Genomic DNA, 144179 nt, shown 5'->3' with positions numbered 1-144179 from the left:
GTGTCGCCGGATCTCCGTCGCCGTCTCAGAGGCTCCGTGACACGTTAGGCAGCAACCGTGTCGCGGCGTTGCTTCCCATGTCGCGGTGAGTGAGCTGGGTTGCCGGAGTTTTTTCGAGCTTTTGTTGCTCGATTTTTCACCAAATTCACTCCAAATTTTTGCTATACTCCTCATATTCGAACCTCTACAAGGATCTATGTAAGTTCCTCTTAATTTTTGTCTCGAATTTGCTTCAAATGAGTAATTTCATGAAAAACCCTTAAAAATCGATTTGGGGATTTTTGATTTTTAGGTTTTATGTTGAAATTCTTGCCATGAATTTACTTGTATATGTATGTATGTGTGTTTGTGAGAAATTTGAGACAAAATTGCATGATTTGATGGAGAATTGAGCAAATCACCATTTTTGAGTACTACTTTTTGTGAAATGATGTTCTTGTTGTTCATGTTACTTCTTTGCCCATGAAATGGTGAAATATTGGTGGTAGAAACATATTTCGTGTATGTACTATATTGTCATGGAGAACATAGTATCATGCGGCTAGGAGAACTGTAGTATTAGTTTGTCATGGAGAAACTAAATACTATAATTTTGCCCATTTTTAGCCTTGAGGTGAAAATTTAGCGTATAATGCGATAAACAACTAAATAACTTAGGAAATGATGCTAAGCATTTATTTTTTTTATTAAAATTCAACTTGAATTAAATGTCTTAGAAAATGATGCTAAGCATTTAGATCTTTATTTTTCAAAATGCAACTCGAATTAAATGTCTTAGGAAATGATGCTAAGCATTTAGATCTTTTATAATAGCATGCCTAGGCGACGGGATCGCAACCTTTCCACCCACGGCCGGCGTCAGGCTTTTCGGGAGGACACTCCCACTATTCCTGAGGGTAGGGACGACGATGCCTTAGAGTCCGAGCCTCGGGCTTCTACGAGTAGAGGTAGGTGGGTTCCACCTCTGTGGACTCCAGACCAGTTGGTTTTCTGCCGTGAAAACCACGTTTCTCATCGCCCACTCTCCGGCATAGTCGATGGCACGCTTCGCCACCACGGTTCTGGAGCCGGAGATTTCATTCCTCGACTTCACCAGATCATTACGAGGGATCCTGCTGCGAACGCCCTATGGGAATCGGCTGGTTTAGTAGATTTCTATACGGCAATCGTAGGGTTTCGCAGCCCCCGGGGTTGCGGTGCGACGGTCGTTCGCGCATTGTTGGAGTATTTTTGGGATACTGCCAACACTTTTCATTTTTCTTGGGGGGAGATGACAGTGACCCCTCTGGACTTCGGTATGATTAGCGGGCTGCGCTTCACTGACCGAGCCGTAGCTCAGATGTCTGATCTGTCTTGGGGAGCAGCTGAGGCAGCTGATTTGCTAGGTCCGATCGTTCAGCATATCAGGACTCGACCAGTGTCTTGAGGTGGTCCTTGGAGCGGGCGATCGGAGCTGGCTTCAGTTCTAGCTTGTGGCTTCGACATGGAGGAGACATCGGCTGAGCAGCGAGTGCAGATCTTCATTCTAATTCTGATCTCTATGACTTTTTCTCCTGATAGGAGTTCACGTGTACTCCTTTGCTTCCTCCCTTCTTTGGTCAGGATTAGTGAGATATGATCCTATAGCTGGGCAAGTGTCGGATATGCCGACCTTCTCTTGTCGTTACGTCATGGCTGTCGGTAGCTGAACGACGAGTCTCCCATCACTGTCTACGGTGTGTGGAGAGTTGTAGAGGTGATGATCTTTTCCCCTTCTTGTTTTATTTTAATTTGTTCGACTCATGTGCTCAAAGATTACTTTTCATTGCAGCTATGGTTCTATGAGTACTTCCCACGCTTGGCTCCTCGACGACGTCGTGGAACGGTTCATGATTTCCCTGTCGGGGCCAGCTGGCGTGACCGAGGAGAGTCACGGGTGGAGTCTGTCCCTGCGCTGCGTGGGCTGCTACGTCGAGGCACCTCTTCTGTTGGCGTAAAAACTAGTTTTGTTGCCTGTTATTTTCCCTTTGTCGTTGTTTCCGGTATTTCATGCCACTTTTTATGGTTTTCAGGTTGCCATTGATGTCCAGTATCGTCCTTGGGCCGGGATGACTGATCTTCCTGAGGCCTTGCATCTTTCAGCGCACCGCACCATTCTGGTTGGTACCGGACGCTTTGTCTGGTATTTAGGGGAGCGTGTCGTTCGTCAGCATAGCGGCGATCGCTTTGTGGTGCCCTCGTCTCCACCAGAGTCGATGCTGGAGTCGCGCTTGATTAGGGAGTTGATAAACAGGGGAGAGCGCTACACTTTTCCTTGGCAGGAGCTTGTGCACATGGAGGGTGATTATGCGCAGGACTTGCTTCCCTCTCTGGCTCCTCCACCCCGTCTTCCTGAGGTATGATTTCTTTTGAGGATCTTTGTTACTAGTCTCTGTTTTAAAAAGTCGAATAACTTGATTATCCGATCATATTTTCAGACGACTATTCGCCCTGTGGGGAGGATCGAGATTCCGCCTCAGTCTGTCCGCTACCCGGGGCCGATTGGTATTACCGAGGACCATATTGCTGACGAGCCAGAGGGTTACAGACAGGCGCAGGAGTCTCTGCCCGAGGTCTTTGAGCCGGTAAGTTTTTTGATGCATTATTCATCCTTTTAACACCGCTTGTTACTGACTTTTCTTTGTTTTATCCTCAGCCTAACCGCCCAGAGATGATGGGATTCATGAAGCTGGTTGACGCCCTGAAGTACTGCATCATCAAGCTTCGGCGTGGTGCAAGTTGTCGGAGCAGTTCTAGCGACGTTCTTGAGGTATCATTCATTTTTTTTTCACTTCTACCATTTGTTTTATTTTGCATTGTTGACACCTTTTGATTTTGTATCTTTCAGGAGCAACGGAGGTCCCGCTCGGGCTCGAGGCATAGAGGCTCGGACGAGGAGGAGCTTGGTCGTGGTAGACGATCTCCTGAGATTCACCAGCGTTCTCATTCTCAGCGAGAGCCTCAGGTTACTCAGCCGTTTCAGGAGGCTCAGTGGCAGCAGCCTCAATCTTTCCAGCGCTTTCCGGGCCAGAGTCAAGGGCAGCGGCAGTCATTTTCACAGCCTGAGCTTGGGTCTGCTTTGACTCCCGTGGATCCTGGTTTATTTTCAGCTCCATTGTCTGGGATTCCTCCACCGGTGTCGGGCTTGTTCTCTATTCCGATGTATGGGACGATGCCTTCATAGACGATTCCCGTGTCTTTGAGTCAGTCTACACCGTTTGCCGGTTGGACGGGTCCTGCCTTGAGTTTGACTACTGATGGGGTCACAGGGACTAGTAGGGACACTACTCCCCGTACTCGGATGATGGAGGGACTCTTTGGCTCACCATTCCCATATTCACAGGGTGGAGATGATACTGATTCTGGTTCTAGAGACTTTTGACCGAGGGTTTTTATTTGTACATACTATGATGACACTTGACACTGTTTATTTATTATGACTCTTTTGTACATTACTCACAGTTTATGTATTTATTATTGTGTGTTAGTGTGTGCTTGAGACTCATTGTGTGTGATCGTGTATTTATTAATGACGCGACAAAAAACGTAAGTGGAGTAATTGGAGGGTACCGACCTTCCCCAAAAGAAAAAGAAATAAAAAGACAAGTAAAAATAAATAGAATAAATAAATAAAATGATAAAGAGAAATAAAAAATAAAATATTAAGGTGATGAATAAATAAATAAAATGAGGTGATAAAGATAATAATAATAAAAATAAAAAAGTTGAGAATTTTATTAGGAATAAAACTCTCAGAAAACTGAAAAATAAACGGTGAAGATAAAATACTAAAAAAAATCCAGATAGATACGGGAAAAGATGAAAAAAGAAAACGCGTGGGGTGCCATGACACGACACTGTACACCGTGTCACGGCAAAAACTGTCGTGTCGCGGCAAAAGTTCCCGTGACACGGTGGAATTTCCCGTGTCACGGTACGCGTATTCTACGGCGGTGTGGTTTGCGCGTACAAAAAGATAATTTATGAGTAGTTCCGAGCGCTTTTGCTATAAAATAGGACCAGTATATTCATGATATGCATAATTACGAAACACAAAATAATTAGAATTTCATATTTCAATAATCATGTCTAAGAATTTTGATAATACATTGCGCGACTGGTCTTATTCTTTGACCAATGCTGACAAAAGAGAGTTAGAATTATTTCATGTCAGGGGTTTACTAGCCCTGCGACATGTAGCTATTGAAAATGATTTTCTTAGGGCAGCATTAGATTATTGGAGTCCAGAAACACATTGTTTTAAATTTGATTACGATGAAATCTGTCCCCTGCCGGAGGAATTCGGTGCAATCTTTGGATTTCCTGCTAGAAATCTTATTGCCATGCCTACCCTGCGTGAATATTATTACCAAGATTTTGAACGCCATCTGAATCTAACAGATCAAGATTTAAATAGAATTGTATGTGGTAATGAGGTAGACTTAGAAAAACTTGCAAATTTATATTTTAATCGCCCTATCTCTGAGTCTTATCATGTATATCGTAGAAGGGCATATATTTTTTGCATGTTTAGCAAGCTTTTATTTGCAAACGGTAGGGTAGGACATGCTTGTCTAGCGTCTGTGCTTGAACATGTCAAATCTGGGAGGTCTCCTATGCCTACATGCCTTGGAGAAACATTTCGTGGCCTTGACGAGGCAAAAGCTGACCGGAAAGCCATCAGGAAGGGCTCTCTGGTACTGCTGCAGGTAAAAATACATTCCGATTAGCCCCCGTGACATAAAACAGGCACCGTGTCACGGTGGGTATCTGCCGTGACATGATGAGATCTGCCGTGTCACTTTTTTTTTTTTTTTTTTTTTTTTTTTTGCAGATTTGGTTGATGGAACGTTTAGAACTATTTGAAGCTCCCGACGATGTTGAAAAATATGGCCCTAACGATCTAGTTCGCAGGAAAAAGAATTACTCTGCGAACATGTCGTATGAAGACTGGAAAAATTTCTTTGCAAAGAGGGAATTTTCCATTCGTTGGGTGGTGCCTTGGTGGAGGCTTACTAGGATGGTTGGCACGAATGATACTCCATATTGCCGTGTTCCTAGTATCTCAAAATTGACTTTTTATTGTCCTTCTCGACTGATGCGGCAGTATGGACTTGAACAAGTAGTTCTGCGCTATAACGATAGTCCTCGTGAAGTATCGTTGCATGAAAGTAACGTTCATAAGTACGAGACTTACTGGATTGGAAGACCTTTGTGGACCGTTTCTGCAAGTGACCAAGCTCCTCCTCCTTTATCGAGTGCATACAAGGCATGGTTAAACCCTAGAAGTAGGAGGGAACGATTCGGATCACGCAAGTTTGATGTGAAGAGTCATCCTGGAAACAAAAAAGCACCTCCTAAAGATCGTCTGGGTCCGAGAACACAATGGATTGAGTTTAAGACTCCTATAATGCCGAAAAAGAAGAATTATGTGAAAGGGAAGGGTAAAGAGAAGATGGTCTATAGAGAGAAACAACCGAAGAATTTCAAGAAAGGTGAAAGGGGTGAAAGTTCGACTAGGGGTGTGACGGTTCGAGCTACAAAAGACACATTAATGGTGAAGGCCGACCTAATTGACCAAGATAAGGATGTTCCTAAAGTGAAGAGGGATTAGATCAATATTGCTTTGCTTTTATGATTTATAATTTTTATTTAAAATAAGGCATATGATGCCAATAATTGTAGTCACATTTCTTTCAATAATAGCAAATTTATTTTAGCCTTAAATAAAAAATTACAATGACTTTTTTTTTTTATTTATTTATCCGAGTCAAGGAATCGGACGCAATGAAAGAACGAAAATAAAAACCTCGAACAAACAATGAATTCGCAACGAATGCGTCACTAAAAAAAATCGGAAAACCTGAAATTCCACCGTGTCACGGTGAAAAATCCCGTGACACGTTACAAATTCCCGCGTCACGGCAATTCCTTTTTTTTTGTTTTTTTTTTTACGCTCAGGTCCACCGCGCCACGGTGGACTGTACCGTGACACGGTGGAATGTCCCGTGTCGCGGCAGAAATCCTTTTTTTTTTTTTTGTCGTGACGCAATGCTGAACTAACGCGTATACTTGATCGACGGAGGGAGGGTTTTTATTTTTTAAAGTGGTCGGGCCCGCTTGAGGGGTTGCCTACGTATCCTTAAAAAGGAATCAGGCCAAACGTAGCTCTATTAGGTCATGAACCCATGCGACTAGGCATAGAATCTATTGAGTTGATCCAAGTTGGTTAAATTGTGGAAACCGTTATCGTCCATGTCTACCAATTGCGCCGCTCCGCCAGACAAGATGGCTTTAACAATGTACGGGCCTGACCAATTTGGTCTGAATTTTCCTCTTGGATCTAACACATTTTTACGAAGTGCCTTAAGCACCAGGTCACCCTCTTTGATATTCCTAGTCTTGACTTTTTTATTAAAATGTCGCACCATACGCTGTTGGTAGGTTTGGACATGATGCAAAGCTGCCAAGCGTTTTTCATCGAGTAAGACTAGTTCATCATATCTTGCTCTAATCCACTCGACTTCATCTATGCGATCCGAAGAGAAGGGATTTCGAATTTTTTGGTTGTACAGCTTCAACTCCGTAGACCAAAGAAAAAGGGGTAGCCCCCGTTGATGTACGAAAAGAGGTTCGATAACCCCAAAGGGAGAAATGTAGCTTACTTGGCCAATCCCTGTAATTTCTGTCATCTTTTCAATGATAGTTTTCACATTTTTGTTGGCCGATTCGACCACACCATTTGTTTCTGGTCTGTAAGGTGATGATTTGTGATGCTTGATATGATATTTCTGTAATAATTCCGCGCATTCGGCTTGGAAATGCGTTCCATTATCGCTGATCATCTCATGTGGTACCCCATAGCGACATATGATATTTTTCTCAATGAATTGAGCTACGTGTTTTACCTTCAGCTTAGCATATGAGGCAGCTTCGACCCATTTAGTGAAATAGTCGATTGCTACGAGGATGAATTCATGCCCCCCTTGTCCAGGTGGTGTTATTTTTCCAATGATGTCGATGCCCCAAGTGGAGAAAGGCCATGGAGAAGTATATGTGTAGAGAAGCGAAGGTGTAACATGCTGTAAATTTGCGTAGACTTGACACTTCATACATTTATTGACGTATTCGTGACAATCTCTCTCCATAGTAGTCCAATAATAACCTTGCCATTGAATCTTTTGGACAAACATCTTTGCATTCATGTGCGTTCCACATATACCGGCATGAAGGTTTTCCATGGTTTTATGTGCTTCTTTCTTGGCTATGCATAAGAGATTTCTCCCTATTGCAGTTCTCTTGTGGAGTTCTCCCCTGATGAGCACATACTGTGAGGCCAGGAGCCTCAAAGCACGGCGTGCCCTTTTATCAGTATTAGGAGGGTATTCTCCTTTTGTCACATAGTTAAGGGTATATGTATACCATGGCTCTTCATCTTCTTCTTGTGGTTCTTGTTCATCGTCGAGTGCGTGAACATAAGCCGGTTCATATCTTCTTTCTATGGTCAGTGGCATTCTGATTGTATCAGTTGGAATTCGCACCATTGATGCTAATTTACCTAGTGCGTCGGCGAATTGGTTTTCTTCTCTTGGCAAATACGTATATTCCACTTCATCTAGTTGCTCCGTGATAGTTTCTAAATGAGCTTGATACGTAGTGAGACTTTCACTTCTCACTTTCCATCTCTTGGAGATTTGGTTAATGATTAGTGAAGAATCACCGTAGATTCTGAGCTTCTTAATTCCCAAGGCGACAGCTGTTTCTAACCCCAAGTGATAGGCGTGTCGCGTACCTAACAAAAATAAACCTAACTAGACCACTACTATGTAGACAGGCAAGCAAGGGTCGGATCCCAAGAGACTATGGTTCAACCAATTAAATAGATTCAAACAATTACCAAGCAAGTAACCAAATCAAATAAATGGGAATCAATATCTAAAGAACTAATTAAAACGATAAAATCTAATAAAATGACGATTCAATTTTAAAAACATCCAAGATCAAGCTTCACCACGAATACAATTAATGCAATAGTCGTTCTACCCCTAACACATAATTTAATTGATTAAAGAGGAAAAGTAATCCATGAATAATACCAATGGTCTCTCCCGAGTTATCAATGGCTTCTCTAATCACAATCAAGCCTACTTCCGTGGAATCATGTAAATTAAAGACCTTGAGCGCATTACTCTAATTTCCTAATCATCCATTCAACTACTCCCGTGATGAACTTCAAACCCTTAATTGATTTATTCAAATCCGTTAAAACCCAACTCTTGTTGCGATTAAAACAAAGGATTAATAACAATACCAATTATCCCTAATCTAGTATTGGCATAAGCATATTCAATTAAGCATATCAATTACAATTATTATTAGAGAATTTAAAGAATTAAATCATGCATTAATTGTATTCGGGTTCCGCTAGATCTTGGAATAAAGAAACTACTCACACATATTAATGAAAGCAAAAACAATAATCAATGAAGAAAACATGATTAATAACCAATTAAAAGTAAAAGAAGAAATAAAGATGAATACCAATTGCTTGAATGAAGAAAAGTACCAATTGTTGATGAACAAAGATCAAAACTTGAAAGTGCAAATTAATCTAGATCTAGAGAGAATATTAGGGTTCTAATGAATGTTTAAAAGCTAGAAAATAATAACTAAGTATTTTTAGTCGGGGTTTACAATAGGTAATTATAACCCCTAATATAAAAAAGCCCGAAAAAATAGGAAAACGCAGTCTTCAACACTCCGCCCAGTCTGACCGGGCAAAGCCGCCCGGTCGGGCGCGAGAAACAAAACCGGCTTGCGCTTCTTCATCTAGCTTCCTCATGTAATACCTCGGCTGCCCGGGCAGCCCGGGGAAGGCTGCCCGGTCCGGGAGGACGGAAGTTGAGTTCTTCATATTCTCCGCATTTCTCTTACTTCCTTCTTCCTGGCTGCAAGGGCAATGTTGCCCTCCAGAGCGGACACGGGAAAATTCTCTACCATCTTCGTAAGCTCTCATGGCTATCTAAAACAAGTCCAAATCATCCAAAAATCTTCATGTGCCTAAAAAATCAATTAAATAGACCAAGCCATACTAGAGAAGAGAATATTAGCGAGAAGTAACTCCGTAGAGCTCAAAAACCATACGGAAATAGCTATAAAATGATGGTAAAATATGGTATAGAACGTGTACATCAAATTCCCCCAAGCTAACTTCTTGCTTGCCCTCAAGCAAGACAATCAATGACTAGCAACAACCAAATAAACATACTTCACCCCGTATTACATTTGAAAATACCATACTCAAAATCGAAATCGGACACACAAGCATCTTAGCCAACCAATCACCTCATTCAGACTATCAATCAACCTGAATGGCCATCAAACAGAGTCAACCATGTACACATAAGGAATCGATGACTAGAATATCTCACTTAGTGGTCACTCCGCACAATTTTATGTGGCGAGCTAAAAAATGAGCCCGATCTCTCTCCATCCCCACTAATGATGATAACCCCCCTTAACTCACAACACTCGCGTGTTTAAAGGGTAATAATGCCGCTCAACCTAGTCAAAATTCGACTCGAAATGTGACACATACTCCAGCATTTTGACAAAAGACTCGTTTCACATGAACACAATACTATGCACGAAGGTCAGAAGGTCTTTTTCAAGCTTGTAATGTAAGTCGGGTGAAAATGGGTAGGAAAAATTTTGAAAATGTAGGTAAGTATAGTCCTTCAGGGAAGCCATAAAAAATGAACAATACACATCAAAATCCAATCGAACTAATTCACAAGAATACACACTCCAAACATAACTTGAATTAAGAGCAACTACCACCTTATTCACCCTACATAACAATTCATCGCACTATTCTTATTTCTGAAGCTCTTTTTTTTATCCTTCAAGAAGCTGAAATTTTTTCTTTTTTTTTTTCTTTTTTTTATAATAAACTATAAGAGCTTAAAAAATAGATCATATAGCAAAAATAACCTTCAAGCTTCAAATTAATCTTCTCCAAAACATCATCACAAACCATAGAGAACACCAAGATAGATGGCTCCCCCAAGCTAGACTTGGGATAAGTTACTAATTGGGGTCGATAGGTTAATTTTGTGACTTAGATGAAAAACATGGACAAGGCTACAACATGGGTAAGCAAGAAGGGGATATACGTTTCTAAATTCATCTAGAGGCTACCTAATGAACATGGCCTTCGTCCTCCTCATCGTGCATGTGCAATGTACCATGGCACACTACTAAGAGTCTCAAGACAAAACTAAGATCAATGTCACACCAGGAACTAACACACATGAATAAATAATAAAGGCTCAAGCCTCACAGTTAACACAGTCAAGCTCCAGATTCATACACAGTTGCGCAAAGTTGATTTCCATTAGGCCAAGACAATCCAAAATCAGATCATGATCATTTAATCCGCATTGCAAGTCTTTCAATCAAAATCAAGCCAAAAACCTTTAAATCATCAAGTATAGGGGCACAGAGAAGTAGTTTACTATCCATTCATCGTCATGATTCACAAAGTAACTACCCAAACCCAAAAGTAATCCTTCCCCCAAGCTAAACTTCACATTGTCCTCAATGTGAACATATATCGAATAAGAACAAGCAAGGGAAAAAGAAAACTAGGCCCTAATGACAGAGGAGGGATCATACCTAAGGGCGAAGCTGGGATCGCCCTTAAAATAACGTCGCATTGTAACCCCAAAACACTAAAAAAAATAAATAGAAAAAAATAAAGGGAAAATAAAATAAATAAAAAAAACGGAATGGGTTGCCTCCCATTTAGCGCTTGTTTAAGGTCTTTAGCTCGACCCCTCTTTAGTAGCTCAACCTGGGTCACCACACGGAGAAGATACTTTGTGGTATTTCTCATAAATATATCCACCTCCAAACGACTCCTTCAAATTAGAGTTGATGTGCTTTGTATCCGAGCTTATTTTGATGTAGCTAAACCCATCATGTGGTGCAATATTGTCTTTTTTGCGCATATGATTTCTATTAGAAATACACTTATTAACCAAAGGGTTAGTAGCATCAATTCTCAAACAAGTACCACCATCAAAAGTAAAATTATGGTCATTGAAAAGCTTAAACACAACTTGTTTATCCTGAGCTCTAATGATCACTTGTCCTATAGGAACATCTATTAAAGCTTGACTTGTAGCAAGAAAAGGACAACCAAAGATTAATGGGATCTTAAGGTCTTCTTTCATATCCACTACAACAAAGTCAACTGGAAATACAAGTTCACCAATCCCAACTAATACATCTTCAACTACACCCTTAGGGAGTCTAACAGTTTTATCAGCCATCTGAAGAGATACAGGGGAAGGTTTAAGGTTTTTTAAACCTAATTTTTCATACACCGAAGAAGGCATTAAATTAACACTAGCACCTAAATCACACAAGACCCTATCAAAATATGTTTCGTTTATCATACAAGGGATAGTAAAACTACCAGGATCATGCAATTTAGGTGGTAAGCTATCATGTAAAAGATCAGAACATTTCTTCTTTACTCCCAAACTTTCTAATTTCTTATCATTATGATCATGATCTAGAATTTCTTTCACAAAATTTGCAAATTGAGGCATTTGAACTACAAGATCGGAAAAAGGAATGGTAGCATATACCTTCTTAAGAGTCTCGGAATACTTCCCAAAATGCTTATCGAGCACAGCTTTTGATAACCTTTGCGGGAAAGGCATCGGCTCCTCATATGCTTGTGGAGCAACATATTTGGGACCTTCTCTCTCATGCTTCTCAGTTCTTGACTCCACATTGCACACTTTCTCTTCTAATCCACCCGTAAACAATTCATCACTCTTCACAAAAATTGCATTGCATTGCTTCGTCTGGACTTTTGCTTGATCTTGAAGAGTTGTTAGATGACTCACTTGCTGTGAAAGTTGAGAAAGATGAGTCTCTATCCTCTTATTTTGAGCGGTGAGCAATTGGATTGAGTTTTCAAAGTACTCATTTTGCTTTGCTTGTAGCTCAAATTGTTTTGATATAAGATCTTGTTGTTGAATTTGGGAGGTAATAAAAGCCTTCATAATTGATTCAAGATCAAATTTTGAGGTTTGGGGTGGTGGTAGTTGTGTGGATTGATGATTGAAAGGTGTCCTTCCTTGAAAAGCAGGTGGTGGTTGAGGATTCACTTGAGCCTGATTGTTCATATATGAGAACCCTTGATGATTTCTCCACCCTTCATCAAATGGCCTTGTGGAGGTTGTGATATAAAAAGCATTAGCTTGATCAATGTCATTACATCATAATTAGGTTGACACTCCCGTGCAGTATGGCCTTGCAATCCACACATCTGACAAGTTTCCATCGAGGGTCGAGGGGACTCAGCTTGGAGTTGATTGACCTTATGAGTTAGTGCCTGCACAGAACTAGTCAACATGGTTAGAGCATCAATATCATGTTTATTACCTATGTTCATAGCATTTCGTCCCCTTGGATGGTAATTATCATTAGCCGCCATCTTCTAAATTAAATCCTTCGCATCATTTGGATTCTTCGTCATGATAGAACCTTCAGACGCAGCATCAATGTATATGCGAAACTCATGGGTCAAACCATTATAGAACGTTTGGATCAACATCCACTCTGGAATACCATAGTGAGGGCATTGTCTCTGCAATCGCCTAAACCTTCTCCATGCCTCATATAAAGACTCGTCATTAGATTGACGGAAGGTAGATAGCTCGTTCCTTAATTTCGCGGTTTTCTCTTGCCCCAAGAATTTTACTAAGAAGGCCTTAGCAAGCTTGTCCTACGTATCAAAGGAACCAATACCTTCATCTCATAGCCACTCCCTTGCCCTATCCCTTAGTGAAAAAGGGAAAAGGCGTAGTTTAATAGCATCATCAGTGACACCGTTGAGCTTCATAGTGTCACACTTCTCCAAGAAACTATCAATGTGAGTCACAAGGCAATCATTTGATGAGCCCGCAAAAGAATCATTGGAGATGAACTGTATGAATTGGGGCTTCGACTCAAAACTCTGAGCGGTGACAGGTGGTCTAACAATACTGGAAAGAAATCCGGTTGTTGTATCCGGAATACCATACTCCAAAAGAGATTTTGTTCCTGGGTCGACCATATTTCTTATATTTCGATTTCTCCTTCTTCTACCTCTTCGTCTTCTTGCAGTAGCTTCGATCTCAGAATCAAAAGGTGTTAAATCATCTGAACCCAAACTACGAGTTTGCATGCAACAAAGAAACTAAAACGGGAGATCAAAGACACAAGGAACAATAGCCGAAGAAACAAAATATATGCTTAGTAAAAACGAATCACAATTAACTAGAATAAAACCGTTAGTCCCCGGCAACGGCGCCAAAATTTGATAGGCGTGTCGCGTACCTAACAAAAACAAACCTAACTAGACCACTACTATGTAGACAGGCAAGCAAGGGTCGGATCCCAAGAGACTATGGTTCAACCAATTAAATAGACTCAAGCAATTACCAAGCAAGTAACCAAATCAAATAAATGGGAATTAATATCTAAAGAACTAATTAAAACGATAAAATCTAATAAAATGACGATTCAATGCTAAAAACATCCAAGATCAAGCTTCACCACGAATACAATTAATGCAATAGTCGTTCTTCCCCTAACACATAATTTAATTGATTAAAAAGGAAAAGTAATCCATGAATAATACCAATGGTCTCTCCCGAGTTATCAATGGCTTCTCTAATCACAATCAAGACTACTTCCGTGGAATCATGTAAATTAAAGACCTTGAGCGCATTACTCTAACTTCCTAATCATCCATTCAACTACTCCCGTGATGAACTTCAAACCCTTAATTGATTTATTCAAATCCGTTAAAACCCAACTCCCGTTGCGATTAAAACAAAGGATTAATAACAATACCAATTATCCCTAATCTAGTATTGGCATAAGCATATTCAATTAAGCATATCAATTACAATTATTATTAGAGAATTTAAAGAATTAAATCATGCATTAATTATATTCGGGTTCCGCTAGATCTTGGAATAAAGAAACTACTCACACATATTAATGAAAGCAAAAACAATAATCAATGAAGAAAACATGATTAATAACCAATTAAAAGTAAAAGAAGAAATAAAGATGAATACCAATTGCTTGAATGAAGAAAAGTACCAATTGTTGATGAACAAAGATCAAAACTTGAAAGTGCAAATTAATCTAGATCTAGAGAGAATATTAGGGTTCTAATGAATGTTTAAAAGCTAGAAAAAAATAACTAAGTATTTTTAGTCGGGGTTTACAATAGGTAATTATAACCCCTAATATAAAAAAGCCCGAAAAAATAGGAAAACGCAGTCTTCAACACTCCGCCCGGTCTGACCGGGCAAAGCCGCTCGGTCGGGCGCGAGAAACAAAACCGGCTTGCGCTTCTTCATCTAGCTTCCTCATTTAATACCTCGGCTGCCCGGTCCGGGCGGACGGAAGTTGAGTTCTTCATATTCTCCGCATTTCTCTTCCTTCCTTCTTCCTGGCTGCCAGGGCAATGTTGCCCTCCAGGGCGGACACAAAAAAATTCTCTACCATCTTTGTAAGCTCTCATGGCTATCTAAAACAAGTCCAAATCATCCAAAAATCTTCATGTGCCTACAAAATCAATTAAATAGACCAAACCATACTAGAGAAGAAAATATTAGCGAGAAGTAACTCCGCAGAGCTCAAAAACCATACGAAAATAGCTATAAAATGAGGGTAAAATATGGTATAGAACGTGTACATCACCAAGATACATGCTTCATATTCTGCGGCATTGTTGGTGACATCAAAGTCGAGCTTCATGGAAACTGGGATGTGCTCTTCATTGGGTGATACAAGCAAGACTCCTACACCACATCCTTTTTGGTTTGAAGCTCCATTGAAATAGAGCGTCCAGCTATCATCTTTGGTCATGAGTAAATCTTCGTCAGGGAAATCGTACTCATCTTCTTCTTTCTCAACTTCTTCTAGCGGAAAGTCTGCTAAGAAGTCAGAAACCGCAGAACCTTTGATGGCTTTTTGTGGTACAAATCTCAAGTCAAACTGAGCAAGATTGACTATCCACCTTGATAATCTTCCATTGAGTGTCGCTTTTTCGAACAAGTATTTGAGAGGATCCATCTTGGACACGACATGCACTGTATGAGTGAGCATGTAATGTCTTAGTTTCTGTGCGGCCCACACAAGTGCGAGACACAATTTTTCAAGTGGTGTGTATCGTGTCTCATATCCTTGAAGATTCTTACTCAAGTAGTAGATTGCATTCTCCTTGATTTCGATCTCTTGTGCTAGAATTTCCCCCATCGTTTCTCTTGTGACCGTAAGGTAGAGTAGAAGAAGAAAGTCAGGTATTGCTGGCGCTAGCACGGGTGGGTTTGCCAAGTACTCTTTGATTTTATCGAAAGCTGTTTGGCAATCGTCATCCCATATGACTGGGACATTTTTCTTAAGCTTCTTGAATATAGGTTCACATATTGCTGTGAGCTTTGATATGAACCTACTTATATATTGCAACCTTCCAATGAAACCTCGAATCTCCTTCTCATTCTTGGGCGGTGGCATGGCCATGATCGCCTTTACTTTTGTAGGATCTATTTCAATCCCTCGAGAACTGATCACATATCCAAGTAATTTTCCTGACGTGACTCCGAATGCACACTTTGCTGGATTTAGTCTCATCATGTTGTACTTGCGGAGTCTTTCAAAGAACTTGCGATGTGCAATAATATGGCCTGGGCGACTTTAGACTTAACGATCATATCATTGACATAGACCTCCACCTCTTTGTGCATCATGTCATGTAACAATGTTTTAGCTGCTCTTTGGTAGGTGGCACCCGCGTTTTTCAACCCGAATGGCATTACCGTATAGCAATATGTACCCCATTGCGTGATGAATGTGGTTTTTTCCATATCTTCTTCGGCCATCAATACTTGATTATATCCGGCGTAACCGTCCATGAATGATAGGAGTGCATGGTTTGCTGTGTTATCGACCAGAATGTCAATGTGAGGTAGAGGGAACCCATCTTTCGGGCTTGCTTTATTGAGGTCCGTGTAATCAACACACATTCTGACCCTTCCATCCTTCTTTGGAACTGGAACCACATTTTCTATCCATTCTGGATACTTGGATACTTTGATGAAACCTGCGGCCAACTGCTTTCTGATTTCTTCTTTGATTTTGAGAGCCACATCCGGTTTCATGCGGCGCAGCTTTTGTTTGACAGGCTTCATACCTGGAATGAGTGGTATCGTATGCTGAGCTATATCCCTGTCAATTCCTGGCATATCTTGGTATGACCAAGCAAATACATCAACAAATTCACTAAGCAAGTTAATTAGGTCTTTGCGTTCATCTTGACTTAGTGTTAATCCAATTTTTACTTCTTTAATAGTCGTATCATTGGAAATGTTAATTGTTTCTGTATCTTCGATAACTGTTGTTTTATTTTCGTGTTCTTCCATTGCTTTTATTATTTCTTTGTCATTTTTATCATTAGCAAAGCAATATTGATCAAGGCTAGGGGAATGACACGCATCGTAAGCAAAGGTATTCATTTTATTGAACTCATTGGCTAATACATCAAGAGAGGCAAGGTCGGCTGCAACCTCACCGGAATTATTTGGACTAGAAAGAGAGGACTCAACAAGAGACTCAGGATTGAACTCTATAGCAGAAAGAGGGTCGGCCTCGGACTCTAAGGACTCGTCTACAGACTTAGACTCAGACTCGGACTCGGACTCGGACCCAGACGACTCAGACTCATCAAACATAGGACCTTTGCCAGTGGTTATTTCCAACTTCTCTCCACTTGGCGTAGTGATCCTCAATGTCTTGCGCCATCCCCTTGAAATATTATCAGCTTGGACGATCAATTCGGAGGGATCAAAATCCTTGTTTGCTATAACAGCTTGAACAAGCTCGGAATTATCATTGCAGACGGACTTAGACTCATTCTTCTCCATTCCAAAAACCAGGTTATGCTCAGATCATCAGAGCTTGGGCTAGCTGGCTTATCGGTTGTGAAGAGCTCTTCGTATTCATTAAAAAAGTCACAATCGAGGAATATCTCGAATCCTGGTTCACTCTTCCCATCGTGGACGAATGGCTCAGGGTATTCATAGCATGGGAAGTCTTCCCCTTCTTTGATGTACTGGCCATTGAGGGTGAACAGATATGGAACCATGGCCATTTCCGTCTTCGTGATTCGAGCATTATTGCGAGCCTTCATCTTCAATAGAGCTTGTTTCACTTCTTCTTTTGTTTGCTTGAATCCCAAGCCAAAAGTATCCTTCTTGAGTGCACCAGGATGGCCCCAAGATTCAGCCATTTTCTTTTTGAGCCCAAGGGTCATTCCATGGAAATGCCCTTGCTTCCTCATAATGGCATTAATATTGGTGTTTGAATAGGGATCGAACTCAAGATGACACTTTTTCTCCTCTTCAATCACGAGAACATCATCTAGTGAAAACCCCCAAAGATCTTCATCTTCTTCGTCATGTTCGAAAAGGACGATAGGAGTGTCGATAACTTGAATGCGCATAGGAGAAGCATCAATAGTGATTGGAACCCCTCCAACTATGGCTTTCACTTTCTGGTGCAGCGATGATGGAATCGCCTTTAGCTCATGAAGCCAAGGGCGTCCTAACAGCAGATTGAAAGAGGCCTTAATGTCCACCACTTGAAATTTAGTGCGACGTTCAATGGCCCCAGTAATTATGTTTAGTATGATAGTACCCACGGCTTGACGGTGAGTATTATCATAAGCGCGAATCCCTTGAGTGGAGGGAGTTAGTTCTTCATTCTTTATGCCCAACTTCTTTGCAGTACGGAGTGGGCACACATTGATTGTATAGCCATTATCAACCAGGATCATAGGAACATTCATCTGCCTACACACCACATTAAGGTGTAAGGCCTTATTATGTTGATCCCCTTCCGGGGGCAGATCCTTGTCAGAAAATGAAATAAGATTGCTAGTACTTGGCAATTCAGTAGTGAGAAAGTTGACCAATCCTTGACGAGTCATGTCATAATCAACTCCTATTTTCACCAGAGCATTCATCACAGCCTTTCGATGCTCGTGGGAGGTGGCCAAAAGCTTCCATACATTCATCTCCACCTTGGTCTTTTGCAATTGTTTGACAACATCACTGTTCACAGGATCGATGGGATCAACTATCGGATGCGATTGTGGTGGAGTGGAGGTGGATTAGGTTGTTGCAACCGTCCACTTCTGGTGAGAACCTTGACCTCAAAGTCCCCCCAAACATCTTCACTTGTTCCAAGAGATGAACAGGCTATATCCTTGAGATAGACGTCTTCATCGTCACTATCCCAAATTCCATTCACTTCTTCAGAACTCGAGACAAATACAACTTCCGGCAGAGGTTCATTCACAGGTTGAATGAGTATTGACGGATCAAAGGAGACTTCATCTCCCATGATAGCCAAAGCATCAGAAAGAGGACCTGTTTGAATGTTAGGCTTCGTGCCCCCTGGAGGGACAGGAAGTTGATTAGCAGCAATCAGGTCTTGGATTGCATCCTTCAACCTCCAACACTTCTCAGTATTATGACCCTTGCCTTGATGAAACTTGCAATAAGCATTGGGGTCATAGCTAGCGGTCCTATTCTCTGGTCAAGGTTCTGGAAATGGTCCGATTGGCATAATCAGTCCTTGACCATGCAAACGGTCATAAGCAGCATCATAAGTCATTCCCAAAGGCGTGTAAACCCTCCTTTGCCTTTGAAATCTTATAGGAGCATTAAGGGCCTGCACATCATTGATATTGATATTGTTGGTAGCATTATTGGGCTTAGAAGACGAAGAAGGAGTGTCGTTCTTCTTGTTTTTCCAAGTGCTGCTATTATTGTTTCTACCAGCAGTCTTCTTTAGTTCTTCCTCGATATTGATTCCAATATCGTATACAGCTTCAAAGGTACTCAGAGGCAGAAACTTCAAGTGTTGCTTGTACTTATGAGTCAGATTGGCAATGAACAAGCAAACCATTTCTTTCTCCTTGGGGGGATCCACCAGGAGCGCAGTTATTTCCCTCCACCTGCTTAAGTAAGTGGTGAAGCCTTCATTCTCTTTCAATTTGAGAATGGAGAGTTCACGTTCAGAAGTCTTGGCCTAAATGTTACACTTGTAACGATTCATAAAGCTTTCAGCAACATCCTCCCAGGTCGCGACATGTTTGGATTCCAAAGAATAGAACCACTGTTGACAGGCAGGCTCCAAGGAAAGAGGGAACACCGTAGGGAAGAGTGCCACATCTACTCCCTTAAGAGTCATAGTTGCAGAAAAAGCCTTCAAATGGAAAAGTGGATTATCAGTAGGCTTGAATTTGGGAATGTCAGCAGTAGAAAACTTCTCAAGAAGCTTGTGTCTTATGGACGAAGAGGTGACAGGCTGTTCCACATAAGTGAATTCTTCAGAAATCTTGCTCATCTGTTCCTTAATCTTGTCCATTTCAGCGGTAGTGACATTGTTTTGACTTTCTTGTTCTACCGTGCTGACTCTAGTGGTGAGTGTCTGCATCATGTTAGACAACTTTTCAATTGTCTTGTTGAGTTTCTCGATGTCTTCCTTAGTAGCCATTGGTTGAAAGTAGACTGGAGATGAATCTTGTGGAGATGATTGAGGTGGTTTCCTTGTACGCCTCTTTGGTATAAGAGGTTGTTGAGGTATTGACTCGAACCATAACAATCTACCCTGCTTCTTGACCAAGTGTTGTGACACCGAAACAAACACACCTTTAATGACCAAACTTAACCATAACCCATCCGGATTTAAAAAAAGAAAATAAGATTTTTTTTTTTTTAATTTTTATAAAAAAAATCTATTAATTTTTTATTTTTTAAATATGGGAGGATATCATCCGACTTACTCCGAAAAAAGAAACGACACAAAAAAAACAAGACTACCCTAAAATACGGTCAAAAAGTAGTGCACAACTAAAAAAAGTGTGTGAAAACGATATGTGAGTGATTAAGTGAGATTATGGACGCGTGTTTTGACCGTACATCTAGACATGACACCAAACTGGACACAACAACCACATACATTCGCACAGAAACCGAAAAAAAACTGACAGGACACTTTTCCTGGGCACCGTGTCACGGTGCAGTCTACCGTCAGACGGTAGAAAGCCCCGTGTCACGGCATTGTTCACCGTGGCGCGGTAGAACATGCCGTTACACGGTGCACAGTTCCAGGTCAGTTTTGTGACTTTCCCAGATTTTAATCTATTTTAGGTCTGTACTGATTACTATGTGAGAATAAAAACCCTCGGTCATGGGTTAAACAAAAGAGTAAACACATGAAGGTTAGCACCAAACAATCACATAGCATTTAGGCACGATGATGTAAAAAAAGTTCGCAACCTAGAGTGAAGATCTATGTTCAACTATTGGTCAAACTTTGGGTGTCAAAAGGGTACCATGGTTAAGAGTTTGGACGCGTTAGCAAGCCATCCTCCCTTGAGGGTGTATGCCAACGGGCGGCTCTGCGAGTTCGTGATGAAATCGAACTCGAATCCGTGCTTTGGGTGGATTTAATGACTCGGATGAACCCTTAAAGCCATGAGTGTTTTTGGGTTGATAGAGCTTAAATTCCCCGGGGCTAAGACGCATGTAGAACACATACGTTTTTTCAGAAAAATCGAAGGAAGTTGACTGTGAGAAGAGAAAATAAGCCACCGGACTGATATTAGGACTGCCGTGACACGGCAAAAATTCCCGTGCCACGGTACTGTGTACCGTCAGACGGTACACTGTACCGTGACACGGCAGATTTTGCCGTGGCACGGCAGTCAGATAATCTTACTGGTGCCCTGTTTTCCTTCGTGCGCAACCAAGTTATTCAATTTTTCCTACGGGACGGACCTGAATGCGACGTTAAAACGTCTATGTAGATGCAAAAATGCCAAATTAATCACAGGAATATGTTTTCAAGAATCTTTCAAGTCTCATCTACTCATCTTAATTAAATACCGATCACTCAAATCGATAAATAATTAAGAATCCTCCCCAGTGGAGTCGCCAAATTGTAGGCGTCATTTGAAGTGCGCCTACGTTAAAAGCATGTTGTGAATATGCTTGGCACTCATAGGAAGTGGGAATTGACATAATACGATTAGGGACAAATAAAGTAGGGAGCCGCCAACAAGTTTTTTTAAGAAACTTGTAAACCGTTCACGGATCATAAAAAGGCAACCACGATAAGGGACAACGATAGGCAACAACAATTGACCCGTGAAGGTTACACCCCATTCATAATCCATGAGATTACTAACTCCATATGGTTCGGAACCACGAAAGGAGGATCATGGATGATGGTACGAAGTGAGTCATGGAGTCACATTCGCCCGTATTGGCCTCTACTCGATTCTTATAGTGAAAAGTGATTCCTGCGATCTCAAAGGCATACAAACAAAGATTCAATTTGCTCCAAACTATTATTTAGCTAAATTGGTTTAATATTAATGCAACACATAATTCTGAAATATTAGTGATCACTTCAATTAAACAACAAGATTAAAAAGGATCCTAAACCGATTGTCCAAATTATCTTATTAGGCGTGATTTTCAATTACATATTCCCTTTAAACATGCAATATGGTGATCAATAAAAATATAATAGAATAAAAATTAATATTGGAAGCAATTCAACCATAATTCAAACAATATAAAATCGTTAGAAAAATAATAGAAATAAAAGGAACATGATTCTTACTTTGATTCTGTTTGTTTGCAACTACAAAATAATAAACGAGTTAATAAATTCAAGGAAATAATAAAACAATAATTAAATCAAATTAAATAAAGTAGAGTTGATTTGGGGCCAAACCCTCAAACAGTTCTAACTTTCACGCCTTGGCTTAAGGACAGAACCACGAGTAAAGTATGGACTCCTTTGAGCACTTGAAGAAGGAATTTTGAAATGAGAAGGGTAGGCTAGTGTTTAGGCTAAAGCATAGAAGAGAGAAAAATAAAACTAGAGAATTAATTGCTGCCCCGTTCATCAGAAATGAGGGGGTATTTATAGGGAAAATGTGCTGAGGGAGCACACGGAACCCTAAAATGATAAAAACCCTAAAAAAGTATCCCGCGACACGGCAAACTGTACCGTGACACGGGAAGTTCCACCGTCAGACGGGAAGCATTCCCGTGACACGGTGCATTTTTGGTGTGACGCGGGAAATTTTAAGAAAACGGGAAAGAAAACGCGTTAAGGGTTTAGGCGGAAAAGACACAGAAATTCCCGTGTCACGGCAGACTTCCCGTGTCACGGGAAATCCCACCGTCAGACGGGACAGATTCCCGTGACACGGTGGGTACCTGCCGTGGCGCGGGAATTCCCAGCCCACTTTTCCGTCTAAATACATTTTTAACCCTAATTTCATTCGGCATTTTAAGTGCCGCTTGATAATTTCGGGCCTTTTCTGACTTATTATTATTTGGGCTAAAAATAAGAAAATAATTAAATAAAAATAAATAAAAGGTTTGGGCCAACAATAAATAATAAAACAATAAAATAAAAAAGGTTTGGGCTAAAATTAAATAATAAGTTTGGGCTGAAATTAAAACTATGCTTTTACCAAACATCAAGACTAATCCATGGACCGTTCAAAAATACGAATTTAATCAAATACGATTTTTTAAGCACTCTCAATACCGAACCCGACCAATAGTGGCGGTGAAAGGTTGTTCATCATCGGGTTTGGTTTTGGGGAGACATTTTTAGGTGTCTACAATCCCCAACTGACAATATTTCCAAAAATGGATTGTCGTGCAGCTACTTCAACGACAATTTTTCCAAGATTGGATTGTCATCTCTGGCAAAGTTTCCAAGCGTGGATTATCGTGCTCCTTCTCCATTTGGCAATTTTTTCCAAGTTCGGATTGTCATCGCTGGCAAGTTTTTCGAGATTGGATTGTCATACACCCAGTTCCCTATGGCAAAATTTTCCAAAGGATTGTTATAGGACTCTATTCATCAAAAATTTCGGCAAAGGTTCCTCAACGTGGATTGTCATTCATTTCAGTAAGTGGCAAATTATCTCAAAGTGGATTGTCGGTCGACTCTTTTTTGCAAATGTTCCAAGACGCGGATTGTCAATTGTGGCAATATTTTCCTAAAAGGATTGTCGCATACTGTTGAAAAATTTTCAAGGTGGATTGCTTTCAAGAGTTATATTCCAAGATGTGGATTGTCGATCGTAGCAAAATTCTTATGACAGATTGTTACGAAGCATTGACAACTTTTTCCAAAAAATTGGATTTTGGCAAATTTTCTGAGATACGGATTGTCGCTTCATCGTGGCAACATTTCCAAGGATGGATTGTTACGAAGCATTAACAACTTTCCCTAAATCGGATTGTCATACATCATACAAGAGTTGTGTTGGCAACTATTCCCAAAGAAAAGAGAATTGTCATCACAGCAAAAGCACCGACATAATGGTTCACAAGCAGCAAAAGCGCCGACGTACAGGCATAACGGAAGCAAAGTTCAAGCAAGCTTTTTAAAGATCAACAAGCGTGGGTCTTCGGTAATTTTCTTTGGAATATTATCGCAGCAAATGAGGATAGCTTCAAGTGAGGATATCTTCGGCAGCGTTCCCTAGCTTGCGGAGAGTTGTCACAAACAGCTAAAGGTGATTTCAAGCGAAGTTGTCTTCGATCGTGTTACCTAAGATGTGGAAGATGGTCATAAAGCGGAAGAGGATCGTTTCAAGCGAAGCAATCTTCGATAGTGTTCCCTGGCTTGCGGAAGATTATCATGGAGGAATTGGAGGCAGTTACAAGCGTAGCAGTCTTCAAGCGGGATGGCATTCTCTAGCTTGCAGGAGGTCGTCAAAAATACAGAAATACAGCAACAACAGCAAATCAGTTACTTTAGAGACGTGTGCTCGACGGTGCAAGATACGCGTTTTTTAACTCTTTTATCTGTTTAACTAATGCTAGTTTATAGGTATCGGCGTTACAAGAGTGATTTAGGATCGCAGAATGTTCTGAATCATTCTCCGTCCCTATCGCTACTTTGACTTTTGTTTTCGAAACTTGCGTTTCTCCAAACTCAGTCAAAGTGGGGGCTTATGTAGACACCCATTTGTGTCTCCCCAAAACCAAACCCAATGATGAGCACCTTTCACGTCGAATCATAATCGAATAAAGTGAAAGTGTGGAAAGTTTAGTGTTGCGGATAGTTTTAATTTCTTTTCTCTTCTCTCCGTTTTTGAAAACCTATTTTAAGAAAACAGCAAATCCAGTTTGGTTGGTCCATTATATGGGTCCAATAGTAGTGTAGTTGGATAGGGTTTAAATAGAGCTTTCCAACGATATATTATTAGCCCAATTCCGATGAATATTGAGGAAGTTATGACCAAATTACTAAACTGGGCCTGGTTTGAGCCTTATATGAACCCCAATGATCTAGAGGAGGGCCTAATATAGATTTATCATTCCTAATGCAATTAGGAACGGTTTTAGTCTTCTAGATTCTTCTAGAAGGTTCTTTTCATTCCTAATTCAATTACCATTGATAAATTAACTTTTGTTGACTTTTTAGAGTTTTAATTAGAACAAGAGAATGTTTTTGAGGAAAATACGATTTTATCCTACTGTACGGCAATTTCTATCTGATTTTTAGACAATGCGTCAATAATTAAGTTAGCGCCAAACACCAGCATTAGCGCCTGACGCTAAGCTTGGCGCCTGGCGCCAGCATTTGCGCCTGGCACTAGCGTTAGCGCCTGGAGCTAACCTCTTTTTACGCGTCAGAACTCTGTTTTGATTTTTTTTATCTTTTTAGCTGCTTTTCTCTATGAATAGCCTTCTAAAAACTCCGTTTTCATTCACCAACTCTCATCAAGATTTTCTTGATTCTCTCTCTCTCTTTCTAAGCCTAGCTTTTTACAAACACAATTCCTCATACATTAGCACTAGAAACATCTAGCCATATTTGAAGTTGCCTTTTCCCTAGACGTGAAAGATTTTTAATTTCTGAGGGTTTGGTCCCAAATCTCTCTTTCAATTATTTAACTTAATTGTTCTTTTATTATTTTCCTTGAAGTTACTAACGTGTGTATTTTGTTATTAGAAAGAGGTACGAGGCATCCAAGTAAGTGCTTTAATGGTTTTTATTGATGTTATTATGTAGAAATCATGCTTAGGTCGTTATTATGATTTCTAATGTTATGTTAGGGCGTTTTGATCTTCCTAGTATCATGCCTAGAGTAACTTTAATATCAAGTATGATTAAAAGTATGATGCTTCCTATGTTCTTCCTAATATTTATGATTGTTAGTATCATGTTAGGGCTAAATATTTGATTTTTATTGCTTAGTGACATGCTATGGTTTGTTATTAATCTTGTTAGTATCATGCTTAGGATCATGCTATTATTATTATGCTTTAACATGATTATGTTAATTAAGATTATAATTGTTATAATTTATGATCATGATTATTTTAATTATTATTATTATGATTATAATTGTTGTTATGATGATTATTATTATTTATTTTGTTGCTTGATTATTATTTATTGTTATTGCTTGATCACGCCTTTTATGCATGTTTAAAGAGAATTTGTACTTGTAATCACGCTTAATAAGATAATTGATAATCTTGTTTAGGGTTAATTATGATTATAATTCAAGTGATCGCCAATAATAGTTTGTTTGTGCATTAATATTCAACCAACATAGATTAAGCAGGTTTAGGGTTAATCCTATTGATTGCATGTTAGTCAGAAAGCGCACATGAGTACGATCAGAATAAAGTAGAGGCCTATAATTAGGGCAGGTTCAATCTCTTTTAGGTTGGATTTGTACCTTCATCCCCGAACTACCAGTCATGGTTCAAGACCTATTGGAGTTAACGATCTCCTGGATCGTTAAGGGGTGTAACGTTCACCTCGTGAACGGTTTACAAGTTCCTAAAACTTGTTGGGGACTTTTTTGCTCTATCTTCTTTCCCTTTGGACGCCACCGTACTTTAGTGTATGATCACAGTGGTGTTCAAGCTAAGGTTAATGCTTGAAATATTCCCTGCAAAGACTATCAAAGTAACTGCCCAAAGAGTGGTCAACCATAACCGTACCGACCTTTGAATCCAAACGTCGCCAAACAGTACCCACAGCTATAGGACGGATACCACCACCGGGCTTGATAAGTGGTGTGAGAGGAGCACTAGCAATATACTCTCCTAGTTCCATAGGATATCTGCCAGCAAGAAAGAGATTAACCACCCTAGAAATAGAGTCAACCAACTCATTTGAGACAGCAACATCAGCACCACTCAAGCAATATATAAGATGTTGAGCACGTAATCCGTCCCTACCACATGAAGTGCCATGCGGAAAACTCCTAATCCGATCCAAAACAACAGCAGAAGTAGCAACGAGATTAAGTTCATCAAAATGTATATAAGTAGGCAAGAATTGAATTAGAAAAGAAGGGTGATTTGATTGTATATCTGCAAGAGTGGCCTCATTATACAGAGCAACCCCCGAAGAAGAAAGAACCCGGACTTCAGCTGTGTATTGGCCATCACAAATCTTCCTACGACATTTCTTGATATTACGCTCATCCAAATCAAGGTCCTCCTCATCAACCACCGACAAAGTAGGAGAATACTTTGCCAAAGTTTCCCTGACAAGTTGCTCACAACCACCCGGTGCATACCAAGAGCAAATAGCCCAAGAAATACTCTTCTCTTGATGCCGACGCTTTACGGAATACCTAGACTCACGACTACTCCGAGGGCGAAAGGTTTTAAGGGTGCATAGAGGTAACACCAATAACGAGACCCAACTAGAAATGTCATCAGGCTTAGAGATCACCTTATCAAGAGCACCTTTCAGAACCCAAGAAAACCCCAAACGACATTTGGGAGGGATAGACTTCATAGTGCGAAACCCCTTTGGGAACAAACAATAAAGGAGAGCCACATCAAAACCACATAACTGATCTCGCACCAAACCATCCACATGTCCAATATGAGCCAGAGAAGAGGGAGCTTGTGGATAGAAGAATTTTTAAAGCCCAAAACGAACAATACCATCTCCTTCATTAAGGGGTGACACATCCTCACCCGCATTATGACGGAACTTAGAACGAACCGTATGAGTTTTGTAACAAACTCCACATAACCAAATCCCCATACGGGAAAAGGTAACTTCTGCCGCAGTATAAACGACCAAATTAGAAGTAAGAGAATGTCGTGTGATATCCAGTGCACCAATACAACAATGACGATCATGAGGATGCTTGATTAAAGATCTTCTAGTAAGGCCATTTCCAATGCCATCTTGACAACTACTACTACTACTACTATTATTATTATTATTATTATTATTATTATTATTATTATTATTATTATTATTATTATTATTATCATTATTATTATTATTATTATTATTATTATTGTTGTTGTTGTTGTTGTTGTTGTTGTTCCAGGTATGAATCCAAGGGTTCTTCTGGGTAAGCTGGGTCCCGTCAACAACCTACACACGGCAGCACACGTAAACTACCCTCGGGGGTGGCTCGAGGAACCCCCCTCCGAAGCTTAAGTTAGAGAGTGTTTAGAGAGAGAAAGTGTACTTAGAGAGATATAGAAAGTGTAATAACTTGAATGTCTAACCTCTTTTCCGTTGTACTTTACCCTCTATTTATAGGTGTATTATCTCCTTCGTGGAGAGTTTAGCCTGGTCAGCCCTGCGGGCTGACTCTTCCGGTCTGACGAGTCCTCCTTTAGTCGCTTATTCAGCGGTGAGTTCGCACCCTGGGGGCTGGGCGATAGTTCAGCGGGAGCTATCCTATACAACTAGCCCCTCAAAAGGTGGTATAAGGTCACTCATGCTGACTCTTGGACTGTAAGAACATTCTTCTCAACTGAGCCCAGCTGGAAGGAATAGCTCAGCAGGAGCTATCCCCTACAACTAGCCCCTCAAGAGATGGCGTGAGGTTCTTTCATGCCAGTTGTTCTGAGTGTGTAGCCTTATCGACCCTGACTCAACGGGTCGTCTAACTAAAATAACCTGCACACTCCTAGCCCCTCAAGTCTCTAAGGTGTTGAGGCGCCTTGGAGACTTGGGAGGTTAGGTCATTGCTATTGCTGAGTCCGTTGCCCTATTGCTTGTACGGTGACATTGGTTCCAGACTTAAGAAGTGACGAGCTTGTAGAGAGGATTTTTGATCACTCCCGCTGAAGTCTGAGAAATGACAAGCTTGCAGAGAGGATTTTCAATCACTCTCGCTGAAGTCTGAGAAATGACGATCTTGCAGAGAGGATTTTCGATCACTCCCGCTGAAGTTTGATAAATGACGATCTTGCATAGAGGATTTTCGATCATTCCCGCTGAAGTCTGAGAAATGACAATCTTGCAGAGAGGATTTTCGATCATTCCCGCTGAAGTCTGAGAAATGACGATCTTGCAGAGAGGATTTTCGATCACTCCCGCTGAAGTCTGAGAAATGACGATCTTGTAGAGAGGATTTTCGATCACTCCCGCTGAAGTCTAAGAAATGATGAGCTTGCAGAGAGGATTTTCGATCACTCCCGCTGAAGTGCTCTCTTCTCAAAAAAAATTTATTTTATATATATATATATATATATATATATATATATATATATATATATATATATATATATATATATATATATATATATATATATCTTCTTTGTTTTTTGAGGCGGGAATCACATTTGCATGAGTGGGACACGTGTTGGCAATCCGGGCTGTCAGTTTGATTTTACTGAAGTGACATGGCGGTTTGGCTTTGCCTTGTGTCTAACTGCCCATTTACTCCATATTAATTTCACTGTCCCCCTTTTTCACTTATTTCTTTTACGCCTCCAATTTTTTCATCTTCCCTCTTCGTTACTTTGGCATTTTGAAATTTTCGCTCTTTGCTCTTCCTCTGTCAAGCATCTCCGATCCTCCATTGTTGTGGTAAGTTCTTGCTTCTTCGTCTTTATTTTTGTCCTGACTTACGCTTTAGTTGCTTTCTCTCCTTTAATTCTTGCTCTTTTGTTAACTTTTTCCTTCTTTGTACTTCTTAATTGCAGATTCGGACTTTTGTCTTGCTTGGGCTTTTATCTCCGCCATTGTTGTTGTACTCTGTTGCTTCTGCAACTTTTTCCTTAGAGGTACTTACTTTGTACCTTTTGTTGTTTGTATTTTCCCAATTTTGCTTCTTTTTACTTTTTCTTCGCAAGATTGGGCCTTTTGATTCTTCCCAATTGTCGTTATCCCCATTTCTTCTCTTTTGTTGTTGTATTTGTATTCTTGGCTTTTTTCTACTTATTCCTTCATTGTTTCTACACTGATTCTTTGATTTTCTCGTGCCCCATTGCTTTTTCCTTCCTTTGCGGGCCTGTATTCCTTTGTAGATTTCATAATGTCTGACGCCTCTGATAGTCAGAACATGAGTGAGCCTCAAACGGCCACAGGATCAGATTCTTCCTCTTCCCGATCTTCTTTTTCAGGTGAGCGTCCTGCGCACACTTCTCCTATTTCTCCTACTCCTTTACAAACTGTTATGCCTCCTGACCCTCCCCCCGCTGCGAGCGGGATGGGTACTGCTGCGACTCCTGCTGCTGCGTCTGGGTCAGGCAGTAGTCGTCCCGCTGAGGGTAGTGCATTTCGCCCTTTCCAGCGTAGTCCCCGTCTTGACTTCTTTGATCCTTACTGTGAGTGAGTGCTTACGCTGGATGGGATCCCCTTATCCCATCTTACCCGCCTGAGGCTGCGCGCAATGCGCCATAAAATGTTGGTTGATGCTGTTAAAGCCAATCCCCTTGACGTGTCTCTTGTTAGCCCCATTCCCCATGTTCAGCCTATAAACAATTTTGCTTGGCTTGATGACATGGCTGACATGCATCGGTTTGATCATTATGTAGTGCGCGGTGGGAATACTAGGACTCCATCACCTTCTCCTTCCCCAGCAATTCAATCAAGTAGAACGACTAAGCCTCCTGGTGACCGCTCGTACTTCGACTGTCAGCCCACTTATGTTGCTGAGCCCGTAGAGGAGGGCAAGACTGAATTCTTCATTGATGACAAGTGCTATGGGCCTAAGAACTGCGTGCTAGATTCCAGTTGGCGTAAGGACGCTAAGAGACTGGGCTTGGCTGCTGTTGGGCAGAAGTTTTACGGTTTTGAGGAGGGCTACGAGCTGGTTCTGCCTGCTAATGGTGCGAAGTTATCAGCCCCTCCTGCAGGTCATATTGCTGTGTTTGCCTCGCAGCTAGACTTGGGCTTAAGGTTCCCCTTGGACCCCACCTTAGAGAAGCTGTTACGTGCTTTTAACATCTGCATATCTCTAGTGCACCCTGCCTCCCTTCATACCCTGATGTGTCTACTGTGGTTTTTGAGGTTTTGAAGGTACCTTGAGTCTCTGCATTTGTTCAAGTCTCTCATGAGCCTGAAAAGATCAGCCGCTAGGACTGAGTCAGGGTGGTACTGTGTCGCTCCCAAAGAGAGTAAAGTCTTGTCCTACCCAAAACTTGGGCGTTTCAGGGACTGGACTGGCGAGTTCTTCTGGGTGAGGGTGCCTTCTAATTTTGCTGCTCCGCGTAACTTCAGAAAGATTTGAACCAACATGGCTGGGGTCACAGTCTCTCCCTCTGAACCTGCTCGTGAGACAGAAGCTTTTGAAGCTCTACAGAGAGCGGGGACAGGTGACTCCAAGTTTCCCAAGGTCTGGCTGCCCAATTCTATTTATATCGTGGGTAATGAGCAACTTTCTGCCATGCATTTGTGCCGTACACATGAGTCTGGTAAGCTTTTTCTACCTTCTGCCTTTTTTGTTTTCTGCCTTTTCTTCTCTTCTCTTTTTTTTTTTATTTTACTTTTTGTAATTCTGTGTTTTTGGGCTATGACAAGTTGGACAAACGCATGCTCGGGCTGGCCGATAATTGGAAGGACCCTCTGACTGCCACCCCTGAGAACCCTCCTAAGCTCTTTGATACGCTGGAGGTGTTTGCGGGTTCCCTGAAGGGCGAGGTGCGTTTGGCTCCTGCTGAGCTGCGGGCTGTTGTTGGCACCGTGGCTACTGGCGAGCGTGTTGGGTCCAGCCGCGCTGAGCCTGAGCCTTCGTCTTCTACTGTTGGGAGTAGGCGTGATACTCGCCCTACTCCTCAAAAGGTGGCTTCAGATTCTGAGGTGTTAGTGGCGCTTGCTGCTTCTCCTGAGCAGTCTGTCGCGGCTTCCGGCCGGGTGGCACCTCAGACTTCTGCTGCCAAAAGGCCACGTGAACAAGCTTCTGAAGAACCAAAGGCTACTGCCGATGATTTTGCTGACAGTGTTTTCCAGTTTCCTTCTGAGGGGATTGAGACCACTGCTGCAGGTGAAAAACCCGTTTCCTCTACTGAGCATGTTCTGCTCTTTCCTAATCTACTGATGATACTGCTGCTGCGAAGGGCACTACCGTTCCTTCTGCTGTAGCTGCTGATTTTCAGCTCCCTGATGAATCTGTCCTAGAGCTTCCAAGGTTTTCGCCGCGTCCCTACGGGCTGAGGGGGCGGCTCCGAAGCGCTACCCGGGGTGGGCTCTCCCGAGCTGTGGGCTCTCTCCAGCGGGATCGTCCAATGATTGAACTAGAGCACGATCCTGTGTCTTCTGTGTAACACCCCCAAATCTCCCTCTACGTAAATACTATATTTATACGTATACAATAACCGTAGAGATAGACTTGGGCGTATTACCGCCACGTGAAAACGTAAGGCTTATTAAATTACTCAAACTGCGGCGGAAAAATAACTAACTTTTATTAATAGTATGAATAATTATAATAACTGTTTCAAAATAAGCAAAAAAAAAAAAAAAAAAAACTTGTCCAAACATAAATAAAATTAATTCCTATCTATGTGATCCCAATCCCGACTCTAGTATGCGTACGAACAACTTCACACCTGAAATCAAGACTGCTTACAAAAATGGTAAACAGGGCGAACCAAAACAAAAAGGAAAACAGATTAGCAAAAACGCTAAGTACGTATAAGTGCAAGGCATGTAAATATTTTTATTAGGCAAACATGCTTTCGAAATAACCATCTAAATTTAAACCTGTCATGAGTCACTTTCCAAAATAAAACTTTCCAAAAATAATTAAACCTTCCAAGGGTAGTAATATCCATCAATAAAAGCTTTCCAAACCAATAGATTTCCAATTTATAAACTTCTCAATTTTTGATATATTTCTAAACCAATTTTCCTCACCTAAGTGTGCACACCCCCCAAGCAAGTTATACTATACTCGAGGAAAGACCAGATCATACAAAGCTCATGGTCTTACTTAATCAGTCCCGGGTAGAGGGACAATTAAAATATCAAATACTCAGGCTCACAACGAGCTACAAATTAATTAAACCAAGTGATTTATAAATCAAATAACTTTTTTTAAATCGATCAACATTTAGAGATCAAACCTTCAAATCAAAATTATATACTTTAACTTGTCATGAAAATTGTTAACTTAAATATTCATACGCAACATTTATTCAAAAAAAATCATTAAAACACGCATTCAAAAATTGTATCAAGGACCTAGCCACCTATACGTACCTTGATCACGAGAACAAAAAGGTACGACTACTAAACTTGACCACGATCGGGAGACTCCTCCTACACAAATAAAATAACCTTAATTAATATAAGGTTAACAAAATAACACAAAACCAAGAACACCATTCTATTGTGCATGAACTACCTAAATATTAACCTTTATCAAAATAGTGCTATTAGTATAGTTGGGTGGTCGTTGGTGGCGGACAAGGTGGTTGTTCGGTGGCAACAACTTGGTTATGGGTTGTAGAGTTTATTTAAGCTAGATAGAGTAAGAAGAAGGGGTGATGGGATAGAGAGTAGAGAAGAGGATTTCTGATTTTTGGTGTGAGGAATTGTGAAGTGTTGAGGGTCTATTTATAGTGTTTAAGGGGTAGTAAGATAGAGTTAAAGGAGGATTGAGATTGACATGGGAACATGATAAATGTAAGTTTGTTAAATGAATATGAGTGAAATTTAGTCTAGGTTAATTCATGTGGGAAAATACAATGGAAAGGATTAGGGATGGAAGTAAGATAAATGCTAATATGGTTAAGAAAGATAAATTAAGAGATTTAAGTTAAAAAAAATGATGAATTAAGAGATTTTAAGAAAATAATAATGATAAGTATGGCTTAGCTTCTTCATAACTCACGGCCCTTTTTTTTTTTTTTTACATATATATATATAAAACGAAAATCATTCTTAAATAAATAAAATAATTAGATTTGATAATTAAATCAAGTTAAAATTTATAGATAATATCAAAACTAATATTTGTTGTAATTCATGAGATAATAATTAAGCTAAAGTTGTTAAGTATTATTAAGATAAAATCAGGAAAATAAAATTAAAAACGGCGTACAACGTTAATTAATAAAATTGCGGACCGACCAAGATCATAATTTAGAAATATTTAATTATTTCAATTAATTAAAGAAATTACTAATTAAGAAAATATTTTCAAAAAAATTAGGAGTATTACAGTCTACCCCCCTTAAAAGAAGTTTCGTCCCGAAACTTAAAATTATTTAATAACTCGAATTAATACTCCAACTTAGTTAAAATTTAGTAAGTTCATGCACAACCTAAGGACTTGACTCAAAAGATTCACTTAATAAAGACATAAAAGGAAAGCGCGAAACTCTATTACATTCTACCCCCCTTACAAGGAAGTTACGTCCCCATAACTTAACCACTCACCATGAATAGGTTTGGGTACTTTTTACGCATTTCTGCCTCAGCTTCCCAAGTAGCTTCCTCAACCTTATGGTTCGACCATTGAACCTTGACAATCTTCACATCCTTGTTTCTGGTGCTTCTAACTTTACTATCTAGAATTCTCACCGGTCTTTCTTCGTAGGTCAAGCTCTCATCTAGCTCAATTGTCTCTGGTTCTAGCACATGTGCAACATCAGGAACATACTTGCGGATCTGACTCACATGAAAGACATTGTGCACCCTTTCCAACTCGTTGGGTAAGTCCAACTTATATGCTACTTTTCCAACTTTCTGAAGAATCTCGTATGGCCCAATGTACTTTGGGCTCAACTTCCCCCTCTTCCCAAATCTCATTACCCCCTTCATAGGAGATATCTTTAGCAACACCTTCTCTCCTACTTGGAATTCTACATCTCTACGCTTCTCATCAGCATAACTTTTCTGTCTATCTTGGGCTGCTTTGATTTTCTCCTGGATTAACTTCACTTGCTTAACAGTTTCCTCAATCATTTCAGGCCCAAGCACAACTGTTTCACTTATGTCACTCCAACAAACTGGGCTCCTACATTTCCTTCCATACAAGGCCTCAAATAGGGCCATTCCAATGCTTGCATGATGGCTATTATTATATGAAAACTCAATCAAGTCTAAGTGGTCTTCCCATGAACCTTGATACTCCAATACACATGCTCTCAACATGTCCTCCAAGGTCTGTATGGTCCTTTCAGTATGACCATCAGTTGCAGGGTGAAAATCTGTACTCATCAATAGCTTTGTTCCCATGGCCTTTTGCAAACTTTTCCAAAAGTTAGATAAGAATCTCGAATCACGATCTGAAATGATATCTGTAGGAACTCCATGATACTTCACCACAAACTTCACATATGCCCTTCCCAACTGATCCATAGACCAAGTGTTTTTCATAGGTATAAAGGTTGCGGACTTAGTCAATCAATCCACAATGACCCAAATAGTGTCATTCCCTGCCCTGGTCCTTGGTAATGCCCCCACAAAATCCATGGCGATCGAATTCCACTTCCACTTTGGTACTTCCAAGGATTGAACCATTCCTTGTGGCCTTCGATGCTCTATCTTCACTTTCTGGCATGTTAAGCATTTTGCCACAAACTCTGCTACTTCTTTCTTCATGTTTGGCCACCAAAAGACCTTCTTCATATCCTTATACAACTTATCCCCTCCAGGATGCATCAAATAAGGAGAGCTATGCGCCTCCTCCATCAGTCTTTGCTTGATGTCCCCACGATGTTGTGGAATACACCATCTCTCTTTAAATCGAATACTTCCATCATCAGTAATAGTAAAGTCCAAAACCTGTCCTCCCTCAATCTTCTCTTTTATTGCCTTCAACTTCGAGTCCCCCAACTAACTTTCTCTAATCTCATCATAAATAGAAGGTTTCACCGCCAAGGCATTTAACATCTTACTGACCTCTCCATGCTCCACCACTTCCAAATTCATCTTCTGAAATTCCACACACAACTGGTCTGGTAAAATCATCAAATTCATCAAATGACTGGTTTTCCTACTTAAAGCATCAGCTACCACATTAGCTTTCCCCTCATGATATTGGATATTCACACTATAATCTTTCATAAATTCCAACCATCGTCTCTGTCTCGAGTTCAAATACTGCTGAGTGTAAATGTACTTTAGACTCTGATGATCTGTGAACATTTTACAAGTTGCACCATATAGATAATGTCTCCAAATTTTCAAAGCAAACACAATCGCAGCTAACTCCAGGTCATGGGTTGGATAGTTCACCTCATGTAGTTTCAATTGTCTCGAAGCATATGCAATGACCCTCCGATTCTGCATTAAAACACAACCCAATCCAAACTTCGATGCATCACTATACACCTCATATTGGCCACTTTCATCTAGCAAAGCCAATACTGGTGCTGAGGTTAACTTGTCTTTCAGGGTCTGGAACGCTTGCTCACACTCCTGGGTCCAAACAAACTTACATTCCTTCTTCATTAAATTCGTCATGGGCCTCGCAATCCTCGAAAAATCCTTCACAAATTTTCGATAATAGCCTGCCAATCCCAAGAAACTTCGAACATCTGACACGTTCTTAGGTGTTGGCCATTCACTCACTGCATTGATCTTCGAGGGATCTACTGAAATTCCTTCCCTAGAAATCACATGCCCCAAAAAGGCTACCTTTTCTAACCAAAACTCACACTTCGACAGCTTAGCATATAATTGGTGCTCCCTCAGGATCGACAATACTTTCCTCAAATGATCTTCATGCTCCTCCCTATTCTTGGAGTAGATCAAAATATCATCAATGAAAACCACCACAAACTTATCCAAATATGGCCTAAAGATTTAGTTCATCAAATCCATGAAAACTGCAGGTGCATTAGTTAACCCAAATGGCATAACTGTGAACTCATAATGGCCATAACGTGTCCTGAAAGCACTCTTCGGAATGTCCTTATCTGCAATTCTCAACTGATGGTACCCTGACCTCAAATCTATCTTGGAAAATATTCCAGTCCTTTTCAACTGATCAAACAAATCATCAATTCTAGGCAAAGGATACTTATTCTTGACTGTCACATTATTCAACTCCCGATAGTCTATGCACAACCTCAAACTTCCATCCTTCTTTTTCACAAACAACACTGGAGCACCCCATGGAGAAGAACTAGGTCGAATATATCCCTTATCCAACAAGTCATCTAACTGAGTTTTCAATTCCTTCATCTCAGCTGGAGCCATCCTATATGGGGCCTTCGAGATAGGTCCAGTCCCTGGTAGCAATTCTATGGTGAACTCAACATCCCTTACTGGCGGCATACCTGGTATCTCATCAAGAAACACATCTGGAAATTCCTCAACTACTGGAATACTCTCTTTCTTCTCATCCTCCCTTCCCACTTCCTGAACAGTACACATGTATATAGGATAACCCTTCCTGACACAATTCCGAAACTGCAAGGCAGAAATGATTTTGATCCCTGAACTCTTCCCTTCCTTCCTATAAGTCACTGTCACATTACCCGGACCCAACAATTTCACTTTCTGAGCAGCACAATCTATGTGAGCCTTATACTTTCCCAGCCAGTCCATTCCTAAAATCACATCTAAGTCTTGCAAATAAAACTCAATCAAATCTGAAGGAAATTCTACTCCAGCTATGGTGATAGGTACCCCTTTATGTAACTTAGAACAATTTCTCACCTCCCCAATTGGAATAGAAACATCTAGAGACACTAATAATGGACTCTCTAACTTTAATCTTTGGACTAGAGATTTTGAAACAAAAGAATGAGACGCACCCGAATCAAACATGACTCTAGCATTCAAAGAACAAACAAGGAAAGTTCCAATTACCACATCATTAGAAGCCTCAGCCTCACGACGATTCATCACGAACACACGACCCTTAGGGGCCCCTCCTGCACCGCTACTGGTTCCATTCCTCTAAGCTGATCCATTGGTCTGAGGTGGTTTAGGTGGTTTATTGGTCTCCTGGACTTTCCCCATCTTAACATCCTTCTCCTTAGTGTAGCACTCATACTCCCGATGCCCCAGTTTCGGACAGTAACGACAAGTCACAGGGTTTCCCTCACAATCCTTCCCTGGGTGATTTTTCTCACATCTCTTACAAAAATAACTTCTCTTAGGCCTGGTGTTATTTCCATTCCCATGATTGTTATTTCCTTGTCCATTAGCTCCCTTCCCAAGGTTTCCCCTATTGTCCCTCCTGTTGAATTGCCCATTTCCCCCAGAACTCTCCCCAATCCTAGGCCTCTTATCAACTCCAAGTGAACCCCCATCACTCTTCCTTTTCCCTCCAGCTGAGTTCTCTAACTCTCTCCCTCGGATCCCATATAGGTGGGCAGCTCTTCCATAGACTTCATCTAGTGTTTCAAAGGTTACCCCTCCCAACTTCCCCTGAAGACTTAGGGTTAAACCTTGCTCGAACCTTTGGGCTTTCAACTCCTCCGTGGGTACTACCTCAGGTGCAAACCTCATCAACTCAATAAATTTATTATAATATTCATTAATGGTCATATTCCCCAACCTCAAATTGGTAAACTCCATGCATTTCTGCTTCTTCAGGTAGGCGGGATAAAACTTGTCTCTTATAGCCTTCTTCAATTCTTTCCACCCAAAGTTAGGGGTTTCTAAAAGCCTAGTCCGGTTTTGACTCCACCATAGGTCAGCTTCTTCCCTCAAGTAATAAACAACATTATTAACCTTCAATTCTTCAGGACAGTTAATGGCATCAAACAACTTGTCAAATTCCCTTATCCAATTCTCCAAACTAGCAGGATCCTCCTTTCCAAGGTAAGTGGGTGGTTTTGCAGCTGCTACCCTCTTAAAAACTTCCCCAAATTGATCTAAGTCGTTGCTACGATTCCCCTGACTCACCAGTTGGCTCATGCTTTGAGCAATGGTAGTTAGCTTCCTAAGAGTAGAGCTCATTTTGGAACCAGTGCGTCTACTATTTCCGGCTCTTAGAGACATCCTGAATAACTTAAAATAACAAATAATACACATTTATTATATGAGAAAATTTCATAAAACTCTTATTAAAGATTGAAACTCCATATTTAGCCACATAGGCTTATTAAAATAATTAATTCATTTTGTCACTACAAATTCATAAGGGCCACTAGTTGGCTTACAAAACAAAACAATTTGCTATTAATGGAAGAAATCAATCAATTATTATTCTGAAGTTATACTCTTGGTCTTAGCTTGATGGATCATCTTTTTTGCCACGTCACCTGTGTTTCCTGTGGAAAGTTGAGGGGAATCAGGTTCTAAAGGTTTAGCCATGTGGGTTGGAATTTGGTTACATTCAAGCAAGAAGGTAGGATAAAATTCACTATAAGTTGGGCTACGGCACGAGCCATAGCTAGAGTTGCAGTTTGGGCTAACATAGGGGCCAGGGTTATGGTTTATACTGTGTTTTGGACTAGATACTCGACCTCTTGGGACAAGGGGTTCAGTAGTATGAGGTGGGGATTCAAAGTCATTTGGGTGAGGGATTTCTAAGTCATTGGATGATATATAGTCAAGATGCAAACGTGGAGGTGGTAAGGGTGGCATATCATAGTTTAGATTATTTAACTTTTGGACTTCTTAAGGTGTAAGTCGAAGAGGAATTTCAGCAACTATTGGTCTTGGGATTCGGCTCCAGTCAACTTCGGCGAAATGTAGGTCTGCTTTAAAATTGGTTAAGGTTCCTAGCCATTTTCCTTCATGCATATAGGCTTCAATATTCCACAACCCATTTGGTTTAATTAAATTTCTATACTTTCGGATTAGTGTATTATATTTAGGTGTGTTGGGTAAGTGAACTAAGGCCAGTAGGATGATCCATGGTTCCTCGATCATAAATTTCATATTCCTGTGTCTTTTTATATCAGTAGCATGCCAAACAATGTCTGTTATAAAGTCACGCACAGATATAGCATCCGATTTTACTAGCCTTTGATCAAAGAAATGTCTTCTAACAGTTTCCATCATCTGTGATAACACAAACTATTTAAGTAAGCAATTCAAATTTCCTCAAGGATAAATCCAAAATGATTACCAATGGAACCAAAATTCCATAACCACACAAATAACTAGACGGCTCTAATTATACTTAGACTAATGCACATTAGGTGTTTACAAAATCAAATAGTTTCAATTCATTTTGTTTTCAAAAATAATAATGTACTCGATTCTTAAAATTGGACGGTCGAGCCCGCGTCTCCCAGGAAAGTTACCTACAGCGTCGAGGTGAGCCTTTCCTAGACAGAGAGTCGTACCCATTATAGGCCTCCGAAGAGAACCCGAGCATCCTTTTCTCAATCACCTTTCCAAATAAGAAAATAGTTTTTTATAGAAAATAATTTTACTTCGAAGAATGCGAAACTCTATCTATCCTATATGCCCATCTTAAGTCTACCCATAAGTTTTATTTTTCAATTTTAATCTTTCGTAGACCCGGAAATCTGATACCACTTTGTAACACCCCCAAATCTCCCTCTACGTAAATACTATATTTATACGTATACAAATACCGTAGAGATAGACTTGGGCGTATTACCGCCACGTGAAAACGTAAGGCTTATTAAATTACTCAAACTGCAGCGGAAAAATAACTAACTTTTATTAATAGTATGAATAATTATAATAACTGTTTCAAAATAAGCAAAAAAAAAAAAAAAAAAAAAAACTTGTCCAAACATAAATAAAATTAATTCCTATCTATGTGATCCCAATCCCGACTCTAGTATGCGTACGAACAACTTCACACCTGAAATCAAGACTGCTTACCAAAATGGTAAACAGGGCGAACCAAAACAAAAAGGAAAACAGATTAGCAAAAACGCTAAGTACGTATAAGTGCAAGGCATGTAAATATTTTTATTAGGCAAACATGTTTTCGAAATAACCATCTAAATTTAAACCTGTCATGAGTCACTTTCCAAAATAAAACTTTCCAAAAATAATTAAACCTTCCAAGGGTAGTAATATCCATCAATAAAAGCTTTCCAAACCAATAGATTTCCAATTTATAAACTTCTCAATTTTTGATATATTTCTAAACCAATTTTCCTCACCTAAGTGTGCACACCCCCCAAGCAAGTTATACTATACTCGAGGAAAGACCAAATCATACAAAGCTCATGGTCTTACTTAACCAGTCCCGGGTAGAGGGACAATTAAAATATCAAATACTCAGGCTCACAACGAGCTACAAATTAATTAAACCAAGTGATTTATAAATCAAATAACTTTTTTTAAATCGATCAACATTTAGAGATCAAACCTTCAAATCAAAATTATATACTTTAACTTGTCATGAAAATTGTTAACTTAAATATTCATACGCAACATTTATTCAAAAAAAATCATTAAAACACGCATTCAAAAATTGTATCAAGGACCTAGCCACCTATACGTACCTTGATCACGAGAACAAAAAGGTACGACTACTAAACTTGACCACGATCGGGAGACTCTTCCTACACAAATAAAATAACCTTAATTAATATAAGGTTAACAAAATAACACAAAACCAAGAACACCATTCTATTGTGCATGAACTACCTAAATATTAACCTTTATCAAAATAGTGCTATTAGTATAGTTGGGTGGTCGTTGGTGGCGGACGAGGTGGTTGTTCGGTGGCAACAACTTGGTTATGGGTTGTAGAGTTTATTTAAGCTAGATAGAGTAAGAAGAAGGGGTGATGGGATAGAGAGTAGAGAAGAGGATTTCTGATTTTTGGTGTGAGGAATTGTGAAGTGTTGAGGGTCTATTTATAGTGTTTAAGGGGTAGTAAGATAGAGTTAAAGGAGGATTGAGATTAACATGGGAACATGATAAATGTAAGTTTGTTAAATGAATATGAGTGAAATTTAGTCTAGGTTAATTCATGTGGGAAAATACAATGGAAAGGATTAGGGATGGAAGTAAGATAAATGCTAATATGGTTAAGATAAATTAAGAGATTTAAGTTAAAAAAAATGATGAATTAAGAGATTTTAAGAAAATAATAATGATAAGTATGGCTTAGCTTCTTCATAACTCACGGCCCTTTTTTTTTTTTTTTTTTTTTACATATATATATATAAAACGAAAATCATTCTTAAATAAATAAAATAATTAGATTTGATAATTAAATCAAGTTAAAATATATAGATAATATCAAAACTAATATTTGTTGTAATTCATGAGATAATAATTAAGCTAAAGTTGTTAAGTATTATTAAGATAAAATCCGGAAAATAAAATTAAAAACGGCGTACAACGTTAATTAATAAAATTACGGACCGACCAAGATCATAATTTAGAAATATTTAATTATTTCAATTAATTAAAGAAATTACTAATTAAGAAAATATTTTCAAAAAAATTAGGAGTATTACATTCTGCCCCTGCTAGGGATGAGCTATAGGCAAAAAAGGATCGCACTTCTCCTGGCCCAGACCCTCTTGCTTCCACGTCTGCCAACACTGGATTTACAGGTGGGAACGTTGGTGGGGGAGACACTCAGAACTCCAGTGAGCTTAACCGCTGCGTTCATCAGTTCTTGGGTGATGCCTTTGAGAATCCTCTTTCTGCGTCCTCACTCTCTGCTGGAGGGACTTTTCGCCCTACTGGGGCCATTTAGTTTGCTGAGGTCCCTATTGACATTCATCTTCGCCCAATACTCTGTCCTTCTGGAGCTGAGAACGCTCCCTTTCGGCCTTTGATGAATGTGAGGGTTGATGAGTCTTTATTTGTAGACGACCCTCAGAAGGGTGGTACTCTAGGACACCGCCTGACTCAGGGGGTTCGTCTCCCTGCGGATTCTACGTGCAGCTCAGTCAGCCTTCCAACAGCTACTGCTTGCCATGATTTGCAGAAGGTTAGTCTCTGCTTTTGGCTTTTCTTTTTCTCGTTTCAGCTTTTCTCTACTTGTTTTGTTGCTGCTGTCTTGTTTTACCTATTATTATACTTTATTTTTATTCTATTTTTTTTATATTGTTAACTTCTTTTGCTAACTCCCACTTTGGCTGACTCTTCTATTCTGCTTTTCTTGCAGCTTGTTATGTCTGTAGGAGATTTTTCCAATGCCTTGCTGTCAGTGGAGAAGGAATATTAGAACCAGAGTATAACTATAATACCCCGTATTTTTATACGTATTTTATTTAATATATATATATTTTATAAGGGTATTTAAATAATTCTAGCATTTTAATTATGATGTTTTAATTATTTATCCCATGTAAATTGAGAATATTTTACAAAAGGAAAGTTTGTTTAATTAATTAATTAATTAATTAATAGAAGTTGGGGTTTTATTTTAAGAAATTATGATTTTTAACAAGTTTTAGTTGGGAAGGGATTAGGAAAAACTAAAGGAGGAAAGTTTAGGGTAAAAGGGGTGATAGAGAAGGGGTATAAATATCCCTCTTATGAGGCAATTCAACGTTGCCCAGAGTGGAGAAAACCCAAGGTAAACTTCTCTCCCTTTTCTCTTTATTTTTCTCTTTCTTTTTCTTTTTTCTCTCTCCTTCCCTTCCCTTCTTGCCGCGCACAACCACCACCGGCAGCCACCACCACCGGTGGGCCGCCGACCACCAACACCAGCCGGCAGCAGCGGCGACCACCGGCAGCGGCGCCGGCCTGCTGTCGGCAGCCACGGTTTTCGAAAAAAAAAAGGTTTTTCTTTTTAAAAATCAAATCTTTATTACCCAAAACTAATCTAGGCTTTAGTCTAATTATAAATTATGAGTTTAGAGATTTAATTTTGATGTTTGGTTATTGTAATTATGTTAATTAATTTTCAGATTTGGTTTTTAATTAAAAAGCCCCAATTTTTGAAACCCTAGGTTCTTGATTCATGATTTATTGAAGGATTATGATGTATTATAGGGTAAGCCTTTGTTTTAAGTGTTTTAAAACTTAATTTTATGTAGAACACTTGATATTATGTTTCTTGAAGAAATTTTAATTACCCATTAATTGGGACTTAATTTATGGTGTTTTAAATATAATTTCAGCTTATTCTAATTAAATTATGAGGGGTTTTAAAATAGTATATACTGCTAGAAATTTGTTTAGAGTGGATATTAATACTCTATTATGGATTTAATGTGTAGGAGACTTTGAAGTAAGCAATTTCTACTAGTCGTGGCAGTTTTAATAACGTACTCAAGGTATGTACGCGTACTTAGCATATTTTGTGATGTAGAATCATGCTAGGCTTGATTTCAATTAATTACAAGTAGTATCATGCAAAGGTTTATGTACGGAATTGTGAATTTATGATGTTTGTGATTGAATTGGGAAGCATGAATTATTTGTGATGGTTATAGATTGGAAGATTATATTTTGGGCATGTTGTGTTTGAACCACATTTTTATTTATGGCATTTTAGAAGGCATGATTAATTAAACTACATGTTTAATTATGTTTGGAATATTGAAAAGGAATTTTATTATGGTTCAAATAATTTTTATTGATGCTTTAAGCATGAGGAAGGAGCTATATAAGTGTCTATGTACACAAGGAATAAATTGTATGTTGGTGCCTTTGTGCACTTAAGGTGTTTTTAACACCGAGGGATAGGATTTTTGGCGCATTATGCGTTTAAGGTGTCTTTGACACTGAGGTAGAATTAAAAAGGGTTCAACATTAAATAATATGTGGTCACTAATTATTCAAGAATTAAATTGGTATGTTTGTTTGATTGAATAATTATTGTTGATTGACTTATTATGCTTTGAGAGTCATCACCAAGTCTAATAATATGTAAATAACGTAAAGTGAAAGAGATTACGCACTAAAACTCTTGGAACGTATATACCTTGAGTATGAACAATGGGGGGAGTTATGGGGTTTTATATTTAACCATAACTTCTAATGGAGTACAGGACGCTGTATATTCCTTTTTTATTTATTATTATGCGCAGGAATTCCGCCACCTTTGAGTGGTTTTGTCCCTGGCATGGTTAGCTCCCGTGTCAGTTAACCTCAAATTTATTTGGGGGAGGTTAGGAGGAGGAAACCCGTTCGATGCGTAATCAACGCAAAATGAATTAATTAGTGTCTAGTCATTGTGTCTTGTTGATTGGTGTGTATGTTTGTGAACAGGTACAATGAGGTAAGTGTGTGTTGATAGGTGAAAGCATGTTAGTGTGGCTAATTTACGCTTATGTACTCAGCTTTGCTGATTGTGTGTGTTTGTGTATTTGGCCATGTCTTTACCTTGGCCCTATGATGACCCATTTCTAATGGAGAGTAGTGGAAACAAGTAGAGATAAACTTTTCAGGTATTGAAGCATGATCATGATGGGGCATGAGAGAAGAGTGAATCTTACTAGTTTTCATTAGGTTACAAGGTGTTTTATGCTTTATTTATTTATGACATATTTTATGTGGACTAACACAATGGTTTGGTTTTGGAACGGTTTTTTAATAAGGGTCTTTAATGGTTCCAAGTTGTAGTTTGATTTTATTTGACTTTGTTTGTTTGGTTTTCAACTCTATTTTCGTTTGGTTGACTTTTGAGTTGACTTGCTTAATCGGTATTAAATTTTGAGTCTTCCGCTGTTTATCTTTGATAATTGCCTTAGCCATTTTCACGGTGGCGGTAATGTCTTAGTTATTCCTAAATCGTGTTTTTAAAAGAGTAGAATGGGTATTTAAAATAAAGGAATTTCTAGGGTGTTACAATAACTCTTTCCTAGAAGACTCTGGAGGTTCAGCAGGCTCAAGCTGAGAGGGATGATATAGCCAATGAGGTGACTCCGCTGAGGGAGAAGGTGGATGCCTTGCAGCTCCAATTGGGAGAATTTCAGCTCACTCAGGTCAAGCTGAAGGACTACGAGGAGCAGTTGGGGACTTCTCAAACCAAGGTGAAGACGTTAGAGGCGGAGGTGGCAGATTTACAGGCTGCGCATGCTGTTGCGTAGGAGGCTGCTAGGAGAGAGGCTCTCAAGTCTTTTGCGCTCTCTCGTGCTTTTGCTAAGCTCCTGGCTGACCGCCATGATGGAGGATGGGAAGCTGCGGCTCGTTGCATTAGAAGCTTGTATGGTGAGGGTGAAGAGCAGCAGACTCGCTTTAATGCCTTCTGGGCTAAGGTTGAAACTGCCGGTGAGGCTGGTTTGTTTGATCTTCCCGCTGATCACCCTCGCGCTGCTGGCTGCAAGATCCCCAACCAGGCCGTGCTGAACTTGGAGGTGTCTCTCTGCCCTGACGTTGCTGCAACTATTGGAGTAGAGTCTCTGACTGATGATCAATAAAGGTTTTAGCGGCTGTCACCCTCCTACTCCAGTGGTTCCTCTAAGTTTCCCTCACCCAGATCTGTTGTAGCTAGGTAGTTTTTGTTACTATCTTTGGGGTGTATAGCTGCCAAAGTTTATGTTTCTCTGTGTATTTTCAGAATACTTTTTCTTTCGTTGCTGGGTCTGTCCAGCTTAACTTGAATTTGTGATCTTCTAACTTTACCCGCTGAGTGTTTCCTTGTCCTAGTGGATGAAGGCTCAGCTTTATTTGTTCTGTGACTGACCTGCTGAATGTTTACTCTACCTTGGTGGGCAGGGGTTCAGCCTTATAATGTATGCTCCTTATGATCTCCTCTTGCTGTTTTTCTTGCTGTTTATTTCATTGTTTGCATGTTTGCTCTTTATTACGTTTGGTGGGGCCTCGTAGGTTGGGCCTTCCTGTCTTTTTAATTTAGCTGCCTAGCGCTTTTCTGTTTCTTTTGCGCTCTGCTGTGCTTCAGCAGGGACTTTGTTACATTTTGTCCTTCCTGCTTTATCTGCTTCAAGTGTTTGCGCGTTGTGTACTTCACTTGGCTTTGACCAAAGTCTTCGTCTGCGTGCTGGTTGACATATTTGATTGAGCATTATTCGACTTATCCTTGCTGAGACTTGTTTGTGTCGATCAGCTTTTTGCTTATTTCGTCTGTGTCATCAGCTTGCTTTGCTGTGACTTATTTGTGTCGTTCAGCTTATCTATGTTGCGACTTGTTTATGTCGTTCACCTTGTTTATGCTGTGACTTATTTATGTCATTCAGCTTATTTATGCTGCGACTTATTTATGTCATTCAGCTTGTTTATGCTGCGACTTATTTATGTCATTCAGCTTGTTAATGCTGCGACTTATTTATGTCATTCAGCTTGTTTACTTCCTGCTTACTTCTTTTTGTAAGGGCTTACTGCTTGACTGTCTTCTCCTTTCCTCTCCCCCTCCCCCCCCCCCCTCAAAGAGATGGGCTGAATGGGACTAAGAGAACCTTAGTGTTGCCCATGTGGCTTATCTTCTTCTTTTCCTCTCTTCTCCCCTGCTCAAGCTGAACGTGTCAGGGTTCCCCCTCAGGCGTCCCCGAGGTGGTGCCATGTTTTGCTTTTTGCAGGTGAAGTGAGGTTTTAAGGAGGGATGCTTTCACTTTGTCATTTTGCGCTAGAGTGCTTCTTGCCTCAAACACTTTATTATTATTCTTGTTTGATTTCTGCATGTTAGTATATGATGCTTGGGCATACTATATTAAACAAATTTATGCAACATACTCCTCACGCAGAGGCTTGTATTTCATTGAAAAAAAATGGCTCAAATGCCTTAATTAACATAACATGGACTGAATAAAGATTTATCGACTTGAAACAGCTATGTTTCAGGCTATTTAAACAAAATATTTCTTTGACACATCAGCATTGAAACTGTTTCTTAATACCTGACGTTCTTGATCTGCAAGGAGGAACGCCCCTGGTCCAACCTGCTCGTGGATGATGAAAGGGCCTTCCCAGTTTGCTGACAGCTTTCCATGCTGATTTCCTCTTCCAACTGCTGTTGTCCTCCTAAGGACTAAGTCTCCTGGCAGGAGCTCCCTATGCTTGACCTTTTTGTTGAAAGCTTTTGAGATCCTGCTCTTTTGGGCTGCCAGCTTACGGGCTGCTTTTAGCCTTACTTCTGGCAGGAAGTCTAGCTCTTCCAGCATGCGCTTTTCATTTCCTTACTGCTCATAGTGATGTATCCTCAGGTTGGGGATTTGCACTTCCACAGGGACAACTGCATCAACCCCGTAGGCCAGGGTGAAAGGGCTTTTATCGGTTGACTCCTTCTCAGTGGTCCTATTTGCCCACAAGACCTCTGGGACTAAGTCTGCCCACAGGCCCTTGTACTCCTCCAGCTTCTTCTGTAGGGCTGTCAGGATCAGCTTGTTTGCTGCCTCTACTTGGCCATTGCTCTGCGGGTGGCAGACTGAGGCACTTGCATACTTGGTGCCCATATCCCCTAAGTAGTCCTTTATGGTGTCACAGTCAAATTGGCACCCATGATCAAAGACTATGCACCGTGGCACCCCGAATCTAGTGATGATGCTCTTCCATATAAATGTTCTGACCTGGGTTGCCTTTATGTACTTGGTGGGCTCAGCTTCTATCTACTTTGTAAAGTAATCTACTGCCACAATGAGATACTTCCTGCCCGCTGACCCAGTGGTGAAAGGTCCCAATATGTTCATTCCCCACTGAGCGAACGGGATCGGGCTGAGGATTGGAGAACCAGGCTCTTTGACTCTGACGCAGTTTACCTGCTCCTTTTCAGCGATGCTGCTCTCCTCTAACACTTCGACCATCACTGTTCTTGTGAGGCTTTGTAAGGTGGAGCTGGCTAACTTAGATAAGGCGTCAGCCTGAGAGTTTCCTACTCTGGAGACCAAGTCTATCTGGAAATGGACTAGCTGGGCTGCCAGCTCTTTCACTTTGGTTACATATTTCATCATAGTGGCTTCCCTTATCTCATACGCCCCCTGTAGTTGGCTGGCAACGAGCTGAGAATAAGTCTGCAGGTGTACTTTGCGGGCTCCGGGTGCGAGGCTCATACGCAGGCCTGCCAGAGTCGCCTCGTACTCTGCTTCATTATTAGACGCTTTGAACTTGAACTTGATGGCATACTCAAATACGTTTCCTTCTGGAGACGTCATTATGACTCCTGCCCCACTCCCCGTTTGGGCTGAGGATCCATCCACTTCCACCTTCCAAACCCCAATGTCATCCTCTTTCTCCTCATAGGAGGCTTCCACTATGAAGTCTGCTAAATCTTGTGCCTTGATGGCTGCTCTAGGCTTGACCTCGAATTCATATTCAGAAAGCTCGATTGCCCACTTTAAGAGTCTACCCGATGCATCCATCTTTTGTAATGCTTTCTCCAGCGGGTGGTTTATGAGGACCTCTATTATATGCGCGTCAAAGTATGGTTTTAGCATTCTTGCTGCTGTGACCACTGCGAAGGCTAGCTTCTCTACCAGGGGGTATCTTTGCTCTGCCTCAGTCAGCACGTGGCTCACGAAATATATCGGCCTTTGTTGCTTCTGTCTTTCTACCAGCAGAACGGCTGCGATTGTCTGTATTGACGCTGAGATGTACAACTGCAGTTTTTACTTCAGCTCCGGGCTGATCATTGTTGGGAGCTTAGTCAGATGCTCCTTAATACCCTCAAAGGCTTCTTTCTCCTTAGTCCCCCACTTGAATTCTCTGTTTCCCTTTAACAGCTGATAGAATGGCAAGGCTTTGTCTGCCGACTTGCTGATGAATCTAGTCAGTGCGGCCATTCTGCCTGTCAACCGCATGATATCTTTGATGCTCTTAGGCTCGGGCAGACTGAGGACTGCTTCGACCTTTTCTGGATTGGCATCTATTCCTCTCTCGCTGATCAGAAAACCCAAAAACTTTCCGGAGCTCACTCCAAAGACACATTTTTTCGGGTTGAGCTTGATTCTATACTTGTTCAGGGTGGCAAATGTTTCCTCCAGATCCATGATATGTCCAGCCTGCGTGACGCTCTTAACAATTGAGTCGTCAACGTATACTTCCACATTTCTTCCCTTCTAGTGAAAGAATACTATATCCATTGCCTTCTGAAAAGTTGCTCCAGCGTTCTTCAGCCCGAAGGGCATAGCTATGTAATTATACACTCCCCCTTCGGTAATGAATGCAGTTTTCTGCATGTCTAGCTCGTGCAGGCTGATCTGATGGTACCCTGAGAAGGCGTCCATAAAGATTAGCAGGGCGTGCCCGCTGGTTGAGTCTACCAGTTGATCTATCCGTGGTAGTGGGTAACAGTCCTTCGGGAAGGCTTTATTAAGATTTGTGAAATCAACACACATTCTCCATTGGCCATTTTCCTTCTTCACCATGACCACGTTGGCTAACCATTCTGGATAGTCACAGGGTTTAATAAATCCTGCTTCCAAGAGTTTTTCCACCTCTTCCTGGATTGCCTGGTTTTTCTCCGTGGAGAAGCTTCGTTTTTTCTGCCTGATTGGCCTAATATCCTCCTTCACATTCAGCTTATGCACCATAACTGCTGGGTCAATTCCGGGCATCTCATCTGTGGAAAATGCAAAAATGTCTTTATTATTTCTCAGCAGCTCTATGAGGTGCACCCCTACTCCTAGATCAATGTCTTTTCCAATCTTCACCGTCCTCGAGGGATCACCTTCTGTGAGCTCGACTGTGACATGCTCCCCGCTGGGAAGTGGTCGGGTTAATCGTTGCCAAAAACATTGAATTAAATTTTTTTTGGGATTTTTTGGCACCGGTTAACCGGTGCCAATTCCGAGTTTTGCCACCGATTCGAACCGGTGGCTTTTTAAACCACTTATTGGCACCCCCCACATTGGCACCGGTTCAAACCGGTGGCATTAAGGGGTTTTGAACCGGTGCCAATTTTGTTTTTTCACCTAGTGTTAATCACTTAATTACTCTTATTTTTATTCATGTTGCTAGTATCATGATTAGATTTATTATTATTTGATTCGACTAACAATATTATTGTTGAATTGCTTCCAATATTAATGTTTATTCTATTATTAATTTTTATCACCATATTGCATGTTTAAAGGGAATATGTAATTGAAAATCATGCCTAATAAGATAATTTGGACAACCGGTTTAGGTTCCTTTTTAATCTTGTTGTTTAATCAAGTGATCACTAATATTTTAGAATTATATGTTACATTAATATTCAACCAATTTAACATGATAATATTTTGGCGCAAATTGAATATTTAGTTTGCATGCCTTTGAGATTGCAGGAATACTTTTCGCCACAAGAATCGAGTAGAGGCCAATACGGGCGAATGTGACTCCGTGACTCACTTCGTACCATCATCCCTGATCCTCCTTTCATGGTTCCGTACCATATGGAGTTATTAATATCATGGATTATGAATGGGGTGTAACCTTCACGGGTCAATCGTTTTTTCTTTTCATTGTCCCTTATCGTGGTTACCTTTAATGATGGTTTACAATTTCCTTAAAAACTTGTTGGTGGATTCCTAATATTCTTGTCCCTAATCGTATTATGTCAATTCCCACTTCCTATGAGTGCCAATCATTTTCACACATGCTTTAACGTAGGCTCACTTCAAACGACGCCTACAGGTGTTGATTTAGTTCTTGTTGTTTGGTTTAGGAGAGGACGAGAAGGCGACTTCTAGTTACTAAAGTGGCCAACCGAATCGTTTATACAAGGTACGTACGAGTGAAAAAACCTAGCCTTTAGATGCAAGTTTAGGGATGTATCGAGAACTTAGTACCATGTATAGAGAAGACTGGGCTAAATTGTTAGGTTATACATTGTGATTTCCGTATGTTGCGCACTATTCTACATTGCAAGTATTATTTATGATTTAATTATGCAAGATGCGCTTAGAGGCAAAGGTATATGTTTTGGTGAAATGGTTCATTTATTACATAATTGTGTTTAAGGTAACTATCATACCTTTGCATTTTAAAATCACAGTAAAGGTTTATTATATCGGTTTTAAAAAAGAATAAAAGGGGATGATTTCCTGTCAATCGTGTCAGCGTTGGTCTAAAGTCCCTCGATATGTCATTGAAACTTTAGCCTGACTTTAACAAAGTAAAAAGATGAAAAAAGGTTTTCGTTATTCGAGCCGAAATGGTCCCGTATTCAAGCCGGATGTCCACAAGATAGAAATACATGTCTCGGGACTGGAGGCATATATCCAAATCCAGTGAGAGGGAAGAAAGTCAGAAACTCTCTCAGCAATTTTGTCCAAAAGATGAGTACACGTGTCTCAGAACTGGGGGCACATGACTACATAGGCGCGACATTGTCTCGTCGCTTCTTTTATACAGGGGGTGGTCGGACACCCTAACTGTCCAGTAAGTTAGTGAGCGCACTAACTACCGTATTTACTTCCATTCAAGAAGTGTCTGTTCCTGAGGGTTCGGCGTGCCTGTCGACTCGTGAGCTAACGCCTACAGTAATTCTCTACCTTTTAGTTCCGAGAGGTAGATCTCGCAAGGCTTGGGCTGAAGTGAAATTTTACGCAACACCTACGTCGTACAATTTTGCGTCGTACGATACGCCATTTGCATTTTTACGCTGCATGAAAAAAGCCTTCCTTTTTGCTTCAAACGTGAAAAAAGAAGAAAACACGGACATTTGTAACGTCAGTACAGTAAAATGACAAACCTGTCTATGGGTGCTTTTACGTAAAGCAGCACCAAGGAATGTCTTAAGGCACTCTTACGAAAAATGTTCAAAACGTATGCTTGGGGAAGGCACTAAGCACAGTGTGCATGCAATATGATGCCAAAAACTAACAAAGAAGGAAATAAACCACATAATGCAAAGCAATTTAAAAGATTTTGATAATTTGCGCGCCATTACGTCTAATGACGAGCAAAAACCGTTAAAAAAATTATCAAACGGATCAAAATCCGGATACCGGTCATTTTAGTGACCAGTATCCGCGAGCAACTTAGTAGGTCGCGCTGGCCAGGTGCGCGCATCTTTTTGAATTGCGCTGATCTGTCATGAGCAACTAATTTAGTTGCGCACGACATTTGAGTCAGCAAAAAAGAGAATCGCTGAGCTCGATTTTTCATTTCGCTTTCTCTCTCCTTCCTTCACGATTTTCGCTTCTTTCTTTCTCTAAAGAGCTCGGATTTTCTTGTTTTTTGAAGCTAAAGGAAGTAGATCTCGTCTCTTATTCATATTTGCCATAATTCGTTCATTCTTGGCTGAATTTGGGCAATTTTCGAACCGTTAAATCCCAAATTTTGAATTTGGGGGGTTTTTTATTCGACTTGTTTTCATGAATCTGTTTGTTTGTCGTTGTGACATGTTTAAGCAATATATTGAATCAAATTTCATGTTAAGTGACAAAGCATTGATCCTGTATGAGCATGTCAAGCATATATATGTTTTTTTTTTTTTGTTCTAATTTTGACTTTGTGCTTGATCTTTATTTCCCTCTTTTTTGCTCACATAGACTATACTTGTTAATTTTAATGTAAATTGAAGTGTTTAGAACAACAATTATGCATTAAAATTATAAATGATATTTTAAACTTTTATAATAGCATGAATTTGTTCTTGCGACTCATGTATTTTTTTCATGCGTAAGTTGCAAAATTGGTTTTATCAATGATAAAAATAATCGATGATTATTATTATTCACTTATAAAACTGTGATATCAAGATTTGCACAAAACTAGTTAGTTTAGGAAATTCTTGAAGAGATCATCAAACTGGTGTAGCTTAGTTATATCTCGGGTTCGTAAGCCCCCATTTTACATTTTCGAATGTTGTAGCCCCCAGTGTTGGGTGACTTTGATGATTTGCTTGTTGTCAATAATTAGACCCTTTCATGTTGCTTAAAATGGGTCTATAAATCCCGTGTTTCGTCTTATTATGATAACAACTAGGATCTTGGAAACGATTAAACTAGTGTCTTTAAATCGTTTTTTGACCATTCATAGTTTTAACAAAGAAATTTGCTAAGTCTAGTAATATTGGTCATTCATTAGAACAAGTAAGGGGAAAAATGAAATGTTGTTCAAATTTTTCATCTATTCTTGCTACTTTTGAATTCTTTATTTTGAGTTCAAATTTTGTCAATGTTTTGAAGCTCGAGAGAGTAGATGTTATCCTCCTTGCGAAATTCCAATGTGTGCAACAATGAAAGATAATTTAGAATGAAGACTCCTTAATTTCGAATTTAGGAGTCTTTTGTTTACATTCTAACTCATGAAATTGTTTGTCTTATGTTAATAATGTGTCTTAAACAATAATTTTCATGATGAATGATTGAGTACTAAACTATCGTATGAGCAAGTATCATGATTTTGTTGCTCTATACTAGTCATACTCTCTAATATCTAGAGTAAATTGAAGTATTGAAACAACAATTATGCACTAAGATTAGTTCTTGAAGTTGAACTTGAAAATGGCTCGAATATGTAACTTGTTTCATGGCCAAGTTCAGTTGCAAACTTAGTTTTCAAAGGAACAAAATCATTGTGATGCATTTGAAAATTATAAGGCTCGAGATCTACAACTATTTAGGCGATTCTCGAATGTAGCTCGAATGGCATGAATATATCATTTTGTTTCTTTGTGGATATTAGAGCCCCCATGTGTCGGGTTATGCGCATTCTTGATATTTCTCAAGTCTTGGAGCCCCCAATATGGGGTAGCTCTAATGACTTGCTATTGTTTAGGCCATTCATATAATCATGATATTGAGATGGACCTATGTATATGTCTTATTTTTGTTTTGAGATATTTAGGACAATGACATGGCTTTCATATTTTAGTTAAAGTCATGTTCGAGAAAGCAAGTTAGTTCTTCGCTTGTTTATAAACCAAAACAATTGTGTTTAAGGTTTATTATATCATACCTAATTTCTAAACGTTTGTAAAGATCATTGTGGTGATTTTATTCTCAAAGTTGATTTAGAACATCAAACATTTTCTTTGTTCTAATCATTCTTTGATTTTGGTCTAGTAGGTGGTTTGATTACCATCCCTTAGCCAATATTCGCAGGAGAACTAAGCAAGAACAAGTTCGAGTCATGAAGAATTCGAATCTTAATTCATTCCTTTTGGAAAAATACATGTATTATCCAAACGGTTATAGAGAATCTGAACATTATTTATTTGAGAAAACAAAATTCCATAAAGGAAATTTTGAATACTATTTTTTATTAGAAACATGTTGTTTCGAACTAGAATTCAAAATTTGAAAAGGGATCCAATAATTATATTATTTTCAAAACTGGACCCAAAATGGAAAGAAAAGTCTAGCTCGTAATTGAGTGTGACTTTTTTGTCCAAGATTGATGAAGATAAGTTGTAATTTGCAACTTATTTCAACAAAGATATGAAAATGTGAGCAAACTTTTGTATATCTGATTTTATTTATGTTTTTCTTCTTTTCATCATTGTCATATTTTTCTAATTAAAAGTGAAGTTCTTTCAATTAAATAAGCACCGTAGTTTGAAAATGAATGTTTATCAAACCTAGGTTTGGTAAAGTGTTAGAATAATTTATAAAATCATTCGAATCACTTTCTAAAATATGGTCTCATTTTAAAATGAAAGTTCAGGTGAGACCTATATTTTAATTTGAAGCCCCCAAGCGTAGACTTTAGGTGGCTTTTGGAATTCATGTATACATATGCTAGGGGATATTTCTCATGTTTATTTAAGGCCCCAAGATTTGTATTTTCAATTTGCAGAATATTGCATATGTTTATCATAAATTGTTTGATCAAGTAACATAATTAATTATCTTGGTCAAATAATAGGAAGTGGTATTCTTCCCTTTGTCAAATAAAGTTATTAAGATGGTTCGTAATAAGCTTTGCATGACATTGATTTCACAACATAAATAGCATGTTCAAATCTATAAATAGAGAGAAGTGGGGATGTCCTGGCTTTTTTAAGCCCCCAATTTGAGGCAGCGAGCGGAAAAATTATACTATTTTTTAGTATTTTAGTTGCCAAATGGGAGGGATCATCCTGACTTACCCCCTAAAAAAGAAATGAACAAAAAAGACGGATTTGTAGTAAAAGGAAAGGGAATCCAACTTTCCCATAGAAAAATAAACAAAGAAAATTAGACATGTTTTCGAAAAGCAAGGATTATATTATTGACTTAATATTTGAATCATCGTGATGACTTGGCAGTGAGGTATACGTGTGATAGCGATAACGATCATTTTTTCATGTAACAATCATGTTCAATCAATGTTCCTCTCTTAGAGAAGATGGAGTTATCCCACGCAGGCGGACATATTAGTTGCTCATGATAAGTGAGAAGACCAATGCTCAAGAGTTGTAAAAGACATCTAAAGTTGACGTCAAGGCTGTCGATATATCAAATCAATTTATTGTGTTAACTCTTTTTCTTTTTAGGCAATGTATATAGAACCTGAATTACCTTGGTAATAAGTAGCCTTATTATTGAAAGAAAATAAGATGATTGTTTTTTTTTTAAACTGATAGTCGTCTCATTTTTCTTTGGCAAAGGATATGGAAAACATCGAATTTAGTTTGATTCGATTGCTTTACTAACATGATGTAATCAAGCCAATGGCTACCAAATAATCCAAATCATTAAATTTTTTTTTTATGATCTTATAATCATAACTCAACACTTCATGCATTTTATATATGGGCATGACTACCCCATAGTAGGTCCATATGTGCAAAGACCTAAGATTGGCCATATATTTCATGGAATGATGATTTTGGTATATGGTTATGGTCTACCTAAAGGAGGGCCTTTCCAAGGTTGCTAGGCTTGGGGTTATGAACAATGGACAGGCTCAAGTATACTCCCGAAATCCCTTACTTTTGGTGCTTCTCAAATTTGAACTTTTCTGCTTTGTGTGGCAACTTCCTACATCAGGTGCCTTTTCCTTGTCATCTCTCCTTTTTTTTTTTTTTGACAAGTTTTGTTTTGGGTTTAGAACGATTTTTCTTTTTTTCATTTGCATTTGATCTTTCCTTTTGGGTTTGGACTAACTTTGTGTCCCCCTCTTATGTTTCGTTCCCCCAATTTCCTATTTGTATCTTTGCACCATTCCCATCCCAAGGTATGGAATAATGTAGGTTGAATAACTAAGGCTCAATTGACGAGGCTCAAAAGGGCTGCCAAAAACATGGATTTTCTCTAAGGTTAAGAACATGGGATTATATTTGTGGAGTTTCAAGTTGCCTCCTGTGTTGGTGAAATCATCATATCTTTTCTTTGTGGGCCTAAGATGGGCCACTTTTCATTCAATACATCTTGTAAGCCAAAGCTCATTAAGATTCTTAAAGTGTTGAGTATGTATTCCTTTTGATATTGTCTGTTTGTATGTATACGTTTTATTTAATTCAAGTGAATAACAATAAAGAGATTGAAAAGAGAACAAGATAGACGTACTTGAAAATATATTTTTTATTCATTAATTAATGAAAGTACAAAATAAATAGATTCGACGACATGAATCTCTTAGTCTATCATAAAAAATAAATAAAAAATAAATAAATAAAAAAAAACAAAGGAAAGAAACAAAACAAGACCTAGGGTGCTACATCCTGAATTGTTGACAGCTTCTTGAGATTGCGTCTTCGAGCTTTATCTGTTTCTGTCGTAGGTGAAATCCTCTCTAAAAATCAAGTCCATCTATATGATTCATGGTTTTATTTATCAAGTCCCTTTCAATTAATGTTCCCACAGTATAGACTTTTTGAAATGTGTCTAAACCAAGGTATTGTAAATGGCACTTGTATGGTGGAGACATATTGTCTATGAACTTTGGGACAAGTTCATGATCCGGAGGTCTTTGTGGAATAAGAGCAACCTTTGATCGCCACCTAGAAAAGAAGTCAATGAAGCCTTCTTCTTCCCCTTGCTTAAGCAATTCGATATCGCGCAAGGTAGTTGTGAGCTAGATGTTATCTCCTTATTGGGTTAAAAACGCTTTTACAACGTCACTCCAAGTGGAAGTTTGTTTTGCATCGAGGTTATAAAACCATGATCTAGAAGTTGGGTCTAATGAAAGAGGAAAAGTACATGCATATACGCTTGGCTCAACCCCTTTCAATGCTATAATTCCAATAAAGCTCATTAAGTGAGTTCTAGGATTGTTTATAACCTTAAAGGTTGGCAAATCCGTAGTCAAGAACTTTTCTGGGAGAGTCTTGCCACTAGGTTGTGGTGCAAGCTCATAATTGAAGTACTTATTCCCTGAGTTAGCTCGAAGGACAAGTTTCTCCAAGGCCTCTACTCTTTCGGCTCTTGCTTTTTCTTTTTCTTTTCTGCTTTTATTTTAGCCTTTTCAGCTTTTTTATGAGCCTTCATTTGGGCTTTCTTCTCGTAGGGCCTTTAGGTTTTGGAGTTCCTCTCTAAGTTTCTCCAATGCTGCTTTGTCACCCATGATTGGACTAGTATGCGAGTGTGGAAGATGATCTAGTAATGTGATCACGAGAAATTGAGCGCGTTCACTTAAACCTTTTCTTCCAAGCATTCAAACAAAGAACCAAAATCAAGATGATTGTTTTATTTCTTTTTTTTTTAATCCTTTAATATGAATTCACTTTAAGCAAGTTTGTTGATGAAGAATGTCAAAAAATTCACGAACAATCATTAATGGAATGTCATGATTTGTGCTGACTTCAACAAGGTAATCATCTAAACTTCAACAAGGTAATCATCTAAGGATTTTACTTTAAATGAATTGTTTTCGAAAAAGGTAGAAGAGAAAGTCAAGAAAGTTGGATTGAAAATGCTCATCAAATTTTAGGAATATTAATCAACCCGAACATACTCCTTAAAATGATCAAATATACTATAGTATTTGTTGATCATTTAGATTACAATAGAGATCAATATCGTTTTTTTTTTTTTTTTTAATTATGAATCTCATATTGCTTAACTTTAAAGGATAATATATTACTATTTGTTTTAAAGAATGATGGCCTCCGAATGTAAACTCCAAGAAATAATTAAATCATTTTCTCAGTTTTATCATTCATTATATATATATATTTTTTGTATCATACTCTCTTTTTTTTTATATTTTTTTTTTTTTAAGAACGACATTTCTTTTTTTTTCGTTCTATTTCTCTCTCTCTCTCTTTTTTTTTTTTTTGTGAGGCAATCATCCCAAGTAAAGTTCTCGGGATTTTCTTTTTAAACCATAGAAGAGGTAAATAAATTATACTCTCAAATCAAGGTTGACCAATTACAACTAAAAAAATGATGAACACGAAAATAGGCACGTTTAAGAATAAACATATTGAAACGTCCTATTAAGAGATGCGAACTTCTAATGACGAACATCACAAGAAGTAATGTCGTTAGCTCGATTATAAAGTACGTACACGAATCATCATAATCAAAAATAGTATCGCGCGCAATTTTCCGTCTTGCGCTAAGGTGGAAAGTGCATCTTCAAGAGTAGCATCTACCACATGCGAGGTTTTTTTTTTTTTTTTTTACAAAAACACAAAAAGAACGATAAAAAATATTTTTTTTGATTTTTTTTTTTTGCGAGAACGCAAAAAGAACGATAAAAAAACATATTTTTCGAAAAAAGACGATCATAGTAAAAGTTAGACAACATTGTTAGCCAAAGAGATATTTTTAACACCTACTTAACGATTAACCTTGAAGCGGTAGTATCGTTTTCTCCGTATGATATTGCTCGTAATGAGTCAAAGTCAACGTTGAACAGTGGGCGCGTGCAAGACACAGTGTTGCGCGGAGGTGCCGCGCGCAACTTCTGAACTTGCGCTAGGAGGGCGCGCGCAACTTTGACAGTTGTGCGTGCCACCTAGTAGGTTCGAAAAATTCTTTTTTTTTTGTGAAAACGCAAAAAGAACGATAAAAAAAAACTTTTTTTTTTTGTCGAACCATAATTTTTGCGAATTTTTTTTATTATATCTCTAGGTAACAAGTTGGAATTAGTTAGATTAGACACGAAGCACATATTCATGTAGTCACATAAGCACATTAAAGGAACCGTCAAAGCATACAATGTCATTCTAAGGTCGAGGCTTGGGTGTCCAAAGGTACCATATCTTAAGGGACGATGCACGAATCAATCACTCAATGTGTTGACCCACGACATAGCCCTCCCAACATTTTGTTGGCGATATGGGTGGGATGATTGTTATTGATTTTGGGATAGAAGCCTAGTGTTGGCAACCCCTAGTCAATGAGCCAATCCCCAATGGTTAAACTGTGCTATGATTATGCATGATACAAGGTTGCTTGTTTGATTTTTACTTTTGTGAAAAAGGATGATATTATGCGTTCGAGTCTCGCTCTCTAACTAAAGATTATCCAAGTTAGTTCTCGTTACAATCCATAGGCAACCTAGTGTTGGAAACCTTGAACCATAACTACGAATTAATCTTGTAACCTCTAAGTCCCCAGCGGAGTCGCCACTGTAAGGAGGGTGATCCCATCGTAGGGGGTCCTTCCTTAGATGCCCATGGCCGCTTAAAAGCCTAGGACTTTACACTTGTTAGGGTGTAGTAGGATTTGAATTCCTGACTGTTTGGGAGACCTTGAATTAGAAATGATACTCTCATCACGCTTTTTTGTAAGAAACAAGTAGGAGTCGCCAATGAGTTTTAGGAAAACTCATAAACCTCGTTCATGCCTTTCTCCCAAGTAGAGTTCAAGGGATAATTAGCACAAATCATAAGTTTATCCATGCCCTAATTGGTCTACATAAACCAGAAATGAGTTCGGGAGCGAGGGCACTAAGATAACGTTCCCTTTAAAGGGGAATCACTATCTTAGCCCTAGTACGGCCCCTACTAGTTCTTCCTTTTTCACAATTTCATTACCAAACAATATATGCAACGTGATACCTAAAGACTAAGTTATTTGATTTTATTTACAATCATTAATCACGTAGGAATTACATTGCAAAAGTTTTTATTCTTTGTTTAATCAATATTCGTGAAAAGAACAAAACAAACAATATTCGCCTTGTCTTAAGTGATAAAACAACAATTAATTATCAAATTCTATTCTTGATTAACAAAAGAATACTACGTGAATTAATTAATTAAAATTTTGTTTAAAGTGATCAAACAACACTATTTATTCAATTAAAGTTATTTAAACAATAAAGGAAAAGTGATTTATCTAAGTGCTCAGGAATAAACTAACAGTTCTTCTTTTATGTTAAATCTCTGTTTAATGTGTTTATGGACTTTCTTTCTTCTTCGTACCTTCAAGAGCTTCAATGGATGGATTAGGATTGAAGAATAGTTGGGAAGAAAGAGGGGAAAGTAGTATGACAGTAAGAGAAGTAGAGAGATTAGGGTTTTGAGAATAATAGGGTTTTAATTCTTATTTTTCCGGTCCTCGTAATGCTGAACAAGACCCCTATTTATAGGCGTAGGGATCTAGGTTTAGGGTTTTAGAGCCGCTCCGTCAGGTGGCGCAGGCAACTCTCTGAGTCGCGCTGGGTGCCGCGCGCGTCTCAATGAGTCGCGCGCGCCAGGCACGCACAACTGATTAAGTTGCGCTAGTTTGCGGTTTGCCTTATACGAAAGTGCGTTTTTAAAAACTTCCATAACTTTTGATTGCAGAGTCGGATTAAGACGTGTGAGATATCATTGGAAATCTATGAATTTATACTTTCTAATTCCATTAGAATTAGGTTACAATATATTATGGATCAAAAGTTATGGTCGTTGGAGTGCAAGGGTGTCGGTTTTGGGCCCGGTTTAGTATTTTGATCATAACTTCTTCATTTTGGCTCTGAATGGGGCTTATAATATACCATTGGAAAGATCTTTGAAAGGGATATCCATCTGTATAGGCCTTGAACGGGAATTTGATGGTTGGTTTATCTGTTTGGCTCGGTTTTCAACAATGTAGGTTCCATTGGATCCAATCATTGCATTTGACGCATTTGGGTCCATTATTAATCAAGTTTAAACATGTATGAACATGTTTTAGGCCTAATTAGTAATCGGACCAGGCTCTAAGATAACTTGGTCTCAAATATGGGTTTCAACTTACTTCATAATTCTTTTCATAGTCCATAAATATTTCAACTTTGATCTAACATGAAGAACGGATTTTTGTAACATCATCGCACTTGCTTTCGGGACAAGATGCCAAAAGTAGGTGTCTACAAAAGCATGCTTATATTATTATAATTCCTAGCTTAGTATCGTGTTAGGATGTTATTTATATCTTTCCAGTATCATGTTTAGGTTGCTTTATCATGTTAGTATCATGTTAGGGATAAAGATTTGATCTTTATTGTTTAGTGACATGTTAGGATTTGTTATTAAACTTGTTAGTATCATGCATAGGATCTTGCTAATATTATGCTTTTATGAGAATATTATTATGATGATGATGATTTGTTGTATTAATATTGTCATGTTGCTTGATATATTATTGTTATTGCATGATCACGCCCTCTCTTGCAGGATTAAAGGGGATTTGTACTTGTAATCACGCTTAATATGATAATTAATAATCTTGTTTAGGCTAATATGATCATAATTCAAGTGATCGCCAATAATAGTTTTGTTTGTGCATTAATATTCAACAAACATAGATTAAATAGGTTTAGGATTAATATATTGATTGTATGTTAGTCAGAAAGCGCACATGAATATGAGAAGAATAAAGTAGAGGCCTATTTTTAGGGAGGTTCAATCTCTTTTAGGTTGGATTTGTACCTTCATCCCCAAATCCAGTCATGGTTCTAGACGACTATGGAGTTAGCGATCTCATGGATCGTGAAGGGGGTGTGACTTTCACCCTGTGAACAGTTTACAAGTTCCTAAACCTAGTTGGCGACTCTTTTACTCTAGCTTCCTTCCCTTTGGACGCCACCATACCTAAGCGTATGATCACAGTGGGGCTCAAGTGTGGGATGCTTGAAATATTCCCTACAGTAATGTGCTTTATAAAATTGCCTCGAAGGCCATTGTGATGAGGTTGAAATCGATTCCCCCTAGCATTGTTTCGGAGAAGCAAAGTGCCTTTGTTCCTGGTCGACTTATTACTGACAATGCTCTTATTGCGCTTGAATTATTCCACACGATGAAAAAGAGATTTTCTAGCAGGAAAGGCTTGGTTTCTATGAAGCTTGATATGAGTAAAACATACGACATAGTAGAATGGAATTTTCTGAAAAAATTACTCTTGAAAACGGGGTTTGCCGACAGATGGGTGAGGATCATAATGGATTGTGTGACTACGGTCAGGTACTCTTTCATTGTCAGTGGGAATGTGTGTGGTTCTGTGACTCCGACTAGAGGCCTCCGTCAAGGGGATCCCTTTTCCCCGTATCTTTTCATTCTTGTTGCAGATGCTTTTTCAGGTTTAATGCGCAAAGCTTTGGTTGATGGTTCTATTCATGAAGCCAGAGCTAGTCGTAAGGGGCTGGAGATCTCTCATTTTCTTTTAGCAGACGATAGTCTTCTCTTTGCAAGAGCCAATTATAGGGAGTGTTCAAAAATTGTTGAAATTCTCAACATATACGAGAAGGCTTCCGAGCAGAAAATTAACTACGACAAATTGGAGGTTTCTTTTAACAAAGGTGTTAGTGTCCTAAGGCAAAAGGAGTTGTTGAGTGTTCTATCAATGAAGCGTGTTGACAAGCATGAGAAATACCTCGGAGTCCCAACCGTCATAGGGAAATCAAAATAGATGGTCTTTTCGGCGCTCAAGGATAGGATATGGAAAAAGTTGTCGGGGTGGAAAGAAATTTTTTTATCAAGAGCAGGAAAGGAGATACTCCTTAAATCAGTGATTCAGGACATCCCCACATATATTATGGGGGTATATAAATTTCCGGCAGGGGTGATTGATGATACTCACGCTATGATGGCTCGTTTCCAGTGGGGCCAAGAGGATGACAAAAAGAGAGTACATTGGAAGAGCTGGAAGGACCATTGTACTCCTAAGTGCCTTAGGGGCATGGGATTTAGAGATTTGAGGGTTTTCAATGATGCATGCTCTCCTTGGTCGACAAGCATGGCGTCTCACGAGCAATCCGGAATCCTTATTGAATAAAGTACTTAGTGCAAAGTACTATGCATGGAAGAGGTTTGTCGATGCCCATCTTGGTGTAGGTGGTAGCTACTCTTGGCAAAGTATTTGATCTTCAAAAGCTTTGTTTAAGGAAGGCCTAATTGGAAGAATTGGGAATGGGTCGAGTGTGAATATTTGGAGTGAACCTTTGGTTGACAATGGTGATAGCCGTTTCATTCGGGAGAATGGGATGTGCAACGTATTGAGGGCATTTTCAATGACAGTGACGTTCGTAGCATCCTAGCTATCCCTCTGAGTTCAAATGTTGGTCCTGATTTACTCACTTGGGTTTTCTCTTCTGGTGGCTGCTATTATGTCAAATCCTCTTATATGCTTGGTAAGTCTTGCAATCTTGATCTGATCTAATCCATAAATCTTCGTTGGATATTTGGAGTATGGACATCACCCCGAAGGTACGCCATTTCTTGTGATAAGTGTGCATTGGGACCCTACCTGTAGAAGCTTATCTTAAATACAGGCATATGACTAAGATTTCAGATTTCCCATGGTGCGACAGCATCCGGGAAATAGTGCAGCACGCATTCTTTGACTGTCATACGGTTTGACATCTTTGGGTGGAGTGTAAGTGCACTGAAATGTCCCTATGGCCGAATAACATGTCCTTCCTTGATTTACTTGAATCTTGGAGTAAGCTTGATGCAAAGAAGGTATGCATGGGAGCTATTTTGATGTGGTTTTTGTCGAATATAAGAAACGATATGGTCTTTAATGGCAAGGATACCTACCATCCTATCATAATTGATCGAGTTTATCGCCTAGCAGCTGATTGTAACTCATATACTAAGAATATCTATGGGGGTGTCACGAAGAAATCGAAAAAAGCTGATGTCATGGCAATTAAGCTGCTGCCATGGCAATTAATTGAGCTCGCAAAAAGCCACAACCTGCATGATAGATATTATAATAATAGGCGACTGTCAGATGCTCATCAACAGATTGTCCAAGGCCTCGACTGTCTTCACCGATCTTGATAACATCCTAGATGATATTCTTGCTTCTTGTGTCTCTTTTAATTCCGTTAATTGGTGTCATGTAAAACGAGACGGTAATATAGTTGCCCATAATTTAGCCCGTTTAACCCCTTTTGGTATAGAGCAAATTTGGGAGAACCATAGTCCATGTAAGGTTTCTCCGTATGTATTGATGGACAAATTATCAATATAATGACGTTTTTAACGGGTTTTCAAAATAAATTATTATTATCATTATTATTACTATTATTATTACTGTTTTTATATTACCTATTATTACTATTATTAATATTATTATTTATTTATTATTCTTCTTAAATATTTATTATTAGTGTAATTATTATTAAATATTATTTATTCATTATTATTAAATATTAATTTTTAATATCATTATTATTATTAAATATTAATTAATTATTATTATAATTAAATATTAAGTATTATTATTATTATAATTCAACAATAATTATTATTATTATTATTAAATATTAATTATTATTGTTATTATAATTCAATATTAAGTATTATTTTAAGCAGAGAATAGCATATTGAAGCAGAGCAGGACAGAGCATAACAAATTACAGCAGAGCAGCTCTAAAGAACAGGGCCTAAGAAATGAGAATGTGTATTAAACGGTGCAAAAGTTAAACTAGGTCCCCAAAAAAAAGAGGAGGAAGTACAATAGACATTCTTAAAATAGTTGAATTGATGTGACCTTAACGTTGCTACTCTTGGGCCTCTTGGCCTCATATGGTTATGGATAAAACAAAAGACTTAACATTTATAAAAAAAAAAAAAAAAAAAAAAATTGAATGTACAATAAAACATTCGTTTCAAAGTTATCTTAAAATGAACAAAATTTATCAGATAATGAATGATTGTTACCTAGTTTATATAAGTAATCCTAATATAAATAAAAGTTATTTAAGCTTTATAAATAAAAGTTATCTTAAATTCAACAAAAGTTACCCTAAATTTAACGAAAATTACCTCGATGTATGTATTGGAAAGTTTTTCAAGACAAAATAGCCAATCTAATAAATTATCCATTTAAATTATGATGTCTAATCCTAGATTAAAGGTGTTAGAAATGACATGATCCAACTAATCTTTATCTATTTTGTAACTGTTTCGGATGAAACAATGGGACCTTGCCGAAGGTCCAATGAAGTGGATGAAGACTTGTCCGGTCCAATAGATGTTGGGCCGAAGGTTTCCTGCACAGCAAGACACACGTAAACTGGCCTCGGGGGTGGATCCGAGGAAGACCCCTCCGATGCCGAAGTCAAACAGTGTATTTAGAGAGGAAGCTATGCAAGAGATTTAATGCTTGAGGCTTTAGTGTATATGACATAAATGAATGAATTGAAGGCTTTTATACCTTTGCATATGAGGAGAGGAGAGTAATTGGGCCCTTAAATAATCATGGGCTGACCATAGCAAGTTGGACCAAATGACTCACGACTGACTTGGCTTGATTGGAGGATTGGGCCTTGACCTTGGAACATTGGATCATTTAATGATTAGGCCCAATTGGATAAATTGGACCCAAACAACTTGCCCCCCAGACCCGATTTGTAAGGATGACGGGGCGGGTTTGAATCCAATAAAAATGGAGGGAAGTAAATGATTTAATTGAATCCAAAGATTTAAATTTTTAAACAGATATTAATTAAATAACTGTAATTTGGATAATTAACGGGAAGTGGAGTGGATAATGGGCGGTTAATCAAGTGAGAAAGTGTTTAACGGCTAATTAAGGAGGCATTTAAGAGAAATTTGAACTTTTCGACCTTTGGGATTCTCCTTCCTGGAGTTATAAGGTCTGATTCGAATTTTTGCCTCGCTTCTTCGCCAACTTACACTCGAATTCTCGCATAAACCCATTTTCGCTTCGAATTTCTAGCGCACTATCCCCGAATCCGAGTTCGACACTCAAATCCGTCGCTCCCACTGACTTGACCGGCGCATTCCGGCCTATTTGAAGGTAAATTTCTTCGAGTTCTTTTGATTTTCTTGCCTTTTTGAGAGAATTTCTTCTTCTCCCTACTTTTCTTCTTCGAATTTGGTTATGGCTCGAGGAAGAGGGCGTCAACCGGGTCGACGGGGCCAGGCTGGGGATCCCCGTGACCGCGCCGATATTTGGAACGGGGAACGAGTCGGGGAAGACCCGGAGAGGGGAATTCCGGTCGTTCCTTTAAATGTCGCGCCGCCTCAGCAGGACGCCGGGGCCGGCGAGGCGGGGCAGCCTGAGCAGAGAGAACGGGCTGGGCAGGCTGAAGATTTGCCCCATGTGCTCTGGGAATTACTCCCTGGGCATGCCGAATGGCAAGACGCCGAGGCTCAGGATGCCATGGTGAGAAATGCCCCTTACTCGTGGTGGGTTCGGCATGCCGAAACCTACCGGTTCGCCGAGCAAATAGAGTTGCACTACGGCATTTTCGAAGAGGATGGGTATTGGTGCCGAATGCCTTCGCCGACTGACAGGATTCACCGTCCCCCTCCTGGATATATAGGGGTGTACACTCGGCAATTACAATATGGGCTTCGGTTCCCTTTGGATCCCTTCGTCAGGGATATTTTAATAAAGTATAGGATTTCCCTGTGCCAATTAACACCCGTTAGTATTCGGCGGGTGATGACTTATCTCTGGGTGTGCCGGTTTTTTGCTGTTGAGCCGAATTTGCACTGCTTCCAAAGGATGCATCAGCTGGTGCAGAACATCCAGAGCGTGTATGGCCAACACGGGTCTTCAGGCTGGTGGCGAATAGAGAGCCGCCCCCAATATCTGACTATGTGGCCGAACGATTCTTCGGATAAGGATTGGAGAGGTCAATGGGTCTGGGTGAGAGTTCCCGCTGATCCGGAGCACCCTTATTTTTTTGAAGCTCCCCGATATCTCTCCAGGCCTGATCCGAACATGCAGGATCTGGGCCCTGAGGACCCTGATGCCGCTCGTCACCCCAGCTACGAGCAAATGAGCTTCTTCGGGAAGCAGAATAACCCTGGGGGAGTTGGCCGAATGAGATTTCTCCCGGCCAGATGGCTTCCGGATAACCATTACGTCTTCCAAGAGAAGATGTTGGCGGTTGTCGGCCTCAGCCGAAAGTACAGGGATGGTAAGTATGTTCGGCTGGGGCCGAGGACCTTGACTTGTTTAATTTTCTGCTTATTTTTTATGCTTATTCCCTCAGTCTAACCTTCGTCTGTTCTTTTCAGAGCTGAGCGAGGCTACTTCGGGTATTGACTATAATCGGCTTGGGGTGAACGTCGAACGAGTCATTCTAGATCGGGCTCCGGCGATCACGGCTCCGAAGAACCGTCCGTTGCATCCGCACGAAACGGGCCTTCAGATTGAGGCTGTCGCCGATTACACCAAGCAGAAGCCTTGGTGGGAGAAGCGAGATCCCCTTAGGCCTTTATTACCCGAGGAAGCACAGGCTGCTAAGACAGCTGAGGACGTGTCCCGAGCAATCGACTCCTTGGAAGGAGGTGTTGGGACATCTGGTGCTGCTGAGAGGGATATCCCTGCAACTAGAGCTCAGCCGAGGGTTCCGGTAAGTTCCTGACTTGCTCGTTTTTTTTTGTTTTTTTTTACTCACACTTTGCTGCCCCCCCCCCCCCCCTTTCTGCAGTCTGAGGAAAGGAGCGGAAGGAGAGAAGGGAAAGCGCCTGCTCGTTCTGAGGATCCATCTTCGTCAGAATCTGAAGAAATGGACGAGCAGCCCTTAGCAAAGAGGAGGAGGAGGTTAGCCGTGCTGGGGCCTCGTCAGTTTCAGACGGGGATGAGGCCTACCGGGGGCATCCAAATAAGGGAGCCTGATGAAGGTAGACGCTCGCCGAGGGCTCCCCCTCCGCCGGAAGCTCCGCGTCCTCAAACCCCCCCTCCACCTCCCGAAATTCAAGAGATGGAGGTGGACCAACGAACTCCTGATCCGAAGGGGGGGTTCAGGGACACCCTGCTGAAGACTCTGAGAAACCAATCGCTGAAGGTTTCTCAGAAGATATTGATAGGGAGGTTGACGCTCTACTTCGTCAACCTGATTTGGGGGAGGAAGCTGAGGAGGTCCTTGCTGCTGACCCTGGTGGAGACCAGTTGGGCTCCACCGAAAGGTAAGAACATGTTGAGCCAGAGAAAGCTCAGGAGGTTCCCTCTTCTTCCTTCCCATCATTCCAGACGCTGAACTCTGGAGATTTGGGTTTCTCGGCCCCCCGCATCATAGTCCCAGAACCTGTTTGGGAACGAATTTGGGGCCAGAACCGTGAAGGGGCTGCAGGTTACTTCGGCGACCTATCTAGTATGTCGGAGGTGGACCGAGCAAGGGTGTGGTCGCTGAAGGCCACGGCTGGAATGGGAGAGTCCAGCCAAAGGGTCCCTGACCCCGCAAGAGACAACCAGCGCTTGCTGATGCAGGTACTTAACCGTTTAGCTAATTTGTTTTGCTTTTATTCAGCTCTTCTCCTTCTCCTTTTTTCTGATGTGCCCCTGTAAACAGGTTGTGCACAATCAGACTCTCACTGTAGAGCTGATTGAAACCCTTCAAGACAAGCTGGAGCATGCTTGGGAGGATGCGAAGATTGCCCAGGAGGAGGCGAAGCTGGCTGAGCTGAAACAACAGGCTGCTGAAGAGAGGCAGGCAGCGGCCGAAAAATATGAGAAGCAGGCTGCTGAGGCCCTTCGGACCTTCTGCCACGCCATGGAGACTGAGGTTTTCCCTACTCTGATGGCCGGGGAAAGCGTCATCAACGAGTTGGGGGCTTTTGACATCCCCAGTTTCAGGGCGGCTATCTCTCGCCGAATCGCTGCCGAGGCTGTTGGCCAAGTTCGGGAGATGGAGCAGAGGCTGGAGGGTCTGGAGTCCAGCAGGATGGCTGCTAAAGAGGCTCAACAGGCTAGGGATGCTCACCTTTCTGCTGCTCAAGCTGCTGCTGAAAGCCAGGACCAGAGGCTGAAGGAATTAGAAGATCAGCTGAAGGTTAAGGGAGATGAGCTGACCTAGGCCAAGGCCGAGACTTCCAACGTCCAGCTGGAGCTTAATGAGCAGAAGACTTCTTCCTCCAAACTCTCAGAAGAGTTAGAAAAATCTAAAAAGGATTTGGAGGAGAGTCGAAAGAGGTTGGCTGACGCTGAAGCCTTGCTCCAGGTCCGCCTTTATACCCAGGAAGAGTACGAAATGGGCTACATAAATGGGTTTAAGGTGGCTCGGAGATTGGCTCTCCATGCTGAGCCTTCGCTGGATTGGGCTAAGTGTGCGCTTTGGGCTCAGGACCCCGAGGATCCGCACATGCTGTATGCCACTCTTGCTGAGCATGAAATCCTTCAGGCTGAACAAGCCGAGGAGGAAGCTGAGCGGCAGGAGTTGGAGGCTGAACAGCGAGCCGCTGAAGCTTAGGCAAGGGCCCAACCTGCCTCCTCTGCTGTTGGAACCGAGGCTGCCCCGGGGCTAGACCCAGCTGACCAGCCTGATCCTCCGGCTGAAGCATAGGAAATCGGGCAGTCGTCTTCAGAGTCTTGCGGATCAACATGTGCTTAACTTCAGACTTGTCGCTTTCTGAATCTCTTTTTGCCTTATTTTTGCTTCAGCTTGCCTTGATGTACAAACAGTTTATTTTTGTTTCTGTACGTATTTCGGCAGCTGTTATTTTCCGCTTGTGGGCGGCTGCCGATATAATCTTTTAGTTTATTTGAGCACTTAAACTTTGTGGCTCGTTATACGAGCATGATTTCATTAATCTGATGCTTTTTTCCTCAATTGCTTTTTTCCTTAATCTGATGCTTGAAGAATTCTGCTAAAGATAAACTTGCACTGATAGCGCCTCTTGCCCCCCCCCCAAGAAATCTGAAGACTCAAGTCTTTAGATTGCTGAGTTGGGTTTTGTTTCTTTAACTTTCAAACTAAGCTGAATAAAAAATTTCTAACAGTTGCTGTTATCCTAGATTTTCTGTCTATCTTTAAAAATGGATATCTGAAACACAAGACCAACTGAAGGCAATGCTTCAGATAATGGCTTTCTAGGATACAAAGCTTAGTTAAGGCAATATCCCAGACTTGTCCATGGACTCATGTCTTTGGAGAACAAGTCTTACTGAAGTTTGACTTCAGCTGAAAGACCAGAGTTCTTTAAAAAGACGAGTTTTGTCAGCATTCTGAAACCCAGTTACCCAGAGGCGAAGGTTTCAGACGAGGCTGAATAAAAACCCTTAAAGAGTAGATAGAATAAAGAAAACTTGAAAGAATAAAAAGTTGCAAATAGTTATAGAAATGGTGGCTCTGAGGCCTTTCCTTAACGATTCAAAATGTACTTACAAAGATTGTTCTGCCCCGAAGGGTTTACACATGATATTTCTTAAGTACATCAGCATTCCAGTGATTTTTCAACTCAGTTCCATCCAACTGCCGAAGTTGGTATGTTCCTGGCTGAAGCTCATCATAGACTTCATAGGGTCCCTCCCAGGCCGCTGAGAGTTTCCCGTGAATTCTGTTTTTCTGCACTGCAGCAGCATTCTGAAGGACGAGGTCTCCAATTTTGAGAGGTCTCGCTTGGACTCTTCGGTTGTAAAATTTGCTGATTCTCTGCTTGTATGTAGCCATTCTGACTCGGGCTGAGTCTCTCACTTCATCGAGGAAATCCAGGGATTCCCTCATAAGGTCTTCATTCTCAGCCGAGAAGTGGTGCACTCGCAGGCTTTCTATACCGATCTCCACGGGGAGAACGGCTTCGGCGCCATACACCAATTCGAAGGGTGTGTGGCCTGTTGCCTCTTTTTTGGTTGTCCGAAGGGACCAGAGGGTTCCTGGGAGCTCCTCCATCCATTTGGACTTCTGATACTCCACCCTCTTTTTGAGGGCATTCAGGATCTGCTTATTTGCAGCTTCGGCTTGTCCGTTACTTTGCGGGTGGCATACCGCTGAATATGCCAGTTTGATGCCGAACTGATCCGTATACCGCTTCAGCGGCAAGTTATCAAACTGCCTCCCATGATCGAAGACAAATACTTTCGGGATGCCGAAACGAGTGATAATGTTCTGCCAGATGAATTTTCTGACAGTTTGTTCTGTAATGTTCGAGGCTGCTTCGGCCTCGATCCATTTACCGAAATAGTCGACACCGACTATCAGCCATTTTTTTTTGTATACGGCATCTGGAAATGGGCCCAAGATATCCAGTCCCCACTGGGCGAATGGAAGTGGGTTCAGCACAGACTGAAGCTCTTGGGCCGGTTGATGGATGACTGGTGCGAATTTCTGGCATTTTACGCATTTTCTGACCAGCTCCTTAGCGTCTGAGATCATGGTGGGCCAATAGTACCCTGCCCTTAGTGCTTTGTGGGCCAAGGTCCTTCCCCCGATGTGGTTTCCACAGATGCCGAGGTGAATTTCCCGAAGGATGTAATCGGCATCCGTCGGTCCCACGCATTTCAGTAATGGGGCTGAGAAGGACTTTTTCAGAAGCTCTCCTATGAAGACGATGAACCTTGAGCAGGTTCTCTTCAGTTTGGAGGCCAAAATTCTATCTTCGGGAATTTCTCCCCGAAGCTTGAAAGCTAGGATGGGATCCATCCAGCTGGGCTCTGGGTCGGCACAGCACACTTCAGGTGCTTCGTTGACACTTCTCTCTCGACGCACTTCCACATATACAGATCTGTTCAGCTTAGTGAGAGTTGAACTGGCAAGTTTGGAGAGTGCGTCGGCTTGAGCATTCTGACCCCTTGGGATCAGCTGAACTTCAAAAGTTCTCAGCTTAGCAATGACTGATTTGATCTTGGCAAGATAGGCTATCATGGAGGGCTCTTTGGCCTCGTAGCTGCCACCGATCTGATATGCAACTAGCTGAGAGTCTGTTTTCAGGCAGACATGTTCGGCTTCCAGAGAGATGCATAATTCTAGGCCAGCGATTGCTGCCTCATATTCAGCCTCGTTGTTCGAAGCCTTGAAAGAAAATTTTAGTGCATACTCAAAGGATTTTCCTTCGGGAGAGATTATCACTACCCCCCAGATTTTCTTTTCATCGTCTAGCGTCTCTTGGTACGAGCATTCGGCCAAGAAGTCCGCTAGAGCTCAAGCTTTGATGGCTGCTCTCGGCTGGTAGCTGATGCTGAATTCGGTGAGCTCGAAAACCCACTTGGCCAGCCTACCAGATTTTTCAACTTTGCCGAGAACTTTTTCCAGCGGCTGATCAGTTAAGACCACTATCTGATGGCAATCAAAATAGGGCCTCAGCTTCCGAGCAGCTACCACTACTGCAAAGGCGACTTTCTCGAGTAGAGGGTAGCGAGTCTCGGCATCCGTTAGAGTGTGACTGACGAAGTAGATCGGTTGCTGAATTTTATTTTATTCCCTCAGCAGCACTGCACTGATGGTGGCTGGGCTGACAGCCACGTACAGGTACAAAGTTTCTCCCTCTTCTGGGCTAGCCAGTGTTGGGAGTTGAGCCAGATGCTCCCGAAGCTGCTTGAAGGCTTCTTTTTGCTCTTCTTCCCAGACGAGCTCTTTTGTTTTTGGGAGTTTTAGGGCTTTGAAGAAAGGTAACCCCTTGTCCGAAGCTCTGGAAATGAACCTCGAGAGGGCTGCCATTCTTTCGGTGAGCCGCTGAACATCCCGCTTTGTTTTCGGCTCAGGAAGATCGAGCGCTGCTTTGACTTTGGAGGGATTGGCATCAATCCCCCTCTTGCTGACCATGAACCCAAGGAACTTCCCTGACTTCACGCCGAAGACACACTTCTTCGGATTCAGCTTCATTTGATGTTTTCTTAAGGTGGCGAAGGTTTCAGCCAGATCCTTAACATGGTCTTCAGATTTTTTGCTTTTGACGATTGAATCGTCAACATAAACTTCCATGTTTTGGCCTTTTTGATCGGCAAAAACTTGATCCACCAGCCTTTGATAAGTTGCCCCCGCATTTTTCAATCCAAAGGGCATCATTTTATAATTGTACACCCCGGCGTTCGTGACGAATGCCGTCTTTGCTCGATCGTCGGGGTGCATAAAGATCTGATGATACCCCGAGAATGCGTCCATGAAACTAAGCAAGGCATGGCCACTTGTCGAGTCAACTAGCTGATCCATCCTCGGCAAGGGATAGAAATCCTTCGGACAAGCCTTATTTAGGTCCGTGAAGTCAACGCACATTCTCCAGGTACCATTGGCCTTCTGAACCATCACCACATTTGCCAGCCATTCTGGATATTGACAAGGCTCGATGAAGCCTGCATCCAGCAACTTTTTGACCTCGGCTGCGATGTCTCGGTTCTTATTTGCGGAGTAATTCCGCTTCTTTTGCTTAACTGGCCGACGCGTTGGGTCGACGTTAAGCTTATGGGAGATGAGGTCTGGACTTATCCCAGGCATGTCAGCTGCCGAGAAAGCAAACACATCTCTGTTGTCCCGAAGGAGTTGAATAAGTTCACAACGGGTGCTCGGATCAAGGTCCATCCCGATTGTTACACATTTCTCAGCGTCTCCTTCGGTCAACTCAACCGTTTCAGTATGCTGGTCCAGGTCCATTGTTGATGGGCTGGACTCTTCACAATCTGGCCTGCTGTCTATGTCAGCAGGCATCCCAGACTTTTTCTTCTTCGGCTGGCTCTCTGAGTCTTTTGGCTCAGATGAAGAGCTAGCCCTTTCTTTTTCTGGCCCTTTTTCTCTAGGCACAGAACCTTGGGCCGAAGCACTTAAACCTTTCGGCTTTTTTGTACTTGGCTCTCTTTCTTTTTCTTTCTCCTCCTCATCCTCATCGTCGTCATCTGGGCGACTAGTGGATGGCTTGAGGTAGTTGCACCTTCGGGCCTCCTTTTGGCTGCCCTGGATCCTTTCGGGGAAGCCGGCGTCTGAAACGTAGATCATCAGCTGATGATATGTTGAGACGACCCCTTGGATCTCGTGAATTATGGGTCTCCCCAAGATCACGTTGTACACTGAAGGAGCGTCGATGACCAAAAATTCAGTCATGACGTTCCTAGCTGCTTCATCGCAGCCGATGGTGACAGGAAGCAGAACCTTCCCATCAGGATAAGTTGAAGCCCCATTGAATCCGGATACTGGGTAGGATACCGGCGTGAGGTGCTTGGGCTTCAGCTTAATTTGATTGTAGGCCTTTCGGAACAGAATATTTGCTCCGCTGCCACCATCAACAAGAACCTTGCTGACGTCGTGGTTGGCCACCGTGGCGATGATCACCAACGGGTCCTCATGAGGGAATGTTACCCCCCGGCAGTCAGCGGCTATGAATGTCATGTTCGGCACCGGCGACTGAGGAGGCTGCATGCTAGCGTTGTTCACCTGGTGGGTAAGAGCCCTAAGGTGTCGCTTGTGTTCCCTCCGAGAACATATTCCTCCCGAGATAACATTGATTGGAGGGAATTTTCCCTCCGCGTTTTTACTGTTCTTCCGGGGGAAGTCAAGGTCCTGCCGAGAGTCCTTTTCAGACTTCTCGGCCTCTTTTTTCTCGCGGTGATCCGCGATGTATTTTTTCAAGTATCTCTTCCGGACTATGTCTTCGATCTGGTCCTTCAGCTGGATACACTCTTCAGTGTTGTGTCCCGGGGTTTCGTGGAACTCACACCACTGATTTTTATTTTTGCGCTGATACCACTCGGGGAGTGGTCTCGGCTTCCTATAACTCTGCTCTTCCTTCGTCACGCTGTAGATCTTAGCGCGTGGAAGGGCTAACGGGGTGTAGGACTCATATCTGCCTGTGAATGGGGCAGATTTTTCCTTCTTCGGCTCGTTGGCCGAAGATTGTTCCGAGGCTTTCGCCTTTCCTTTCGTCTTCTGGCCTTGGCCTTCGGACGATTGTTTTTGTTTCCCATTCCCAGATTGGGGTTGGTATTTTGTTTTGTTCCACTCCTCGGCTCGGATGAACTTATCCGAGGCGTTCAGAGCTTCCTCCAAGGTCTGCGGGGTGTGCATGACCATGAAGTCTAGGAATTTCCCGGGCTGAAGGTCATTCTGCATTGCAAAAACAGCTAGCCCTTGGTCCAGCTGAGAAACGCTGGATGACTCGTTGCTGAAACGGGTCAGGTAGTCCCGGAGACTCTCGGTCTCCCCTTGCTGCAGGCCCATGAGCTCAGCAGTGGTCTTCTCTCGGCGGTTTACCGTGGAGAATTTGCTCTTAAACTTGGTGGACAGGTCGTCCCACCCTGTTATAGAGCCTTCCTTTACTCCCTTGGAGATCCACGCTTGCGCGACCCTCTTGAGAGTGGTGGGAAAATATTTGCACCAAGTCGCTTCGGACCTTGGGCAGAGATGCATGTGCCCCTCGTAGGAGGCGATATGGTCCTTCGGATCTGAAGTCCCATCATATGTAATATGTGACGGTATTTTAACCGTAGGCACATGCTCTTCCAGGATCCATTGCTCGAATGGGGAACTAGTGGGTAGCATAACGGCCTTGCCTTTGTTCCTGGCCGAAGGGACCGCGCTCCGCCCTCTTAGAGAGGTAGGAGTGGTTTTCGTCCCTGGCTGGGAAGTTTGGGCCTCGGCTACAGGGAACGAGAGGCGGCTGTGCACGCTCGGCTCCCTGCCGCCGAGTCGGTCGAGTACGCTTCGGCGAACAGTCTCAGGTCGCTCTCGGTGGGCAGATTCCGGCCGAGAGGCTGAGCTGCTGCTCTTGTGCGATTCTGGCCGAGAGGTTGAGGATCCTTTGAAAAATTGAGGGTTCTTTTTTCTCTATCTTTCAGTTCTCCAAGTATCCTCTTCCCACTCTTCCAGCTCCCGGAAGGAGGGAGGCTTCCCCCCATCATGGTCTAGCTTCCTCCGCTGATGCCTGGTATGCGGAGGAGTTCGATCACGAGGTGGAGGCATATTTTGTGCCCTCATTGCCTCCATGAGCACCGCCAGTGCTCTCGCCACTTCTTTCGAGCTGGGCCCCGTCAAAGGGGTCCTCGGCTGAGTGTGAGAGTGAGAGCGGATGGTCAAAGGTTGACTTTGGGGCATTGAATGAGTCCCATGATCGGACTGACTTCTGTTAGACCGAGGGGGACTCGGTCTATGATGAGAATTGTGAATTACGGGAGAAAGGGAATCCTCCCAGTATGATCCTCCCCCCGAACTGGCACCCTTCGAAGAGTTCCTGTCCGGCGAAGGCGATGGTGTAGGAGTTTTAGGCCTTTCGCCCGCTCCTTGACGTAGGCTTTTGTTCTTGCGGTTCTTAGCCATTGCTACTAAGATGATTGCAAGATTATTTTGATTGGCTTAAAGATTTTTCGAAAGTCTTCCCCACAGACGGCGCCAAATTGTTTCGGATGAAACAATGGGACCTTGCCGAAGGTCCAATGAAGTGGATGAAGACTTGTCCGGTCCAATAGATGCTGGGCCGAAGGTTTCCTGCACAGCAAGACACACGTAAACTGGCCTCGGGGGTGGATCCGAGGAAGACCCCTCCGATGCCGAAGTCAAACAGTGTATTTAGAGAGGAAGCTATGCAAGAGATTTAATGCTTGAGGCTTTAGTGTATATGACATAAATGAATGAATTGAAGGCTTTTATACCTTTGCATATGAGGAGAGGAGAGTAATTGGGCCCTTAAATAATCATGGGCTGACCATAGCAAGTTGGACCAAATGACTCACGACTGACTTGGCTTGATTGGAGGATTGGGCCTTGACCTTGGAACATTGGATCATTTAATGATTAGGCCCAATTGGATAAATTGGACCCAAACAGTAACTAATTTAAATCAAATTTTAACGTCTATGATTTGATAGATAACTCAATAATTTATTAATTATGACTCAAATTTACAAAATTATATCCGATTAGAGCTATATATAAGGTCTGTTCACTTCATTTTAATTTCAGTTTAGTTCATTTCAGCTCCAATATGTTCAGTTCAATTTAGTTCAGCTCCAATCAGTTTAGTTCAGTTCAGCTCCTAATTTCCATCTCTCATAAAATATTCATTTCAGTTCTATCTAGTTCAGTTCAATTCAGCTCCAATCAGTTCAGTTCAGTAAATGTAAACATACCCTTAATCAAATCTAACCCATCAATCTGAATTAACACCTCTGTCATAAATTTCTAACACCCATTACTTTATGTACTACATCCGTTAAATATTAGTTGTAACTTTAAATTATTTTATATCTCATAAATGATAGCCCAAAGTTGAAACTAATATTTAGGGCTTTTTCACATTTACTAAATTAAGCTGAACTAAACTGATTGGAGCTGAACTGAACTGAACTAAACTAGACTGAACTGATTGGAGCTGAACTAAACTAAACTGAAAACTGATTGGAGCTGAACTGAACTAAACTGAACTGACCTGGATTGAGCTGAACTAAGCTGAAATGAATATTTTATGAGAGAGGGAAATTAGGAGCTGATGAACTGATTGGAGCTGAATTGAACTGAACTGATTGAAGCTGAACTGAATTGAAATTAAGGCCTTGTTTGGCAAATGGTTGTTGGCTGTTGGCTGATTCACTTGGCTTGATTGACCAGCTGGAATGTTTGGCTGTTTATAATGGCTTTTGAAATTGGCTGTTTAAGTTGACTGTTTATAAAAGTGTTTGGTAAATTAATTGTTGGTTGTTGGCTGTTTATTAGATAATTTGTGGGCCAACAAGCCAAAAGCCAACATAAAAGCTACTCAAAGCAGTTTTTTCATTTTGGCTTAAAAGTCAGCTTTTTCGCTGATTAAAAAGTCAATTACCAAACACATTTTTTGGCTGTTTGACCACCTAAAAAAACCAAAAGCCAAAAGCTAATAAAAAAGCCATTAAAAAGCCAATTACCAAACATGACCTAAATAAATGTGAACAAACCTTTAATGAAGGTAGTACAAGTATTGTCAATACTACATTATCAAAATTAGCCATTTCCTTAAATCCCTAATTTCCCTATACTACATTAATTTTTTTATATTTTTTTAAAGGAAAGAAAGGGAAAAAAATAATAAAAAATAAAAAATAAAAAAAAAACATGGTCGTCAATAGTCCACATCATCCATCATCATCATCCTCACTCCATTCTCTTTTCTTGACAAGGTCACTCCATTCTCATAAAAACATCCATTCATCAAATCCCAACTCATTTCATTTCAATCTTTCACAATCATAAACATTCTCCCCCAAAACCAAAAAAAAAAATGTTGATTTCATCAATCAAATACTATCTAGTTCATCACCCAATAATAACCAATTTCGAATGGAACCCTGAAATTACACATTTCTCCTCACTCCAATTCCTCATTTTCACAATCCTCACTTACCTTTCTCTCACTTTCCTCCTTTCTCACGCTACTCTCTCTCCTCTCCCACCACCCCTCCTCCGTTTCATCTCCGCCGTCCACAACCTCATCATCCTCCTTCTCTCTTTAATTATGGCCGTTGGATGTTCGCTCTCCACCTTTTCTCAAATGCCCTCGCCACACTGGATCTTTTGCTTCCCCGCCAATCAAACCCCGCCACGTGGACCTGTCTTCTTCTGGGGATACATCTTCTACCTCTCTAAAATCGTTGAGTTTATTGACACACTTTTGATTATTCTTAGTGGGAGTACTGGACGGTTGTCGTTTCTCCACGTGTACCATCATTCAACGGTTCTGATTATGTGCTACATTTGGCTTGAAACATCTCAGTCGTTGTTTCCGGTTGCGTTGGTGACGAATGCAAGTGTGCATACTGTGATGTATGGGTATTATCTGATGTGTACGGTTGGGATTCGTCCGTCATGGAAGAGATTGGTGACCAACTGTCAGATTGTTCAGTTTGTGTTTAGTTTTTTGGTTTCTGGGGTTATGTTGTTTGTTCATTTTACGAGATATCCTTGTTCTGGGATTATGGGTTGGTGCTTCAACGCTGCGTTTAATGCTTCCCTTTTGTATTTGTTTATTGATTTTCATTCTAAGAATTATAACAAGAAAAAACAATTGACTATGGTAGGAGATAAGGATAAGGTTTTGTGAGTAGTACTTCTATTTTATTTTAATTGTTTGTTCGAATGTATTTGCGAATTAGACTTGTGGATTCTTTTTCTTGTTTAAATATTCAAAATAATGTAACCGGGAATATTAGTTATCCGATCGAATAATATCTCGAGTTATTGTTTTTTTGGTGCTCATATCTCGAGTTATTGTGACTGTATGTAATATCGACTTAATTACGGAGTGTGCATTGTGACTAATCTGATTATTGACTTGACTACATACGCATTTCGCATTTCGTTAGCAAAAAGCCAAAAAGGTCCTATCAAATATTGTCTATTGAGATACTTTTATTAAAAATGTCATAATTTAATTAATTGTTTTTTTTATTATTATTATTATTAAATTTCTTTCAAAAAATTGTAGTAAAATTTTATATTTTCTCTTTTATCACTTGTCAAAACACCTAATTAAGATTTAATTGCTTTTTTCATATTATTGTAAATTAGAACTCGTAATATTTAGTTTTTTTTTTTTATCCTTTCAAAAAAAATAAATTTAGTTATTTTTTGCTCATTTGAATTATTTGATGATTGAATGAGCAATAATCATCATCATTAAGGGCATGTTCACATTTATCGAACTGAGCTGAGTTGAATTGAACTGAACTGAACTGATTAGGCTAAACTGAACTAATTGGAGCTGAATTGAAATGAAATGAGCTGAAATGAATATTTTATGAGAAAATGAAATTGGGAGCTGAAATAAATATTTTATGAGAAAGGGAAATTAGAAGCTGAATTGAACTGAGCTGATTAGAGCTGAATTGAACTGAACTGAAATTAAGCTGAAGTGAACAGGCCCTAAATCATCAAAATAATCAAAAATATCTTGGGTGCATCATACACAAGAGTGTATATAACAACCTTTGGATTTCAACACCCATTGTTGATGTCTGGTAAAATTTTCAATTGTGATGCCCACTTATTTGATATTCTAATTTCCCACCCCTTTTCAACCTCTATTTCCACGATTTTCTCTTATTCTCATCAAAACCCTAGAAAGGCTGAAAAATAAAAGTTAAAAATTGTCGTAATTTGACCGATTTTGAGTAGTAAAATTAGATCAAATCAGAAAATTTCAAAACATATTAGATCAGATCAGACGAACTGAACATAATCGTAGTAAAAATACAAATACATTTATTTAATACTATAAACACGATGATTACATTCTTAGTGAATCAGTGATCGTCTAGTAGACAATCAGAGTGTGCTAGTGCTATTTCTCTTAATCTCTTCCTAGCCAGACCAGGTCAAAAGTCAAATTAACAACATTATAGTTGTACAAGTTGTACTACATCCCATTTTGAAATGGTAAAAACTAAAAAGGCGTAGTTTGTAAAACAAATCCCACCTTCTATTTTGGTGGGATCCTTTCTATAGTGAAGTGAGTCTACTATCTCAAACATATCCCAAAGGAAAAAAAAAATCTCGATTCTCGAAGGTTTGTTACGGGACTCTACTTCTCTATGCAACTTTCAAGCCAACCCCAAATCCCCAATATTCATGAAATAACGTTTAGATACATTATATAGTGATTGGCCTGAATGCCTGATTGCTAGTTTTCCTTTTTTGTTTTTAGTTTGTCTTTTTAAAAAATGTTTGGAATTTTTTGTTGTTAGTTTTCGAAATAATGACTATTTTAGGGAGTAATAGATTTGACTTTTTTCCTTTAATGAAATTTATCATATGACTATTAATATCAAAAAACTGAAAAATCATGAACAAACCTTGGTTAATACTTCAGTTTCTTTACGTTTTTTCAAGTATAATCGTTGATGTTCTTAATTTTCATGCAAATTTAATAAAAAGTTGATAACTTAAGGTATATACATCAAGATAAATCTAACACATTACACACCTACTTTTCAATACCTATGAATCACAAATGACTATGAATAAGCATTTAATAACTTTCCTTCTTTGGTACGGACTACGGAGTATTAATTTAGTAATGCACGGCAAAATGACTCGCAAATCAGTTAATTAATGTTACTTATTTTCTTTCATTTTTCCCATTATTTATTGATTTATTATTTATTTTTATTTTTTTATTTTTTTAATTTTTTGAGGAAATCAATGTTTAGTTTCTTATATTGGTTTATGTTTTTTCCATAATTAATAGAAAATATTTGTTTTCAAAAAAAAAAAAAAAAAAAAAAAAAGAAAATATTTGAATGGTTTCAAAAGTCAATATGACAACCAACAGGGCCGTATTATGGGATATATTCATACGTTGTTAATTTATAATTACACCAAAAACATGTTTTAATTTAGGAAAAATAGAAAAGAAAAATCCAACCTTCGCACTTTTTCCTTACAAAAATCCAACCTTCATTTTATTCCTCAAAAATCGAACCTTTATACCCCACCTTTTCCAACAGATCCATTTTACCTGTGACCTGATAAACAGGTAATTTTTTTTTCCCCTCTAATTTTCCCTTCTCACTCCTCTTCTTTCCCTCTCTCTCTCCTCTCTCCTCAAACACTGAAACCACCAACCCCACCTCCGCCACCACCACCACCACTCATCACCGCTGTTTCACCTCTCCTCTCCTCCCCTCCCCCACTCTCATGCTCCCTCTCTATCTCTCTCTCACCTCCTCCTCCATGGATCAACCCTCACATGCACTCGGCTCCAGCGATATCAAAGAAATCAGAAAATTGGGCTGTGTTTCAAGCAGGTCAGGGAAGTTTTTAGGGGCTAGGTTTAGGTAGGGAGAATTTCGGGGGGTTAGGGGATTATACGGTGGCTGACATGACCAAAAAAGGGGATCGGAGGTGCAATGACGGAAATTAATGGAGGTTTTCTGATTTGGAGTTGCGGGGGCTGGGCGATTAGCGGGGTTTGGGTTTGGAGTTGGTGGCTGGGCAGTGGATTTGGTGGCTGGGCGTGTGTTGGTGGCGGGGCAGTGGAGTTGGTGGCTGGGCGTTTTCATTGGTGGTTGGGTGTGTATGTTGGTGGCAGTGGAAGGTGGTGGTGGTGTGCGTTGGGTTCCGGTGGGCGCGTAAGGGAGGGCGGGGGAGAGGGAGTGGTGGCAGGGGGGCGGGGGAAAGGGAGTGGTGGCAGGGGAAGGTGGTGGTGCCGTGGTCGTGGCAGGGGAAGGTGGTGGAAAAGGGGGTTTCTTAATTTTTTTTTTTTTTAATTTTCTTTTAATTAATTTTGTTTTTTACTAATTAAAAAAAAATAACCTATTAGTAGCTGACACGTGTCATACAACTTAGAAAAACCGGTCATTAACAGGTAATGGATCTGTCGGAGAAGATGGTGTTTAGGGTATTTTTACCCTAGACACGTGGACCAATGAGAGGTCGCCACGTGTCGAGCTCAGGATGGCCCATGTGGCTCAACATCCTCTTGACACTTGGCGCCCTCAGATATGTTTCTGAAATGGCGGCTTTCAAAGGCCCAAACTCCTGGGAGCGCCGTAATACGGCGCAGCCCACTAAAATCTAGGTCAAGTGACCTAGGTAGGGGCACATTTTCCAACGACCCTATAAATAGGAAGATATTTCCCCATTTTGAGGACACAATTGAATTATTTATTACACCCTTATTCTCTTACATCAGAGAAAGACCTGAGCTTGGAATGCGAGCAGATACCCACCTAAATTTCCGTTCTCTTTATTCCGTTTCAAGTTACTAACTTGACCGTCGGAGGCGGAGCTCCAACCACACGGAGTCTCCGTTATTTTGCAGGTACAGCTCAGCCGGATCAGACTTCGTGACGTAACTCTCCCAAGGGACAAAAACACCCAAAACATTTGGCGCCGTCTGTGGGGAGAGTACCTCGAAGATGGTTCAAGAGTTTGTACCACCCCCTAACCGTCTGGGTGAAGACCCAGAAGTTTTTACAGACCATGAGGAGGATGAAGACCCTCAGGTCGAAGCCTTTACAGCCGAAGACGACTCTCTCAGAACCAAACGCATCCGGCCCAGAGACACTCTGGAGCGGGGCGCCTCCCAGGCGGGTCCAAGTCGACCCTCTGGGCAGTCAGAAGGGGAAACCCAAACGGTCGCTGGATCAGCCCCTGTCACTCGAGACGAACTCATGAGATTCATGACAAGTTTCAAGGGTGAAATTAAAGAGCTGATCACCAAAAGCCGGGCTGGCCCAAGTAAAGGTCAGTCGGCGAAGAAGACTCCTCCAGAGAAGGGGAAGTCAGTCAGAAACCGGCAGCCTACTCCCCATCCAAAGGAGAAGGCAGCCGGGACCATTGATTGGTCAAAAATTCTCCTTCCTGGACCCAGCAACCGGTGAGAAGTAAAAAATCAACTCTTGATGCCCGGGAGATCATCAACCGGAAGAGAAACCAATCGCTGTCTGAGTCGGCTTCAACGTCAAACTTTCCAGACAGCTTCAACAACATTTCTGCAGGGAGTGCACCCTCCTTGCATGAGAGTTAGACAAGCGGTAACACCGTCCATTCTGGCCCTCATATGATTGGAGCTGTCCCGTATGTGCCTACTCAGGCTTACGGGCAGTATCCCCCTCACTTCATGCAACCGGCCTTCTTTGGGGGTCAGGCGGCATATCCAAATGTCCAGCCATTGGATTGGCAGCTTTGTCTGCTTCGCCTGGGTGAACGACCTTCTGCGTTCACTCGGGAGATAACCGAGGCGGCTCAGCCGGCCAAGGTTAAGAACGTGTTGGTTGGTACCTATGATGGTACCACCAATTCGGAAGACCACCTCAGGGCTTACACCAACCTCATGTATCTGCAGGGGTTGGATGATGCCACTTGGTGTCGATGCTTCCCGGCTACATTGAAGGGCATTGCCCAACAATGGTTTGGCAATCTGCCAGCCGGGTCCATCGATAGCTTCAGGAAGCTTGCCTTCCTGTTTGCTTCCAACTTCTCAATGAACATCCCTGCTAAGAAAATAAGCCTTGATTTGAGCACTGTTAAGCAGGGAGAGAGAGAAGGGCTGCGCTCATATGTCAGGCGGTTCAACCTGATCAGAATTCAGATTCAGGGGCTGTCTGATGAGGTAGCTTTTACAGACTTTTTCAAAGGTCTGAGAGACGGGTCGACCTTTAAGTTCGACCTAGTCCGAAAAGGGGCTTTCACCCTGCAGGCGACCCTGAGGGAAGCGGAAAGTTACATTCAAGCCACCGACCTCTGCTCGCCTGGTAGCCAGTCGGACTCTAAGAAGTCTAACTAGCAGAAAGACAACCGGCCTGCTCAGCCGGATAAAAAGAAAGAGGAGAGCAAGAAGAGAAAAGAGGTCTGGGCGGTTAGTGACTCTGACCAGCCGTCCCAGAAGAAGAAGAAAGAATTTAAACCGTACGTCCCAAAGTACGAGTTTAACAAGGACTGCAACTCCATCCTCATGGAGATAAAGGACCGGCTGTCCCTAGAGAAGCCGAATCCAATGAAAAGTTCCATTCAATCCAGGAACAAAAATAAATTTTGTCAATACCATGAGGAAGTTGGCCATGACACCAACGACTGCTTCAGCCTTCAACGGACGTTGGAGCGTCTGGCTGACAAGGGGATGCTGAAGTCCTATATTTCTAATTCCCCAGCCGGGGCAAAAAAGAAAAGCAAGGGTCAGTCCTCCAAGACTACCCCCCAGCCTGCTAGTAGTTCGGATACCGACAAGGAGCCGGTCTACACTACAGCAGGCGGGTTCTCATGTGGTGGCCCTACCATCCGGGGCACCAAGAGCCATCTTCGAAAGATGGACAAAGATGATGATGAGCAGGCGCCTGCCAGCTCCTCCTTCCCAGACATCTTGATCACTGAGAAGGATAGGGGCAGCGTCCGCCGCCCGCATGATGACCCGGTGGTCATTGAATGTAAGGTTGCCAACCAACTGGTTGGACGGATCCTTATTGACACCGGCAATTCATCAGACATCATCAGCCTCTGGTGCCTACAAAAGCTAAAATACAATATCAACAGCATGCATCCGGTCACCCACCCCTTGGTTGGTTTTGGGGGTGGGATAGTCTACCCAGCCGGAAGAATTGACTTACCCATCCGGCTGGGAGAGAAGGGCCAAGGGCGACATATTGTCGCCAGGTTCTTGGTCGTTGAGGAGTTGACCGCCTATAACATTATCCTTGGCAGGCCAACCCTCAACGTAGCCAAGGCAGTAATCATCCCATCTCTCATGCTCATCAAGTATGAGAGGGATGACGGCACTGTTGGTTCCCTGAATGGGGATCAGAAGACGGCCCGAGAGTGCTATCTCTCAGCCTTCAGAGACACTGTAACCCCAGGCGTCCAGGAACCAATAGACCTTGACAATGTCAAGGATGCCGATCCAGCACCTGCCCCACCAGCAGCCGGAAAGAAAAGAAAGGCACCTCTGCTGGTGGAGGTGAAGAAAGAGAAAAAATAGCAATCACTGACCGGTGAGCGGTCAGATGAGATCCGTCCCCAACCGGCTGGCGAAAGCATTGATCTCGTTCTGGATGAAAGCCGTCCAGAACGTACTGTTAAGGTTGGGACGATTGCTCATGCTACCTTGGGTGCAAGCATGCACCTTCTGCTGAAGGAATTCAAAGACATTTTTGCCTTTGAAGTGGAAGAGATGCCAGGCGTCAGCCCGGATCTCGCTGTCCACAAACTCGTCGTGGACCCCAAAAATAAGCCCATCCGGCAAAAGAAAAGAAACCACGGCGAGGAAAGAAATCAGGCGGCAACTGCCGAAGTAAAAAAGCTGCTAGACGCCAGGTTCATTCGGCCTTGTAATTTTCCCGACTGGGTGGCCAATGTGGTCCTTGTTAAGAAACCGAATGGGACTTGGCGCATGTGTGTTGATTACACAGACCTCGACAAGGCGTGTCCAAAGGACAGTTATCCGCTTCCAAAGATCGACAGTCTGGTCAACTCTACAGCCGGTCACGCCTTGATGAGTTTTATGGATGCCTACTCCGGCTTCCATCAGATACCCCTGTGGAAGAAAGATCAAGAAAAGACGGCCTTCGTCACTGATCAGGGGCTATTCTGTTACACGGTGATGCCGTTTGGCTTGAAAAATGCGCCGGCTACGTTCCAACGGATGATTAATACTGTCTTTGTTAATCAAATTGGGAGGAATGTAGAGGCATACATTGATGACATGATAGTCAAATCCAAACAGCAGGCGGATCACCTTGCTGATCTCCGAGAAACCTTCACCACACTCAGGCGGCATAAGGTCATGTTAAATCCTAAGAAATGCGTCTTTGGTGTTGAGTCTGGGAAGTTTCTCGGATTCCAAATTGATCAAAGGGGGATAAAGGCTAACCCTGAGAAGATATAGGCGGTGATTAACATGAAGTCACCCCGTACTATCAAGGAAGCGCAGAGACTAACCGGTTGTCTGGCTGCTCTGGGGAGATTCCTCAGCCGGTCAGGTGACAAATGCCTTTTCTTCTTCCAAGCAATCAGGAAGAAGACCAGATTTGAATGGGGAGATGAGGCTGAGACGACCTTTCAAGGGCTGAAAGAACACCTCCAGTCTTTGCCAAGACTTGTTAGTCCATTGCCTAGGGAGGTGTTATACATGTACCTAGCCGTCTCAGATCATGCCCTCAGTGCCGTTCTCCTTGCTGAGAGAGACGGTGTTCAGCTTCCGGTCTATTTCATTAGTCATGTCTTAAAAAATGCTGAGCTCCGGTACCTGTAGACACCCATTTGTGTCTCCCCAAAACCAAACCCGGTGATGAGTACCTTTCACATCGAATCATAATCGAATGAAACGAAAGTGTGGAAAGGTCTAGTGTAGCGGAAAGTTTTATTTCTTTTCTTTTCTCCCTGTTTTGGAAAACTTTATTTTAAGAAAATAGCTAATCCAGTTTGGTTGGTCCATGATATGGGTCCAATAGTGGTGTAGTTGGATAGGGCTTGCAAAGACCTTTCCAACGATATATTATAAGCCCAATTCTGATGAATATTGAGGAAGTTATGGCCAATTTACCAAACAGGGCCCGGTTTGAGCTTTATGTACGGCCCAATGATCTAGGGGAGGGCCTAATATGATTTATCATTCCTAATACAATTAGGAATGGTTTTGGTCTTCTAGAATCTTCTAGAAGGTTCTTTTCATTCCTAATCAATTAGCATTGATAAGTTGACTTTGTTGACTTTTCAGAGTTTTAATCAAGATCAAATAGCATTTTCGAAGAAATTATATTATTTTATCTTCCAGTACAGGAATTTTATCAGATTTTCGAAAACGCGTTGAAATCCAGTTTGGCGTCCAACCCCAGGCCTTGGCGCTTGGAACCAGGCTTGGCGCCAGGCGCTAGCCACCGGTGCCTGGCGCCAGCTAGCCAGGGTTGGCGCCAATCCTGTTTTGCGATCTTCAGACTCTGTTTTGTTAAATTATCTTTTTTGGCTGATTTTCTCTATAAATATCGTATCAAAAACTCCGTTTTCATTCACCAATTCTCACGAATTCTCATCAACAATTAGTTTTAATTAGCTTTCGTCAACATTAATTCTTTAGCATTCTTTTCTTTCTTCAATTCTTTCTTGCTTTTTCATACAAAATTCCGCATTCGCAAGATCTAGAAACACTTAGCCATATTCGAAGTTGCCTTCGCCCTAGACGTGAAAGGTTTAATTTCTGAGGGTTTGGTCCCAAATCTCTCTTTCAATTATTTAATTTAATTGTTTGATTATTATTTTCCTTGAAGTTACTAACGTGTGTATTTTGTTATTAGAAAGAGGTACGAGGCATCAAAGTAAGTACTTTAATTGATTTATTGATATTACGATGTAGATATCATGTTTATATTGTTGTTATGATTCCTAGTATCATGTCTAGGGTATTTTAATATTAAATATGATTGTTATGATGCTTCCTATGTTCTTCCTAATATTAATTCATGTTAGTATCATGTTAGGGTTAAAGATTTGATTTTTATTGCTTAGTGACATGCTAGGGTTTGTTATTAATCTGGTTAGTATCATGCCTAGGATCTTACTTTTATTATGCTTTAACATGAATATTGTTATAATTATGATTATTATTAATTATGATTGCTATGATTATGATATTCGTTATTGTTCATGATTATTTTAATTATAATTATTATTGATTATTATTATGTTGCTTGATACATATTATATTTATTGTTATTGCTTGATCACACCTTTTATGCATGTTAAAGGGAATTTGTACTTGTAATCACGCTTAATAAGATAATTAATAATCTTGTTAGGGTAAATATGATCATAATTCAAGTGATCGCCAATAATAGATTTGTTTGTGCATTAAATTCAACCAACATAGATTAAACAGGTTTAGGATTAATCCTATTGATTGCATGTTAGTCAAAAAGCGCACATGAATACGAGCAGAATAAAGTAGAGGCCTATTATTAGGGCAGGTTCAATCTCTTTTAGGTTGGATTTGTACCTTCATCCCCGGACCCTTATTTGGTTCATGACCTTATGGAGTTGACGATCTCTTGGATCGTTAAGGGGTGTAACCTTCACCTCGTGAACGGTTTATAAGTTCCTTAAAAACTTGTTGGCGACTCTTTTGCTCTATCTTCTTCCCTTTTGGACGCCACCGTATTTTAGTGTATGATCACAGTGGGGTTCAAGCTAGTGGGATTTTAAAGGACAAGTTCTATTTGATTTCCTCTCCAACCCTTAGTTGTACCGGCGCAGTGTCCGGTTGTGTCTTAGGGTTGGAGAGGAAATCAAATAGAACTTGTCCTTCCACCCGGACCATTTGGACACTTTGTCCAAATTCATCAAGTATTGGGGCAAGGTAGTCAGTGTATACCATGCCCCATGGCCGCCTGGAGCCTTGATCAAGTAGTGCATGTGAGCGAAGGCAGAGAAACTGGGGTTCAAGTTTTGAAACTCGCAGGCGGCGATGTAACTTAATATGTTCACCCACGAGTTAGGGGTGAGCTGCCAAACCCCCAGATCATACCCCTTGAGGATTTTCCTAATCCCGGGGTGGAGGGGGAACCGGAGGCCGGCTTCTATAACCGTCTCATAGCAGATGAAGTAATCATCTGCATGGTCAATGTCGTCCCCCCAGGCCATCACAGCATCAGCCGGAGGGACAATAACTTCCCAACCCTTTCCAAATGGATGTTTCTCTTTAAAGGCCCTGAACCCGCTATTAAGAAGGGCAATGTTACTCGGCACCATCCGGGTCTTTTTGGGGTTGGGATTGTCAGGAACCTTGGGCGGCTGCTAATAGTCAGCCGCAAAATCCCCCTAGTCAGAGCCAGAGGATTCCGCTCTTGATCCCTGGCCGGCCTCAGCGTCGCCGGCTTCATTGGAGGAGGCGGCTCCCTCGCCGTCCACTTCTCTTACTCCAGAGCTCCTGGAGGTAGAGGGAGCCTCTTCATCAGATCCGCTCTCCTCCCAATTCCTCTGATCCCCTTCCGGGAAAACCTCATCGGCTGACACTCTCATGGTGCGCCGGCTTTTAGACCGCCTGGCCGTTTGTTTCGTTCTGGCCATTGTGTCCTGCACAGACACAGAGAGGGAGGAATTCGGAGATGAGCATATTGGTTCCGACAGTTCAGAAGAGGCACCCCCTGTTCTAGACTCAGCCGTTCCGGGGGATCGGCTGAGTGTCCTAGGCAGTGCCGAGTGGGTGGATTGGGAACTCATTTATATTCTCTAAAGAAAGCCGGGCATACAGACGGAAAAAATTGTATGTAAATTGAAAGGGAGAAAAGCTAAAATGGTACAGGCGGTTACCTTGCTTTAACTCTGAAAAATCTGAAAACCGCTACAGCCGGTGAACCGGGTGATGTACTGCTAGCACTCGGAAGCTTGAAACTTGCTGTTATGTAGGCGGGAGCAGAGAAAACTCTCTCTAGAATCTCTCTCTTTTTCTCTCTCTAAAAGTCAATATGAACGTAAGGCGTGAAAAGGAGGGGGGGTAACTTTCTATTTATAGAAAGTAAAAGTGGGGGAAAAATTTTGATTTGAAATTCAAAATTTTACCCGTTACTGTTCACCTATGAAAGGTGGACACGTGTCACAGGCCCCACGTGACATGCACGTGCGACCTGTGAGGGGCAAATGTTTAGGGTATTTTTACCCTAGACACGTGGACCAATGAGAGGTCGCCACGTGTCGAGCTCAGGATGGCCCATGTGGCTCAACATCCTCTTGACACTTGGCGCCCTCAGATATGTTTCTGAAATGGCGGCTTTCAAAGGCCCTAACTCCTAGGAGCGCCATAAAATGGCGCAGCCCACTAAAATCTAGGTCAGTGACCTAGGTAGGGGCACATTTTCCAACGACCCTATAAATAGGGAGATATTTCCCCATTTTGGGGACACAATTGAATCATTTATTACACCCTTATTCTCTTACATCAGAGAAAGACCTGAGCTTGGAATCCGAGCAGATACCCACCTAAATTTCCGTTCTCTTTATTCCGTTTCAAGTTACTAACTTGACCGTCGGAGGCGGAGCTCCAACCACCCGGAGTCTCCGTTATTTTCCAGGTACAGCTCAGCCGAATCAGACTTCGTGACGTAACTCTCCCAAGGGACAAAAACACCCAAAACAGATGGGGTATAAAGGTTGGATTTTTGAGGAATAAAATGAAGGTTGAATTTTTGTAAGGAAAAAGTGCAAAGGTTGGATTTTTCTTTTCCATTTTTCCTTTAATTTAACCTATTATATGAAAATGATTATTGAAAGTTATGTGTAACTTACCCTAAAATAGAAATTCGTGAGTGTCATCTATAATACTCAAATTTATTTATGAGCGATAAATTGAAATTAAAAATTAAATAAAAAAAATGTATTGTACAAAATTAAATTTAGTATGAATAAAATTACTAAAATACCCGTTTTAAAAAAAAATTACTTAAATACCCTTTTAACCCCGGTCTAGCGGCCTACCCGACCTCGACCTTTCCCACACTTACTTAAATATAAATATTGAGAGTGAGGTATAGCTCAAGTGGTTAGAGCTTCCCTCCCGATTTCAGGAGATCCTGGGATCGATTCTCACCCTCGCCCTTTGTGGCTCTCTAAACACCAAAAAAAAAAAAACTTAAATATAAATATTTGACAGACTGCATTCTCAATTTCTCACAGGGCCGGCTATTAGGCTGTGCAAACAGCCCAACAGCACAGGGCCTCACAATTTTTGGGGCCCCAAATGTCTGACAAACTTCATTAGTATAATAAGAAACCAACGCTAATAAAGTTATGTAATTGAGCATGGCATACTTGGTATAAGATCACTTTATAAGATCCTTGAGTTGTGACTTAAAAAAAATAGCTAACGGTTTACGGTGTTTGGCTATTGTGTAAAAAAAAATTAGCTAACGAAATTTACACTACTAAGTTGTGTAAATAGCACAGGCCCCCTAAATGTTTAAGACGGCCCTGATTTCTCACACGCTAATATCACCCAAACTTCCCAACACTCAAACCCCACAAAACCCATTTATGGAAAAACAATCGTACCACACTACCCCAATCTTTTAATTACTATTACCACTATAATTATTAACACCACAAATCTCCATTATTAAGTGCACTCCTAATCAAATCCTCTTCACTTTATCAAATTATATCTTTATGCTAGACTGTACACACTGACAATCAAAGCTTTTAGGGTTCTCAATTCTATATATACCCAATAATCCAGCACTTTTTATTCAACTGCAAACCCTTTTTTAGAGAGTAATTTAAACAATATGGCAAAAAGCTCTGTTTTATACCAAAATGCTCTGTTTTTTGCAACTCTGTTTCTTCTTTTTCATGGAAATTTTGCTAGAAAATCAAAAAGAAATGGTGGTAATGGTTTAGAAGAATGGGGTTATGTTGAAGTTAGACCAAGCAAGTATTTCTATTTTTCTTCAACTTTTGCTGCATTAATATTATATTATTTGGTTTGGTTATTAATTAAATTTGTTATTTGTTGTAGAAGCACATATGTTTTGGTGGTTGTACAAAAGTCCATTTAGAGTTGATAATCCAAACAAGCCATGGCCAATAATTCTATGGCTTCAAGGCGGGCCGGTAAGTAATTCCCATTTCCGGATTACAATAAGGTTGCGTACATCTAAACCTATTAGATCTCGATAATCTAACATATTACAAAAAATACTAGTGACACTCATTGGTAGAATTTGAAATAATGCAGGGAGCTTCAGGAATAGGAATTGGCAATTTCGAAGAGGTCGGACCATTAGACACAAATTTAAAAACTCGAAATTCGACATGGTTGAAGAAAGCAGACCTTCTCTTTGTCGTAAGTAAATTAAACCTTATCGACCTTAACATACAATTTATCATTCATACACATAACGTTACGAGTAAATAACAGGATAATCCAGTAGGAACAGGATTTAGTTATGTAGAAGACAAGAAATTAGTGGTGAAAAGTGATGAAGAAGCAGGAGAAGATCTAACAAGATTGTTAAAAGAGATATTTAACAAGAATGTCAAGTTACAAAAAAGTCCATTGTATATTGTTGCTGAATCTTATGGTGGTAAATTTGCGGTTACTCTTGGATTAGCTGCACATAAAGCCATTCTTTCTGGCCAATTGAACCTCAAGCTTGGAGGTACCTCTTTTTTTTTTTTTTTTTTTTTTTTTTTTTTTTTTTTAAATAGTATTATTTTTTGTTTTTTTGTTTATAGATTTTACAATTTAAATAACCTTTTGTAATGTATAGCTGTTAAAAACTGTACACAATAATTGTAATGCACATTAATTTTTTCCTTGTAACATTTTGATAAAAACAGTAATTAATCTATTCCCTAATGATTGAAATTAAACCCATATATAAAAAAGATCATTTAAGATTATGCACATTATATACTACATCGTGATTTATCATCACATGCATAACATAACATTTGTAGCTAGTTTACCTTTCATATGTATTCCATAGTCCGTACATGTTAAGTATTAGATTATTAGACAAGTAAAACAAATTTTAACCAATTACACTTCTATGATTCATGCTATGATATTAATCACCAATTCCAGCTTAACAGTAGGTGAACTGATCAGCAACATATTGTAAAGATAAGTACTTTTTTTTTTTAATTTTTTACTCGTCTAACTATTTATCAGGGAACGAAATCTTTGATTCCAACCAAAAAAAAAAAAAAAAAAAGAAAGAAAGAAAAAAGAAAAATTATGGTAGGTGAAGTTGATCAGACCGTTAATAAAGTGAAGAAGAGGAATCAATGAATCAAATCATAGTTTTTGACTTGTAAAAAGAAAGTTTATAAATTAAAGTTGTACACAAAATAAAAACTGTTTATTTGGTTTTTATTCTGTTCATCTAATAGTTTTAGTGGTTACATAGTTTTAGGTTATAATTAAGCTAATCAATTTAATGTGGATAATGATTTCAAAAAAAAAAAAAAAAAAAGTGAATAAAGAAGAAAATCCATCGTGCAAAGGGTAGACCTTAATCTTTAAATGATTATTTTTTTACTGTTTTAACAACAACCATTAGAGGCTCAAAGAAGCTTAATTAAAATTGTGCATAACCTTTTAATGCTTGTTTTTTGTTCTATATATATATATATGTTATTGTATTAGAGGTTGAATATTGATTTTATTTTTCTATTATATGTTAGGTATTGCCCTTGGAGATAGTTGGATTTCTCCTGAAGATTTTGCGGTAAGTTACCTTAATTTAATCCATTTCCTATAGATTTATTATGTCCCTTGTGAAAAGAATGTATAATGCGAATTTCATAATCCATTTCCTATAGATTTATTATGTCCCTTGTGAAAAGAATGTATAATGTGAATGTCATTCTCTCTCTCTCTCTCTATATATATATATATATATATATATACACAAATTTTTGTATGCGGCTGGCCACATGGTGCGGCAGGGGTTACTTGTATGGTGTTATTATAGGTGTTACCTGTATTTTGGGGTTACTTGTATGGGTGTTACTGGTTTTGTCAGGGGTTACTTGTAGGTGTTATTTGTATTCAGGGGTTACTTGTATGGGTGTTAATGGTTTATTTTGGTCAGGGGTTACTTGTAGGTGTTACTTGTATTATGGTTTATTTTGGTTTTGGTCAGTGGTTACTTGTAGGGATGTTATTGTTTAGTATGAGGTTTTGGTGCGGGGTTACTTGTAGGTGTTACTCAACCCATTCAAGTAATCCCATAAATACAAGTAACCCATACAAGTAACGAATCCCAAAATACAAGTAACTCCAGAAATAAGTAACCCAGAATACAAGAAACCCCGCCACACCATGTGGCCTGCCGCACTGAAAAAGCTCTGATATATATTAGGGGTGTTCAAATCCGGGTACCCGGGTTTTCGGGTACCCGAAAACCCGGGTACCCGGAGTTTCGGGTAGTTGGTAATTCGTCTCATGTCCCGACCCGAATATCTCGGGTACCCGAATTATTCGGGTCGGGCCATTGGGTACCCGGATTTTCTCATTCTCTCATTCTCTAATCGGCATTCCCTCATTCTCAAAAAGTTCAAACACTCAAATACCAAAAAAAGCAGGCATACAAGCATAATATAATCATAAACATCACCAATTAAAAATCTAAGAATGAATCAAATAACCTCAATCAAACAAATACTTTGTAAATCAATTATCTTTTAATAAAATTCAATTACAAGAATAAGAGAACAACTTAGGAAAGAAAAATCAGAATTCCTCGAACACCCATTTCTACCAAAGGAAAATCGAAGACGACGAGTCAACGACAGCCACTCTCCTCACCGGAACTCGGTCGAGACCGCCGCCATCAATCCATTATCAGCAACACAAACCCTTCGAAGCAGAGGAGGAGAGGGAAAACTCTCGCAACAAAATCAATTGTTAAACAAGTGAGAATTGATTAATAACTTCAGTATAGATAACCAAACTACCAAATTAACCCACCTTCTAATAACCAAGAATTGAGTATACTAAGATCCGTGAAGCAGAGAGAGGAAGAAAGAGAGGCACGAGCCACTAAGTAGAGAGGAAGATCCGAGTGCAGTTCGGAATAGCTTCACTCCGAGGAAGAGGAAGAAAGAGGAAGAGAGAGGAAGAGGAAGAGAGAGAAAAGAAGAGAGAGAGCGGCAGAGGGGGTGTTGAGAAATGGGAAGTTGAGAACCCTAATGGAGTAATGGGCTGGGCTTAAGTTTGAAGAGGGTTTTTTTTTTTTTTTTTTTTAATATCAATTTATTTTCGGGAAATTCGGGTACCCGGGATTTAAAAAATGCGGCCCATGTCCCGACCCGGATAACATGCAATTTTTCCAGGTCGGGTATCCGTCCCGGAAAACCAGATTTTTCTCCCAAATTTCCCATCGGGTATTTACTGGGTCATCGGGAAATCGGGTCGGGACAATCGGGTCGGGTTTTTTTGAACACCCCTAATATATATATATATATATATATATATATATATAAGTCCTTATGTATGCATGCATATATCATAATTGGTTATTAAATTAACTCAATTTAAAATATGATTTTTTTTTTCATAAAAGAGACAGAGTATATGAATGTTTGATCGTGTGCGAGAGGGGATATGTGGAAAATTTTAGAGAAGATTCAAATTTAACATTCTATTAGACAAAGATACTTCCTTTGGGTTTTATGTGGAGAATAAAAGAGAAAATTCAAATTTGACATTCTATTAAATATACTTGTAGATATTTCCTTTGTCCTTTATTTTGTCCTTTCATTTCTAAGTATTCTTGTGTGCCTATTTGTAGTCATCGTGGGGGCCTCTTCTTAAAGATGTTTCAAGGCTTGATGATGAAGGATTTCAAAATGCTAACAGGTAAAGGGGTCTATCTTTACAAAAGTATTATTATTTTGTATTAGCATAGATATCAAGTTATTTTACTAATAAAAGTTAAGCTGAGAGAAGACGTACCTAATTTTTATGTGTATCTTAACTCGTGCATGATACTAATGACACAATTTCAATCATCGAAGAGTCTAAACATAATTTGACAAAATATCATTTCATTCTAATTGATATTTTGTACTATCAGTTTAGCAGAGCAGATTAAGCAGCAATTAAGCAAGGGACAGTTTGAGAATGCCACAGAAACATGGTCTGCACTAGAGAGTGATATCAGCTCTCGAAGTAATAGTGTGGTAAGTGGTAGTTAATCAATATGATTTCTATCGTGATTTAGTAATTTAAAAATACACCCTAATTTATGATTTGAGTCTATTGACATAATAATAGTTACTCTAATTTCCCTAACTACCCTTAATGCATATCGCCTAAGTAATTTTCACCTTTTATATCAACGAACATAAATAATAATCTACTACCTCCAGATTATATTATATGCAACTTTGAGGTATTATTTGTGAGATACAAAAAATTCCAAAGTTACATATAATATGATCTTTATTTTGAGTAAGGAGAAGGTTCTACCGAGCCAGGCTAACTCGAACCCTTAAGAATGGTAGAGGCAATAACTACTTAGGTAACTTGTAAATTATGAGAAAGGTGTGTGTTGTCTTCCTATGTAATTTTGTACAAATTTTTACAGGACTTTTACAACTTTTTACTGGATTCTGGTTTGGACCCACTTTCAACAACAACAACAACAACGATGACAAAAAATGTGGGATTATCAAAAAAGCTAGTGTTTGGCAGATACTCAACTTACCTTTCTTCTTTAAGGAGTTATCCTGCTGGAAATGAGGGTGGTCTTGGTTCCTTAATGGATGGTCCTGTTAGAAAGAAGCTTAAAATTATTCCAGATAATGTCACGTAAGAGAAACTTTTCCTTGCTTTTTTTCCTTACTAAGAATAAAAAATGTTTGTTCCGTAAAAATTGCAACAACTACCCCAAAAAGACTTGCGTGGACCTGGTCCACAATAATATTATTGTGGATCCGAGGTCTATACACACGCAACTGACTTTATATTGAACATAGTGACCATTATTTTTAACATAGTAACCTTATTTTTAACCTAGTAACCTTTATTAAAACTACTACAACGTTTAATAATATTGTGAACTTGAAATACGACGCTATTACCCTAATTTTAACATAGTGGCCTTTATTATTCATATTGATCAGTATATAAAATATTTCATTACAAAAATAACCATTTAGGCCTATATATTACCAAAATGATATTTATTTCAATATAGTGACCTTTTTTTTAATTATAGTGACCCTTTTTTTTTTATTAATAAAACAACCATACTTTCTCTAATGTTAGTGGTCCACAATAAATTAGTGTGAACCAGGTCCATTTAAGAATTTGTACAACTACCCATATTATACTCGCATTTTAAAGATTTTTGTGGGTTTTTAAGGTTTTTGTGTGTGATTCACAATTTCACATGAATTTTGCGTTTCTTTCACACTTTTTAAATTTTTGTGCCCATTATGATATCTAGAACAAAAGAAGTATTATGTAATAATTTGGAGGATGCCTCAGTTTCTCATGGTGAGAAACAAACACATAGCATTTTCGTAAATAAACCAACAACTTTATTCAACTTCAACAACTTTATTCAACTTTATTTAATTGTGGAGCCCACAATAATGAAAAAGTTGTTGATTTATTCACGAAAATGCCATTATGAGAAACAAATTGTTTCTCACCACGAGAAACAGGGAATTTCCCAATAATTTGTCTGATGATGAATATAACTAATGTGTGATATAAAATGATTTTGTTAGGTGGGGAGGCCAAGGTGGACTGGTTTTTGATGCACTTGAAAGTGATTTCATGAAGCCTAGGATTGCTGAGGTAAATAATTTGTGCAATTGTTGTTATTCACATCTTCTATTAGTTCTTAAATGTGTACTATTCTATAAGAAACCATAATGGCAGTCTGGCAGTTTGGCAGATACGGAATATAGCCTCATAAAATAGGATGTACCAATAATTAGTAGAGATGCAACGATCATTAGAAAAATCGGCCTATAGTTCCTCACCTTTTAACTGATATATTTTCGATACATTATTAAAATAATATAGTATTTATTTTTAAATGACACAGTTTAGTTAATTTGGTACTTCATACTTATAATTGAAATATTAAAGAGAGGATTCTATATACTTCCTCCGTTAATGGTTAATTGCAACAAAGGAATATTTTATATCTCACAAATAATACCCCTTTATTGCAATTAACTATTAACGGAGGAAGTATATTGATTACACGTGGCTCTCAAAGCTACATAATTGTTAAAACCCATCATATTATAAAAATGTGATATGTTATGAAACTAGATGAAATATAATAGATAACATTGTAGGAAACTAGCAATACAAAGAACAAAAAAGAAGTCTATGATGGGAAGATAAATTTGTTGTCATTAGCTAATGTCGGCTTGTGTTTATGTTCCTCTAACATAAGTGAACAATGAACCAATTTGTGTACTCTAGCTTTTGGCGTATTATTTTTTTTGATTATTATTGGACAATATAAACATTAATGTAAAGACATTAATAATCCTAGAAAGTCTCATTTATACAAAGAAGCTACCTTTTTCTTTGAAGTTTTTTTTTTTTTTTTTTTTTTTTTTTTTTTTTTTTTTTGAGGAAAACCTTTTTCTTTGAAGTTCAATGTCATTATTAAAACCTCTTAAGTAATGTGTTCTCAAAAAATAATTACTTGTTAAAAAAAATACAAAATAAATAATTATTGTCGAAAACTATATATAGAAAAAAAAGAATCTTGAATGACTGATAAATTCAATTGTAAGAAATTTTCTCTCTTCTATAAAAAATCAAGATATTTTGTAGCAAACTCATGTAATGTATTTGTGAATAATTGTGATACATACAGGTTGACGAGTTGCTTTCTAAAGGAGTTGATGTTACTATATACAATGGACAAGTAAGTCTTTCTACCCCAATTTATGTTTGGAGGTGATAGTAAGTGTATACTATGAATCTAATTACTACGTATTTTAAAAGTTTTAGTCCTATATGAAGTATAATAAAAAAAAAATAAAGTAATAAATAAAAAATAAAGAAACCTAGTAATATGAAGTATAGGACGTACTATTTACAATCAACTCGTCAATCAATCAAAGCCTTAATCTCATAAGTGGAGTCGACTACATGAACCAAAAGTGATTATTCCATATAGTCATCGACAAAAATACTCCTCCTCCATCCCTTACGCACCAATGCTTTATACTCATACAAATCCATGTATTTCATATCCTTCATAACTCCTTTTAACGAAGTCAATTCAGTCTCTTCTGTCTTCTCCCTCATTTAACCCCTTCATGGTCTCACTCTTCCACTCTTCGTACTAGTGCATCCCCGGGGCTTCGTCTTACATGCCCAAACCAATGTAAGTGATTTTTCCTTAGTTTGTCTCCAATGTCTGCCACACCTACTTTCTAGCGAAGCATAGGACACACGTAGTATTTAACATATTATCTATAAATATTAGGTTATAATAATGGGAAAGAAACTTCTAACCCGGATGTTGGAGTTTAATCCTTGCTCTTCATATGTGGGAATCTATTTGTCCTTATGTCTACCTCGCTAAGGCATTGATATAAGAAAAAGTTTAACATTTAATAAACTAAACTAATTGACATCTATCTACTATGAGGTTTAATTAACTTTGAGGTTGGGAATTCAAGGTTTTTTTTTTTTCAAATGAGCTGTGAGGGCAATACCCTGTATAAATGGGGTGGGAGATTTGTAGCTGCAACTTTTATGAATGTCGACTGCAACTTTATATAATGATTGTTGAAACAACTGTTTTCAAATTGTCCCTAAGTTTGTTGTTTTATCATATTGGTTTCCTCAATTTGTTGATTAGGTTTGTTGACCATTAATTCAGCAACAACTTTGGCTCAATATAACCACACTTTATTATGTCATCCACGTCAAATGAATTCTTGATTCCATTCTTTTTAAGTAGTGTCCACCTTATCTAACCATGCCGTTACGTTTACGCCGTATATACCATACGGTTCCATTTGATAAGTATCTATTGCATTAATTTCAATAAGATTGTCTTAGTTTATTAGGTTTCAAAAATTAAGCAACTTTTAAATAATACGCTTGATTGTCTTTCAAAATAATAATAATAATAATAATAATAATAATAATAATAATAATAGTAGTAATAATAATAATAATAATAATACGCTTGATTCTGTTTATTTAAGACAGTACATTAAGGAGGCATTGGGTTCACAAAGTAAAAAGGGAATGACAAAAAGCATTTGTATAAACTAGATACAACTAATTGTGTCACCTAATAATTTATAAATTACATGTAATTCTTGCTACAATATCTCCATTAGATAGCAATATGCTTTTATAATTCTATGCGCAACTAATAAATGCTTAAGGGGTAGTAAAAAATCTAAAAATTACCCAAGATCTTGAAAATACACCGTAAATATGAAGTGACTTGAATTATGTAAAATGTGATTATGAGCTTTATTAGTTACATAAAGGGTTTCATGAGCTTGTATCCAATTTATAAGATAAATGCCGCTAGTTGGTATTTTAGGGTTGATTGTAAACATGCTCTCGTTCATTTATTGTTTCTCTTGATCATTTAATTAAGTTATATGTATATTGTATAACAAAACAGGTGGTACCTAAAAAGATAAAACGGGTACTATTTGCTTACTATAATCATCTATCTAAGCGAATAATAATTAATATTGTTTTTCTCATTTTGTATGATTAGCTTGATGTCATTTGTGCAACCAAAGGAACACAAGCATGGGTGGAGAAGCTCAAGTAAGTCCATCAAATACTCACTAGTTTTTGGCAAATAAATTCTCTCCGAGGCATCTTTTTTTAAAAAAAAATTACTCCGATATAAATCACCTAATTTAGTAAATTAAGGAAATTAAATTGTTAAAATTTTATAATGATGTTAATGAAAATGTGATTAATTATCAGGTGGGAAGGTCTAAAGAGTTTTCTAAGTGAGAGTAGGACACCCCTATACTGTGACAGTGAAGCAGGAACAAAGGGGTTTTACAGGTCATACAAGAATCTGCATTTCTATTGGATTCTTGGAGCTGGACACTTTGTAAGTTTCTTAATTATTTTTTTCTCTTTTACAACTTCATTTTTGAATAATTTCTTGAATCATTCTTATCATCATACATCATCATTATGGCTAATGAATATTTTCATGCCATCATCATTCTTTATCTCATGGTCATGGACTCATGGGACCCTACCCAGCTGTTTGTATCATTTGTGAAACCACCATGAATAACATCATTGGTAATGAGCAAGTGCAGCTAATTATCTAACAGTTAAACATGTTGGATGAGTAAAATAATAATTTACTTAACAAAGATATTGATGACAATTTATCCATTTTAGCCCCTTTTTTTCCTAGTGGTTTACCCTTGTCATTTTCATATGTTTTTGTTGATTTAATAGTCTTGTATTGATTTTTTTTTTTTTTTGTTTTTTTTTTTTTTAATATAACTAATTTTACTGTTCTATTTTTCTTGTTTCCAACAAATTATTACCAAAGTTTTCTTTTTAAAAAATCAAAGACAATATTAGCATCCCACTAGTAAAATAGATAGACCTCATTATCAATAACATGATCATGTCTACAATTGGTTGGATCAATTGTGATCAGTTATGCACTTACCCCAATCCAAAAATAGGAAGGGCTTCCAAAAATCACTAAAATCAAAAGGAATAAGTGATTTCCAGCCAAGATTACCAAAACTGATTGAATAGTGGGATACTAATTTAGCTTTTAAATTTTTGTAAATTCTATTTCCGAAAACATCTTAACTTTTGCGAATCTTGATTTACATTAATAAATACCCGTGTCCGAATCACCTTACAAAAACGAGTAGGGTAGTTTCATTTCTATTCACATACCAACAGGCTGACCCAATCATTTATTACATGAAGTAACTGATATGGAAGTCAGGAAAAAGACTGTTGGCTGACTAGCAGAGGTTTTCTCCAAACAGAAAGTCAGCTGACAGCTGAACAAAACCTGTGTATTATCATCTCAGTTTCGGCTGTTCGACAAAAGTAGTTGTGACTGTGAGGGTCGCTGTTAGCTGTACAACTAACTGTTATTAGTGAAATTATAATTTTAAAGTATGGGTGTACGGTAAAATAACAGTTGAGTACGAGTTTTTTAAATTCTGTTGCAAATTCATTAATCCGTTTTACTTTATGATATTTATTAATCAGGTACCTTTGGAGCAGCCATGTATTGCATTAAAAATGGTGGGTAACATTACGCAGTCTCCTGCTACATAAAAGACGCATCAGATAGAAAGAAGATGATAAATTTACAGGGTGTGGTCAATGAATAACTGCGCACACATTAAATGTGTGCGAGTGAAAAAGGGTAAATGTTAGGAATTTAATGTACAGATGGTTGATCAGTCAACAATCAACAGATGAGTTAAAGAGAATTTTATAGAGAAAGAGAGGTTTTATTTTCGTGAAAAAGCTGATTGATTGCAACTTTTCAATTGTTCAAAAAAAAAAAAAAAAAAAACCAAGTGTTCTTACTGGTAATGTAGGAAAGGGAAAAAAAGAAGGAAACAGGCAATTTGTTTCAACTGAACTACATATAATAATTTTAGGCTATTTTACTTTGATTGTTAGTTTTGTCTTAAGTAGCTATGTCCGATAATCGACACCCTGACATGGGTATGGAATGAAAGATATATGTGCTAAATGAGCTCACAAATCAGCACCAGATCGCATTTCAACAACCTAAAATGTGTGTATATATATTTGCACATTAAAGCTCAATTATAACAACCTTCCAAAAACAAAAATATATGTTCCATTATGGCGTTCAGGCATGCGAATCCATTGCGTCCCCGTGTCTGAAATAATCAACCTTGACGTGCCTGATACTTACATATGTTCACACTCCAGGAAAATATGTGAACAGGGCCATTGGCTCGTGTAATGATTCAATGGTCGTGCCTAGTGTTCAGGATGAGCCACCAAGTGTCTGTGCCTGCCCAACCCGCCTGCATGGTGGCTAGCACACTGACTATCTCAAATTCACAATTAGTGGAAACTGTGTAAGGTGTTTGCTTTCGTTTTTGGGGAATTTCACATTAGTGCATTATCGTTCGAATTGGTAAACTTTCGCTATGAAATTGTAGTTTATTTGACAGGAATTTTAATCAATTTACAAGGTCTCGCTTTCTTATTCATATCTGAATCTAAAACTATCTAATTATGCCATCACATGATGTTACAATATCGAGTAACTATATCAAAATGAAGGGAACACCAGGTCACCAGTGTACACAGACATCACTGAATATGGACCAGAAATGTCGAAATTTTTTCTATTATATGCTTAGAGATATTCAATGTGATCCAAAATTACATAGTAGTTCTTGTTTGTGCTTTCATAAGGGGTGATTCCAAACCACCACCATATATTACAAAATGGAAATTACATGATGTACAGCTTCTATCTACAGAAAAATTGAAGATAAAATACTCTCCAATTTACATTTTAAAAAAAAAAAAAAAAAAAAAAAAAAAAAAGAAAGAAAGAAAGAAGAGATGATTAAATACAGAAAACCCTAACATTGTGTCCAACTCAATCATGCAGATGACTCTATCTTCTCAATAACTTCCAGTCTCGTTTTTCTCTTCCAACTTTTCATAGTTGCTACAAGGTTAACTAACCCTACAACTTGACTTTTAGTATATTCCTGGAGACAATAATCAGAAGAATACAACTTGATGTAAGATAAATGAATATGACAATACATTCACTTATATTTACCCATTATTCACGATGAACAACAGACACAAGCAGAAGAATACAGTAGGGAAAAAGAATTATAGTTTTACATACCGGGTGTGCACGAGCCCAGTAAACATACTCAGTTTCTGGAAGGTAGTAGGCCTATAAAAAATAATAAATAAATAAATAAAACTAATAACAAATAGGACATTTTAACAAGAATAATCCAACCTTTGCGTGGTTCTTCCAAATTAATCCTTATTCCTTAATAATCCAACCTTTGCTACCCATTTTCCCTTCACAACCCTAGCAGAGTAGCAGGTCACTTGACCATTCATTACAAGAGGTTCCAAACTTCAAATCCACATGTCACTTCTTTATTGGATAAATTTTAAATTTTTTATTAAAACAGTATATTATTTTAATTTTATTTTTATAATTTTGATTATTAAAACTAATATTTTTTTTTAAAACTTCTTTCTCTCTCTTCCAGTCTTCCCCTTCCTGCTTCTTTCTCTCTCCTCTCCTTTCCATGGCATTTCCCCATTAATCCATTATCACTACCTTCCTCAGTTACTCCATTACTATTTACTACATCACCTCACCTTAGCTCCCCTCTCACTTACCCACCAACAACCACTCACAAGAACTTCACCACTCAACGCGAACCTCGCTACCACCACCATGAATCACTCACCACTTCACCACCACCACTCTAACACAAAGATCACCACCCCTACTTACCACTCACCACCCTCATTTACCATGAACCTCAAACCACCCACAAATTTAAAGCCCCAACTGACTAAAATCGAATCAGGAAGTGCGCTCAATCAATGTGATAAGCTTTTATGTCATTTTTTCAATAATCTTGGGTCGCTGCCAGTCGGGATGTGCAGTTAATCAGAAAATTGTTTAGGGAGGAGGGTTAATGATGGACTGGTGGTGGTTGTTTTAAGAATAATCGGAGTAAAGAAAAATCGAATAGATAGAGAAGAGGAGGTAAAGGTGATGGGGTGAGGAAGAAAGGGTGGTGGATGCTTGTGGTGGTGGGCGGTGGTGTTTAAAGGGGCTTCCCTGGAATGTCTCTAAGTAATAATGAGGAAGGAAGATAGAGTAAGAGGAAAAAAAAAAAAAAAAATTACTTGGCGTTATTGTTACCTGTCACATGGGTTCATTAGGAGAAAATGGGTAGCAAAGGTTAGATTATTCAGGAATAATCAAACGGTAGGCTTATTTTGAGAGAATGGAGCAAATGTTGGATTATTCTTGTTAAATTTTCCTAACAAATAAAGGCTACCCGTAAACTAATTTTCACCTACAAATTTGTAACAACATGCCAGCATATTCTTACCTTAATGAATGTCTCAACTATGTGCATTTTTGGTTTTACATCTTTTGACACAAAGTGTTGAAGTCCATTAATTAACACCTGAAAAAACACAAGTCGGATAGGATTAATAAACACATGGAGGATAAAAATTGTAAACAAACAGCGTCTGAATTGTACAGCAATTGTGAAGAAAACCTGTAGATCCAATGACATTAGAGCTCGGCCTTCATCAGTACACCTTTTTACACGTGATAGTCCCTCAACAAGTGTCTCTGCTACAATTTCAACACCATATTCCAAAAGAAGCTCTTGAACCTGCTAAAAGAGGGGGGGGGGGGATTTGTTCAAATGTAATCGTACCAGAAAAATTTATTTACTGAATTGCTAAATACCGCCAACGTTTTTTTATCAAACAGCCAACAAAAGTGATAAAGGGACAAAATTACCCATACTCATCCCTGCTTTGCTTTCTCTCTCCTAAGTGCATCAAGCCTCAAACTAAACCGTCAATCACCACAAAAGCAACCAACACTGCCACCACCACTCACGCCACCACAACTACCACCCACGCCACCACGACCACCACCACCCACCATCACTGCCCACATCCATCAAGAGGTACCAGATTTTTTTTGTGTTGCGAAATCCCAAAAGATCCAGCAACAACAACCATCGGAAAAACGACCCACCACCTTCACTCGTCGACAAGAAGGTGGTGGTTTCATTTTAAATCCCGCAACCAGCACAACCGGCGCGCAAAACTGGTTAACCGGGATGGTAGCCGGTTTCCAGCGTCGGTTAACCATGGTAAACGCCGTGCAAAACCGGTTTCCCATCCTGGGTAATCGGATTTGCGCGCCGGTTGTGCTGGTCACCGGAGATAATTAAAAAAAAAAATAAAATGGAGGTGACGGACTGGTATTTCTAACCACGCGTGATGCGAGTTCATCACCTCCAATCCTCGCCACCACTGTCCTTCCACCTCCGACGTACGGCTGTCGCTTCTCTCCACCTCCGATGTACGGCCACTGTTGTGGTTGATGGAAGTGATGGTTGTAGCCCTAATGGGTGATGAAAGAAAGAAGAAGATGGAGGTGGGAATATAGTAAGGGTATTGGTGTCCATTTACCTTAAATTTTGGGGGTTTTAATAAAAATTGTTGGCAGTATTTAACACCCCCCCTTTATTTATAGCCCTGAAGGAACCACTCACAATAACAAATTACAGGCCACTACGGCAGTTAAACCACATCTTAAAATTTTCTTTAATTTCTAAAGTTATAAATATTCCTAGCTGAAAGTTGATTCCTATGCTAGTAGAATCACACCTTAGAAAATTACATTTTCATTCCTACTGGTTTTTATTTCTTCCTCCCAGGTGAGCTCAAAGATCACTTAATTCCTCTTATTCTCTAAATCCCCAAACCACATTTTGACATAAAAAAGTGATATTTGTACTATGAAGCTACATATTATGTTGGTGAAAGAATCGAGATTCCTGAATGAGCATAATGCCATAATACAAAACATGACACTAGTATGACTATCTAATACAAATTACAAAATGGTGAATGCTAAATTCAAACCCAGTAATGACAGAATGCCTTAATCCCACGAGAATGCTCATCAGCCTTATCAATTAAAAATTAAATTCAATGGAGTAATTAAACTAGTTGCAAGTAATTACCTCCTTGTGAATTCCCGCATGAGCAAGCCTTGTCCTGTAGTGTTTGAACTCTCCCAAAAGCAAATCAACATAACTGTTCATGTAAGAAAAACCATCAGACTGCTTGCAGTGATTTTGAAATGCATGAGCATCAAGTTCATCTACTATATGCATTTCCACAGGTTTTAGGTTTTAGTACACAGTAATACAGCCTCGTTATAAATACTACTATCAGTACGTTGAATGCTGCAGCCCATGATTTTGGAAAACGGGAAAAGATGGAGCTTCAGAGAAAGACTTTAGGTTATGAACATTAAGTCAACTGAGGTTTGAATCGGTTAAAAAGTGAAGCTTAAAATTCTTTAACTTCCGAATTGCAACCTCCAAAACTTACATTTCAGGTGTTCTCCACTTTTTCAGCTTTTTATTTTGGAAAATTTGTCAAAAATAAGCCAACCTTTACTCGGTTAGCTCAAAATAAGTCAACTTTTTGATTAACTAAGAATAAGTCGACTTTTATACGGTATTATCTTTAATTAAGTTAAATGACCTTCAACCTGTCCATCAAGTCACTTTCTTTTTTAAAAAAGAATCTTTTATTCTTTTTGGGAAAAAAAAATGCTCCACTCCAATGAGGCTTGAACACCACCTGCCAGACTGCCACTGCCAGCCACCAGTCCACCACCAAGCCAAAGCCACTTAGCCACCCAACTACCATTTGTCACCCATGAACGCAGCAGTTGTCTACCATTAAAACATGGAGATACATGGAGACCACCGCATCACCCCGGCCGTCACCTTACCTCACCTGTAATCAATGTTCTTCATTGAAGCGCACTTCTTGTTTTCCATTGAGGAGCCACTTTCTGATAATTTCTATTCTCCATTGAAGAAGCTTCCAAGTTCTAAGTGAGGTAATTTCAGTAATTTTTTTTATAATCATCTAATATCAATCTCACAATCTAAGGTTTATCGTTAATTAAATTATCAGTTCACTCAAATTAGGGATCTTTGCTTAATCTGATAATTGAATCAAATGTGTAAGTGATGTTTCGAGCCTAAATTATGATAATTGATTGAAATTATTCGGTTAACACTGCATTGCAGAAGCTTTTTAATATTAGTAGTGAAGTATGAAAGAGTTCTTCTCCCAGGGCTCAGGGACGGGCATCGCTGCTCACCACCACTTCCATCGAGTCATCACCGGTGAGCTGACCAACAATAAGTTGGGTTGTAATGTACCGAAGTAATTGGTAAAGCGATGCCTCCTGCGTTAATGGAGGCTTTAGGGAGGAGATCGAAAAGGGTGGTTGAGGGGAAGAGAGATAAGGGTGCGGTGGAAGTAGGAGAGAGAAGTAATTTTTTTGTTTGAAAAGAAGTAAAAAATTAAGTTAAAAAAAATTCAAATTTTATATGTTAGACCAATAAAATTGCAACACGTGTCATATTAACTTGTTTAACAGGTTGTCGGCCGGTCATGACTCATTAAATGATAATACCCTATAAAAGTCCACTTATTTTTAGTTAATCAAAAGGTTGATTTATTTTGAGCTAACCGAGTAAAGATTAGCTTATTTTGAAGGAGCTGAAGCCTAGAGATGGGGTTTGCCTTAGGGTGTGAAACAATTATTTTTTTAAAGATGTAATCATTAATGCTAAATCAAGTATCAACCGAGACAAACTCTATTCAAAATAAATAAACTTACCCATTGTGCTCCATTCCAAGCTCTTTAACTTCCCATTTAGCATTGGCGATACGCTCAACATACCTAGAAAACATTTGCCGTGAATAAAGCTAATGATGAAAGAATATGTGTACACAACACTAAAATAGCGTAAATACGTTGATATACTAGCCATAACAAAGAAGATTCATGCAATTAGTGATGGCCCTGAGGCTCCTGAATGGAAAACTCCACCTTGGTTTGCATGTATTCGGAGAATTGGGACAGAATCATATTGTTCCCCTGTTCTCCCCCCCCCCCCCCCCACAACAACGCCTGATTAAAAAAAAAAAATATTATATGCTCTGATTATATGTTTTATTCTTTGAAAAAAAAGGTGGCGGGGGGTCATGTCAGTTGTGTACAGTAGATGACATGTGAACACATAAGGACCTTTAAAACCCTAAAAACTATGTTTACAGTCAACTTTTGAGCCATTTGATGAAAACTACCTTGAAAAACATTATTAATATTAATAAACTTGTATTATATGTGCTTACATAACTTATTTTAAAAATTTAATCAAATCACAAAAAAGCTAAAGTAAGGTATATAGCGAGGAGAAGTCCAGACATTATCTCATTATGATGCTTTCTTGCAATATAACTTTAAAAATTGCCAAGTAGCTGATCCAATTGCTTTCAAATGCCACTATATACTTATCTAATTTTCCTGTAATTAACTCACCATGTCTTCCAACATGTTGGTTCAGAAATAATAGAAATGAAGATGACATAAAGTTAATGTTCGACAGAAAATGCTAAGCATCAATATAAGGGAGAAGGGCATTTAAGGTAATAGTACTATATACTATAGTTATTAGTGGCTTGAAAGTAATGTAGTTAGTTAGGATGGAAGCTATAGGTAGAACAGTATAGGCAGAGGTAAGATGTGTAATATATTATGAGAGTTTTGATTAGTTTTTATAGTGCTTAATTGGGAGAGTATCGAGCCTCTCAATAGCTTGGAAATCCTTAACTTCACAATTATATTTGATTAATCAAAACACTTAATTACTGCCTTTAATGTTGTCTAAGCTAAGTTAATTCATAGCATTAAACTTCGAACATTGTTCCAAAAATGATCCCGCTGGACCCAACTCTTAAATGCCATTATAAGCATCTTAGAAATAAAATTCAGACATAAAGTTAAATGTAACCACAGTAAATCTCTCTCCATGTTAACCCAGTATCCTAACAACCAACATTCACAACAATAATCAAGTGATTTAACAATACTTAAAATAAAAGGGCAGCGATATAGCAAGCCAACATTATTCTTCATTAGTCTAAGCTTTTACTACCTCGTTAACACCTCACATTTTTCAATAATGTCCTCATATAACTTTTCAGCTACTCATGCCAAGTTTCTCTTTATTTTCCCTCCACACCCATCCACCCAACTCTCTGCATTTTCAATCACAATCAATACAAACAAGTAGATGTTAACTTATATGCAGAGCATATCTGGCTCCAGCAATTTATTCTTCAACCTTATAGCTTCCACAAGACATAGGCTCACTTAGTCATTAGACAATTTAAATTTGTTTTAAAATATAATAAAATTGAAAATTAATAAATAAAACATCACAGCACATGAATGTCACATGCATACAATATCAAGGATGATGATGATATCTATATTCCTAAAATCCTTCCTAAATTTGCATTAAATTTGCTATCCAAAAAAAAAATTACTTCCTCCGGTTTTTTTTTTATATATACATACTTGCAACACGCCTTTTTGACACGCTATGAGAGATTGAGAGGAAATGAAACCAAGTAAACAGACGAACTAAGCTATAAAATTTATACCGTAGCAACTTATCACTTTCTTCTTATCGGTTGTAAAATTGTCAATTAATTTGTCCGTTTACCTAGCCCAATATCTCCCTTTAAGTGCATGCCAAAGCGGTGTGTTGCAAGTAAATAAAAATGGAGGAAATATTTAATCTTCAAAAACAGAGCATGGCATAGGTTTGACCTAGTGTGTGTGTGTGTGTCTATATATATATATATCAGATATCCCATCAATGCACGACGCTCATGATTCTAGATCTTAATTATAAAGGGTGCTAGGGCTACCAGTGTGTTGTGTGCATAATTCAGTAAAGCCTAGGAGCAAGGCAAAGGTGCACGCCTTTTGTAGGCAAGGGGCACTTTAATAATATAAATAAATAAATATACTAATTCCTATTAAAAAAAAAAAGTTTGAAACTAGAATATGGGTTTCTTCAAATGGAATTGGGGGATATGGGGTTTCTCTCTCCTATATTTAAAAAGATTATCTTACACATTAGCTATTGACACGTTACTATATAAGCCGAACATAAGGCCCTAAGGCGCAGAAGAAGTAACCTAGAAAACTAGCACATAGGCGCGTGCCTTTTGCAGGTCTTTGCACCTCACAGACCTTAGGCGCCAACTCTCCTACCTGATTTTGCCTTGCGCCTAGGCGCGCCTAAGGCTAGCTTTTTAAAACAAGTTTTAGATGCTAATCTTTTACAAAATTCACGAGTCTTGGATGTAACAGCAATAGTTCATTTAAAAGAGTCCAATGTAATTTGAAGATTTTAAAAACCAAATCTCTGCTTTTCTAGGGATAAAGCTGTTTGCATCCAAACCCTACTGAAGCCTCGAAGTGGAGCCCAAGCATGCAGTAGTTTTAGACTTTTAGACAACACATACCTTCACTGGTAACTACAGAACTAATACTTATTCCTCAGTACTTTTAAGGAGACATGTAAAGGATAAACAGTCACTTATGCAATGATTCCATTTCCATGTCACTTAGCAAAGCAATTATCCCTAGCAATTCATCCCCCAACACATCCAAAAATATAAAGCAATCAAAGACATTACAGATGACAAGAACTGGCAAAACATTTATCGAGGCCAACTGAGCAAAATACAACTGAAACACAATAACTTATCTATATAATACACTTAAAGATCTACTAGTAAATTTTTTTAAGAATTATGAATGTCTTACCCATTGATGTGAAGAAGCGATCTTGCAGTTGATCTATAGATGTGCTCTGTGAGGTCCGGAACAGAATCAACCTGGATCAAAAATATCATATCATAATCAATTACAGAAGTGACTTAGAAAATTAGATGCCAACAATTGTATTAAAAACTACTAGAGACAAATTAATAATCATTTTTAGCAGCTAATTAGAAAGTGAGGATTTCGCAATAAGGTTCATGTTATCAAATTGCCAATAAAAAGATGTCCAGATTTTACAGATCACTGTGACACAAGTTAAAAAAATATAAAATAAAATATGCCATCATGTAGCAACATGTTTATAAAGCATATTAAGATCAATCTCAGTTCAAGCTGCTTGTGGAACAGAAACGTCCATACCAGAAACACAAAAAAATCTTCAACTACAGTTGGATTATTTTGCAAAAGCATGGACTGAAGATGAGCCTTTGATCTACGCAATATGCTCGCAACAAGAGATACTGTATCAACAGCTGCACAAGTTTCCTGCACATCAAAAGGACCACTCTTTTAACAGAGAAATGCAAACTGCAGATTGTCTTTTGACATAAAAAAAAAAAAAAAAATGCATTTTTCATCAGGAAGGCCATTTATTAAGCTATATTGTGTCGAAAAAAGGGGGGAATATAACCTTCATCCAAAACATGTGTCATTTACAGACAGAATACATTCAGACTGGCTAGGTTCATAATATAAGACGGCAATACAAAACAGAATAATGAATCTAGGGTGTATAAAAGAAAGATATATGAGCAGTTAAGAAAACTGACAATACTCAGAGTGAATCCCTTAACAATACAGATATCTAGTAGTACAACAACCTTCTAATCCTTAACAAGGCTAGAGAGAAAAACAATAGCACCACAGACCACAATGAGTTTAAAACTTCAGTTCACAGATCACAGCAGCGAACAAGATAAAGTGTTCACGGTACAACTGATACTAGGGACATTTAACCTTAAGGCTAGAGATGATTTACCTACGATGGAAGAATTCTAGGAGCTACATTTCATCTATGCTTAATACAAATTCACAATGTAATTGAAAACATCTTATTATTTCAGCCAACCTTCATAGAAGATCCCCCAACCCCTAAGGATGTGGAAGAGGTATGTGAGGAATTAGAAACTTGTTTGTGAATCTTCTCTATTTCAGCCACAGGAATATACATAAACAATGATAAAAGATTAGTGGCCCTACTAAGCAAACACCTTGAGTCCCGGAGATTGGCCGAAATTTGTGCCAGGAGGAACTGTAGGTGTAAGATCCATGTTTTTGGATGATGAATTTAGAGACACAGGCATCGATATTGAAGAATAGTGCAGATTAGGCTTTAACCATTGTTCACAGTCTTGAGTTATTCTGTTAACAGCTGTCTTCAGACGATCTGCAAACCATACCAATACGAATGACCTGAGTTACTTGACACATGATAAAAGTCATAAAACTGAAGGCACTGGAGAAGATGAGGAATGGTAATCTTCAAGATGGACATCAAATAATTTAGGAAAAAATATAGAAAGCAGAAACTTACGATTAAGAGTCTCGGCATCACCTCTTCCGTTTGCACAGCTGTCTTGATGGCCAAATGTGTCAAAGACAAAGTAATAATAGATCTCAAAAAATTGGCATAATCCCTACAAAAGGTAACCATGTGAAACAAAAAGTATTAATTAAAACTTTAAAACATAAAGAAAAATGAATACAGAAAAACAAGACACAAAATGAAAACTGAAGATTTTCGAAGGCTAGAATTACATAGTTTAGCAATGAAGCAAATCTACAGATATGGATATACTTGCCTTGAATAATTCAACATTAACAATTCCTAACTTCTGCATAAGCCTAGCATATTTGTCCATGAACCTGTAAAAGGTAAGCTTAGCAAATTGCATCTTTTATGTCTGCATGTTTCAAAATCTCAAGACAAACTTATCTTTACCTCAAGAGACAAAGTGAAGATCCTGTTTGTGCTGCAGCCTCATCATCTCTCCATTGTGAAGAGTGATTGCGCGGAAGGTGAGGTTTAGATATTCGGCTAGGGAGTTGACTATCTTCATCAATGAAGTCAGCAAGAAGATCTTCGTTTTCATCATCTAGAATAGAAGCCCGACCATTGGAATGATTTATGTTAATTTCAACATGAGTAACCTTCTCAGTAGTATCAGATCCAGTAGCTGAATTATCAGGTTCTACAGAACCTGATGTTCCGTCAACAAATGGAGATGATGTATGACAGTTTGTAGGAGAGGAAACTTTCATTAAGAAAGGGTTTCCAGTTTTAATCCAATGAGAAAATCCACTCTTTCGAGACCCAAATTCACCAGAAGGCGCTAATTTGTTAGATTGATGTAGCCCAGCATTCATTGAGCCAAAATCTAAGGAAGAAATTAAAGGTGCTCCATCACCAACAAGACCAGCAAAACTGACAACTTGAATAGCATCACGAGGCAATTTCTGCCAACTTTCCTTTTCCAAAACCATCTTTAATGCCTGATAATATGGAAAAATGAATCATTGCAGCATAGAGAGCACAATCATACAGAGTGTCAGAGTATATATGATTAAAATGACATAAAATAGAAAAAGTTCTGTCCCAAAAGCAATTACGTAAACATGTGAACAATGTGATTTAATATACTTCCTCCGTTCTTTTATTATTGCACCATAAGGGTTTGACACAAATTTTTTGGTAGTGGAAAAAAGGATGAGAGAGAAAGGAAGAAATACCAAGTTGCCCATGTGATTGTATGCACAAAATAAAAGTAAGGGTTGAAAAGCAAGGGTGTATTAGGTATTTATAGTGTGAACACATAAATTTCTTTTCCTAAAATGGATATGGTGCAATAAATGTGAAACTTCCTTAAAAGGTAAGTGGTGCAATATTAAAAAAACGGAGGAAGTATATGTTATGGAAAAGTACAATCCATGGACAAGATGTCTTTACAGTTGATATGAGAAAACATAAATGAAGCAAAGAACCATAGACATACCCTTGCAAAAAGTTTCACAAAAGCACTGAAGTACTCCCATTTTAACAACTTTAACATAACACATAACCTGCTTTTTGATGCAACCCCCTTTTCAAAGTTTCCACATTTCATCATTTGACCATGTAAAAGGTATGCTACACTAATTATTAATTACGAAAGATCTTGTCAAAAAAATATTTACAAAAGATATTCTATCCATTCCTTGTCCTATTTCAAAATACTGCATTTTCTTGTCTCTCTCATTATACATCAACTCTGTAAGTTCATGACAAAAAAAAATAACTTAGGGTAAAGTTCCAAGTCCTGCAAGTGGTCTAAACTCTTTAAAGCATTGTCAATAACTTAGAGGGAAAGAGGATGATTATTTCATCGTTTGAGACATCCAAACATAGTAATGTGGATTTTAATTTTGGGACGGAGGGAGTAAACATAAGAATCATTTGAATTTTACACCCTCTGCCCTCTATTTTCTTAGAGAAACGCTTTGTTTTTTAAACTGCTCGCATACTCTACTAGTCTACTTTCTCTATTTTTAGTGCATTATACTTGAGGAGAAATAAATTAATGTGAGAGCAAACTTACATATATATTCTGCTTATGAAAGTTACTAAAGTAATTTTCACATGCAGCCTTCAGTTTTTTCCTGAACTCAGAAGCTTCAGCACCACAGAATGATTCCCCAGTTAAAACATATACATTTAAATCCTCATAATTTTTGAGAAATTGGTGAATGCTTGTTGAACAAAATGCAGCTGATGAAAGCAATACTGATACACGACTTGTCATAAGCTGCCAAAAATTTTTACATCCCCTCTGAAGAGACTGAGAAACAAGAGCTGTTGCATCCCTTCGCAGTTCATACCAAGGAGATCCACTATTGGACACAGCATCATCATCCAGTGGCAAATTAGACAAGTCGTTGGAATTTTCAGGAAGGGAGCCATTAGTACCAGAAGCATCAGTAGAACTGCTTGCATATTCACCAGTAGAAGAACGTTCCAACATCTCAGCAGCAGCAACTGAAGATCCATTATCTACTCTATACTCATAAGTTCCTGAACCTAAACTCATTGGTTGAACCTCTACTGGTTTCTGAGAATTATCAAATTGCTCATTCGAGTTATCTTGCACCCTGGAAACAGGAAACTGAAACAAAATCTCAGCAAATTATAAACATATACGTCAAAGAGCAGACATCAAACAAAATTATTTTGTGTCAGCTAATTTCTCTTTATATTGAAATGCACCATTTTCTCTCTCTTCTTTTTTGTAGTAACATGGAAATTTTTGGTATCCCCACCTTTAACTCCATTTCTTATATCTTGTGCCTAAAGCAAATGGTGCAATTTCTAAAATGGGGAAAGTACAACAAAATTAAAAAGCCATTTTAATAATCCAATTACCAAAGAAGAAAAGAAAAGGAAACTGAAAAACGCAGAAGTATTGTTTCATGTGCTGGTTGAAACAGCCAGAACAGAAAGCTGGGAGTTCTATACAGAACGGTGAAAGTATATATCAACTAGCCAACTACAGTAAACTACAGTTCCTATTTAATAAGTGAACTGATAATAAATAACCCCCCCACCCCCGTTGTTCATCCTATTTTTTTTAATACAACTCTTGTTCATACTATTAGGCGTATTATATCATAGAAAAAATTGTTTGCGCAAAACATTTGAGTATCTAATGCAAGTATCATATTTTTTGCATGTGTATATATATATATATGAGCACATTCCAACTGATTCCCAAAAAATATAAATTTGTATAAAATTCGAACTAGTAACTAATCCCAGCATAGAAGTATTGAAAAAACTCATATACAAAAAAAATCTCAAATATCCTTGATCATGAGACATATAATTATCACTAGAAAAAAGAACCAGAATTGCAAGAGTAGTTATTAACATTGACATAATAGAGTAAGTGGATCTATTAAGTAGCCATTCTATTGAAAAATCATTATTAATCGTCCAAGACCATAAATATTGATAAATAGAATTATTATTTATTTGTTGAATAGCCAGCTTCATGGAAAAAAGCATAACTATACTTACTAACAAAATACTCGAAAAAGCCCATATAGTAATCTTTTGTTCGCTTTAATGATGAAATAATTTGATTTTCTTATAATTTCTAATTATAACGAGAATTAAATTATCCAAATTCTGCCGTGTTTTGCCATCCATTTTTACTATCACTTCAAGTCTTAAATTCTTTTTTTGTGCTATGGTTAATTTGTTCAATTTTTGGAAATATTTTCTATTTTGGTAGAAAGTGAGTTCTTTCATCTTGAAATCAAAATAAAAAATATTCATAAATTGAAAAAAACGAAATGGCTCTGCCGGGTATTCATCGAAAGCAATTCCTTTCTTTCGATGAATACCCGGTGGGTTCATTAACAATTTATAGATGAAAATAAAAAGGAAAAAAAGAAAGCATTTATTCCTTTTCTATATCTTGTAACTATACGGAAGGAATCGTTCTATTTGTAAACTTCACCTTCAACAAGCGTGGGTTTGTTTCTATAATATGGAAACAGAATATTTGTTATTTACTATCCCGAAGTGTGTGCTTTTCGGATAAGACTAAGAGCGGTAAAAAGAAACTAAATAATAAAGAAAATCAAATCACACCATCTCTGTAATAAGTAAATGCCTCCTTTTCTCCTGAAGTAGTCGGAATTAGTCGTAATAAGATATTGGCCACAATTGAAAAGGTCTTATCAATAAAATTTCCATTTATCCGCGATCTAGGCATAGGTATCAATCCATTTAAAAATTCTTCTCGTCACCCCTTAAGTGGGAAAACGATTACACAAATAAAGAATTTGTACAGTACATATATATATATATATATACTCCCTCTGTTTCTTTTTACTCGCAACAATTACTATAACTAGCCGTTACACATTACTTGCAACAAACTATTTTCTTTCCTTTTATAGTAAGTTTTTTTGTGTAATTTTACAAAGTTACCCTTACTTTTGTTTCTAAACACCCTAAATAAACTACTTATTTTATCTCATTAACTTAAACTCTACATTAATTAACTTAACCATTTCCATCAAAATCATTCCCCTCCCATTTAAATTCATCATCCCTTTCAATTGCCAACCACCACCTCTACCATAACCACAACCACCACCACCACCACCATACCCAGAAATTCTCTATTTTTCTTCACCGTTCTCCCCTCAATACAACCGCAACACCTTGTCGGAAGTCACGCCGCTATCCCCTCGCTTATCGCCGGCTCCATTTCTCTTCTTTCTTTTCGTCCTTGTCACTGCCTTCCTCGTTTTTTCGTCGTTTTTGCTAAAGCTCAAATTGATAGTTTAATCTAACCATAAAACCTTTAATTTTCCAGATCTGGGCTCTACGAATTTGGTGGGTGGTTCGAAATTGGTGGGAGGTTCGAAGTTGGTGGGAGGTTCGAAATTCTGGGCTCTACGAATTTGGCGGGTGGTTCGAATATCTGGTGGTGGTTCGAATTTCTGGTGGGTGGTCGAATTTGGTTGGTTGGTTGGTTGGAACTTGGTTGGTTGGTGGGTGGTTCGAAATCGGGGTTGTGGTTGTGGGTTGTGGGTTTTGTGGGCAAAATCAAGGTCGAAACAGGTGGTGGGTTTTGTGGGCGAAACCGAGGTTGTAGGTGAAATAGGTGGTGGTGGTGGTACTGCTAGGTGGTGGTGGTGATTGTGCTAGGTGGTGGTGGTACTGCTAGGTGGTGGTGCTGCTAGGTGTTAGGTGGTTGTGTTTGATTTTTTTTTTTTTTTTTTTAGTTAGATTAATACTAAACACATGCCCTTATTTTTCATTAATTACATTTACCATATTTTGCCTAGGAGTCCACAAACTGCTACTTTGTTGCTAGTAAAAGAAACGGAGGGAGTATATATATATATATGTACAAATTCTACAATAGAGATTGTAGACAGATTTTCTACAATAGCAATCTTTAATTTTTCATATATATAGGAATACATTTCTGTCCAATTTGTATATATATATATATATATAAAGATGCTTCACACATTTGACATTTCATACTGGATTTAAGGGCTTTTAAATAATGCACCACATATTAACATGAGATATCGAATGAAAATTGGACAGAATATTACTACTTATTCTTTCCCAACAGAAATGTATTCCTATATATATGAAAAATTAAAGATTGCTATTGTAGAAAATCTGTCTACAATCTCTATTTCATTATCAATTGATCCAATTATCCATAAAGAAATAGAGGAAACTTTGTGAAATAATTGTTTGAAGAAAAAAAAAAAAAAAAATCTTAAGAGAGAGACAGAGAAAGATATGGATGTCTTCATTTCATTATTTTATTCCTCAATCAATACAACCCTCATAACTTTAAAGTGGGAAAAACTTTAAGAAATCCTATTTAGTCACAAGATTAAGGTGAGCAATCATTGTACAGGTAATTATGTACATAAGCTAGAAAGTATGATCAATCACAAAATTTAAATTGATTCAGAATGCATGCAAGTTCCTAAAGGGTAGGCAATGATTCAAGTAGGGAGGCAAGATAATACATTACAAATGCAGCTAAAGAGTTGAAGTTTGTGATAACTCTAACAAAGCTCATGAGATTACTCCTCACAACGAAAATAGACATCAGCACATCACTATTTGCAGAAGGTTTACCTCGTTCTCTGTCTGGAAACTCATTATAGCATGATAAGAGCACATCAGCCTAAAAAGGACAGCTAGTGTTCTTAGCAGACACTGTCGGAACTTAGATTCTGGTATCTGGAGACATAGGTCGCTGTAGGTAAGTCTCGAACTGAATAAACAAGTAGGTAGCGCATCAGAACTTTAAGCAAAAAACACAAAAAACAGAAAGTGACTTGATAAAAACTACTTACCTATATTGAAGGCTGTCTGTATCCAGATCCTGCCAAAATTAGTCATCTAAATAAACATACCCTTCAATCACGAAAAATAAAAAACCTGAATAGAAAAAACTGAAAACCAGAAACCTACAACTGAATGCACTTTCATGTTTCTACATATAAGATTAAGGGAACAATCCACTGGGTGCATGAGGATACTACCTCACCCTCTTATCCCTCCAGCTCTTCTTATATGTCTTTGTCTACTTGACTTATTTGGCAATTTGTGATAGGCCCAGCTCACTAGAGGCCCACTATCTTATGGTAATTATCTTAAAAATATGCAACTAATGATTGAGAAGACACATTACAAGAAAAACTCAATTGTATACATGTTTACATTTGCAATAGCTAACAAAAAATATTAACGAGGGGTCTTACAAAGAACCAGAGGATAGAATCCACCCAGCACAGAAGTAGTTCGAGTTATTAATTAGAAATCTTTAAAGACATGAGAGTAGCCACATCAGAAATGTTGAGAAACACATTCAATATTCAACCCTAAGAGTCATTACCTCTTGAACTGTAGTCTTTAGCACAGAATGAGTCTCTGAAAGGACTTCCTGCATGAAAAAGCTCTGTATCTTTTCAGCAAGACCAGATACATCCCCAATCAATGCATAAGCATCAACCACCTACAATATATGATAAAATTAGATACAGTTAGGTCAGAGAGTAAATATTAGAATCAAGAGTATAGTATCAGTAACAAAGACAATGTAGGAGAAATTAAAAAGAAAAATGATTGAAACAAAAGGAAGGGAAGCAAAGTCCTCAAAAGAAAACAAAATTTACAAAATAGTTTGTCGCCTCATGATCTAGACAAAGAAATCCCACCAGATTTATTTTTTTTTCATTATCGCAATGTTTCCCTATCCACCAAAAGGAAAACTGTGAACCATAGTGTGAATTAATTTGAAACCTTCAGCCCAAATTTAAAAATTAAAAATCATGTATAAGTACTTTGCTATAATATACAGCTACTTCAGTTTAGAGGTCTCAAGCAGCCAAGCACTTCATCAATTAGGACTCAATGGTTTTGGTGTGTAATAGTTTACAAGGAAATAATTTTGTGTAAACCTATGAAGCATAAATAATACCATTCTTTATCAAAGCCACATGAAACCATTAGTAGGGAGAAAATTAGTAAAATATTGTTAAAAATGCCAAAGAAGGACATGGAGCAAGTAATAAAATATGGCCGCAAAAGGAAAGTGAAGCAAATAATAAAATACAGAGGGCGTAGTAAATGATAAGATGAAATCAAGCAACAAGGGGCAAGGAATCTTGGAGCGAAATTGGTTTAATTTGCCTATAAAACAAAACCACTCATTTTACATCTATAATCATATGATAGCACATTATGTATCTCATGAAAGCCCTCATTGACTTTACTTGACTAGGGTCATGAGGCCGAGATGAGATGCCTTCCTTCATTGGCCTTCAGTACCAAGGACTTTTACTACTGATCAGCAGGTCTTCTAGAATTAGTCTTGAATTAGTAAGGTAGTTTACTTGCTTAATGAAGAAAACCACAAGCTGCTACATGCCATATACAGATAACAGCTAATAACAAGACACAGGAAACAAAAATGACATGACAGATTACTTCAATGATCCATAACGAGAAAAGAAACATATACGTACAGTTACATATTTCTCCTCTTTGAAATCCTGGCAAACTTGTAACAATAAAGAATCCAGCTTCTGAAGAGTGTTCCCCAACCAAACCTGTTGATATGTGGAAAAAGAAAAAAGAATATCATACCATTCTTTATCAAAGCCACAAGTAAACTGTAAAGCATATAAAAGAAAAAAGATAATTTAGATTTAATAATTATAGAGCAAAATCTAAAGAGAGTATTTGTGTAACAGCCTTCATCAACAAAATATTAGCAACAACATGCACATTGACAATGTTGAAGTAAGGCTGCAACATCATAAATCCATGATCATATTAAAAGAAAAAATGATAAATTTGAATAAATAAATAAATAATTTTATGAAGAAACTGATGCTGTTCGGTTCATCATTTTCATGCATTGTGTCCCAATTACACTATTTTAAGAACTTTATCTTCCGGTTTTATAGATGAAACACTTCAAAATTTACACTATTCACTCTGTACACAATCTCTATTTTGGTGATTTTTCAGTAAGGAAAATCGTAATCATGTGAGGCCTTGTTAGATTTGCTTAAAATTTATACTTTCCAAAAATCATATTTTATTAATTTTTAAGGATATTAATGATCAAAAACATGCATTGGCAAGTGGGAAACAAGAAGTTTTTCATTTGTACTATAAAATGGAGGAAGTATTAATTAAAATACATCATGCTATCACATATAGGCATTATTCAATCACTTTTTTTCCCTTTTAAAAATACATCAAGTAAAATTTTACCTAAGTACTCACCAAAAGAGAAGAAACCATAATTCTTATGAAATCAATGAGGAAAAAATGGAAATGCTTAAATTAAAGAATCGATTTACCCTCCAAGTTGTTTTTAAAAGTGAATTAACATAGCTTATTTACAACATTAAAAGAACTGTTTCAGAACCTTTTACAACTACTACATTATTCTCTCGTATACTTCCTCCATTTAAGAAAGAGAGAGAAAATGTTTATAAGACAACACTACCCTTCCAAGGATGGGGAGAAAGATGGGAGTGGGGACATAAAAGGAAAATTTGAGGACAATATAGTCTTTTGTCCGAATATACCAACCAGATAAGGAAACGGTGCAATAATTTTAACATTTCGATTTAAAAAAAAAAAGGAACTTGGTGCATTAATATTGAAACTGTCATTTAATCTGGATATATATGGATACAACAATATAATAATTACATTGAATTATTCAATTATCCACAGACGACTCAATAAAGTTCAATTTAATCAAAGAAGTGTAACAAAATTTAATTTTCAATACAAAGAATCGTATCAATTTATCAATCAGTACCTAAGCAACAAGTGGAGGTAAAAGATGTCAAATCTTGTGATGTCCCAAGACAAATCAATACTTTCTCTTTTTATACGTACAACTTTCTATTTTTCACGTTTAGCAATGGATAAATTCAACCCTTAATATCTTTAGTTGTGCATTTATAAAAATTACGTAGTATAAGAATTAAACTTTCATAAAGAACACACTAAGACATATGACAAGATCTCATATGATAAATTACGACACGTAATTATAATACTACAATAGAGTATGAGGATAGTGTACATTGTAGAAATGTCAGAAGTGAAAAAAAGCAGAGGAAGTATAAGCTTACTACTGACATTACACCTTACCAAACAAGTCACATGTATCCGACATTGGTGATGAGGTGTGTTATAGAAACACACACAAAAAAAAATAATAATAATAATAATAAAAAATAAAAAAAAAACAAAATAAAAAAAAAAAAAAAACACTAAGAAAGAAACTTGAAGGCTAATGGTATTTTTGCAGTTTCTACTTCATTTATATGGAAGGAAAACATATGTTCCCAGTTTCCCACCATCAAATCCAGCTTAACACATATGTAAAAATTTATACCAGACTAAATTAATATTTACCTCAACACTGCGACTCATTTCTTGTATAGCTGAAAGCTCTGTAAGAGAATCTAGAAGCTGCAAATATTCAGAAAGTACTTGAAATGCCTGCGATCAGGTAGTATTTGGTGAGAAACAAGTGGACACAATCTTGTAGCAAAAGCAATAATGATGAGGTAGATGATGACTGAATTTATAGCCATCCAATTACAGAAGAATAGCAGTGAAAGTTATACAAAAGTCAACCTTACAGAAATTCCCTTCCTCAACGAGTGTTTCAAGCTCTTTCTGCATGTCCAGAGCATGGAGGATTTCTGTTAATACTGGAAGCACATCCTGCAAAATAGTTAAGATGCGAAAGACACAGTAAGCTAAAAAACTAAGGCTTGCCTCTTTCTTTTTTCAGAAAAAAAAAAAATATATTGATAAAGTTTCAGCAATAAACCCAAACATAGTATAGAGAAAAGTCCTTAACATTGATCTAAAGACACAGTAAAAGTTAATTGTGACCTTGCCCCCTAGCCCTAATTTTAAAATAAATAAATAAATAACCTTTATGATATAGGAATATTCCCATTCTCTTGAGTCTCTTCATAACTTATGTGTGATAAGGATATTTAGGAAACCAAACACAGCTCACAAGTATACGTATTTTAAGTTGGCAACTTTTTCAGAGACACTGTAAAACAAAAATTGTGACTATTCCAGAAAAAGAATGCAAATGATAAAATAGTACTAGAGAGACACCAAGAGTGTGTCAATTTTATAATCACAAGACTCCATACTAATAAATAACTATTTCGATAAACAAATACACAAGTTCTCATTTTATAATTCATTCTATTCTCTGATGGTTCTCCTAGTTTTTTATGCAAAAGCACAAACGGCAGGGTCTTTATGGAGACGACTAAATTATATATAAATCATGGTGGAAAAGGTCAATACCAAGAGAACTTGCTTCTTTCTTGAACTTTCTGTAACAACGAGATCCCTTGAAACCTCATGCACAGAAGAAGTTAGGTGCCTCCTCCCATTCTGCATTGCAAGAAAGTCAATATAGAATACATTTAATCATACAACATGCTAAAGTTGTATTGGACCCTCCCTGCAATTAACATGCCAGTAGACATTAAAAGAACTTTCAAAACTGCTTTCGAATGGATACCATGCAGATCACGGTGGCGATCTTCAAGTCCTTCTCCAATTCTCTGACCAACTGCATACCCCTTACTGGAAACAAAGACATTTCAAGTCTATTATCAGTCTATATGTTTCAACCCAAATCATCAATCAACATAGCAGAAGTTATTACGCTTAACAGCATCAGATGTTATACATAACTTTCAACTAACATGATTGACAAGTTACAACTCATTTTACTAACTAAACAACAATGCTAAAGCCTTGAAATCAATAAGATGGGGTTGGCTGCATAAATCATGATATTATCACTAGTGGTCATTCCCAACAGAGATACTCCGCCTCCATTCACTTCTTCAACAGCTATATACTCCTACAAACCAGATTCTTCACATTTTTCTTAACACCCTCCATTCAAATCATGTTTGGCATCCCCGACTTCATCTAAAATCCCATAATCCTAACTCTCCACTTTCCTTAACAGTTCATCTATTGCTTAAGGTCTATCATGTCTCACGTGCCCAACCTAACGTGCTGATTCTCTCTTAACTCATCCTCAACATCTGAAACTCTAACCTTCTTCCAAATACCTTAATTCCAAATTCTATCCCTTAAGGTGTTCCCATACATCCATCTTAACATATGCATTTGCTATGCTAACCTTCTTTTGAAATGCTAACAAAAATAATAATAAAAGTAACAAACAGCATACCCATTTCTTCATGATGCTCCATGACATGGCGGGATAAATGTGCAGATATTTTCTCCAGTTGGGCTAGCCTAACAGTAGCCTGCAAAGAACAGACGGTAATCAAGTAGAGAAGAAAAGCTTAGCAAAACTGAATTCATCAATTTTACAACAGGCAGCACAGATGAAAGATCATCTTCTGTGACATCAAGATAAAGTCATAAAACAAGAAAAAAATAGTGTCAATAACAATTACACATGTTTTACACTTCTCTATAAGACACGTTGGAAACTAAGCAAGCTAAAGTTCAAAATTTTTTAAGGGGTGAAAATGAGGTGCTTCATTGGAAGTGAGACACTATTGATTTAGGTAAAATTTACACCTATCTTTTCAAAAAAAAAAAGGGTAAAATTAACACCTTCCTCTTGGATGTGTTCATTTTGTATAACCTAAGTTGCCTTTTCCAGTATACTTCATACTACTTAATCATTTTCCATATACAGTATTAGTTTGTACATCACTACATTGTATACTACCAAGGGAAAATCAAATTGGGTGGTCTAAACTAAACATGTGACCTATATATATATCTGGGTCATTGTTACTCTGTATTTCAGATGTCATTTTAATAAACCCATGCATGCCAATATATTATCGATACTGGAAGAAGTAAAACTAAAAAGCAAATGACCACTTTTTAATAAACTCGTTACCCCAGAGTGCCAGATGCAACTATGCCAGACAAAAACTAGTATTTAACAATGTGCATTGTTACAAATAAGAACAATAAGCGGCCAAAGTCTTACCTTGGTTTCGTAATGTTCCAACTCATCGTCTTCTGAGGGAATATGCTCCAGAACAAACATAACTGGATCAAAATCCTGCCGACATACGACCAAAAGTATATCACATAAATTGACTAAATTAAATTATATTCAGGCAAATAAATTTCATAATGTAATTGGACACCATCATCAAAAATTAAATAAAAAAAAAAAAAAAAAAAAAAAACAACAACAACAACAACTAACAGAAGAGAGCCAATGCATAGTATACAGAGTAAAATGGAGTGAAGATGTATCAAATTCCCCACAACACGGGGATGAAAATCGACGTAGAATTGATCATGCGAGCATTAAATTGATACTCAGATTTTGCACTTCTATAGTACCTGACGTGAGATTCGCTGATAATAGGTCCATAAGTGAGAACATACTTATATGAGAACTGATCTAATATTAAGAACGTGTGAGTAAAAATTTAGAACATACGAGTAAATATTTAGATCAATTGAATAATTATATAGAACACATGATTTAATATTTAATACATATGAGTAAAAGCTAAGAGCATTTGATTTTAATTTTAAAACGTGTGAGTAAAATTTAAAATTCCCGATTAAATTTAGAACATTTGATTTAAGATTTAGAATATTTGAGTAAAAATTAAGAACACCTAATTTAAAATTTAGAACACATGTAGGTAAACATTTGGAATGTATAAGTAATAATTTAGATCATATGATTTAAAATCTAAAACATATGATTAAAAATCTTAGAACACACAATTTAAAATTTAGAACGGAACAAATAAATTAAAATTTAAACAACTAATTTAATATTTTAAACATTTGAGTAATAATTTAGAACATCTAATTTAACTCATTTAAGATTTAGAGCATGTGAGTAATTATTTAGAGCGCCAAATTTAAAATTTAGAACATATAAGTAAAAATCTTAGGGCTTGTTTGGCATCAGTTTTGGTTTTCAGTTTTCTTTTTTTTTGAAAACCAAAAACAGGAAACACTTGTTTCCACTTTTCTGTTGTCAGTTTTCAAAATTATCATAATTTTAATAAGTTTATATAATTTTTGATTCATTATGGGACACATATCATATACTTTTAGAAAACAAAAAAATCAAAAAACAGAAAACCACAGCAATGCCAAACGAACCCTTAGTTTTAAAGGGCGCAAGGCGCACTACGGCGCAAAACTGCAAAATTCCTTAAAGCCTAGGCGCAAGCCAAAGGCGCGCACCTTTTGTGGGTGACGCGCACTTTATTCATATAGAAAAGAAAAAATAATTTCTATTAAATTAGTATAAAATTGGAATTATGTGTAAAGGTGAAAGGGCCATGTGATCAATAGCTAGGTTCTTCAAATCGAATTAGGGGACAAGGGATTTCTCTCTCCTCTAGAAATGAATTAACCTCCCCATCACAAAATAGCTCTAAATGCTTTACAACATAAGGCGCAAGAAGCAGCCTAGAAAAAAGTGCAAAGGCGCGCGCCTTTTGTAAGTCTTTGACAGAGCTAAGGCGCCTCACTGTACCTTGCACCTAGGCGCGCTTTTTAAAACTAAGGTAAAAATTTAAAACACAGAGAGAGATTCAGAGATCTCATATAAGGAAGGTTTCTTACAAGAGCCTTCACATATATGAGGTACTTATGTAAAGTACAATTGGATTTGGATTTCTATCTATATTTTAAAAAGAAGCAAGCACCAAACTTTGCCATTCTTATCAACTATAATATGCACATAGCTTGTCCAACCAGCAAATGTTTCAAGTATCATCTTCTTTCCTCATATTGAAGACAAAAGACTACGGGAAGGCACAAGACAATAATTACAAGGATCTCACATACATGTAAGGGTAGACATCTTATTGTCAACAACGACTCTGTTGTCGACAATTTAATTTGCTTTCAAAATTAATATTTGAAGATTTAGAGGGGAGGGTCATAGTATGGAAGCATCCCATTCTAGGTGTTGCTGGTGTTGGCAAAGTAGCTGAATGTGCATCCGCTTGCACAGAAACGCTGCAACTGCTATGAGGTTCTGGAGCCAGCCAATGCAACATAGCATTCCAAGCTATGCATATTTCATCATGTTGCAACTTGATTGCTACCTATGTTTGGATTATCCTTTTTCTTAGAATACAATTAGACAGCAAAGGATAAGGGTATGGGGTGTTGGGTGAATTTGTTTTGGCTCATAACTTAGCTAACTACAAGTTCCTACCTAGATTGAAAAGGCTGAACTTCTATATTTCCAGCTTGTCTTCTAAGTTCATTAGGATATGTTATCGTCAAATAATGTTCGCCCAATTATTTCAGTGTTTTACTTTTATTTAGAATATTTTTAGGCTAGTAAGCTTACAGAATTAGGCAAGCAAAATAAAAGGCTAGTGTTATGTTTTATTTTACAATCTTATCGATTAATTAGTGAAAATTTCCCTGTAAAAGTTTTGCATTTTTCATTTATTTAAGTATCAAATCAATCGTTGTTCTAAAAGAAAATCCAAACCACATATCTTGCTTAAGTGAACAAATTCCAGTAAAAATGTATGTGAGTGCGTGACAGAGTGAAGTCTTCAAATAATTTGTTTATTATTGCATTCTATCACATCATCACCATGACCCTTGAGAAATAAATTAAAAAAAAAAAAAAATAGTTCCTCGGAATAGAAGCCTTGATGTGCAAGAGGAACTCATCAAAATAGACAAGAAAATGCAAAATCAAAAAGAAACAAAAAGTAGTTACATATGTCCAAATTCCCAAGATAGACCAGTACTTGAATATCACTTTCTCGACACAAAGAAATGTCAAAATCATATTTAATTGTACAAAAAAGGTTAAAGAAAACAAAAACTAACGAAAACTGCAACGAAATTCTAAAATGACTCGGGCATTCTACTACATACACAACAAGAAACGTGAGGTAACAATACAATAATTGAAACTAAAAAAACTGAGAAGCAACATACCTCTTCATAAAATTCTTCTTCTAATTCCTCAACAACTGGATCATGAGATCTGCTTCCGTACATGGAACTCAGTTCAGCCGAACTTGATGGGAGACTTAACCTCTGATCAGGGGGTAGAGTTGCAAGAGCTCGAGCAACAGCTGCTGCTGCTTCTGCCCTGGCAGGAACCTGCATAAAGCCAAACACCAATGGAAGAATTAGTTAAAATGATTGCAGCCACTGAAAAAATATGCCCATGGAGACCTCTTAGAAATAAACACTTTTCAGTAGCTAGAAGAGGATGTTACAAAGACAAGATTAAGGAGAAGTAGCAATCTTTCAATTCATATAGATCACTCAAGTCTTTCAGCAACTTACATTTAGCCAGTTAAACTCAAGTAAATGTGAACAAAGACAAACTTGAGTGCCACAGAAAAAGCAATCACAGTTAGAAATGTATGAGTTGATTCACTAAACCTTCATCAGATCCCCATCAGATAATAGGGGACTACAATATTTGAGTTCGCTTCCTATCAAGCCCCCCCCCCCCCCCCTCTTTCTATTGTAGCTGCCAAGCAATGAAACACACTATATGAGGAGCCCTAAACCTTAAATAGTCTTAGAAGGGAAGTCAAATGTTATCATGCCCCTCAAGCATGTTGTGGGATTTCTTTAAAAAAAAAAAAAAAAAAGACATACAACCATGCCATAGAGTCATTGACTCATTGTCATTACCAAATCCCTAGAACTTAAGCCTTCTTACTTTGGTCTACAAATTCGATTCAAACTTAACTGAAAACACCCCCACCTCCCGGGGCAAAAAAACAAAACAAAAAATTTATTGTCAACAATCCTTGTTGACTATGTCATAAGCCACAGGATTAAGATCCTCAAAAGGCATATACGTACAAAGGGATGTAGGTAGTCTTATGATCATGATAGCCCTCCCCTACCCTTTCCCCCACCCCCCTCTTTTCCACCCATATAATTTGTAGATGCCTATTACCTTCTTTAGAGCCAATAACATAATGTATACAATTATGTAGCATAAGTATATGATCTTATACTACTAGAATACAAGTTTGTCTATGTTCTTTCCCATGCTTCTGAAGGCAGAAACGAAAACAGGAAAAGCTCAGCTTTTTAAATGGTTGTCATTTTTCTCTCTTTTCTCTTTTTGGAGTGGGGAAAAGGCATTATCTTTTACAAGAAGCCTTTTTCCTGCTCAAGGATATAATTTGACTTCTGCTTCCAACTCCCAGAACTTTAGAAACGTATACGTATCTAATGGAGTAAAAGCACATTGTAGAAACCTTGGACATGTCCAATGCCTCAACAGAAGATGTAAATACACTAGAAAAGAGTCAATGATGCATTGAGGTTTAGTGTTTAATGCCACCCTCTCAAACACAGAAACCTAATTCAATTAAAGTTGATCATCAATATTTTTACCTATATGGCTTCATCCCATACTCAATCTGAAAGGATAATCATTCCATTCTTCTCTAAATGAAGCAAAAACCCATACACCTATCAACATGTTTGGAGTAAGTTGCCTAAACTATCTGAATGTAGGAAATATATATTTAATAATTTAAGTAACAATCCTTGGATTGATATAGGTCAACTCCAAAAGAGAGAAGGCTAAACAAGACGAATAGTTCCAAATACAAATAACCATATGGCATTTGTAACACTATGCATGTTCATAGAAAAGTGTAATTTTAAAATTTAAACAGGTATAGCTAGTTAGCTACTGAAAAAATCGAAGCATGGCACTGGTCCTTAAGGCTTACGAGGTGCAGATAAGGTTTAAGAGAAACGAGAAAGCATAAGGCCTATGAAAACTAGGGAATCTTACCATCATATTGTTTCATATTCTTAAGAAAATTAGCATAATATATTTCTGATTGTAATCTAGGGTATAAATACGTGCTACAAAAATAATATTGTCCGAAATCCAATCAAAACAGGGGAAAAAATATAGGTGACTGTAATTGCATTGGACTTTGAAGCTTGATCTATTTCTAATTTATTGTTGCTTAGTGGTACAATGGAATTCAGGCAACAATTGCCTAAAACCAATCACTTAAACCTCATCTGCCTCCGACAAATGCTCAAACAAGCTAATTAACTCATTATCAGAGTTGAACATGCATCTCAATCTCAAACAGAGATTAATCAACTAATCCAATTATCCGCTATGATCAGCTAATAGTGCTTATCAGATGAGTTTGATCACATTAAATTTGCTGCTTTGTCCCCTTATTCGTCTCTAAATCACAAACACTCAATCGAGGTATACCAAGGCCGAATGAAGCTAATCCGATTGCTCAGCTCTGATCAGCTAATACACTGTATCAGATGAGTTTGATCACATCAAATTTGCCACTTTATCCCCTTATTCATCTCATCTTTGAATCACAAAATCTCAATTGACGCATACCAAGGCCAAATTAAGCGAATATTGCCCAACACAACGATTTCGCATCAAACATCACAAATTAACAACCAAACGAAACCTAGAAAAATTCAGAATTCTACACCATCTAATCAACTCAAATTCAGAACATCAATTAGCATATAACAAAAAAAAATTGGCTTCCAATAATCCTTATTACAGTAACCTAACCACATTATCACAATAAACCCAAAAAAAATCAAAATCAGAAAGAAAACAACAAACCTCGGGACGATCGGATGCCGCCGGTAGAAAACCAAGAGACCGAGCAGAGCGAACCGAGCTCAGAATCTTCTCTCCAACCTTAGAAAAATCCATTGAACCACCACTGCTGCCACCACCGCCAACGCCTCGAAACAACCACAAAGAAGCCAAGAAAAAAACCCTAGAACTGTCGAAACCTTCAACGGAGGTATTGCTTAATTCGCCATTAATACTGTAAATGAAAGGTAAAGGACTCAACGTAAATGGCGATGATGATGATGATGATGCTCCAATTCCTGGCTGCATTTCAGTTCAGAGGAGAGAGAAAATGAAAATCATGGGATTCAGAAATTGGATTTCTATACATTGTCATTTGAATGTCAGTTGGATTTTTTTATTTTTGGGGAGTTTGGTGATGTTTGACGAACTTGTACTCACAGAAGAAGAAGCTGCTGCTGCAGATCTGTGATTTTTATTATTCTTTGTTTTATTGTTTTTAATCAATTTGGGGATTTTTTTTTTTTTTTTTTTTTTTCGTTTGCCTAGTGGAAGCTTTTAGAGTTTGTTCTGTTCACCTTATTTTCACTTATTTCAGGTTTAATAAGTTCAGTTAAGGGTTAATAAGTTCAGGGTTAATAAGTTCTAAATTAACGTTCTCCTCACTTTATTTCCACTTATTATATTTATATAGAGTTAATATTAATCAAGATTGCTTTTCACTTTTTTATTTTTGTAAAATTTTATGTGTTTTATTATCATGATTTCATATAAGAATAAAGTAACATTTGCATAAAAAAATAAAATTAAAGTAACGTTATACTCATAAGTTATGGTAAGACTAGATAAATTTTGCTTATATAAAAGTTAAGCAAATCAACAAGTTTAATACATTCAAAAATGCTAATATTTTCATATTTTATTGCTTTTATTTTAATATATTGTTATATATATACTCACATTACCAATATGTTACACAATATGTTTCAAGAATGACAAATAATGTCTAATAAAGTCTTATAAGTGTTAATAAGGTTTAATAAGGTCAAATAAGTGAAAATAAGTGTTAATAAGGTGTAATAAGTTTAGATAAGTTCAGATAAGGGTTGATAAGTTCAGTTAAGTTCAGATAAGTAAAAATCAAGTGAATAAAACACACCCTTAATTTGATTTTATGGTGCATTTTTGGTGTACCTAGAGTCTAGAGACACCAAAACACTAACCGGGTAACCTTTGGTCAACCGAGTAACCTTTAATCGACTAAGTAACTCGTGATCAAGTAACATCTAACCGATCAAATAACTTCTAAACATGTAAACGGATTCGTTTGGCATCACTGTGATTTTCTATTTTTTTTTGGTTTTTTTTTAAATCATATGATATAATAAACAAAAAAATAGTCAAACTTATTAAAATCATGATAATTTTGAAAACTGGCAACTGAAAAGTGGAAACATTTTTTTTCCTGTTTTCGGTTTTTAGTTTTCAAAAAAAAGAAAAAAAAATGTCAAACAAGCCCTAGCTATCCATATATAAAAATTTGTGTTGATTTTATTATTCGTGCATTAGACTACCTCCTTTTTTACATATATGTCATTAAATATAGTTAAGAAATTTTTGAAAAATCGTAAGTATGTGTAAGATAAAGTAAGAGAAAATATAATAAGGTGGGTTTGTGTATGAAAAAGGTGAATAAAGGTCGGGATACAATATGAAAAGATGGAATTATTGTGAGAAATCCTAAAGCTATAACTTCTTTAGGCATGCATAAGAATAAGGATTTTTTTGAAAATAACACCACATATTTTGAAAAAAAATGGATTATAACACCACCTTTTCTCGAATTTGTATTATGACACCACATAAAATCAAAAAAATTGATTTCACCACCTACTAACGGATTCCATCCAATAATCCGTTAGTGGGGCTCACTTTGGACACATGTCACTCATCTATTGGATTAAAAAAAATTAATTTTTTTTTTTTTAAAAAAAAAAAGAAAAATCCTAAAATGCTAAACCAGCCACCACCGTCACCTAAACCTAACCCCCAAAGCTCTGAGACCGCCGCTGAACCACCGTCGTCACCATACCCTGCCCCAAAACCTCCGATACCGTCACCACACCATCGAAACCCCAACCTAAACTAGCCGAAACCCCAACCTACACTGTCGCCGAACCACCGTCAGCCGAAACCAAACCCAACCCAGCCGAAACCTCCCAGCCACTTCGCTTCCTCCCCGAAAAACCACCCCTGTACTTCCGCTTCACCTTCAAACCGGTCGAAAACCACTTTCGAAGCCCCAGTTGGGTCAATTTTGCGATGAGGCGACGACATGAGTGGTTTTCGGTGGTTCGTGGTAAGGTGGGATTTGCGCGGGGGGAGGGGGGCTGTGGTGGGTGAGGATGATGGGCGGTGATTTCGCCGGTGAAGGAAGGGTTGCCGGCGTCAGTAGGAGTCTCCGGCTGTGGCGGCCGCCAGTGGTGGGCTAGTGGTTGGGTTAGGGTTATAGGGTGTTTTTCTTTTTCTTTTTTCTTTTTTTTTTTAAAATTTTTTTACCTTTATTTTTTAAACCAATGTCTTATTGCCACGTGTCTATCTTGGGTCCCACTAACGGATTTCATCCAAAATTCAGTTAGAAGGTGGTGAAATCCAATTTTTGGATTTTTTTGTGGTGTTATAATCAAAGTTTGAGATTATGTGGTGTTATAATCCATTTTTTGTAAAATTTGTGGTGTTATTTTCAAAAAAATCCTAAGAATAACGGGGGCATTAAAGTCATTTCCTTAGTTTTGTGGGTTTTTGGGTTTTTAAAAGAGGGGTTTTAACTATTTATGGGTGTAAGAGTGTGAGAATTATGTTATATAATTAATTAAGTGTAGAATTAAATATGAAAATTAAAGGATAAGGAATTACTTGAGAAGCAATAATAAAATAAAGGATTGAGCATTGCTAACTTGGTGAGCAAGTATAAATTAGGTTATGAAAATACGGAATTGCAAAATGATCATGTAAATGAATAAAAGGCAATAGAGGTTTGCTTGAAAAAAAAGTATAGGAGAAGTGATTATTGAAAGTTTAAAACATATATGATAAAATATAGGTTATTTTAGATTTTAACACCTGGAAAAAACACGAAAAATGGTTTTTAACACCTCCATAAAAAAAAATATTTTAACACCACAAAAATCTTGGAAAATTTGATTTTACCACCACTTAACAGATTCCGTCCAAGAATCCATTAAGTGGGGTCCACACTTCCACGTGTTGCTTTGTGGTTAGTCAACAAAATTTTAAAAAAATAAAAAAAATAAAAAAATCTCGAAAATTACACAGCCACCCCTACGCCACCACCGATCCCCTGATTTCCGCCCTGACCCAGCACAATCGTCGGCCCCCGCCCCTTTCGTCGGCACCAAAACCTCTCCCTGCTTAACCCAACCCCACCGTGACCCAACCCCTCCCTTTCCCGCAGCCAAAAACCGCCGCATGATAAACCAGCCCCACCAGAACGCAGCCCCCTCTTCCCCAAAAACAACCACGATTCCGTCCAATAATGGCTGAAATCGGTCGATTTAGGATAATCATCCCCAAAACCGGCCGATTTCAGCCATTAGTGGCTGAAATTATGGTCGTTTTTAGAATTTAGGGTTTCGTTTTGGACGGGTTTACGGGTGCAAGTAAGAAGGGAAAGGGTTCCGGTGGTCGAGGCTTGGGAGGAGAGTGGTTTCCGGTGGTCTGGGCTGGGTAACGTTACCGGCGGCTTGAAGTCGTGCGTGTGGGGTGGGGATACGGTGTTGGTGGTGGTGGTGGTGTTTGGGTGGCTGTAGATTTTTTCTTTTTCTTTTTTTATTTTTTAATTTTTTTAAAAAAACCAATAGTATTATAACACGTGGCAGTGTGGATCCCACTTAACGGATTCTTGGACGGAATCTGTTAAGTGGTGGTAAAATCAAAATTTCAAAAATTTTTGTGGTGTTAAAATCATTTTTTTTTTAATGGAGGTGTTAAAAACCATTTTCATGTTTTTTCCAAGTTTTAAAATCTAAAATTTCCTAAGATATAATTAAGATTTTATTTTAGGAAAATAGAAAAACCTAGGAATTAAATTAATTTAAAATTAAATAAATTTTGATGAAAATCCAAACAAAATCTATTTAGTTACTCATTAGGGCCGAAAATTTCAAGCTTCTGATTTATTTTAATTAATATTTTGAACCAATTAAGTAATTAAAATTAGGTTTTATTTCACTTAGAAATCCGAAATTTTTTTCCTAATTTTCGCTTTTTATGAAAATAAATAATTCTGGAAATGATTGATTAATCTGGACCAGATAAAATAATAAAAGTCAAATTTTCTTTTGCTAGGAAAATCTTAACACTGCTTCTCAATTTTTTATTTTTATGAGAACAATTAGTTTACGGAATATTAATAAAATCGAGCCAATTTAAATAAGGAAAAATTGTCACTATTAATCCCAACTATGCCTCATCCGCCAATATTAATCCTAACTTCAGTTTATTCCATATCACTCCCAACTTTGTACCATAGTAATTTTTATCAACCCTAACCGGTCATCCAACCTAATATTACAGTTAACAAGACACGTGTCAGCGTATGATTGGCTTAAAAATAAAAATTTAAAATTAAATAAATACATAAAGTTATAAATAATATTAAATTAAAAAATAAATTTAAAAAAACACCTTCTCTCTCTTACCTCTTCCCTCTCTACCTTCTTTGGTTCTCCACCACGGCCACCAGCAACCAGCCAGTAGCCCACGACGCCGGTAGCACTACCTCCCCTTCCCCCACATCCGATCGCCACCTCCCTGCCCATCTCCTCGCTTCCCCTTCCCTGCGCACTTCACGCACTCAACAGAGTCGGCCGACAACTCCACCAACAACAACCCATTTCCACCACGGCTAGCCCAACCTCTTTCCCCTCGGAGCGTCGGTGACGGTGCTACCCGACCATTGCACCTCCCCTTTCCTCTTTGATCACCACGCAAAACAGCCAAAATCCCCCAAATCCCAAACCATAACCCTAACATCCGAAACCATTGGCCACGACACCGGCGACGAAATCAGCCATGAAATCAGCCACTAACGACAAGGTTTACCTCTTCAACAAGTAATCCCAGCCCAACGGTGATTGAAGATGAGGTCGGATTTGAGAATTTGGTGGTGATGCGTGTTGAACCCCGGTGAATTGGAGACGGAGAAAGCGTGAGTGCTTGGTTTTCACGAGTTGGGTTGGTGGTTTTGGGAGTCGGAGAGGGCTGGCTGGGTGGTTTCGAGGGTCGGGAATGGGTGGTGGAGGACGATCAGTGGTTTTCGATGGGTGAAGGAGGTTGGCTGACAGGCTAAAGTCGTAATCACCTAATCAAAAATAATACCTAAATCCACTAACTATGTAGATAGGGAAGTAGGGTCGAATCCATAGAGAAACAAGTCTTTCTATTCCTAATTAATTAATATAATCTAGACTATTAAGTAACCAAAATTGTTGTTGTAAAAAGGAACTAAACTAAGGAGATTAAGAGTAGGGAGAAATCAACAATAAAAGGCCTAGGGTCACAGGTTCACCAATAATTAATATTTCGGGATAAAACATAACAACCAATAATTAACATTGCACAATTAACATGATTAACAGGCTCTCGCAATTTATTAATCAACATAGATCTAACAGGCTCTCGCAATTTACTTGATCTAAGTTCCTATTGAAAATAGCCTTTAATATCAAATTAACATCTGCTCGATTCATCAATTCAATATTGCTATACTTTTACAAGCAAATCACATCTGCTCGTTCATAATCTGGTTGTAAAGCGTTAAAACAATTCAATAAGAAATCATCATGCAACATCAATAATCAACAATAACAAATTATCCCTTCATATTAATTATGGATTCCCCAAAACCCTAGAATTAAAATACTCACACATAATTAAATATAAACTAAACAAAGCAATTAAAGGAGACATGATGGAAGAAATAAAGTAAATAACTGAGATTCAAGTAGAAGAAATCGTTACCAAAATAATCAGAATTAAGGAGTTAAATTAAGAACAAAGTTGTAGAGAGAAACTAATCTAAAGCTAAGTAGAGAGAGAAAATCTAAGAGAAGAGATACTAATCGAAAGCATTAAAATCGTATTTATATCTAAAACAATTACTCCTAATTAAAACTAAAATAAATCGCCGGATTTAGCTCCTAATAAACCATGCGCCCGATCGGGCCCACCTTTTCTTCATAATGAGCTTCTCTCGCGCCCGGCCGGGCACGAACTTCTTTTCCGCGCCCAGCCGAGCGCGCCTTCGGTCGGGAGCTCTCTTGGACGGGCCCGGCCACTTGGGCTAGCTTGGACTTATTGATTGGGCTCCGATTCTTCGGCCCAATCCGGATTTCCTCTTCGGGTCTTGAATACTAGGTCCAAAGGCCTCGGAATCTCAAATGCTAAGCCCTTAATCACCGGTTCGATGACTCTAACCGGCCTTGGGCTATAAAAACTGGTCGTACTCCTCCAATGCTCGTAGACACTCCATAATATCTCGGGAAAATGCTCCAAAAGTGCAAATCCCTACAAAAGTCAACCAAATCTACGAAAACACTAGAAAACACCAATTAGTAATAAAAGTGGCTCTAAAGAGCCAAAAATACTACTAGTTATGACCAAGGGACGAGGGTAAAACACTACATAAAATGGACATATCATTGGCCGACCGTTTCCCCAGTGAAATTGAGGGTTGGGACTGGGAATATGATTTTTTTAACCAATCAGATTGTGACATGTGTCCAAGCAATCCCAAGTCAGCAAGGTTTACCTCTTCAACCGGTTTTAAGTCACTTGGGGGTGATAAAAATTAATAGGTACAAAGTTAGGAGTGATAGGGAACAAACTAAAGTTAGGATAGATATTGGCGAATGAGCAAAAGTTAGGATTAATGGGGGAAATTTTTCCTTTAAATAAATAAAAATCAGAATTTAACATTTTGTAAAATAATATTTTTTTTAGTTGTTTAAATTCTTGTTATATATGTTGGAGTTGTTGGAGATGTTAAAACTTGTTAGATTGTAGTATATATCACTAGATCAGGTTTATCTAAGCTAGTAATTGGTATATTTCTATAGCCAACAAATAATTGGAGGCATGTACCCTGAAATCCCCTTAGCTACAAAGAAGCGACGTGAGCGAGGGTCGAGGGATGTACCACACTGTAAGATCTATTCAATGATTGTGGCTTCAATGAAGAAAACCTATGTTTGACTTTTTTTTTTTTTTTTTTTTAATGTACAAGTATTTGTTATGTTAAATTTTGATTTCATATGTAGATGTCTAGGTATGACAATTTAGTAATGAATTGATTATTAGGGGGCTATATAGACCGTTTCCCTTTAGAAAATAGATTTTAAAACCAATAATGTATTGGCACATTAAACAAAATAACCATGTACCAAATACAACTAGTTCCTAATTATATATATTTGAAATGTCAATTGGTTGTTAGGTTTAATTTCTTGCAAATTAAATACCTAATTAATTTTGTGTTTACCATTACTCTTATTTTTTTAGGATCATCATTAATTTATACACTTTATTGGAGTATATTCCATTATTCAACATCAATTAGAGCACCAGCATTCAAGAGGAAGCAGCAATCCTTTCCCAATTTCTCTCTCCTTTCCTCCACTTGACACATCACACTCTATTTCTTCCACATCACTTCCCACTATCTCCATCCTTTTACTTATCCTCTTTCTTAAATATTTCCAACATCAATGAGTATTATACCCCATTTACTCTCTCCTATTTACATCAATGAGTATCATTTCCCATTTACTATATCCTATTTACATATACCCCACCATATATTCTCTCTCCTATATACACACTTAATTATTATTAACTTTGTAAAATATGTTTATTATTATTATTATTATTGTTGTTGTTGTTGTTGTTGTTATTATTATTAATCGAACAAACATACGTCAACTAATACATTTTCACATTAATATTAAAAATTAGTAAAATACAAAATATATGAATTAAAAGACATAAATTAAAAATATGAAATACACGGATGAAAATAAGCAACGAAAATAACACACATAATTTAAAATTATTAAAATGCTAATTTTCAACCGAGCTCCTTGACCTTGCCCATAAATGCTCAACAAAGTCGTTCTTTAATGCCTCATGAACTTGTATATCGCAAATTTCCCCTCTTGAAGCTATCAATCTACTAAAATTATCAGGATCATACTGCCCATGAGTTACGGTAAATGTTGTTGCAAATCTGGTTGAGGACGACCCTCACATATTTTCAGGCTGTTCTTCGGCGAATTCAAGTGGATATTTATAGTTTAAATATGTATCACGCTCGTCTTCAACTATCATGTTGTGAATGATGATGCAAGTCATCATGATTTTCCACATCATCAACTCTACACTCCATGCCAAAGCAGGCTTCCTAATTATTGCAAATCGAGCTCGTTACACACCAAATGCACGCTCAACATCCTTCCTAGCACTCTCTTGACATGTAGTGAACAACTTATCCTTTAAGGTTTGTGGGGCTGCAATAGCGTCTATGAATGTCGACCATTTTGGATAAATCTCATCTGTGAGATAATATCCTTTGTTGTAATTATTTCCGTTAACAGTGAACAGAACTTGTGGAGCATGATTATTTATAATATAAGCAAACACCGGAGAACGTTGAAGTACATTAATGTCGTTGCAAGATCCAGGCATCCCAAAGAAGGCGTGTCAAATCCATAAATCCCTGGAAGCAATCGCTTCTAAAATAACATTCGTCCTTTTAGATCTTCTTTAATACATTCCTTTCCATCCAACTAGACAATTTTTCCAGACCCAATGCATGCAATCAATGTTGCCCAACATGCCAGGGAAACCTTGACAGGCTAAAGTCGTATCACCTAATCAAAAGTAATTCCTAAATCCTCTACCTAATGTAGATAGGGAAGTAGGGTCGAATCCACGAGGAAACAAGTCTTTTTATTCCTAATTAATTCAAGCAATCTAAATTATAAATTAACCAATGTATTAATATGAAAATAAAACTAAACTACGAAGATTTAGATTAAAGAGAAAACAATGAATAAAAGGCCTAGGGCATAGGTTCACCAATAAATAATATTCCAGGGTAAAACATAATAATCAATCATCAATGCATAAATTAATCAAATCATAAAGGGCTTTCGCTACGTATTACAATCACACAGTTAATTTACCGGTATTAAATCTCATCTCTCGAATCTCGACTTAACCATTTATAAATTAACCTGCCTATTGAAACTATACCTAAACATCAATTCTCATCTCTCGAATCTCGAATCAATATTGTCAAACTCATGCATAAAAGATCAAGCCTAATCTAGTCACAGAGCATTAAATCAATCAATAGGAAATTAATCTAGCATTGACAATTAACAACAATACATTACCCCTTCATATTATTTATGGATCCCCACAAACCCTAGAAATAGAACTACTCACACATAATTAAATCCAAACTAATCAAAGTAATAAAACAAGACATGATCAAAGGAATAAAATAAATAACTAAGATTAAGAGAAAAGAAATTGTTACCAAAGAAATCTGGAATTAAGAATAGAGTTAAGAACAAAGTATATGAGAGAGAGAAACTAATCTAAAAGCTAAGTAGAGAGAGAAAATCTAAGAAAGAATTAAGAAAGAGTAAAAGAAGATACTAAACTCGCTTAACGGAAAAGTATTTATATTAAGCAAGAATCCTAAACTAAAACAAACTTTGACGCCAATCATCTCCTAACAATAACACGCGCCCGGTCGGGCGAGGCACCGCCCGATCGGGCGGCCTTTTCTCATTAGGTACATTTCTCGCGGCCGGGCGCGAGTTCGGGCGCCGACCTTGCTTCCCCCGCCCGGCCGGGCGCGCCTTCGGGCGGTAGCTTCTTTGGTCGGGCGACACTCTTGGGCCACTATTTGACTTCGATTGGGCTCCAATTCTTCGGGCCAATCTGGATTTCCATTTCGGGTCTTGAATACTTGGTCCAAATGCCCCGGTATCACATATATCGAGCCCTTAATCACCGGTTCGATGGCTCTAACCGGCCCTGGGCTATAAAAACTGGTCGTGTTTCTCCAATGCTCGTAGTTGCTCCATAATATCCCGGGAAAATGCTCCAAAAGTGAAAATCCCTACAAAAGTCAACCAAATCTACGAAAACACTAGAAAACACCAATTATATTAGTAATAAAAGTGGCTCTAAAGAGCCAAAAACACTACTAATTATGACCAAGGGACGGGGGTAAAATACTATATAAAATAGACATATCAAACCTCTATCCTCCCCTTCTCTAAGTAGGCGTTGGATATCTTCCAATGTTGGCTTGCGAAGGTACTCAGTTACAAATTGAGCAATTACTCCGTCGATAAACTGTGCAAGACATTCTCTAGAAGTGCTTTCACCGAGCTTCAGATACTCATCTACTTGATCAGTAGAACAATCATAAGCTAACATACATATGGCTATTGTGCATTTTTGAAGGGTGAAGCACCAAGACACATGGTAACAACGCATCTGGGTGTTGTTGGAAGTAACGGTTAGTTGCACTTAATGTGTTGACAATGCTAAGGAAAAGGTGTCTTTGCATATAAAACCTCCTTTGAAATGTGGTTTCATCGTATACTGATTAGTCACTTAAGTAATCTCAAACTAAATTGTCGTGAGCTACTTCACGATTTCTCGGCACAGTTATTCTTCACTTTCTTTGACGTTTTTTTTTTTTTCATTTTGTTGTATTGAATTGTTTACAACTACAAGTACTGCATTTTGCATTACTAAATGCAGTACTTGTAACCGATGACTCTCGTTGATAAAATTCATGACCATTTGATCATAGATTTCATCAGTTGAACTTGAAAACGAAGAAGAAGAACTTGAAGAGTTTAAATCGAAATTCATATTATGTTTATTACCAAACAATATTTGAAATAGAAGGTTTTGGGTTTTTTTTTTTAATGCTAAAGGGAATATAAGGTTGATATTAATAGAAGTAATGCTATTGGAAGCAATCTGATAAATTATCTAGACAAAAAACGATAAAGTTAGTCAGAAGGTAAGATTTCAGATAATGATATGTGGTCATAAAACAAATGATGTTAGAAGATAAGATTTTGGTTAGATGAAATGTCATGGGAGCAATCTGATAAATTATCCAGACAAAAAAAAAATGATAAGGTTAGTCAAAAGATAAGATTTCAGATAATGATGTGGTCATAAAACAAAGGATGTCAGAAGATAAGATTTTGGTTAATTAGATGAAATGTCATAGGAGCAATCTGATAAATTATCTAGACAAAAAAAAAACAATAAGGTTAGTCAGAAGATAAGATTTCAGATAATGATATGTGGTCATAAAACAAAGGATGTGAGAAGATAAGATTTTAGTTAAATGAAATGTCATGGGTAGCAATGTTATACATTATTACAATAATATAAAGTAACATTAACAGACTTGAACTCAATTTAGTAAACATAAAGTTCATATTAATACATAGAAATTACATTCATATTAAAAAGATACATTGACAATAATTCTTCAAAGTTACAATAATAATAAAACATACAACTCATAATTGTAATAACAAATCATGATTACTCGGTACAATCAGGTAAATTAAATCAAATCGAAAATCACTACTATATTGATGAATTCATCTCTAAGTTTCTTATACAAATCTAATTCAACTTCATCAAGAATGGGCTTCTGCATTAACCTTTCTAACATTCTAAACTTCACGGCCTCATCCTTTTGCCTTTTCTTTTCTTCAACTTGTGCTTTTTTAAGTTCATCTCTTTCCTTCAACTGATCCAAAAGTCGCCCACCCAAATCATTCAACTTATCACCAACTTCGTTAAAATTTGTGTTTAACGCTTCAAGATTTATACTTGAAGATGAAGTAGTAGATGTTTTACCTTTCATCTTTAATTGTTTTATACTAGTAGGTCTTTTACCTTTTCCTCTAACCTCGGATGGTGAATCATGTTGTGATCTTTTACCGCTTCCCCACTTTCGGTTGACGTTTGTTGGCCACCGGGTAACATATTCGATTGATCTTTGGCAAAATATGGATCCCATTTCGGATATTTTTTCAATTCCTCTAAACAGTGCAATAAACAAAACATCTTGTTGTTAGTTGTGTAATAATCTTTGTGAGCAAATTTCTCCAAATTTTGCTCGGACTCACCACTACCCTTGGTTCGATAATAATACCCATATGCATCTACCCATTTACTACAATGTAAATTGATATGATCCCATTGTTTTTGCATAGATTTAATGTTTCTTACCTTTATTTCATCGGGGTTTTCTATTCTAGAACGTTTGTAACGGTTATAGATGTCAACCAATAACCCACTTCTCTTTGTCTTGGTTCCTCTCACTACGTCACCCCCTACGTTTATGTAGGCCGATACAAGTGCTTTGTCTTCCGCTATGCTCCATGATTGGTTTTTCCTTTGCCCGGTGGTGTTAACATTTTGTTCGGAAACAATTTTGACATCAACATCGTTAATGTCTTCTAGATGTTGCGCCCCCACTAACTGTTCCACATGTTCATCACCACTCTCCTCTATTGGAGTTGCATTGCTACCACCAAAACCTCCCAGTGATTGATCAATGTTCCGAGTGAAATGTTCAGAAATGGGAAAACCCGGCATATTACCAAGAGATTGTTGAGATGACGAGCTACTTTGAGGAAAAGGGAAAGAAGGTTGACATTGTGGAATATTATTGAAATTTATTGGTCCTGATTGACTATTAAACCGTTGCAAAGAAGCTTGAAAATGAGGATTTCTCAATAAATTTGGGTCAAAAGGAGGATTATTTTGATTATATTGAAAGTTTGGATTATTTGGAAAATTCATATTATTCCCGCAATTTGAATTATTGCGATCCATATTGAAGGGTATTTGAAAT

At 38.4% G+C, this 144179-nt stretch overlaps 3 protein-coding genes, 1 non-coding gene and 1 pseudogene across 7 annotated transcripts; 3 read left to right on the top strand and 2 right to left on the bottom strand.

The window, feature by feature from the left end:
* The first annotated feature begins 12662 nt into the window (after nt 1–12662).
* LOC145561054 (small nucleolar RNA R71) lies at nt 12663–12769 on the top strand. Its single transcript, XR_014093638.1, has one exon. It is a non-coding gene; the product is annotated as a small nucleolar RNA R71 (small nucleolar RNA).
* A 21035-nt stretch (nt 12770–33804) lies between these two features.
* LOC145557727 (uncharacterized) lies at nt 33805–37236 on the bottom strand (annotated as a pseudogene).
* A 40899-nt stretch (nt 37237–78135) lies between these two features.
* Nucleotides 78136–79230, top strand: LOC145559880 (fatty acid elongase 3-like). The gene has a single exon (XM_081621158.1). It carries the CDS (start codon nt 78287–78289, stop codon nt 79103–79105), a length of 819 nt encoding a protein of 272 aa, XP_081477284.1. The 5' UTR covers nt 78136–78286; the 3' UTR covers nt 79106–79230.
* A 12243-nt stretch (nt 79231–91473) lies between these two features.
* On the top strand, nt 91474–102475 carry LOC145558579 (serine carboxypeptidase-like 51). 2 transcript variants are annotated; one of them, XM_081619864.1, is made up of 13 exons: nt 91474–91866; nt 91997–92091; nt 92216–92323; nt 92399–92639; nt 93670–93713; nt 95781–95848; nt 96066–96171; nt 96579–96802; nt 97729–97798; nt 98844–98894; nt 100725–100777; nt 100943–101075; nt 102221–102475. In XM_081619864.1, the coding sequence occupies exons 1-13, from the start codon at nt 91767–91769 to the stop codon at nt 102287–102289; spliced, it is 1362 nt and encodes a 453-aa protein (XP_081475990.1). In that variant the 5' UTR covers nt 91474–91766; the 3' UTR covers nt 102290–102475. The 2 variants fall into 2 exon arrangements, with proteins under 2 accessions (XP_081475990.1, XP_081475989.1); XM_081619863.1 differs by having other exon boundaries at nt 91474–91908.
* An 858-nt stretch (nt 102476–103333) lies between these two features.
* Nucleotides 103334–131594, bottom strand: LOC145558578 (uncharacterized). 3 transcript variants are annotated; one of them, XM_081619860.1, is made up of 26 exons: nt 131207–131594; nt 128542–128709; nt 125579–125653; nt 124796–124874; nt 124109–124173; nt 123889–123978; nt 123190–123279; nt 122965–123051; nt 121044–121127; nt 119912–120031; nt 119370–119398; nt 119149–119287; nt 115064–115627; nt 113431–113981; nt 113291–113354; nt 113023–113125; nt 112700–112875; nt 111849–111974; nt 111471–111541; nt 108462–108524; nt 106777–106849; nt 105286–105405; nt 105112–105189; nt 103869–103919; nt 103570–103722; nt 103334–103497 (listed from the first exon to the last, which is right to left on the bottom strand). In XM_081619860.1, the coding sequence occupies exons 1-25, from the start codon at nt 131489–131491 to the stop codon at nt 103612–103614; spliced, it is 3462 nt and encodes a 1153-aa protein (XP_081475986.1). In that variant the 5' UTR covers nt 131492–131594; the 3' UTR covers nt 103334–103497; nt 103570–103611. The 3 variants fall into 3 exon arrangements, with proteins under 3 accessions (XP_081475986.1, XP_081475985.1, XP_081475987.1); XM_081619859.1 differs by having other exon boundaries at nt 103334–103722; XM_081619861.1 differs by lacking the exons at nt 103334–103497; nt 103570–103722; nt 103869–103919; ... (3 more) ...; nt 108462–108524; nt 111471–111541 and having other exon boundaries at nt 111847–111974; nt 112689–112875.
* Nucleotides 131595–144179: the final 12585 nt, after the last annotated feature.

The sequence above is a fragment of the Chenopodium album genome, chromosome 9, assembly GCF_948465745.1.
Source record: "Chenopodium album chromosome 9, dcCheAlbu1.1, whole genome shotgun sequence".
Taxonomy (NCBI): Eukaryota; Viridiplantae; Streptophyta; class Magnoliopsida; order Caryophyllales; family Amaranthaceae; genus Chenopodium; species Chenopodium album.
Note: the sequence above shows the minus strand (reverse complement) of the source record. Positions and strands in the feature narration are given on the sequence as shown.

Bases quoted from the DNA above. Each gene is read 5' to 3' on its own strand.
- LOC145559880 (XM_081621158.1), top strand. From the start codon at position 78,287: ATGTTGATTTCATCAATCAAATACTATCTAGTTCATCACCCAATAATA.
- LOC145558579 (XM_081619863.1), top strand. From the start codon at position 91,767: ATGGCAAAAAGCTCTGTTTTATACCAAAATGCTCTGTTTTTTGCAACT. The intron at 96,172-96,578 runs GTAAGTGGTAGT...AAATTTTTACAG, and splicing joins GCTCTCGAAGTAATAGTGTG to GACTTTTACAACTTTTTACT. The intron at 98,895-100,724 runs GTAAGTCTTTCT...TTGTATGATTAG, and splicing joins TTACTATATACAATGGACAA to CTTGATGTCATTTGTGCAAC.
- LOC145558578 (XM_081619859.1), bottom strand. From the start codon at position 131,491: ATGCAGCCAGGAATTGGAGCATCATCATCATCATCATCGCCATTTACG. The intron at 119,399-119,911 runs GTAATGACTCTT...TAATTTTGGCAG, and splicing joins TAAAGACTACAGTTCAAGAG to GATCTGGATACAGACAGCCT. The intron at 111,975-112,699 runs GTGTTTGCTTAG...TTTGATGTGCAG, and splicing joins GCCAATCTCCGGGACTCAAG to GAAACTTGTGCAGCTGTTGA.